This window comes from Lacerta agilis, chromosome 18 (genome assembly GCF_009819535.1).
Source record: "Lacerta agilis isolate rLacAgi1 chromosome 18, rLacAgi1.pri, whole genome shotgun sequence".
NCBI classification, from domain to species: Eukaryota; Metazoa; Chordata; class Lepidosauria; order Squamata; family Lacertidae; genus Lacerta; species Lacerta agilis.
The window spans coordinates 1,012,522-1,136,803 of NC_046329.1; the positions used below are offsets into that span (position 1 = coordinate 1,012,522).

A 124,282-nucleotide genomic window follows, 5' to 3' on the forward strand; every position below is an offset into this window, starting at 1 on the left:
GCGGCTATCGCTGCCTCCTGTGGGAGGGAGTTAGTTCCAGAGTTTAACTCTGAGCTGCCTGTGATGTGTGGGGCACGACTGTTCCGCTGGGGGCGGTGGGGGGCGTGGATCTGTACCGTTCGCCGCTTTGATCTGGAGCCTTCAGCCTTTTGCGGAGAGCACAACACGGGCACGTCGCCTTGCGGGAGCCGAGAAGAGGCACCAGGTTCAGTCCCGCGGGGCGCGCTGCTCTTGCGAGCCCCCTCCCGCTGCCCACGCCGCGCCTCTCCGCCCCCCCCCCCCGCCCCTTCTCGCTGTCAGCAGCCGTCTGTGTCTGATTCGAGAGGAGAACGGAGGCGAGGCGGCTGCAGCGAGCGCAGCGACCCCGGACCCGCCTGCAGAAGCAACACCCCTCCGCCGCCCGCCCCGGGGCTACAAGAAGCCCCCTTCGGCTTCGGCTGGCTGGCGCAGCGGCTGGGGACCGAGAGCGCGCCTGCTCCTCCCTGCGCGCCGCTGCCCCATTGGAGAGGCGGCGGAAGAGCCGGGGACGGCAGCGGCGGGGCGCGCGCCATGAGCCCCAGCCTTGGGGTTCAGGGGCCAGTGGTGGAGCCAGGGAGCGGCCTCCTCCCCAGGGCCTGGCCAGTCGCAGGCCAGCCGGCCTGGCCGCGAACCCCCCGCGGATGCGAGGCAGGAGCGCTTGCCTCGCCCGGCGACTAAGGTGAGCGGATGCGAGGCGGCGGACCCACAGGTGGTGCGGCGCTTTCCCCGGGTTGCTGGGCGCGGGGAGCCCTCGGGGCGCGCTGGTCTGCGTGGGCGCGGGAAGAGGGGGCGCTCCTGGCCGCAGGTGCGAGGCCCGGCTGCTGCTCGCCTCTCGCGGCCGGAGGGGAGTTGCGCTGCCACCGCCGGCGCCCGCAAGGAGCCAGCCACCCGCCACCCGCTGCCCGCGAGGCTCCTCTCTGGCCTGTCTGCCTTCCCAGGGGGAGCTGGGTTCATCCTCCTTCCCAGCGCAGGCGGGGGGCTCTGCTCTCGGGGGACCTTCCGACGGGGACCCGCAAAGGAGAGCAGCAAAGGGGCGCACGGGGGGACACGGAGCCCTTCTCAGCCTTCCCAGCGAAGGGGCACAAGCAAAGGGCATATCCCGGCGCCGTGGACGTGCCCTTTGCTCCGCTGCGAGCCACGCTGCCGCTCGCCTTCGCCTTTCTTTCCCCCTGCAAGCGCTCGCCTATGCCGAGAAACCTTCTCCTGTTCACAACAGCCCCGCGGGGTAGCCCAGGCTGCGAGGTCAACCCAGCGAGAACTTTCCGAGGCGTCTCTCGGGCCCCAGACCAGCCCTCCAGCCCCGCCACGGCCGGTCTCTCTGAGTCCTTTGCCAGGCCACGGAGGGCCACCAGCCAAGCGCAGAATATGGAGGGTTGGGGGGGGGTCACGGGGTTTGGCCCCCTCCCTCCGCTCCGGGATCAGGAGCAGCCTGGTCAAGGAGGCGGACTATTCCCCTCTTTTAGCTTTTAATCAATGGAGGCTCAGCGGAGGCTTTGCAAAGAATCCCCCCACCCGCAAAGCCCCTTCCCAAAGCAGCCGGCCTCCTAATTCAATTCCCTCGCCTTGTTTAGCCGTAATGTGAGCTGCGGAGTGTCCTGCCCAAAGAAAGGGGGACGCGGTCGCTTTTTCCATTAAATATGACCCAGGGAGGTATTTGTGGTGTGTCAAAAAGAAGGCTAAGGAGAAAGAGAGGGGGTGGAGGGAGCTAGAGACAGGACACCCCCCCCCCAAAGAGCTGGAGCTGTCAGTGGGGTGCTGCCTCATTGTGTGCATGAGAGGAGGAGGCAGCTGGAGGGAACAGGAGCCCGTCCCGTTTGGGGGGGGGGGCTTTCCAGGGAGCCCAAGGGCCTGGTTGGGGCTCTGCTCTGAGGGTTCCCAGTGGGGAAAGGAGCTGACTTGAGCGCTTGGACACAGGAAAGTTTGGTGCTCCAGGAAGCAGCCTGGCCCAGATCCATCTCCCTGCTTCTGGTTTTCTTTCTCACTGCTTTGCTCAGGGGAGGGACAGACAGCTGTATGACAAATGGAACAAATAAGCTAAATACTTTTTAATATGGGACCCAAGGGCACAATTAAGAAGAGTGTGTGTTACAGTGACAGAGGAGGAATTTGAGAAGCAAACTGCTAGCAATATAAAACCAAATAATTAAAAGAAACATTAAATACATAAGAAGCAACAGTAGTGTAAAATGGCAGCGGAGGAGGAGCTGCAGGGGAAGCAAAGCAAATTCTGTACATCCATCTTTGATTCAAGAGGGGGGGGGGTGTCTCCACAAATGCAGCACCCAGGTCCCAGATGGTGGCCACAGGAATAATGTCAGGAACCATCGCTGCTTGCCTAAGGGGTTTTTGCTGCTTGCAAGTTCCTCCAGAGCCCAAATCATAGAGAGGCAAGACCCTTCCCATCCCAGGACTCCAAGCTAGGAGCTGAAGGGGTGATCAAAGGGTGACTTTCTAGAACTTGAGGCCACTTTTGTTTCCTTCCAGCAAAGATCCAGGGGGCACACACACACCCCGCGTGCATCATTCACTTGCTGGATAAAGGTGCTATCAGGGCCCGGGGGGGGGGGTGCTCCTTCAGGCACCACAGCCCATTCCACCAGGAGTGCAGCCCCCTGACAGCATTTGGGACCTGAGCCCCTCTGGATGACAAATGCAGGATGCCTACCTGGTCCTCACTCTCCACCTTTCAGATGGACTCTTGCGCCTCAGCCTATGGGAGATGAGGGCTTCAAGAGGTAGGGGATCCCATGGAGGGAGGGCCCACAGAGGCTCCCTCCAGATCTGGTAACTGCTGAGCCACATCCTCTTCCTCCACTTAAAATAGCCTATCAAGCTAGCTGACATTCACCCTGCCTTGGAAAAGGTGGACCCACCTTGGGAGTCCTTCCAGGAAGCCAGCAAAATGTAAGCACAAGGCTGCACTTAAGAAGCAGGAAGGACATCTATACCTAGTTGGGGGGGGGAGTTCGCTTTGTTTTAGGGACAGAAAATTTTGCTTAGGTGCATTGCCTTGCTTTCTCCCTCCCTGCTCCTCCCCCCACCAGATATTCAGTCAGTGCAGATAAAAGGCATAAGAGCCTGTGGGGCTGAGAAGCCTCCACAACTGTTGTCATCCGTCCATCCCCCCCCCCCCCGCTCAAATTCCAGCCCCTCTTTCCGCTGGCCAGGAAGCCCCTAAGGGCCTTTTCTTGCCTGGACACCAAGAGAAATGTTAATATGAATTAAAAGGCAGAAAAGCACATTCTGTTGGAAGCAAAGTGTTGTTGACCCCGGAGGGCCAATTCTCTTGAACATATTACATGCTTGAAGAGCAGCTTCCAAACCAAGAGTAGAACAGATGAGCAGGCTGTGGGTGAGGAGGAGGAGGAGGAAGAAATGGGGCTGGTGGGAGGGGGGGACATTCCCTATTACCTGAGAAGCAAATAGACACCTCCTTTGTTCAAGAATAATGCTTTGCCTTTGGGGATCCTTGGATTTGAGTCCTTCTGAGGTGGCCCCGGGGATCATCTTTGCTGTCTGGCAAAGTGTGCAAGGCAGTCACTGAGGATGTGTCCACACAACAAATTGAATCTGCCTTTGAACCAGTTCTGACTGCCATGGCTCCTAACCAAAGAAGTGGCTGTTCTGCAGCTAAGCACTCTGATGGGAGGAGTGTGCTAATGACACCCCTTCCTGCTATTCTTCTTTAAAGCATCTCCAGAGCATTAGTTTCATGGGACAACAGCCAACCAACAGCCAATCCAAATGCAGATCCAGGGTCCTTTCATTGGCCATAATGACCTGGGCATGTATGTTTGTTGTCCCATACACACAGGCAAATGCAGCGTTTATGGCAACTACCCTGATCTGAGCTAAAAAAAAATAATCGTAAGATATTTTTTTTTAAAAAGACTACATATTCATGGCACTAGCAGCCAAATCATCTACAGAGTAATTCTCCAGCTGCCAGTCTGTATTTGCAACACTCCTCCGAAAGAGATTGAAGCCTTTTCACATAATTTAGGCAAAGGTAATCAATTCTAGCTTGTATTGTTGTCATGTCAGCTTCAGCACGAAGAAGAGCATCTGGGGAGTGAGAGCACTTTCCTGAGGAATTTGTTCTGCACTATTTCTAAGGCTTTGTTAGCATTTGGGTCCATGCCCCATATCGCTACTCCATGGAGCATCTGGGAAACCACTTTGCTGGCAAAGATTTTCAGCACAGCTTCTAGTAACTGGCCACCCACCGTAAAACAGAATTTCATTAATGCCCCACAAACTTTCTGCGCTTTGAGTTTCGTAGCCTCAATGTGCCCCTTCCATGATAGTGTCTCAGTAAAGAGAACCCCCAGATATCTGAAGGAGCGTGTTTGCTCCAGATTCGGCTGATCCATTTTCCATTTGAATCTGGGAGTACGCTTCCCAAAGACCATACTTTTGGTCTTGGGGTAATTCACGATGAGGTCTTCCCGCTTGCAATACATGCTAAACTCTGTAAGCAGATTGTTAAGACCTAATCAGGAGTGATAGGAGCACCACATCATCCGCATACAGCAGACAAGATATTTTCCTATTGCTAATTGATGAGGCGGGGGATTGTGCCAGTGCCAGGTGTAGCACCATAACATTTATGTAAAAGTTGAAGAGTGTGGGAGACAATATGCAGTGCTGGGAGATCAGTTCTTGTCCTTCAATTTTACATTAGAGGACCACTCAGGAAGAGAGAGACTTTTCTAGGGTAACTCAGTGAGATTCTGTGGGGGGGGGGTCCTCCCTTCTGCCACCAGGACTGCGCTTGAGTCAGAACCACCTGAGTCCCCTCTGCTTTCCACCCTCAAGACCTCAGCGTACACTAAGTTATTATATAATAAAGGGAGGAGGAAATTAAATGGCTGCAAAACAAATTCCTGCTTCTCTTCCCCTCCCTGAAAAGGGAAGAAAAATTGAGTCCAATTTATTTTTAGCTGCCTAAAGAGGGGGCTTTGCATTATTATTCCTCAAGGGTGAGCTGCTGTTGCTGCTATTAATCCATAATCTACAAAGAATGGATTCTGCAATCACCAGTTTTTCAAACGTGAAATCTGCCAAGGATATTTTGTGATCTGCAGGAAAAGGAAAATCCTCTTTGCTACATGCAAACGTGCAAGTGCTTTGGTTCTTTTCTTGAGAGGGGGAAAGATGGAGGGGGGGCCCTCTTCAACACGCATGTGGGCATGCCCCGCCCAGCTCCAAGCCATCCCAATTATGGTGTCTCTCTCTCTCACACACCTGCAAAGTCTTTGCTTCTTCCAGAAGAGCAAAGCCAGCTTTGTACAGCGGCCATGTGTGTAAGCTGGGTTGCTTGTACAGGGCACAAGCAAGGAAAGGAGGGCCTCTGCTCTGCCTGTGGGGAGAGTGGCTGTCATCCCAAGGCCATGGCACACCCATATGCAAAGGGACTTGCAGGAGAGCAGGGCAAGGGCAGATCCCCTCTCAAGAGCCGGGGGGGGGGGCTTCTTCCTCAAAGGAAGTGAAACTGGTGGGCTAAAGAAAGCTCTTCTCTTCTCGCCTGGGCCTCATGTGCACTTTAGTTTTAATGATTCATATTACTCAACTTGGTCTCGTCCCCACCAGCTCACCTGCCTTTACCTTGTCCCTCCATGGCCTGTTTGCTGCTATGTGTCTCAGTAGCCAGGGGCGGCGGCAGAGGGGCAACTGTCCCCCTAGAACAAGTAAAACAAAAGAAATATTTAACTGCCCAATCACATCAGTTCTGCCCCCACCAGAAAAGTCCTGCCCCACCTAAGTAAGTCCTGACCCCCTAACAAAAATCCTGGCTATGCCTATGGCCTCGGTGCAGCTGCCGGGGGGGAGGGGGGAGGCAGGGGCTCCCATGGCAGAGCAGCTGCACCCATGTCTGTAACTCCCTCCTCTCCCTCTCTCTTGCAGGTGCGTGGGAAGATGGTGAGAGGCCCGTAAGACCATGCACTGCACCATGACATGCTGCTGCTGTTTTCTGGTCTTGGTTTTTCACTGCGTCCTCCTGAGTACAGCCTCAGTGGCAGCTTGCCCAGCGCGCTGTGACTGCATCCCCCAGATCAAGTCCGTCAGCTGCCACCGCAAGCGCCTCACCGCAATCCCTGAGGGAATTCCCACGGAGACCAAGATCTTGGAGCTCAACAAGAACCGCATCCGCTGCCTGAACTCGGGGGACCTGTCCCCATTTCCTCTATTGGAGGAGCTGGACTTCAGTGAGAACATCATCACCAGTGTAGAGCCGGGTGCCTTCAGCAACCTCCTGAACCTGCAGGTCTTGCGCCTTCGTGGCAACCAGCTCAAGCTGCTGCCCCCAGGCGTCTTCACCAAGCTCTCCAACCTCACCGTCCTGGACATCAGCGAGAACAAGATTGTCATCCTCCTGGACTACACATTTCAAGACCTGAGGAGCCTCAGGATCCTAGACCTTGGGGACAATGACCTGGTTTATGTCTCTCGGAAGGCCTTCTCTGGCCTCCTGGGCTTGCAGCAGCTGACAATAGAGAAATGCAACCTGACGGACATTTCCGCAGAGTCGCTCTCTCGCCTCCAGAACCTACAGGCCCTCCGGCTCAGGCACCTGAGCATTGCCACAGTGGAAGACCAAAACTTCAAGAAGCTTTGCAACCTCTGGCAGCTGGAAATTGACAACTGGCCGTTCCTGGAGGTCATATCGCCAAATGGCTTCCAAGGACTCAACCTCACCTCACTGTCAATCACGTACACAAACATCACTGCCGTCCCAACAGCTGCCTTGAGGAACCTGGGGCACCTCATGTACCTGAACCTCTCCTACAACCCCATCAGCATAGTCCCCAAGGGTGCGTTCCGGGACCTCATCCGGCTCAGAGAGCTCCACATGGTGGGTGCCTTGTTGGCCTTGGTAGAGCCCCAGGCGCTGTATGGCTTGAGGCAAATCCGCCTTCTCAATCTCTCCAACAATTTCTTGTCCACTTTGGAGGAAAGCAGCTTCCACTCTGTCAACACGCTGGAGACACTCAGAGTGGACCGAAACCCCTTAGTCTGCGACTGCCGCCTCCTCTGGATCCTCCAGCGCCGGAAGACACTCAACTTCAACGGCCAACCGCCAATGTGTTCCTCACCACCCGAGATCCAGGGTGACGCCCTGCATGACTTCCCAGACTCTGTGCTCTTTGAGTACTTCACCTGCCAAAAGCCAAAAATCAGGGACCGGAAGCTCCAGCACATCACTGCTTACGAAGGGCAGGCTGTGTCCTTCCTGTGCCGGGCGGACGGAGAGCCCGCCCCCTCCATCGTCTGGGTTTCTCCTCAGCATCGGATGATCACCATCAGGAGCACTGGGCGAGTCGCCGTTTTGCCCAGTGGGACGCTGGAGATCCGCTACACACAGGTCCAAGACAGTGGGACCTACATCTGCATTGCCAGCAATGCTGGTGGCAACGACACATACTTTGCCACACTGACCGTCAAGGGGCACTCGGCCAACGGAGCCCTTTATGCAAACCGGACCCTGCACCTCAGTGACTTCAACGACACTTTGCACAACAACACACAGGTCTTCTTGAAGTTCACACTGGACCTCAAGACTATCCTGGTGTCCACTGCCATGGGGTGCATCACCTTCCTGGGCGTGGTGCTCTTCTGCTTCCTCCTCCTCTTTGTCTGGAGTCGAGGCCGTGGGCAGCACAAGAACCACTTTTCTGTGGAGTACTCCTTCCGCAAGGTGGACGGCCCAACCACAGCAGCTGGGCAAGGGGGCGCCAGGAAGTTCAACATGAAGATGATCTGAACTGCTGGCAGGCTGGGAGGGGGGCCCTGCTGGGAACACCCGCAAGGAGAACCAAGTGGGCTGTGGGTGCTGCTGCCCCTCCTCTGCCATCAGTTCAGTTCAACTTCAAGAGCTTAGACCAGGCAAGCAGTGACCGTGCTGAGGGGCCTCTGCCACGCCACTCTTGCCAAGGGTGCCATGAACCTAGTGGCAGCATTGCCCATCGTGGCTGGCCCAGCGCCAGCACCCAGCAAGGTGGGGCAGACCCTGGCACCCTGGCAGAGCCTGCTGCTGCCACCATAGCTTCCTGATGTGGCTCGGCCGGGTGGTAGCAGCACAGGACAGAGCTCCAGCTCGCCTGGCAAGCACCAAGCGGCCACCTAGCACCGCCCTGGTCCTGATGCTCGCACGTGGATGGGAGCGGCATCATTAGCAGGGTGGGTTTGGTTAGCACCATCCACATGCCGAGTGAGCTGGGAGCTCCTCCACTCAGTGCCACAGCCTGCGCTACTCACTGGCAGGCACTGCACGCAACTTCCCCCAGGCTGAAGGGCAGCCCTGGCCAGGGGCTTCTGCCCCTCTCTCTTTCTCCCTGTCTCTGGGCTTCCATCCCCCACCCGATGGACGGACGACGCGCTCCACGCACACAACACAGGGGGCTGTTCAGGTCTTTTTGCTGTAGCTGACTTTTGCCCTTTGTTTCATCAACTATGCATCTTTCAAGTAACGGGAACGTTACTCTTGGGCTTTAATGAACCTCGCCTCTCTCTCATTTTTCTAAGTGACATATTTGGAAATCTCTGTTGAGCCGAGTGCTTGTTTTTAAACCATTTATATGCACGCCTAACAGGCATCTTCCTGTGCGGCTGAGGACTCCCAGTGCAGGGAGGGAAGAGGGAGACCAACCCACCTTCGCCCGCCAGACCAGAGCCAGCAAGGTGGAGGCTATGCTGGGGGAGATGCAGTGCCTTGTGAGAGCCCTGTCGATAACATTTTTAATAATAATGAGGAGGGTGTTGGCAGACAACCGTCCTCCATGCTGAGACCCTCCTCAACAAAGCAATAACCTGCTTCTTCCACTTGGCTGGCTAGGATGGAGCCCAGTACACGGGACCCAAGAAGGCTGCGCTCCTGCACTGTGCACAGTCCCCCAAGGGAGGGCCAAGCTTTGAGTGTGTCGATGAGAGAGAGAGAGAGAGAGAGAGAGAGAGAGAGAGAGAGAGAGAGAGAGAGATGTACAGTGAAATGTAGGCTGCCCTCTTCTTTTCAGTGAATAAGGCTAGAAGCTACTTGGAGGAGTGTTAGCTGGTTTAGTGGGGGAAGGAACACTTTGGAGAGAAAGAATCCATTGCCACCTTTGAGCCCCACCAAGAGCCCCACTACAAGTCCTGGTGGCTTGAGGTGGACTCTGAGGAAGGCCAAGGGTGGCTGGACCAAGGCCAAGGCAGAGCAAGGGGTTGAGCTGCCCCAGCTAGGGATGTATACAAAGTGCTTTCTGCCATCCTTACAACCTTCCTGTGAAGTGGGCAAGGTTGCAAGAAGGTGGCTGGCTCAGGGCCCTGATGGGTGTGTTCTGGGGCTGATTCTCCCAAATAGGCACAGCCCTATGGCAGGTTCTAGCTGGGTCACCTTCCCCTTCCCCTCCTTGGCTGACAGATCCCAGTTGCAAAAGCCTGAGCAGTCAGGAGCCGCTGGCACCTTACAGCAAACCCCAAGGACAGGGTCCCTTTCGCACCATCCCTGCCTGCCGCACAGGAGAGGAGCATCTTCCGAGGCTCTGCCTGCCAAGGGAAGTGGTTGGTGTGTGTGTGTGTGTGTGTGGTTGCACATCCATCCACGCATGAACTAGAAGATTATGCTTGTTGATGATAATGTATTATTTGTGCTAAACGAGGTTTCGGCTGACATATTTACTGGCATCTGTTTTGGTTTCCAATAAAAACACCAACTGGCAGGCAAGACTGGGATCGTCCTGACAACAGGAAATTAGTATTTTAGAGAGCAAGGCAGGTCAGCAATGGAGAAGCGCGCATTTGCTTGCTGGGGTGGTGCTGATTGGACCTTCCAGGGCAAGAGATGTGGGGGCGTCTGGCAGCCAGAACTCCTCAAAGATGCTGCTGGATCAATGCTAATAAAATAGAGGCAAGGCTGCCACTCAGTTCCGCTCTGTCTGTTCCTCCTCCCATCACCCGGTCTGCTCTAAAGGGTAGCACAAGGCTTGTGAAAGTTGGGGTCAGGGGACAGTGGGTCACTGAAGGGCATACTGGAAAGACAGAAGCTTGGCTGGAGAAAGATTTTGCAGGGGAAATTCAGCCCGCTCCTAGTGACCTCTTGGCAACAGAGAACTCTCCAAGCTCCCAGACGTGCTTGCCTGGCCCTTGAACATTTGGTTCTCTTCCTCTCACCCATCTGTAAAATGGCAACAGCAGCTAATTCATGTAGCTATTTTGAGGGCCAACACATTTGTGACTAGCAGTGCTGAATACATGGCTAAATCCTGGCTTGTGGAGGCGGAGAGTCTAAAAGTGGCTTCCTTTGCAGTGCCGGGCCGAGGGGACTGAGCAGCCATGGATTGTATGTGTCTGGAGGCAACTTAAAGATCAAGATTTAGTGTGGCATGAGTTTCCATAGACCAATTAATTTATGACATTTATTTATTGCCTGGCCAGGGAGGTCCAAGCTGTGTACATGCTTCTCCCCACACCGATTTTATCCTCACCAACACTGCAAAGTAGGCTAGGCTCAGAGGTGGAGTTTGGCCAAGGTGTCTTCCGGCCTGGGGGCTGAAATTGTATCTGCCCAGTCTGTGGCTCTTTAAACACCACACAACATTGGCTCTTAGTGTCTAGAGACTACTTGCATCAGACCACAAAGATTTGAGCTGCAATAATGTGTTTGACAAAAGGGGGGCAGGGGAAGCAGTCAGCTTTGGGCAGAGTAGCCTGTGGCTCTCTGGATTTCTGACTTTGAGGCTGTGAAGAAATCTATTGTCAGTACCCACTCCACCCCCCCCCCCTGCATCTTCCGGACTCCTCTCCCCCTCACCTTGCTCACTTCAAATACGACTTCTCCAACAGTCACAATCCCTTGGTCCTTCCTTACATTTTGGTGGAATAACACAGGTCAGACACGTAAGATCTTGCACAGGGAAGGAGCAAGGGGGAAATCACAACCATGAAACTATCTCATCCTTCCCCCCCCCCCCCGGCCCAAGAAGTAGGAAAGCACCAGTTTTGAGAGTGGGTGAGATTTGCTGGAGTTTGGGGTGGTGGATGCTCAAAAAGCCAAGAATGGGAAAAATCACTCACTGTCCCCATGGAATACCTTGTTTATACAGAATGTGCACATTTTTTAAATACGTATGACTGCATGTACAATACAGCAATGTATCACATAATCACCTCCGTCTCCTGTTTGTTTTATGCTTTGGTGCCTCTTCTCAGTTATATGATGATGAGAACAGAATCCTTTGCACAATCTGAGTCCCTTTGTGGAAGTGGGGGGTCTCTCTCAGTCAGCCATGTGGGCTTGTCAAAGTTGTTTGCTGGCTGAGAGATCTAAATGCTATTTTTAAGGCAGATTCTCAGCACCTGAGCCAGGCCTTCCTCTGCTAGCACGTCCTACAAGGATACCAGCCACCGCCAAGCACACAGGCTGTCTGTTTTTGCATGTTTGCGTGAAAGGATCAGACCCGGACTATGGGGTGGGTGGGTGTGGAGAGGAGGGAGGGAGGGAGGTGGATTTCTGATGCAATTCCCTGCTACATTCCTGTGAATACCCCTTCGCACCCCCCTTTGGATGCCACTTTTCACACACACACACACACACACACACACCTTTGCTGAATGGCAGTGGATCAGGATCCTCCATGCCTTCTGTGTGAGGCAAGGGCGCCCTCCTGAGGACAACGAGGGAAGCCAGCAGAGTCTGGGCACCTTATAAATGTCTTACAGAGGAACATCAGAGGCCTGAGTCCAATGCCAACTTGCCCGATGTGTGTCTGAGGAAGTGGGCTCTGGTCCATGAAAGCTTCTGCCTTGATAAATTGCCTCTTCAAAAGGAGGCACATGAACTTTGTGCTCCTTTTGTTGTCGCTTGTCTGACAGGGGCCTCAGCTGCTCCCTCTGCCTCCCCAGTCACTAAGAGAGGCCTTTGTCCCAACTGTTGGCAAGGGCGAGGGAGAAAGGCTCAACTGAAAGCTGGTTTCAGAAAACACAGGCAGGTGGGATTGGAGCAGCTGGGTCTCTGGCCTCCCTGAGCTTTTTGCCCAGGGGCCTCCTGCAGCAGCGCAGCCAGGATTATTTCTTCACAGCTGCCCAGAGCACACAGCCCTGGTCACAGAATCCCAAACTTGAGGCAATTTTCACAGTGGGAAGGGGCGCAACGAGTCCCCATCTGTGGTTTAAGCCACGTGCAAATGCTGCACAGAAGCATAGAAGCCATCGGTCAAGGACCCAGGTACTGACTTTTGTGCCATGGAAACAGGAAGCCCTGTCTAGCTGCATGTCTGGTGATCACTTCCAGCTCAGCCTTCACACACCCAACCACACCCCACAGTCGCTCAGCCCCAAAGCTCAGAACCCCAGCTGCCTCTGTGTGCAGCGGCCACCACAAGTCCCATGAAGCCTCTGCTGCCCAGACAGGCTGCTACTTACAAAGAATGGCACGTGGTCAGGTTCTACGCTGGAGCAGGGGGTGACAGCAAGTGGAGAAAGCAGAGAGGGCAAAGGCTCTGTGTCACTCCCCAGAGAGGAGGGGGCCAGCACTGAGGACAGCCTGCCTCTTGCACTGGGTTGGAGCTACAAGCCCTCGCCTTCTGCTCCATACAGGACTCCACCCCAGCCATCTTTAGGTAGATGAAGCTTGGAGGTTCTAGCAGCCTTGAATGGTTACCTCACTGGTCTGACCTTTGGACAAATATGTGCTACAACTTAAAATAAGGCTACTCAAGAGGTTGCGATGGTTTGGCATCATTCAGCTTTGATAAGACACTGAGCCAAGGAGGTTTAGCCAGTGTTAGCCTTACTCTGAGTAGACCCATTGGAAATAATGGACCTGACTAACTTTGGTCCATTAATTTCAATGGTGGGTACAACCCACAGCACTGAACTGCAGAGGAGAAGCCTGGATGGGGCCTGAAGGCAGAAGGCAAGGGGTGGCAGAGGGACCAGGAGGGCAGGAAAGTGCCTCAGGGTGTGTGGCTGGAGAAAGGGGGCTTCCTTGCAGACCGCACCCAGTGAAACTGAATGTTGGGGGATTCAGGGCAGATATATGGCAGCACATGGGCATAGCCAGGATTTTTGCAGGAGGGGGGCGGGACTTGGTGGGAGGGAGGACTTTTGTTAGGGGCAATTGGTTAGTTAAGTATTTCTATTGTTTTACTTGCTGGGGGGGGGCAGTTGCCCCCCTACCCTTTGCACATGCTGCAGCACATTGTGAAATGCTAGAATTTGCTTCTCCAACAGCCAGAAATGGCCAGGAGCAATTTGGAGAACTGTTGGGGGCACTTTTGATGTCCAGCTGCAGATGCCCCCAAAGAAAGCCCCCTCGCCCCTGCTAGCCTAGGAAAAGCAGGTGTGGAGCCAACTGTCAAATGGGGGGGGGGGGAATGCTGGCATGGAAAGCAGAGGAAGCGGGTGTCTTTGCTTGGCACAGCGTAGCAGGAAGCCGCCTTATGGAGGAGCCTGGTGGGGTCCAGGAACCACCCACCCCCGTGCAGTCTGTGAAACTGTTGCGAAAAGTGCACTTACACACCAAGAGAAGCCAACCCGTGGCATAAGCCTGCCTTGCCCAGGAGAAACAGAAAGCGGCTCTTGCAGACCTTGGGCCTAGGTTGGCCCTGTGACAGATCTCAGCCCATCAGGCACCATGTGGAATTCTGCTGCACACTCGGTTCCCTTTTGCCGTCTTGAAGCAGCAGGTGGAGGTTTGGCAGGCAAAGCTGTGGGGAGGGACTCTGGGGGTGCTGGCTCAGAGAGACATGACTGCTCTGCCAGGTCTCTCTTCAAGGGCAGGTTGGCAAGCAAGCACAGCCGGCAGCTGCAAGTCACCTGCCCTTGTTCAGCATGCGCTGCCTGCTCTCCTTGGCAAATGCAACCCAAGTGCCCCTTTCCCCAGGACCTTCGGGGGGCTCTGCACAACCTCCTCAGGAGCCTCGTCCTCCTGCGCTCGACAAGAGTGCAGATCCTGCACCAAGGAGCTCCCTCTGCTCCTCAGTGTCGCATCCACCAAGCGCTAGGCGTCTCCTCCTGTCCTCCCCAAGCTAAAGTCGGTGAGCCTGGGCTGTTAAACCGAAAAGGGGCCATCGCAAGAACTGCTGACATTTGGGGAGGGTGGGGTGCACATTTCCATTTATTTATTATTATTACTTTGCATTAAAAAAAAATCATTAAAGCGGAGGCGCCTCCGCCCCCCCCCCCCCGACATCCCGCCCTCCTCTTCGCTGAGCCAGACGCGGCCTCGAGAGACCCTCCCTCCTCGCGAGCTCCACGGGGCAAGGGGAATCGGGGCCGCCCTTCCCGCCCCCGCCCCCCCGGGCTCGCCTGCGGAGCCTCCTTCGGGCGGAAGAGCCGCGGCTGATCCCCCAGGAAAGTCCGCCGGCTTCTCTCCTCGGCACCAGGCCAGCTCCCTCGCGAGGGATAGGAGGCCCCTCCAACGGAGCCTGTGCCGGGAGGGGTCTCCACTGCCTGGGGCTGAGCCTGAGGGACAACGTGGAGAAGGGCGCCCAAGGGGGGGGGGAGGCACGGGAGGAGGAGCCGGCCTCGCTCGCTCTTTCCGGGGAAGGCGGGAAACCTAATCTCCGCCAACAGACCACTTTCATTGCGCCATAACGTGTCTTTTAAACTTACGTACCAAAACAAAGAAACAAACGCGTTTCGAGGCGAGCGCGCGAGGAGAAAACGCACAAAACCGCCTCCAGGCGACAAAATGGCGGCCGCGAGTGCCATGAGGGAGAGGACTACGTTCCCCAGAGTGCTTTGCGGAAGGGGCGGGCAGGAGGCTCGCGAAGCTCCGCCGCCGCCTCCGATTGGCCCGGGCGGAGGACTCGGTTTCCCGTGGTGCACCGCGCAAGGCGGTGACTCCTCCGAGCTTGGCGCGCGGGACCGCCATTTTGTGCCTCCCTCGCTCTCGCCTTCCCGCCCAGTGCCGGGCGGATTGAATGAGGAGCCGCCGCCATGTCTTCCTCTACGCCTTCGGCCGCACCTCCGGCCCCCTCCCCGGGCACCCCCAGAGCGTCGCCGTCGGCCGGGACCCCTCTGTCGCCGACGCGCATCTCGCGGCTGCAGGAGAAGGAGGAGCTGCGGCACCTCAACGACCGCCTGGCCCACTACATCGAGCGGGTGCGCGCCCTCGAGCTCGAGAACGACCGGCTGCTGCTGCGCGTCTCCGAGAAGGAAGAGGTGGTCACGAGAGAGGTGCGCCAGGGAGGGAGCAGGGGCGGCCTACCTGGCCGGGCTGTCGCGCCTCGGGGGACCACGAGGGGGGCCCCGGCGGTGGGGGCGAGAAGAGCCGCCCCCCCCCCGGCAGCCGCGGCTCTCCAGACCCCCGAGGGCATCGAGTTCACCCCGGGAGTCCCAGGAGCAGAAGGGGCGGTTTCCTAAGGATCCCTGGCGGGGCGCGCGCGTGTGTGAGTGCGTGTGCACGTGCGCTGCCCTCGGGGATCGCAGGATCTCCCCTCGCGTCGGGTTTCTCCCCGCTGCCCGTCCCTCTGAGCCGCTCTTTCCTGGCTCCTTCCCGCTCCCCTCTTGCTCTCTTCTTCCCCCCTCCTGCCTCGGGGCTTTGGTGGAACAGCTGGTCGAAAGCCCAACTGCCTCCCAGAGCCTTTTCTTTGCTGGTTCCTTCAAAAAGTTCGAAAAGCCTGATGGGGCTAGAAAGGAAGAAGCCGCCGCCTCCTTTGCCGGGAGGCGTCTGTCATTGCCTGCTTGCCCCTAGCTCAGCTGCTCCTGGAGCATCACCCCTTGCTTCCTTCCAGCTTCCTGCTTGAGCAGAGATGGGGAACCCATGGCCCTGCAGGTGGGGCTGGGCAGACAAGAGGCTTCCGGCTCCTCTGGCTGTGGACAAAGCCTTGTGGCAAAGTGCCCTGTTTCCTGGGGCAGCCTTGAGCTGCGCCAAATCAGAGATTCAGTTCTGCGCAGGGATGTCCTTGGCCTCCCTTCCAGAGAGACTGGAGTAGGGACGGCACTCTCGCTTGGTCTGCTTTTCCCAAGGCGTCCAAAGCGCTAAATAAGGACTCAATCCTATTGCTCTTTTTAGTGGTTGGCTGAGCGCTTCATGTTGATTCTAATGTCATTGAATCATTCACTGGGCAGGACCCCCCAAAATAGCAGAGTTGCTGAGGGGTAGGCTGTTCAGAAAGCAGCAGGAGCAGGAAAAGGCATATTCTGGAGAAATAGGGGCAAGAGGAAGAAGAGAACAGATGTTGCAGCTCTGGGAGGAGAAAGTGGCTCCCACACTGCTCTTCTGCTGTTGCCTTGTCTTCTTTCGCCCCTTTCCTGCTGTGGCCTGGGGGGGGGTCTCCTCCATGCTTTGGAAGGGGGCAAATGGCACCCACCCTTCTGCTGCTCTGTATATTGCCCAGAGGCTGGTTGGGGTACCTGATCCTTCCCTCTGTGCAGGTGACCGGCATCAAGGCCCTCTATGAGTCAGAGTTGTCGGATGCCCGGAGAGTTCTTGATGAGACGGCCAGAGAGAGGGCCAAGCTGCAGATTGAAATTGGGAAACTGCGAGCGGAACTTGATGAGCTTGCCAAGAGGTAAGGGAAGTCATGCTGCCACAATGAACTTTTGGCCTTTCTTGCGGAGTCAGCAGGGCTAAAGGGGCTGGAGGGAGAAATCGTGCTGGCAAAGTTAGCCATCCTTCAGGCAACTCAGCCGCATTCCTTAGGAGTGAGCGTGTCAGGGCCGGACGGACCACGTGTTGCACACAAGCTAGTGTGATATGCTTGTCCCCGCCCACCAGCTGCAGAGTCCAAGGAAGCAGGGTGGAGAACCCTTTTCAGGCCATGAACCACCTTCTGAGGGGAGCCACCTGTGGTGGGAGGGGCTGGCCACCCACACACCAGAGATTGCTGCACACACATGTGCACACACTCCTTCCCCCACCCTCTGTGCACGGAAGGGAAGGCATTCTCACAGTGTGAGTACACTTTCCACCCAGGGAGAGATTCCCAAGGGACACTGAGAGAGATCTGGAGGGCTGAATTTGGCCCCAGGCTGCGGGCTTCCCAAGGCTAGTCTTGAGACCATCTGCTTTCCCTGCCTGCTGCTTTCCAGCAGGAAAGCATTCCCTCTCCTTAAATATTGCGGAAAGAATCTGGGGGGGGGGGGAGCAGGCTGGAGAAAAGGGTGCTAAGAGCCCCACCACCACACACATACACTGTTTTTTGCTCCAAATTACACCCCCACCCCAGGAGCTGCTTCCCTGCAGAAGGTGTGGCTCTCTGGAACTTTGCTGCACACCTTTTGCATGTGACATGAAGTTTGGACCAAAGTTCTCACAAGCTCTTGGTGAGTTCATTAGCCAGCCTTCATGCTGACATGGGGAATAGATTTGGGACTCAGTAGGTGCAGATCTTCCTGTTTCTTTCAGGAATTCACATTGAGAGAAACATTCTCTGCTTGGAGCTAAAGATGCAAGACAATGGAGCATGGACGCTAGCTAGGGTTTATCCAGGGTTAGTGTTGCTTAGAATAGACCCACTGAAAGTAAAAGACACGACTGACTTTGGCCGTGGGTCTTCTCTGAATAAAACTGAGTTGCTGACAAACCATTGACTTGTCCCTGGTGTGTAAGTTTGGCTGCTCTGCTTGTGGCAAGTGCCATTTTTACTGTCCTGGATATGAGCTTTTAAAAGCCTGTGCTTGCTAAGTGGTTTGCTGCTGCATCTGAAAATGAAATTCTGCTCTGGTCAGGTGCCAGATGCTTAGCATATCAAAGTCTTGTTTTCTGCAACCTGGAATGAGAGATTCCAAATACTTTGCCCGCTGGCGGAGGAAGAGGGGGGGCGGTGGGAGTGCATTGCCCCCGTGACGTGCGCCAGCCCCGCCCCTGCCTGCTCTCCGCCCCGCCTCCCCCCCCTGCCGGAGCATGAAGCTCCGCCATTGACTTTGCCCTCTGCCTTGCACTGCCTGGGACTCAGATCAGATATTGGTTGGAGGAAAAACAAGGTTTCCGGCCCTTAAAACAAACAAACAAGCACTTTAAAAATGATGCACGTGTTACTTGCCAGGTCCTTCCAAGTCGGTCCTCTGTTGGGATCCTGCCTTCCTTAAAAAAAAATGATTTTAATAATAATTTTTAAAAATGCATTAAGATAAAAGAACCTAATCTAAATAAAAACAAAACAGAAAGGGAAAAGAAATCACAGAGTCCTTTCTCAAAATCAACCCTTAACCCTTATCTCACACAGAAAGTAGGTAGCTCTCCCCTGGGAGCTTTCCTTCTCACAATCTTTCACCTTGGGAGGTCTTCCCTTCCCTGCTTCTCACTCAGGATCCTTCCACTAACCAGTAGGATCCTGCCTTCAGATGGGTTGGGTGGCGATCAGCCTTTCTGGAAGAGCGTAAAGTCAGCAACCTGAGGATCCCAGAACTCTTCCCTTCATTAACAGATGCAAGTGTTTCCACCTGGGCTATGGCACGCTCCCCAACCTAAGAGGGCCTGGTATTTGTGAGGCAGAGAGATGGCCACCAATCCCTTTAGAGGCAGCTGTAGCACAGGATGCACCAAGTCCTCTGCTCATGCTCCTCTGCTGTTGCCTTTCCCACCCCTGTGAGCTCTGGCATGGTGTGTTTTTGGAAGCACTCCTGGACGATTGTGCCCTTGCAGGCTTCCTGGTGGCAGTGTGTGCAGAAGGGGCTGCTGGGGTGACCACCTGCCACTCTGACCTGCTGCCAGCAGACTTGTTTTTATGTAACTTGTGTCAAGTTACATTAAGGAATGCATTAATTTCCAAGTGCAGCCTTTCACCGCAAATCTAGGAGGTAGTTCTCCTGTCACCCTTTGTGTGCATGTATATATGCATGCAAAAGACACAGACGTCACGTGTGCTATGCAGGAACACTTCCCTCACAGTCCGTCAGTTCAGCCCTGATTGCCGGAGGCAGAGCAACCTGGTGCTGCAAAGTGCCTCGCGATGCTTTGAGGAGGTGCTTTGTCTATAGTCCCGGGGTGGGGAGGGGCCAGATCTTGTAGGAGTTTATTACGACTCAGATGACAGCAGAAGCTGATTTTGAGTCTTCCCTTCCTCCCCTCCTTAGCTACAAAAAGAAAGATGGGGAGTGGTCCACATCTCAGGGCCGCATCAAGGAGCTGGAAGTCCTCTTCCATCGGAGCGAAGCAGAACTCACGGCAACTCTGACAGAGAAGCGCAACCTAGAGGCGGAGGTGGCCGACCTGCGTGCGCAGCTGGCCAAGGTAAAGGACAGGGATCACCACAGCAGAGGCAGAGAGCATCCTGAGAAGCAGCAGGGAAGGGGCCATCTGCAGTCACTCAATAGGAAGAGTTTGGATTTGATATCCCGCTTTTCACTACCCGAAGGAGTCTCAAAGCGGCTCACATTCTCCTTTCCCTTCCTCCCCCACAACAAACACTCTGTGAGGTGAGTGGGGCTGAGAGACTTCAAAGAAGTGCGACTAGCCCAAGGTCACCCAGCAGCTGCATGTGGAGGAGTGGAGACGCGAACCCGGTTCCCCAGATAACGAGTCTACCGCTCTTAACCACTACACCACACTGGTTCCAGATTTCCTGAGCCCAGAATAGCCTGGCTGCAGGTCAGCTGTGTGCAAGGGCCTTGTCTCTGGCCTGAGCTCCTGCTGCTTGGATTCTCCTGTTGATGCTAAGATGCCAAAATGAAGTTCCGGCACCAGGTTCCTTGGCTCCAGTAGTCTGGCACCTTGAGAAAGCCATAGGCTGTTTCCCTCATGGCCCACTTGGAACTATGGGAGTCCTTGGGATTACCCCAAACTTGAACAAGGCCTAAGAAATGCTGGGGTTTCAGCACCTGCCTGTAGCCTGGAAGGGACACATTGGCAGGTTTCATCCCCCCCACCAGTTCTCACTCCAGGAGCTGTGTGAAAGCTGTTTCTTTCTGGACCAAATTATTCTTTGTCAGGTCCTGAAACAGCTCCTCCTGTTTGCTCTGATGGTGCCCAGAAGGTGGTGCTAATGTGCCACATGAGGCTTATCTTGGTGGACGGGGACAGGGCTTCTCTAGGAGTTGCTGACTGCTGGTGTCTGTTTGGGGGGTGGAGGCACACTATCTGGGACCCCCTACGCCCACATGGTTGTAGTGTAACTCCTTCCACAAGGAGTGCTCATAGTCAGTATTTGCATGTCTAAATTAGGAGGCCAGTTTGCGGCAGCGCTGCCAATAGCATAAGGTGCTGTGCGAAGTGTCTTCTTGGAGCCCCCAGCCACCCTGCTTGGTTGCATCCAGCAAGGCTGCAGAGGCCTTGGCTGTGAATGGGCTTGTCCACGCCTTTGGAAAAGGCACAGTCAGAATTAGGCCCCAATGCAGCTGCTAGAACTGCGTGTGTGAATTGAGGCTGACCATGTCTCGTGTTGAGCCAAGAAGTTGGGCAAGCACTGGGAAGTGTGCAGGACCCATCTCCAGCACGGCTCCCCTGGGCGTTCAGGCACTTGCCTTCACGCTCTCTGCCTTCAATGCCTTTCCCAGTCAGAAGATGGTCATGCTGTGGCAAAGAAGCAGCTGGAGAAGGAGACTCTGATGCGGGTGGACCTGGAGAATCGCTGCCAGAGCCTGCAAGAGGAGCTTGACTTCAGGAAGAGCATTTTTGAAGAGGTAGAACCTGCTGCTGCTGCTGCTGCTGCTGCTGCTGCTGCTGCTGCTGCTGCTGCTGGGTTGCTTGGGCTGTGGCTGCCATTGGGTGGGTGGGTGGGGAGTGGGCAGGGAGGGAGGGGAGAGGAGTCAGGACCCCCTTCTCCATCACGGTCCTGCTGGGTTTGAGCTGTGGAGGAGAAGGGTCCCTTTGAGCATGCCAGGGAAAAGAGGCCACCTATCCTGCTGTTGGTGTTCCTCACATTTGCCCCCATCAGGAGGGTCTTTCCCCGATGCTTTTTTTGCTCTGGTCACCAGGGAGCAGCGTGGGCCCCCAAGGAGCTTCATTCCCTTCCCTTCCCCCGAGTCCCTCTCTTATGCTGTATTGTTGGCAGCGGGGGAGCAGGAATCCCTCCGGACCCCAGCTGGCAACTCAGAGGTGCAAAGGGAAGGCTTGGGACTGGATGTGAGGTGGGGATGGTGGCACCTGATGACTTGATTTCCTGGATGTCTGCAGTGGGTCATTTTGCTAACAATGGCCACTCTTGGGACCTGCTGCTTGGGGCTGGGAGGCAGGAGACCTCTCCCACCACCCAATTCCCTCTTGAGGTTTCCCTGCATTTTATGAACCTTCCCAAAGTAGGCATTTGCCAGCACCCTCCACCCCGAATGGGTGTGAGAAAGTGAGTGTGATGTTGTACCTCTCAGTCTTCCACTTGCCTGCCATTGCTGGGGGTGGTTGGGCTGCTGCTTCCTGGCGGGGGCCTTGAGGAGTGGTCCTTGAGGGCCTTGGTTCCTGCAAGGGGTATTGCCAGCCTGAGCCCTGGCCTGGGTTTGCTCCCCACTCCCAGGAGGTGCGGGAGACACGGAAGCGGCACGAGCGCCAGTTGGTGGAGGTGGATAGCGGCCGCCAGCCGGAGTGTGAGTCCAAAATCTCCCAGACGCTGGAAGACCTTCGCCAGCAGCATGACGAGCAGGTCCGGCTCTACAAGCTGGAGCTGGAGCAGACCTACCAGGCCAAGGTGAGGGAGGAGGCAGGCGCTGAGAGGGCTGGGAAAGGCTTGGCTTGGGAGGGGGCTGCTGTCCATTTGGCCTTGCACTCCTTCCAGGTCAGTGGCCAGGGTCGCATCTGGGCAGCTCTGTTGAAGGGACTTCAGGAGCTCCCTCCCGGAATCTGTTGCCCTCTGGCGTTGGGGGCCGGGGGGGGGGGTGCCCACTGCCTTGCACAGCAGATCTCCAGGCAGAAGAGCCCTGGGAGCAGCCTGACGCTTTCCTCTATCTCCCTTCAGCTGGAGAATGCCAAACTCTGCTCCGACCAGAACGACAAAGCTGCCAGTGCTGCTCGGGAGGAGCTGAAGGAGGCCCGCATGAGGATTGAATCTCTCAGCTACCAGCTCTCAGGGCTGCAGAAGCAGGTGAGGTAAAGGCAGCCTCTCACGCCCCCTTCTGCCTTCCGCTCCTGGTCTGGAAGGCACTGCTACTGCTGGCCTGCCAGGCTCCTCAGCTTCACCCACACTGAAGGGCAGCAGCTTTCGAGAAGATGCCAGCTGGAAATCTCAGGCCTTCCCCACTCAGATTCCATTCCTGGGGGGAAATGAGACTTGATTTCTAGACTTGTCTATATATCCCACCCCTCCTATTTTATTTGTGACTTTGGAGGCCCTAAATTGAGAGGTTCTGGTGTGCCCTTTATTCCTCCTGGAGAAGCTCCTGGGTTTATTTGTAATAACTCCTTTCAGCTCAGGACAGTGTTCATCATACGGGATTGTTCAATTATTCCTTTCCAGTCAATTGTTTCTGAGCCGAGACTTCCCTGTGAGGTTGGCCCTGCCCTTGGGGTGGGTGAGGGAGCTGAGGGGCTTGCACTGTGCTCTGGCCTTAGCCCCCCTTTCCTTTCACAGCGCCCTTCCCTCCGTGAGGCTTTCTCTCTCTGGGTCCCAGGCCAGCACTATTCTTTCTCCTGCAGGCAAACGCTGCGGAAGACCGGATCCGGGAGCTGGAGGAGCTGATGGCTGGTGAGCGAGAAAAGTTCCGGAAGATGCTGGACGTCAAGGAGAGGGAGATGACAGAGATGCGGGACCAGATGCAGCAGCAGCTGGTGGAGTACCAGGAACTCCTGGATGTCAAGCTGGCCCTGGACATGGAGATCAGCGCCTACCGGAAGCTCCTTGAAGGGGAAGAGGAGAGGTATGGAGGGAGGAAGCAGGGAGCACATGGGTGCTCCTCTGTGTTGAGCAGTGGCTCCAGCAGCTTGGTTCTGTGGCTGGATGGGCTACAGGCCCTTCCCTCTGTGCTCTTGCCCCGCTGACCCTCGCCTGCCTTTCCCCGCTAGGCTGAAGCTGTCCCCAAGCCCCTCAACCCGTATCACTGTCTCGCGGGCCACCTCCTCGTCCAGCAGCGGTATTTCTGCTGCCCGCTCCTCCCGGGGGAAGCGGAAGCGCTTGGAAATAGCAGAGGAGCTCTCTGGCAGTGGCTCCAGCGGGTTCGGCACCAGGAGCAGCAGTGCCAGCAGTAGCAGTGCCTTCCAGACTTCCCAGCAGGCTTCTGCAAAGGGCAGCATCAGCATCGAGGACGTGGACCCAGAGGGGAAGTATGTTCAGCTGAAGAACCGCTCTGACAAGGTAGGCTGCGGGGAGAGAGGTCTTGGCTCAGAAGCACTGCTGGGGCCTTTAGGGTTCCCTCCTTGGCTGGCCTGACCCTGGGGCTGGTTTTGCTGCTCCCTGAGTCCCGCTGTTTCTCCCTCAGGATCAGTCTCTTGGGAACTGGCGGCTGAAGAAAAAGATTGGCGAGGGAGAGGAGGTGGCTTACAAATTTACCCCAAAATATGTCCTCCGGGCTGGACAGATGGTCACAGTAAGTCATGGCTGTTTCCTCCGGAGAAAAGGCCTCCCCATTGGAAGGGAGGGTATTGGTTGCCCAGTATCCGGAGACCTGCTCACACTCTGCCCACCTTCCGTGCCCGACCCAGAGCCTCCTGCAGCCTGCGGAGAAAAGGCTCCCAGCAACTTGGGGGGGGGGGCCTGCAGGAAGCCCAGATGCCTCTGCCACTTGGAGGGCTGGCTGTTGGGGTCAGCTTGGAGAGCTGCTCCCTCTGGCGGGGTGAAGGAGCAAGGGTGCCCTGCCTGTGAATGAGGGAGTCTCTGTCTTGCTAGATCTGGGCAGCTGATGCTGGGGTGGCCCACAGCCCACCTTCTGTCCTTGTGTGGAAACACCAGACCAGTTGGGGCACCGGGACCAGTGTCCGCACCTACCTGGTGAACTCTGACGGAGAGGTAGGTCCTCTGAAGGGGTGCACTGGGGGTGGGGGGGGTGGAGGTGCTGGAGGAGCCAAACAGTGAAGGAAACGTTGCCTTGCTTTTGGTGCAAGGACATGACAAAGAAGCTGCCTGAGCTTGTGCTGAGCACCTACTACACTCATCACGAGCCGTGTTTCTCCTGCTTCTTCCCAGGAAGTTGCTGTGAGGAGTTTGACTCAGTCGTCTGCTGTGCTGCAAGACAACGGGGAGGAAGATGAGGAGGCAGAGTTTGGGGAGGAAGACCTCTTTCATCAGCAGGTAGCTGGAAGAAAAGGCACTTCCACCCACCTACCAAGGGTTGAATCGATTGGGGCCTGACTGCAGCCATGGCTTGGGGGTGGTTCCAAGGAGACAACAGGGCACCTTGGGTTGGCTCTCTCTCTCTCTCTCTCTCTCTCTCTCTCTCTCTCTCTCTCTCTCTCTCTCTCTCTCTCTCTCTCTCTCACACACACACACACACACACACTGCTAGGCCCAGCCTTTTAGTTGCCAAAGGTTAAGGAGTTGGGAGTTGACTCTGCTCGAGAAGGGAAAGTGAAGAAATTGGCCAAGTCAGGAGTCTCTTCCTTCCTGGGGTGGCAGAGGGAGCGTTCCTTGAAAAGGGGAGGACTTGCGAGGGTAGATTCATGGAGGGAGGCGGCAACGGCTTCTTCCCTGAGGCCTGCACAAGGGACTCCCAGGTGCTCATCTCTGTTGTGGGTGGTGCCCAGGGGCAGCTCTTCTTTCCTTCCTGCACCCAGCTGGCTGTGGCACACACACACACACACACACACACACACACACACCCTGCTTCTCTCTAGGGTGGTCGGTCCCCAAGTGGCAGAAGCTGCTAGGGAGGACAGCTAGGTTGAGCTCCTATCCAAGTTGCCTGCCTGATCTTTAGCCGGGGCAGGAGGAGAGAGGCCTCTGCCGGTGCCACCTGGGGAGCTTCCTGATGCCCCTCCTTCCTTTTCTATCTCCAGGGGGATCCCAGGACCACCTCCAGGGGCTGCACCGTCATGTGAGAAGAAGGAAAACCGTCTCTGCTCGTCTTTTCTCCTTTTTTTGCTCTGTTTTTTATTTGCCCAGAGTCACTGAAACTATTTTTATACATTGCATATGATCACTCCTTTTTTCTTTCTTTTTTCTTGGAGTTGGTTCCTTAGTAAACTTTTTAAAGAGAGAACTTGAATCAGCCAGAACTGCCACCATCTTTTGAAGACTTGCTTTCCCTTTGGAATGCCCATGGTCTACTTTGTTGTCTTACTTGCAAGCCAAAGAGTGATGCAGCTCCAGGAGTTTCCAGGGAAGAGAAAGCATGGCTGAAGTTGTCACTCTGGAGTGGACAGTCTGCTTCTGTGGCCCTACTGTTCTTGTGCTGGGGGGAGGTGGTTGGGTGGTGACCCTGGGTGTAAGTCTGGCTGTGCCCTCGGGAAACCCCAGTGGTTGTGCAGATAAAACCAGGTGGCAAATGTGAGGATTAATGATTGACCCAAGGAAGACCTGGAGCTCCTAGGACAGAACGGCTCTTGAAACTGTTTGGGCAGCTCTGTGGAGCATGGAGGTCTCAGAAGCTGAGATGAAGTGAGGAGCACTAATTTTAGGCAAGGGACGGGGGCTTGTTTGAAGGATGTTTGGCCCTTCAGTCATTTGCAGAACTTCCTCTGCCTAAGTTCTGCTGCCATGCTTTCGAGCAGGGAACAATCCTAACCATGTCTACTCAGAAGTAAGTCTTGTTGATTTCAGTGGGGCTTACTCCCGGATAAGTGAGGTTAAGATTGCTGGTTCCTTGCGGAATGACCCTAGAAACAGGGTTGTATCAAATCAAGTCAGGCCCACTGAATCCAATGGATGCAACTCACTTGAATGCCATTGAGGGAGATGAATCTTACTCTGATGCAACCCACCATCCTGGAACGTCAGCCCTTATGAAGTCTAGATTTTGTGGGAACTGTTTCTGTAGCTGAAGGCATTGCCCTCAAAATCCAGAGTTGAGCCCTCACACAAGAAGCGACTTGTCTGCTTGTCTTGCCACTGGAGACAAGTGGGGATGTGGGACGTCTTCTGCCAAGTCCCTCTTCCTTGCAGCTCGCTCCACACTGCCCCGAGGGGGCAGAGAAGCTCAGTGTTGCACTGTGATCAGGGGCTCCCCATGCCCCAATGGGTCCCTCCCTTGGGATGGCACAGGGCAGCCTTGCCAGTTCCAGGGTGCTTTGTTTGGAGGGGGAGTTTAGGGAAGATGCTGCTGCTGCTTATTCTGCCCCGATCTGCACCACCTCCCAGAGTGAGAGGACAAGGTATGGGCAGATAGGTGATAGGTGTCTGGAGCAGACAGGCAGTGACCTCCTCCTAGGGCAGCTCAGCTTCTCCCCACCCCACCCTTGGTCTTGCAGAGTACTTGGCACAGCTGTTCCCCACCAAAGGAGCTGCCTTGGCTGAGTAGCACCCGTCCAAAGGTGCCCTGGATCCCCTCGAGGGGCAAGCAGGGCTGTGTCTGGGGCAGAGTTGGTGGCGCCAGGAAACAGCATGTCCCACTTGCAACAGTGGAGGGTTGGAGCTCCTGCCACCCACTCCTGGGACCACAGGGCTGTGGTTCAGTCTATGATGCTTTTAGTGGCACGTGTACAGAGAAGAGATGCAGCCCTGCAGATATTCTGGTTCACAGGGTCTTGTGAGGAGGGTGGGAGGGTTGCCAGGCAAGGCTTTGATCATGGCTTTGCTGCAGAGCAAGTTGGGTGGGAACGGATGGGTTGGGGAACAAAATGTCCTACTTTATATTTAAAAATATAAAAAACCCCGCCAGAGGTGCTAATATTCCACAGGCATTTTAATGATGCCGCATGGTGTGTTAATTACCTGTGACATGTGATAGAGAAGCTTTTTAGATTTAGAAGTTGAACTCTGTGTTTCATGGAGCCACTTGTGGAAAGCGTTCCTTTTGGAAGTATGGCTTCTGCCTCCCCGTCTTCCGCATGACGCTCCTCTTGCTCAGCTTGACCACGGGGCTGAGGGCATTTGCCATAGACATTTCCCCTCTGAATTCTGTTTCTCAGGCCCAGCTTACGAGCTTCTTGGCTGCCTGCCGTGCTCACATCTGCTCTTCCAAGGCCAGTCTCTTTGCTCCTGTGAATACTAAAGATGTGAAAGTGCAATTGTGCTACTGGGCTAAGCAGGCTGCTCTTGTGCTGGCCTGAGCCACAGGGGAGGAGGAGGGTTCCTGACTGCTCTGCAAAGCTGAGCCAGGGACTTGAGCAGAGTCTCCAAGTGCTGCTGCTTGCCATGAACTTAAGGTGGCCACTGGCTGTGAAGGGCACCCTCCTCTTGGGGCTCCCTAGCCTGGGGCTGCACTGGACCCCCCCCCCCCACGGAAACTGTCATTCCAGAACAATTGCTGTGGAACAATTGCTGTAGGGTCCCACAAGGTTGTTGTCCCTCACTTTCAGGTGTGTTCAGCCCGGATGGATCTCATCCCACCAATCCAGTGGTCCCACTTTCTGTCTCTAGGTGGGAGCCCATCTGAGAGGCCGTTTCCCTCCCAGCCTCAACTCTCAGTCACTTGCTCAGCTTCCACTCTGTTTGCTCTGGGGAGTGGAGTTGTTTGGCTGCAACCTGAGAGACAAAATGTTTTTTTTTGGGGGGGGGGTTGCCCTTAAAATGCTTTAGACTTAGAAATTTGTATTCTCTCTGAGCTGTTAATCACATATAGTTATTACAAAATTTTAATGCTGCCTTGAAATGCTAAAGTCTAGAGAGTAAACCCTTAAAAAGATGTGGGAAACCTTTGGGTTGCTTGCTGGGGGGCGGGGGTGTGTCTTTGCTTCTCACCACAGCAGTGGGATGACTGAGCATGTTTCCTCCTCCTGATGTCTTAGGCATACTGCTCTGCAGGTGAAACACACCTGCCTGCCCCATGCCCTGTCAATTGACACTAAATCCACAAGCAATAAGCTATTCGAAACTCTAAAGAAAGTGTTGCAAACTTTGCCTCTCTTCATACAGACAGGATTTCCTTATTATAACTTTTATTTTTGTAGAGTGAATTTCTGACTTGCAGGTTTTGTTCTTGAAGCGTGAAGCAGCTGTTCTGCGTGGTCGCAGGAAAACTCTAGAGTGAATGCTGTGGAAGAGATGGCGTTGGCATTGCCCATCCTTTCGAGGAAACCGATCTAGACGTTAGCATTTCAAATTTGTTTTGCTTTATTATGGATATGCATGCCAAATTCTGTCTTTTTTCAAGGATTTGTAATATACCTTTTCTGACTGGAAACCTTTTGTACGAAACACTCCAATAAATGTTTTGCATTTTTACCTGGTGTCTTTGTGGTAAACTCTTCTGAGCCTCAGAAAGACAGGCCAACTCACAGCCACTAAATGCCTTTGTGGCTTCAAACTGCTCTACCAAAAGCCAATTTCTCCACAAAGGAGTGGTGAGCAAGAAAGGTTTCTGTCCAGCTTGGATGGATTTGGGGGCAAGGGGGCATTACCATGCACAAGTAGAAATATCCCTGGCCAACAGAGCAGCTTTGCGTGCAAACTGGTTCTGTGCGCACTGTTCTTCAGAGTGATCCAGCAACAAGGGGAGCACATGATCCAGCAGTCTGGAAATGGAAGTGATGAGGACTAGAAATGCTGTCAGGCTGTCAGTAGAAGGATTTAAACTTGGACAAACCCAACCCCCTTGTCCCTTAGAAATCAATGTTTGGGGATCCCCCAGTCCTCTAACAGATTGAGGATGTTGCTACAGCAACATCTTTGCCACTAGTAGAAGAAATTGTAACTTATTTCAAACTTTGAATAGATAGCAATGCTACCATTTTGGTTTTGGTTTGGGCTTGGATTTAGGGTTAGGCTTAGAGTTAGGGTGAGGGCTAGGGCTAGAGGTAGGGTAAGGCTTGGGGTTAACTTTAGGGTTAGGGCAAGAGCTAGGGTTGGAAGAAGAGTTTGGATTTGATATCCTGCTTTATTACTACCCTAAGGAGTCTCAAAGCGGCTAACAATCTCCCTCCCCCACAACAAACACTGAGGTGAGTGAGGCTGAGAGACTTCAGAGAAGTGTGACTGTCGCCCAGCAGCTGCATGTGGAGGAGCAGGGAATCGAACCCGGTTCACCAGATTACGAGTCTACCACTCTTTAACTATTACACCACACTGGCTCTACACTGGCTGGAGCTGGAGCTAGGGCTACTCGGTAGGGTTAGGTTAGGTTAGGGCTAGTGCTAGGGTTACGGTTAGGGATAGGGATACGATTGGAGCTAGGTTTAGAGTTAGGGTTAGCGTTACGGTTCAGGGCTATGGTTAAGGTTAGGGTTTGCTTTACAGTTAGGGCTAGAAGTAGGTTTAGAGCAGTTAGGTAACCTAAGGCCCATGGGCCACAAGCTGGCCATGGGGGTTGTTTAACCGGCCCATGAGCTGCCCCCGAACCGAGCCACCCGCTCAGTGAGTCCCCGTGTGCTGCGCTAAACCAGCACAGCGCGGGGACTCGCTTCTGCAGTGCTGGAAATTGCATCTGCGCAGAAGCCAGAAATCATGTCTGCGCAGATGTCTGCTGGAAATCGCAGGCCCGTGCGCTCACACACCTGCGCAATCCGGACCACAGAGGGGTCTCTGCTGGAGTGAACCAGCCCAGGCGAGGTAAACATTGCCAACCCCTGGTTTAGAGGAAGGGTTAGAGTGAAGGTTAGGGCTAGGGCTAGAAGTAGGGTTAGGGTGAAGGCTAGGGTTAGGGCAAAGTTTTGGGTTTGGGCTAGGGCTAGGGCTATGTTTAGAGGTAGGGACAGGGATAGGGAATGCCCGAGACCAGACAGGAGCTGGGAGGGATGCACTCCAAGCTGGGGGAAGAGCATTTAGAGCCGACTGCCCAGCCCTCAGGAATGCAGGTTGCAAATCATTTGGCAGAGAGCCTACAATAGGGGTGCCCAAACTTTTTTCAAAGAGGGCCAGATTTGATGAACATGCGTGAGGGCCAACCAAAGTTGTTGACCTCTTTTTTTTTTAGGGCTGAAGTTGTTCAGTTTTTTTTAAAAAATGATTTTACCCCAAAGTTGTAAGTGCAGCTTGTTAGGAATGCAGCTTGTCAAAACAAGAGGGGGTTGGACACCTCCCCCTCCCGCTCACGGCGAAGGGGAGGGCTTCTCGAATGGAAGCAAAATAAGAGAGAGAGAGGTCGAAGTTTCAGCTGCTTTAGGCACCAGTGGAAGCAAGAGTTCAGGAGAGTCCTCATGCAAGGCGCTTCGTTAGAGCGTCTGGAGATAGCTGTTTGTGTGGTAATAAATCCTTCTTTTTAATCACGTACGTTTACTGTGTGATCAAGCTGGGAAGTGGGACTCCTGACAGCCCCACAGGGCTGCCACAGAAAGAAAGTTCGCCAAGAGAGCCGTGGACTCAAAAAGGTTGAAAACTTCTGCTCTAAGGAATGCATCACCCCCTGCTGCTTCTGCTTCTGCCACAATAAAAGTGACAGCTGCAGTGCGCTCCTTGGAGGCTGAACATTCCTCCTCCACTGCAGCACCTTCTGTCCCCCATGCCCACTTCTACAGCAGCCTCTTGGCGAAAAAGTTGCTGCTGGTGTCCTCTTCCCCCTTTGGGAGGAAAAGGCAGGAGCTGCTCTGTAGGGTCTCCAGGGATCTGCACATGCCTGGCATGATTCAAAAGAGGAGGGTGATTTGATTCTCCCACTTCTTCCCGATGGAAATCTTCACTCCTGCCTTGTTCCCTGGTGGGGAGGCGCCATCTTGTGGCTCACCTCAGGTGCCAAAATGTCTTGGGTCATTTCATTCCTGGTGAGAGGGACATGAAGTGGCCGTTCCTCTCAAAACATTGTTTGCTTTCTTTTGGCTTATTTCACGTTTTGTGTTTTTTGGGTGAATATGCTTACACTCCCAAAAAATGCTAAACGAAGTGCAATAAGGCAAAACAAAGCTTATTAGGCATGTCTGCAAGCATATTGACCCAAAAACACATTTTGCTTTGTTTGGGCTTACTTCACTTCGTTTTGCGTTTTTGGGGTGAATATGCATGCACACCCAAAAAGCATGAAACAAAGTGAAATAAGCACAAAGAAAGCTAATTCGTCTTCTTTCTATGCATATTGACCCGTAAAACACGTGTTTTGCTTTGGGCATATTTCACTTCATTTTGCGTTTTTGGGGTGAATATGCATGCACACCCAAAAAACAAGAAACGAAGTGAAATAAGCCCAAACAAAGCTTATGTCAGTGTTTGAAATTAAAAAAAGCAAAAGTTTTGAGGCTTTTATTTATACTAGGGAACAGTCCAGAGTAAAAAGTGTGACAGTTTGTTGCAACATTGTATCCATTTTCTGATGGGATTGAGGTTACCCCATTGTTCTCGCTGAGGGGAGTCCACTCAGCTGTTTAATGAGGTGTAGCTGGGACGTTATTGGCTGGCTGTCAAAATTTACCGCTTCTGGTTGGCTCAGATGCAGCAGAATGCAAATATACATTACACTAGGGAATGGTTTTTTTTCCATTTTCTGTTGCATGAGATTTTTCAACTGTTCTTACTGCAACCATCTTCGGCAGCACCTATGTCTGTGAGCAGACCTTTTCAAGAATGACACAACTGAAATCTCCAACCAGATCCAGACTAACAGATGAACACTTGCATCACTTGCTACGACTAGCAGTGACTAATACGAAGCCGGATATTGATCATCTCGTCAGCCAAATGCAGGCCCAAACTTCCCATTGAAATAATTATAAATTTGTGTGGATTAAAATCATTCTTTATTTTAAATATTGCATTGCTTTCCTGTTTTTTGTGCACTACAAATATAGTATGTGCTGTGTGCATAGGAATTCATTAATCTCCCCCAACAGTCCGACCCACCACAAGGTCTAGGGACGGTGAACTGGCCCACGGCTCAAAAAGGTTGCCTACTCCTAACTAGATGACCCTTGGGTCCCTTCCAGGGCTACAGTTCTAGGAGCCTATGATTAGGATATAAATATAAACACAAACTCCCCCCCTTCCATGAACAGATTCAGATTACATTTATTCAAAACATAATATATTCTACAAGTAAGGATTAGAACCATCTGTTCAACATTAATACTCAATCTACTATAATATATAATTTTTCCTTCGCTGCATTCTTTCGTTTTCTATAAACTATAATCGAAACAGATGACTACATTTAGATTAACGTTTCATTTCCCCCCCTTCATTCGCCTAACCCAGTGGTGATGAACCTATGGCACACATGCCAGAGAAGGCACTCAGAGCCCTCTCTGTGGGCACGTGTGCCGTCGCCCCAGCAAGGCCGTAGTTTCAGTGCTGGGGGGGGAGGAGGGGGAGGGGGCTTGAGTGCTGGGGGGGAGGAGTGGAGGCGGGGATCTCTCAGAAATGGAGGGGTCCCCGCCTCCACTCCGGCTTGCAAGCAAGGAGCAGGATCGGGCAGCTCAACTGAAGAGTGCCTGGCTGCCTTCAGGTAGTGCTGGGGCTCTCAGATGAAGCTTCCAGGCTGCCTCCACCTTCCTCAACCCCAGCAACTATTCAGCCTGGCTGCCTTCACGGGGTTGCAGGGGATCTGATGCGGAAGTGGGGGCTCCTTTAAACTCAATGAACCCCTCAATGGAAAGTGTGACGGAACCTGCACCTCGCCCGCTGAGCAGCCCCGATCCAGCTCCTGTTCCCGTGCAAGTAACGCTGCCTAGTGGAGCAGCCTGATCCCACTCCTACTTGCCTGCAAGCAGGAGCAGGAGCAGGCTGGGGTAGCGGTGGCGGCCATTTGAACTGTATTTATTTTCCCTATGGTGGTGATTTTCTTGAGTCAAAATGAGAGTACCCCTAAACATTTTTTAAGAAAAAAAAGCACTGTGTTATACCATAAAATCATATATCAATGGAAAGATAATTTAATGTAGAACGTAATGCAGTAACTTTTATGAAGGATTATCACAACAGCAGTCATAAAGAAGAAGCGTGAAACACACAGAAAAAAAGATATACATGTTAAATTGCCGTGTTGGCACTTTGCAATAAATAGGTGGGTTTTGGGTTGCAGTTTGGGCACTCGGTCTTTGGCCTAACGCTCCTACAACTGATCCAATTTCCCCTACGTATAAAACAGTATTTACCAAACCATTTTATATGTAGCTGGAACTACACAGAACCACAGAATTGGAAGGGTCAACTAGCCCAACCCCCCTGCAATGCAGCAATCTCAACAAAAGCATCCATGAAATAGGGTGTCTCAGTGGAGCCTGTGAGCCTGGAGGGAATCTTCTTCCTTTCTTAAAATATTGTGTAGGGTTTTTTTTTCCCAAAGGAAAAAGCTATTTGTTTTTGCAGGCACTTTCTGCGACTTGAATCTGTATTCATAAAGTTATTTTGCAGCAAAAGGAGGATCTTACACTCTCTTTCCCTTTGGGGGGGGAGTTGCTTTTTCATCTCTGAATGTTGTCTAGGAGGCGGGAGCCCTGAATGTGTGCTGCAACAGCAAGAAGGCTGCTGGAGGTGCAAAGCAGGTAGGGCGCGGTGTGAGTTTGGATTCTGAGAGGTGCCCAGCAGCGCTTGGAAGGGCAGGAGGTAAACACAAATACAACTGGTGATACAACTGAATGAGTGGTTTATCCGGTCATTTAAAAAAAAAAAAGATTATTTCACTTAGGTTGCTTTTGGTTCAGTATTTATCTTGAAAGTTATCTGTTTGCATGCATTTCCAGGTGAACAGGAAGAGTGCCCCTCCTGAGGGCGGGGGACCCTACAGCAGCCCTCCCTCGCCTCTGCCAGCCTTGGAATCCAAAAAGAAGAAACATATTCAATGGTCAGATGAGGAGGACCAGCACTCTCTGCCCAGCCTAGAGAAGGAGGCGGGAGCTGTCAATGTTTGTTCTGACAGCATGAAGGCTGCTGGAGGTGCGAAGCAGGTGGGGTGCGGTGTGAGTTTGGATTCTGAGAGGTGCCCAGCAGGGCTTGGAAGGGCAGGAGGTAAACACAAATACAACTGGTGATACAACTGAATGAGTGGTTTATCCGGTCATTGAAAAAAAAATTCTCTTAGGTTGCTTTTGGTTCAGTATTTGTTTTGTAAGTTATCTGCCTGCGTGTGTTTCCAGGTGGACAAGAAGAATACCCCTCCCACAGAGGGGCAGGGATCCCATGGCAGCCCTCCGCCACCGCCACTAGTGGCCAACGTGAGCAAGAAGTGTACCCAGAAAAGGAAGCACCAAGGATGCTCAGAGGAGGAGGAGGAGCAGGCCATAGCAGTGGAGCTCCTCCTGGAAGGGGGACATGCTAGTGTCACGTTGGCTGTGGGTGGACACGACCACGGTGCTGGGCAACCCAGTCTGAGCTGCCTGGACAGTGGCCTCCTTCCTGCTTGTGCCACGCTGCTAGTGTTGGGTTGCACCGGTGGCGCTGGCAGCGACGGTGCTTTCTTGAAGACCTTCCGGACCCAGGAGACGAGGGAACTGAGACCGAGGCGTGAGGGGGTCGTGTGGGGCTCTGATGGTTGCCCAGGGGCATTTCCTTGCCGCCGCCACACAAGTAAGTCTCGTGGGGCTCTGATGGGGTACCAAGAGTCTTCTTGGCGGGGGTGCGGCTCCGAGCAAATGACCCCCACTGGGGATTCTTTACCCCACTTTCCTTCGCTGATCTGACATGTGAAAAAAGAAAACAATTCACCATCAGCGCTGGGAAGAGGGGAGAGACTTCCCAGAATCCCCTGCAACCTGGCCTGACCCTGCAAGGCTGTCATTCGTCTTCCCTGCCTGGGCTTCCCTCCTCCTCTGTCTGCCACGTACCTCCTTGAGGTATCCAGAGTCCCCCAAGGTGTCGCACTTGTAGGTTTCATGGTCTAAGCTCAGGGGCTGTCCAAGTCAGTGTCTCTCTGGGGGTCAAGGGGTTTCTTCCCATTTGGGCTCCTCCTGCACACATCCTTGGAGTTGCCGATATCCATTGAAACTTCAATAACGAAACAAAAAAGCCACCAAATTAAAATTATTCTAAAAACAGGTAACAAATCCTAAAAGCAATCAGCGGCTCTCCAAACAACTTCAGAATTGCCAGGGCAGGGCTTTCAACTCCCAAATGACTTATTTAAACAGGGATACCTTTAAATTTCTCATAGAAGCTAATAGCGAGGGAGACGGGTGCACCTCCTGAGTGAGGGCATCTCACAAATGGGAAGCCACTGCCATGTCTTGGGTCACCACCAACCGGGCACCCTGGCAGCCTTGTGTTCACCTTGTAGATGCAGGGTGGCGTAGGCGGAGGACTTCTGCCCGCAAATGGGGCACCTGAACATGTCCACTCCCTTCCAACCTTTCCAGTGAGCCAGTGTGGTGTAGTGGTTAAGAGCGGTAGACTCATAATCTGGGGAACCGGGTTCGCGTCTCCGCTCCTCCACATGCAGCTGCTGGGTGACCTTGGGCTAGTCACACTTCTCTGGAGTCTCTCAGCCCCACTCACCTCACAGAGTGTTTGTTGTGGGGGAGGAAGGGAAAGGAGAATGTGAGCCGCTTTGAGACTCCTTCGGGTAGTGAAAAGCGGGATATCAAATCTAAACTCTTCTTCTAAACTCTTCTTTCCTCATTAGACTGTTCCCCACCCACTCCAATTTGTGCCTATCCTCCTTTAAAGTGTGGGAACCTCAACTGGGCACATTCCCACTGACGTTCAAGGAAATCACACCTGGCCTAACAGGCCTCTCATTCCAGGCACTGTCTTCAAAGGAAGCAGCACTTTCTCTGTTTTTAAAAGGCGTTTGTTACAAGTATGGTAATTTCTATATTAAACAATGAAAACGAATGTGTGACTGATCGTACATCACAACCTCTTTCTGGAGATTCCTGGGTGGTGTTGATGCCGCTGCTTACATCTTCTTTTTTGATATAAAGAGAAAAGGGGAGGTTGGAATGTAAACAATCTGGTTCTGAAACAGGCCTCCCAGCTCCTCCTGGAAGCGGGACATACTGGAGGCACATTGGCTGTGGCTGGACACGATCATCCCAGCTGGATTATCCCGCTGGCGGCAGCGCTTTCCTAAAGACCTCCCGGACCCAGGGTGGCGGTCATGTGGGGCTCTGATGGGGTGCCAGGAGTCTCCATGATTGAGGTGTGGCCCCATCAAATGCATACTCTGCAAGTGTTATATCAATTCGGCTAACGTCTTCAGAGAGAGAGGTGGCTGCGTGACTGGACCTTTTGTTAGCTCTGTTAGGGTCACGCCCATCTACCTGGTCGCAGGCAGGGGGAGGATGCTCCAGACAGGTGTAACAGGAAGTTCAACTGGCTGGATCAACATCCTCCTGTCTTGTGTCCACTCTAGGCAAACAAGGAATGTTGTATTTGACTGCTACAAGGATTACATCCCACATATTTTACCCTCTGCAGTCTTTAAACCTCTTTTCTTAGGTTCTTAGAGAATAGCAGTTGTTCCTCACTGAACAAAACCTGTTGGCAATCTGTGCATCTCCATGAATTGACAAACTCTGACTCCCATCACCTTTGAGCATTCTATATGCCAGGGTTTCCCAGACTTGGGTCTCCAGCAGTTTTGGGACCAGAGGTGTCAAGTGTCCCGTTTTCCCCGGGATTATCACGTTTTTAATTGCTTTTCACACCTTTATCCCGTTTGTTTGATAATCCCGTTTAATCCCGTATTTAAAAGCAAGTTCTGAATGCTTTTTTTCTGCCTGGCTCACAAGTCACAGGCAATGAAGGGTTAAAGGCTGCAGCGAAGAAATCCCGCCTCCTGCCTTTAGGGATTGGATGCTGCAAGGCAGGGGAGCTGAGCCTTCATTGGCCGCTTCGGCTGCCACTCGCTGGTCCCTCCTAGAGCTCCTAGTTTTGAAGCCTGTGGAGCTTTGAATCTGCTCCAGAGCTTCTACGAAGAGGACATCCCTGGACTTCATCTTCAATGGACAGAGTAGGCCTGGGGCCTTTGGCCTTAACCCCCCCCCCCGCCAACATGGGGGAGGAACGCTTTGGGATCCTTTCCTTTTAAAAGAGGGACCCCTTTAAGTTCCCCACTGCAGCCTGGTGTTGTGAACCCAGGCAGGGCCAGTTTATTCCTGGGGAGATGGGGGGGGCGGGGAGGGCCTGCAGAACCTTTCCTTTTAAAAGAGGCCTGGGGCCTTTTATTTAAAATGCATCTCTGGGTTATTTGTGGAGCATAGAAATTTTGAAATGTCTTTATAAGAGCATGCCTGCTTTGTTCTGGGTCTCCCCCCCCCCTGAAAATCACAGCTGTTGCAACAGCTTCAATAAAGATCAATGCTTTGCTTCTCAATCTTCTCTGGTTGGCCTCTGTTTTTTACTCCTACCAATGGAGAACCTGCAGAGGACTTTGCAAGGGCTCTTGTGTACCCCATAAGGGAATAAGGGCAGATTTTTTTCTTATTACAGCCGCCTCGTGCAGCCTGGCTCCTTTCGCAGGGGGGGAGGCTTATTCAGCTGCTGGCAGAGAATAAGCAGCCTCCCCCCCCCCCAAAGAAAAAGCACCCACCACACACTTGGTAAAATAAAAATCTGGTCTGGATCACTGAGCAGCATTGGATGCCAAGGGTCATCTAGTCCAACCCTCTGCAATGCCGGAATCTCAAATTAGTTCATACATCCATGACACCCAACATCTGTGTAAAAATCTCCCAATGAAGGAGAATCCTTAACCATTTTTATTTTGCATGTGTGGCTGATGTGCTCTGCCCACTTTTGCTTCAGGCTCCGCCCACCACTGCCATGTGACTGTCATAGGTGAGGCTGCTGATCCCTTATTTTCAAATCCGAAAGTTGACAGCTATGTTTGGGACTACAGTTCCCATCATCCCTGACCACTGGTCCTGGTAGCTAGGGAAGTTGGGAGTTGTAGTCCAACAACAGTTGGAGACCCGTCTGGGAAACTGGTATATGTTGTTGAGAGCTGGAACCCAAGAACATCTGGAGGGGTACAGATGGTCCACATCCCTACACTAGAAGAATCTGGATGAAAAGCAACAAGTGTTGTTGCTTTTCATCCAGAGGCCAGTTGAAGCCAGAGCAGAGTCGTGCAGGGAGGCAACAGATATTCTTCTCTGTTTGCCGATATCTTGGGATCCCAGGAATTTGTTTTTTACTGGAATTATTGGTCCAAGTCATTAAGCCTGCAGAGTATTCTCCCTCATACCTGTCAGGAGCGAGCAGGCAATAAATCCCACCATGCAAGTCTGAGTGAACCCTTTATTACCATGAACACAATCTGCACAGACTTGGCGGAGTGTCAGGCCTAATGAGCACAGCAGCTTATTCCTGGCAGGTCTTGCTCCTTGGGTCAGTTGCCAAGACTGAAGGTCCTGCCTCCTCTCCAAGGGTCTGAGACCCATTGGCTCCCCACATCTGGTTTAGCCGGCCAGTTGAAGCCGATCCCAGGATTATGGCCACTGTTGCCTGCTGAATGCTTCCAGGAGCCGCAGGTGCAGGGTGGGGACCAAAGGTGGACAAACGACCCCAGAAGGAGCATGACATGTCTCTCCCCCCCCCCCCGAAGACTGCCCCTCCCCTAACACGCCACAGGTGACTGGCACCTACACACATGACTATAGCAGCACAAAGTATATTCTATCATCAGTTTAATTAAAATAAATTATGTATCACCCTTGAGCAATGCTATCAGGGCAATGCTAAAACACGGTTTCAAAAATCAATTTTACAAAGTAAAAATATTTAACATATTAAAGCAATACCTGCGGCAGCAAGAAAAAGCCTTGGGTTGGGAAGCTATTCGCCTGTCCGCATAAATAAGCAGGATTTTCGGGGGTTGCCAACTTACCAGCGTCTTCCTTGCACTTTTGCAAGCGTTCAATCGGGGCGCTCTCCACTTGGCGCATGCGCAAAAGGCCGGGTTTCGTCTCCAGGCTTCTCTGCGCACGCGCCAAACTTCCCTGCCCTTTCTTCACGGCAAAAGGTGTCGCGAAGGCGGGAGGGGGGGCTCTTTCAGCGCACGCGCAGTAACGTGCGTAGTAAATGGAAGGAGGCCTACCGACTGTGTCAAGGACGACGAGCAGCCTTTGCGGCGGATTAGAGGCTAATAAGTCCATTCCTGACGGAAGGTTTCGCGAACTCGACGCCATCCGTTGTCCGGGTTTCCTCACGGCCAGCGTGTGGGGGTGGCGCCTTGAGGTATGGGCAAGCGCATGCGCAGTACACTAGCGCGTCGTCGCGCACGCGCAGCGCCGTTTACCTAACGGCGCGCTCGACAAAGGGGAGGGGTGGGCCGGCTGCGCTCTGCGCACGCGCTTTGTCGTTCTCTGGCGGCGCTGCCGTTGGTGGATTCGCCCTTTCGCGTACGGCAGCTGCGTGCAGCCAAACTTACCCAGCCGCCGCCGCGGAAAAGACCCTCGCTGCCAATGCGGATTCTTTGATGGGACGGCAAGCGCGGAGGGACATACCAGGTGAAGTGATGCAATAATAGAATCTTGCGGCACATGCTCAGAGCCCCGGTGTCCCCCACCCCAGTTAGGGGCGGAAACCGTTGACGGTGGGTGTAAGGAGGTAGGGTGTGCTCGCCTGCACTCTGTGTATGCTCAGAGGCACAGCTTCCTCTCAGGCTGCGTCTTGGGGGCTTTCAGACCGTTCCAGTTGGAGGAGGAGGAGGTCGTTATGACTTGAGACCCGCCTCAGTTTGGAAATTTCGAGCTGTTTTAAACTGCTTTTAATACTGTGTTTTGATATTAATGTTGTGCTTTGGGGGTTGTAACCAAATAACGATAATAATGATAACAACAATAATAACATTTGACCCCTTGGAGGCATCTCAGCTCCAGGGGTTTTGGGAAGCAGCTGGTTATGTCACCATATTTTAGCCCAGCTTTCAGCCCAGTTTCTAAGACTTGGTGCCTGCTGCCAGTCACTGTAGACTGAAGTTTATAATAAACTAAAAATAATAATAAGCTAGAAAGAGGCATTCTGATGAATCCTTCTGTATGTTATTCCCCCCTCTACTCCCCTGCACCAGTGCTGAGCCCTGACCTTGACTTTAAAAAAATAATTTATTTAATTGTTTTCGTATTTTTTTATAGTGCTTTTCATTGCAAATCTTCCAGAGCGTGACAGATCTTTACAAATAAAATTAACGCAAAATAATCCAAATATCATAAAACAATGAACAAAAGTCAACATGGCCTAGCAGGCTACGTTTTAAAATGCCATTCAAAAGCTATGGGAACACATTTTGTTGTTGTTGTTCAGTCATTCAGTCGTGTCCGACCCTTCGTGACCCCATGGACCAGAGCACGCCAGGCACCCCTATCCTTCACTGCCTCACGCAGTTTGCCCAAACTCATGTTAGTAGCTTCGAGAACAATTGTAATTGTAATTGTAATTGTATGAATGTAACTGGATGTGTATGTGTGTATGTGTGAGTTATGTGTAAATGGAATTGTATAATGTATCACAATAATAAATAAATAAATAAATAAATAAATAAAAAGAGAACAACCATCTCACCCTCTGTCGTCCCCTTCTCCTTGTGCCCTCCATCTTTCCCAACATCAGGGTCTTTTCTAGGGAGTCTTCTCTTCTCATGAGGTGGCCAAAATACTGGAGCCGCAACTTCAGGATCTGTCCTTCTAGTGAGCACTCAGGGCTGATTTCTTTAAGAATGGATAGGTTTGATCTTCTTGCAGTCCATGGGACTCTCAAGAGTCTCCTCCAGCACCATAATTCAAACGCATCAATTCTTTGGCGATCAGCCTTCTTTATGGTCCAGCTCTCACTTCCATACATTACTACTGAGAAAACCATAGCTTTAACTATACGGACCTGTGTTGGCAAGGTGATGTCTTTGCTTTTTAAGATGCTGTCTAGGTTTGTCATTGTCATTGCTTTTCTCCCAAGAAGCAGGCGTCTTCTAATTTCGTGACTGCTGTCACCATCTGCAGTGATCATGGAACCCAAGAAAGTGAAATCTCTCACTGCCTCCATTTCTTCCCCTTCTATTTGCCAGGAGGTGATGGGGCCAGTGGCCATGATCTTAGGAGCACATACAGTACAATAAAACCTTCAATTAAAAGCAAGGGGAAAACAGACCAGCTTTTTAAAACATCTGAAAAACCTCAGGCTACAGATCTTCTGAAAAGGAAATTCATAGGGGATATTCAGTTAGGATGCAGTATTTGGAAAGGGAGCATTTTATTTCTTCAAATCTGTGGTGCTGATTATCCTTCCCGCCTTCTGCGGGAAAGAATGTCGTCTTGTTCATGCACAATCTGATACTGATTAATCAGCAGAAAAGACTCCCCTGCGTTCCATTATGACACTCTTCCAAGCAGTGTTAGAAACTCAGATATATAAGCTAACCACCAAACGGCACCTTAAACTGAGGTTACACCTGCCAAAACCAGAACCAGAAAGACCAGGTTTGAAATCTCCACTTGGCCATGAAGCTCACGGAATTACCTTGGGCCAGTCATTCTCTCAGCCTAACCTACCTGGTAGGGTTGTTGTGATGATGAAAATGGAAGTGGTGGGGAGACATTTGTATGCCACAATGAGCTCATTGGGTTAAAAATTGGGATATAAATCTATTTTAAAAAATAAACAGAATGTCTAGTTGCCACTTTGGGGCAACACGGCTCTAAAGTCTTACTTTACGCATTGACTGTGATTGATTCTCAGTTAAACATCTGGCTGGTTCAGAGGGCAACCTTGAGCTAGGTTAAGAGCTTTGAGAACTTAAAGAAGAAAAGTCCCTTGATCCAGGGACAGTCCACATATATATTGGCCTATTCCGACCTCTTTAGATTCTTCAGCGACTGCAGCCTTGGTTTAAGGACCCATTTGGCACCTAGCTTATATATCTTGAGTTTCTAGCACTGACAGGGGCATAAGTGACCGCCTTGTTCTGCAGTATACCATTGGTCAGTCTAGTTCAGTATTGTATGCGCTGACCAGTAGTGGCTCTCCAGAGTTTCCAGCCAGTATCTCTCATGGCCCTAGCCGGAGTGGTCATTGGGGATTGAACCTGAGCTTGTCTGCAGGCAAATTGGGTGCGATAAACCTTCAGTTACGCTCCTTCCCTTTCTTTGGGGATCCTATATCTCTTTTTCAAAGAACACACACCACCATATGTAAACCGTTCTCTTGTGGACTCTCCTTCCTTGGAGGTTCTGAAGCAGAGCTTGGGTGGCTGTCTGTCATGGATGCTTTAGGTGAGATTCCTGCATTGCAGGGGGTGGGACGAGATGTCCCCCGGGATACCTTCCAACTTGTAGAATTCTTGTCCCGCAGGCCAAGAAGACAGGCGCAGGTTGAAATGGCGGCCAAGCGGATCACCCAGGAGACGTTTGACGATGTTGTGCAGGAGAATATCAACGACCTCGACATGGATCCGGAAGAGGCCGTGATCGAAGCCGTCCAGCAGTTTGAGTCCCAAGGTGTGGTTTTGGGGGAAGAGATGCTTTAAACTTGCTGGGTAGACCTGAGATGGCACAGCTGTTCTAAGAATCCCTACTAAGGGCCCCTTCTCATTGCCCCCACCGCTCCATGTCTTTTCTCCAGGTGTTGACTTAAGCAATATAGTGAAGACAGCCCCCAATTCCGCCTCTGTGGATGGGCAAGAGCCACAGCATGCTGTTTTGCAGGTGAGGAGGGTGCCTGGGGCCACCCAAGAAAGTATGAAAGCCCCAGGGGTCGCTTTGGGAAGGGGCCATGGCCCAGCAGCAGAACATTGTGCTTTGCACTACAAGGACCTCAGGCTGAATCCCGGGCACCCTGAAGTTGGGCTGGGAATGTTCCCTCTATTCCTGTTTAAACCCAGGGCTTTAATCAAAACCATGAGCACTAGAATCTTGGTTTATTTCTAAGGAAAGGAGCACAGCTCAGTGGGTAGGCAGCACCTGTTCTATAATACTAAGCTCAATGGTCCGACTCAGTGTTAAGCAGATCCCTAGGGCCCTAACCACCAGAAGGTCAAATATATAAGCTAGGCATCAAACGGCTCCTTAAACTAGGGTTACAGTCGGCAGAATGGAATGCCTACTTGCCATTTGGGGTCAAGGTGGCTTGAAGGACATATTTTTTAATATGGCTCTTGGGTTCCTGAAATTCATTCTGATTGTGCAGATAAAATGGAATTCTAGAGGATGGGGTATGTGTGTGTGAAAACAGCCCAAACCCAAGGACCGCCAGGCAGGCATCTTCACCTAGCCAGGTGGAAAATGGTATTGTGATGTTAAAAACCAGCCCCGTCCTTATCCACTGGTGTGTCGCAATGTGTAGCTGGCGATTTCCTGCGATGTTGAAAACCAGATATTGGCCAGCCCTACTCACTCTTTTCCTTCCGCAGACGCTGGACTCCTTGCAGAAGGCAGTTGCTGATGCCGACTCAGGCGCGGTGGATGAGCTGCTGGTGAGCTTCGCGGAGCAGTGCAGGCAGGAGATGGCCGTCCGCTACTTGGCGGGGCAGAAAGGCGCTTATTCTGCCGTGTTGGCCGCCTGCCGCCTGGCTTCTGAGGAAGGCTGCTCCCTCCTCAAAGCCCTCCGTGCCCTCTCCACCCTACTGGATGGCCAGCCCGACTTCCTCGACGCCCCCGGGAAGGAGCTGCTTCTGCGGGTCTTGCAGGAGCAGCAGGATGATGGTGACCTGACCCTGGCCACGATCCGCTGCGTCCGGCAGGCGTCGCTCAAGCATGAGCAGAACCGGCAGGACCTGGTGAAAGGCGGTGTCCTCTCCCTGCTGGTCGGGGCCATTGTCCGCCATGGGGACCGGGCCGATGTAGTCCGGGAGGCCTGCGCGGGGCTGCGGTTCATGACCTTCGATGACGATATCCGGGTGCCCTTTGGCAATGCCCACGAGCACGCCAAGATGATCGTGACGGAGCACGGCGGACTGAGGGTCCTCATCGAAGCTGCCAAAGGTAGAAGCATTCCCCCTTCCTACCCACCCATGGGAATGCAAGGAGAGCCCTTCTGGATCAGGCCAAAGGGAGTGTGGGGATTCGATTCTAGTGTTAGCGGAGGCAAGACCTCCCTCTCTGTCTTTCCAATGCCAATCAAAGACAACCAAGAAATGGTTTTGAGTGTTGTTAAACTTACTTATTCTGAACCATCAGCTCGCCGCTTGCCAATTCCTGCACACATGATATTTTAACATTTGCAGTATTGAGGATTGAGGTTGAATCCTGACAAGACAGAAGTACTGTCTTGGGGGGACAGGGGGTGGGCAGGTGTGGGGGACTCCCTGGTCCTGAATGGAGCAACTGTGCCCCTGAAGGAGCAGAGGCGCATGTTGATTCTGTGTCCAGGGCAGCTGTCTACCAGCTCCATCTGGTACGCAGGCTGAGACCCTACCTTCCCGCGGACTGTCTCACCAGAGTGGTGCATGCTCTGGTTATCTCCCACTTGGACTACTGCAACGTGCTCTATGTGGGGCTACCTTTGAAGGTGACCCGGAAACTACAACTAATGCAGAATGCAGCAGCCAGATTGGTGACTGGGAGCAGCTGCCAAGTCCACATAACACCGGTCCTGAAAGACCTACATTGGCTCCCAGTACGTTTCTGAGCACAATTCAAAGTGTTGGTGCTGACCTTGAAAGCCCTAAACGGCCTCGGCCCAGTAGACCTGAAGGAGCATCTCCACTCCCATCGTTCAGCCCAGACACTGAGATCTAGCGCCGAGGGCCTTCTGGCATTTCCCTCACTGCGAGAAGCCAAGTTAGAGGGAACCAGGCAGAGGGCCTTTTCAGTAGTGGGGCCAGCTCTGTGGAACGCCCTCCCGTCGGATGTCAAAGAGAGAAGCAACTATCGGACGTTTAGATGTCATCTGAAGGCAGCCCTGTTTAGGGAAGGTTTTTATGATGTTTATTGTATTTTAAATCTTTGTTGGAAGCCACCCCGATGGGCAGGGTATAAATAATAAATTATCATCATCACCATCATCATCTACAAGTGAGGTTACTCCACAAATTATCAAATCCACAATCAATCAGTAATTGTCGTTTCTCAAAATCCTTTTCTTTCCTTCTGCATGTATCAAGCTTTTCACAATCCAGTTATGATTCACAAACTGTCCCTCTTTCTCTTCCTCCTCCTCCTCTCTGCTCAGCCTTCCCCGATGACTGCAGCGTCCTGAGGGAGATCTGTGCGACTCTGGGGCGCCTCTCTGTCCGGAATGAGTTCTGCCAGGAGATTGTGGATCTGGGCGGTTTAAACTTCATGGTGGCGCTGCTGGCCGACTGCATAGACCACCAGGTACTACAGATGTAGGTAGCTGCCATGTCAGATCACTGTGTCTGTCCAACCCAGTAGTGCCTACTCTGACTGGCAGCGGCACTCTAGGCATGGCTGGCCTGATCCGTGCATATGCCATGGATCGAAATAAATCAAGATTTCGGTCCTCATTATTCTGAAGGAAGGACTGATTGACTAAAAATCTAGGCAGCATCTTCATATTGCACTGCGCCAGCAATCCATCTAGCTCAGTATTACCGACACTGGCTGGCAGCTGTTCCCGGGGACATTCCAGAAATGCCAGGGATTAAACTCATTTTCACTTTCTCTCTTTCTTTTTTTTTAGTTTTGGTTGATCTGTGATTTGTTTGAAAGGAAGTCTGAGACCAAACTCCTCCTGGAGAAGTTGATTTCAGAATAATGAATCCAACGGGATCAGGGACTTTTGAGAGTTTTCTCACCAATGCTTCAAAACTCCCCCCCCCCCTTTTTGGGGGTAAAAACAGCTAAAAGCAAAGGGACTTTCAGATACATAAAAGCCAAAAAATGGGAAGCTGTCCTAACTGCAGCACAGACTTGACCATATTCATTTCTGTGGGCTTGTGTTGGGTAATATTAATAATGAAAAGAACAAATCTATGGCCTTTTAAACTTTGCATGGGGGAGTTTTTGTTCGTTATTATAGTATTTCTTGTGTTCTTATATTGCAAAGTGCCCTGTGATCTTCAGATGGAGGGCGGTATAGAAATCTTCATCATCATCTTGGAAAGGAGTCAGAATAATTTTTTTAAAAAATTGTCCAGTAGCACCTTAGAGATCAACTAAGTTTGTTCTTGGTATAAGCTTTCATGTGCATGCACACGTCTTCAGATACACCTGAGTTGGTCTCTAAGGTGCTACTGGACAATTTTTTAATTTTTAATTTTGACGGCATCAGACCACCTACCTGAATCTAGAATCTTGGAAAGCAGATGTTCTGCCTTGGAGCTACAGCCGTTCCCCCCCCCCCCCAAAAAAAAGAATAGTAAGGTTCTGGTATTCATTTTTCCAGTATTTTAGTATTTGTTTCTCCACCCCAGATCTAAACTTTAGCTGACTTGGTTGGGTGGTCGTTTGTCATGGATGCTTGAGCTGAGATTACTGCATTGCAGCGGGTGGGACTAGAGGACCCCCAGGGTCCCTTCCAACTCTACGGCTCTGTGGCTTTCTTTCAAAACCGGGCAGCCTGTTCTCACGCCTTGGGTCTTTGCCCTTCCGTTGCGGATTGTAGGACCTGGTGAAGCAGGTGATGAGCGCCATCCAAGCCATCGCGGGCAACGACGAAGTGAAGGACGCCATCGTCAATGCCGGAGGGACAGACCTCATTGTGCTGGCCATGACTCGGCACCTCGGCAGCCCTTTGGTGAGTGGGTGTCGCTAGAGGAAGCTTGCATTTATTGGTTGGTTTCTGGCATTTATCCCGCCTCTTCCTCCAAGCAGCTTAAAGCGGCGTTAAGTCGTTCACCTCTACACGTGTAACCCTTACAACAACGATGTGAGGGGGGTTAGACTGAGAGGCCCCAACCAGCCTGGAAGGTTTTCAGTGGCTCCTCATGAGTAACCAGGCTGACTCCGAGGCTTCTAAAACTAGGTTTCTTTATTGTGCAAATATGTACAGTGCAGCTATAAAAAAGACGTCCATCTCATCCTTCAGCAGAGGCCGGGAATGGCCCCTTCCAGTTCTTTGCCCAACATAAAAGCTGCGGGATGCGGAACCCCGCCTCCCCCCTCTGCGTCTTTCCCCTCTGCGCAAGTGGGGCGACGGAAGAGGTGCCTCCCCTCCAGCCTCTGCTTGGTGCGCGGGCTCTCCTTCCCTGTCAGAGCCCTGACTTCTACTTCCCAGTCCCATCTCTCCCTCCCCACTAGACGGATCACCGGAGGAAGATGAATTGCTCAGCAATTGAGGCGGGGGCTCGCGATACCGATAAAGCCCTGGCAACTCCTTGCCTTGAGGTGAGGGCAGCCCCCTGACACAGCTCATCACCTTGTCGTGGGGAGTGGGCTTGCACGTTCCTATGACCCTTGTGAGCGCAGCCGTCGGGAGTCTCGTACTCCCAGCAGGGTCACTCAAGGCAGTAAGGTCAAAGGGGAGGAGCTAGACAGAGAATGATCCAAGAAGTCCTCAGTGGCAGAACAGGCGGAAGATGACAAGCGGTGTGTTACAACGGTTGTGAAGGCGGACGATGAATCTACCGGTCGTCGTGATCCTCATGCCATTGGAATAGAGCCTTACTGTGAAGACTGGGCGTTGGTCAGCGTGCCCGGTTCTACATACGTAAAACAAATTCACACACAGGCGTCTTCCAAAAACCCAGGTCCAGCAGGACCATGAAATCTGGAAGCCCCTAGTCATGAACCGGCACATGGGCGGTGGATACAGATTCAGTCCCTCTGACTCAAGGAACGAGGCAGTTGAGCAGCTCGGCAGCTGTATCCATGACTGAGCAGCCCTATTTAGGATCCACTCTGCACACCCCGAAAAGGGGGAGGGGCTAGAAAAAGGTGCCCTAAATATAGCCTGCCTCCCTTTTCCCCTGAGGTCACCACCCAGCGGTCGTAAAAGACATGGAAGATACAGACTTTGTTGGATAGCCCAGACAATCAGCGTCCCAAACACAGAACTGACATCATTGCAAGAGAGCTGTGATGTATTGCAGTGCTTCAAGAAACTCGAAGAGCAGGTGAGGGACAACTGAAGGAAGAAAAAGGAGGCTACACTTTCTTCTGGAAAGGTCTACCTGAACAAGAACGTCGAATACACAGAGTAGGATTTGCTATCATAAATGATCTTGTGAAGCTCTTGTCAGAAGTCCCTAATGGCATTAATGAGCGACTTTCAACCCTTCAACTAAAACTCACCCACAACCAACAGGCTACTATTCTAAGCGCTTATGCACCAACACTGGATGCCAATGAAGACATTAAATATATTTTTTTACTCTCAGCTGTATATCCTCCTGGGTGATTTTAATGCAAGAGTTGGGCAAGATTTTTATCTGTGGCCTGGGACTATTGGGAAAGAAGGAATTGGCAACAGCAACCAGAACAGAATTTTACTTTTGAAGATATATGCAGTGCACAACCTTGTTATTACCAACACACTTGACAAAAAAATAAATTAAAAACATCTTGGAGGCACCCTCGGTCAAAGCACTGATACCTCTTAGACTATGTAACTGTCTGAGCTGAATATTGCTGTGATTCGCTCCTTACCAGAGCTATGGTGAGTGCTGACAACTGCTAGACAGATCACTGATTAATACGCTCCATGAGGCTATCAAGACTATACCTCAACGCAGGCTTCAAGGAAGGGAACCAAGGAGCAAAATGAACACTCGAGCCCTTCAAGATCCTATTAAGCGGGATTGCTCAGCATCAAAAAAACCAAAGTGCTGCACCAACAAGTACAAAACAACCCCTCTGCAGCACCACAAATCCAACTCAATGGTGTAACGTTGGAAAATGTTGACCACTTCTCCTACCTAGGCAGATATCTTTACACAAGGGCCAACACTGATGCCGAAATCCAGCATCGCCTGAGCTCTGCAAGTGCAGCTTTCTCCCAATTGAAGTGCAGAGTGTTTGAGGACATTCACAGGGAAACCAAAATGCTTGTTTACAAAGCTATTGTGCTACCAACCTTACTATACGCTTGTGAAACATGGATCACTTATCAACGCCATCTCCAACTCCTGGAAAGATTCCATCAACGGTGTCTCTGAAAAATTTTACACATCACTTGGGAAGACAGGCGAACTAATACCAGTGTATTGGAAGAAGCAAAGATCACCAGTGTTGAAGCAATGATTCTTCAACATCAGCTTCGTTGGACTGGTCGTGTTGTGCGGATGCCTGATTATTGTCTTCCAAAGCAATTACTCTATTCCGAACTTAAAAACGGAAACTGTAATGGTGGTGGTCAACAAAAGAGGTTTAAAAATGTAGTATAAACAATGACAACTGGGAAACACTTCCCTGCAAGCGCTCCAATTGGAGAACAGCCTTTCCCAAAGGTGTCATGGGCTTTGAAGACACTCGAACTCAGGATGCAAGGGAGAAACGTACTAAGAGGAAGGCACGCTTGGCAAACCCTCACCATGATCAACTCCTGCCTGGAAACCTATGTCCCCACTGTGGAAGGATTTGTAGATCTGGAATTGGCCTCCACAGTAACTTACGGACTCACATTTAAAATTGTGTTTATGGAAGACAATCTTACTCGACTACGAGTGATCACTAAAGAAGAAAAAGAAGAAGAAGTCACTCAGTGAGCTTCATGGCCTAATGGGGTGGGATTTGAATCCCGGTCTCTTGGGTCCTATACTGACCCTCTAACCTAGAGGTTTTCAACATTTTTGAGTCCACGGCTCCCTTGACCAACTACATTCTTTCTGCGGCACCCCTGTGGGGCTCAGGAGCCCAGTTAGGTCACGCCTTTCCTGGTGAACCAGCAGCCCCTCATCCCTTTCTGAACACTTTCCCTTGTTGTGTGTCCCCTCAGCCTCCTCTCCTCTCCCCTCTTCTTGGGAGTCCTCTAGGCAGCCACTGCTGACACCCCTGGTCTCTGACCCTGCCCCAAAGAGAGATGCCTCCCAGAGGCACCTTTCACCTGGGAAGCGTATAGCCGGGCTGCTGCAACAAACAGCTGTGCAAGCCTTTGGGAGGCAGAGGTGCAAGAGGACATCAGAGGAGGGGGGGAGGAAAGAGGGACAGAGGCCAGTGTTGCCCGCTGCACCCCTGGTCATCATTCAAGGCACCCCGGGGTGCCAAGGCACACTGGTTGAAAACCACTGCTTTAACCACTACACCACATTGGCTCTCCTTGGTTGCTCCCAGTTCCTTTGCTGTTCTTGAACCCCCTCCCTCATCTTTTGCCCCCCCCCTCCCCTGGATCAGCCCCCTCCAGAAGAAAGAGGGTGCATGCACGCTCTTCCCTGTTCCAAGAGATCATAGAATTGTAGAGTTGGAAGGGGCAGCGTGCAAATTTAATAAACAAATAAATGTTATACTATATTATAAGCAATTGAAAATAACTTAAAGTTGCAGCAATAATGTTACTGTACGATACAATGCAAGAGTGGCTTGCCGTATAATAAAAATGCAAGTGTGTCGTCAGTAGGTTGAACATGGCTGCCTGCGTTTCCGCCCTCAGGTGTGTGAGCAGAGTTGCGCGGCCTTGTGCATGCTGGCGCTGCGGAAGCCCGAGAACTGCCGGGTCATCATGGAAGGGGGCGGGGCATTGGCAGCGCTGCAGGCCATGAAGATGCACCCCAAGGAAGCTGGTGTGCAGGTAACAATTTTGCGCTGTAAGAAACAGGAGTCACTCTTTCACCCACCCTCTGCCCTGGCGTAACCACAATTACCTCTGAAGGTGTCAAGCCTGCTTTCCCACAGGGGTATAACATGGGCTGTATCTGGTGTTGGAACTACTATTTCTGGGGGACGGGGCAGGCAGGTGTGGGGGACTCCCTGGTCCTGAATGGGGTAACTGTGCCCCCGAAGGACCAGCTGCGCAGCCTGGGAGTCATTTTGGACTCACAGCTGTCCATGGAGGCGCAGTTCAATTCTGTGGCCAGGACAGTTGTCAACCAGCTCCATCTGGTACGCAGGCTGAGACCCTACCTGCCCACAGACTGTGTTACCAGCGTGGTGCATGCTCTGGTTATCTCCCGTGAATGCGCTCTATGTGGGGCTACCTTTAAAGGTGACCTGGAAACTACAACTAATCCAGAATGTGGCAGCTAGACTGGTGACTGAGAATGGCCACCAAGATCATACTCCTGAAAGACCTACATTAGTTCCAATTTCGTTTCCGAGCACAATTCAAAGTGTTGGTTCTGACCTTGAAAGCCCTAAGCGGCCTCAGCACAGGGAAGCGGGCAAAGGGCCTTCTCAGTGGTGGCACCCTCCCATCAGATGTCAAGGAGATAAACAACTATCTGACTTTTAGAAGACACCTGAAGGCAGCCCTGTATTGGGAAGCTTTTTATGTTTGACGTTCTATTCTGTTTTTATGTGTGTTGGAAGCCACCCAAAGTGACTGTGGAAACCCAGCCAGAGAGACGGGCATAAATAATGAAATTATTATTATTAGTAGTAGTAGTAGTAGTGGTAGTCCTACTCAGAGAAGACCCACTGAAATTAACAGAAACATCTTAACACCATACTGGAAAACCACACAATGAATCCCTAGAGTGCAATATTATATCCCTTTTTTACACACTGTTGATTTTATTGGTATTACAAACATTATAATTTCATAATTAATTTACACTTTATTTTAGTGTAAACCACTTAAGAGGTGTATCAATGTTGTTTAAGGTGCCATATATTTTGGAGAGCTGTCTCTCCTCGCCCCTTACATTTGGACACCTCTTAAGGTATCATAGGCAATTTTTGCATGATGGTTTCTGAGATCAAGGAGCAGTTTTCTGCCTGCGTAGGGGCACAGTTTTGACTCAAGATGGTGAGCAGAACCTTTCAAAATGGTGCTGATTTTATTCAAAAATTGTGTAGTGGTCCTTGAGATCAAGGCGCAGGTTTCGGCCTACATTTGGATACAACATTTTGAATCATTTTGAATCGAAACGGCACAGATATTTTTGTTGTTGCTTCTCAGAGCTCCCACGTGATGCTGGGCGCTTTCTTCTGCTAACGAAGTAAATGGTTTGCAATTTTTCTCTTTCTCCGTCCAGAAACAAGCCTGCATGCTGATCCGCAACCTCGTCTCCCACTCTCAGGATTTCTCCCAGCTCATTCTGGAAATGGGTGCTGAGGACTTGATTGTCGAGGCCCGGGCCGCCCACCTGACGTGCGAGGACGTGGCCAAGGCCGCCTTGAGGGACCTAGGCTGCCAGGTGGAGCTGAGGGAGCTCTGGACGGGCCAGAAGGGCAGCCTGGCACGTTGACACCCGTAGACGTCGAGAAACGGGGGGTTGCAAGTGGTGGGGATGAGCAGAGAGAAAGATGGACTTGCAGACGGGAATAAACGCAGCCCAAGGGGTTGGAAGCGAGGGGAGAAGGAGGGTGTTGGCCTTGGGTGCCATTAGCTGCACAGGCCCCGGAAATTCACCGGTGCGCCGACATTTACTTTCCTGCGGTTTTTCTTGTTATTTTAAATATCTGCTGTTTCGAGAACTTGACTGGCCCAGCTCTAGAAAATGGAGTGGCACCTTTGCGACACTTTGGGGCACCTGCGGAGAAAGCTTCCCTTTATATAGAAATGGCCAAGAGCAAAAAAACAGCAACAATGATGGGTGGGGGAGAAGGCAGGCAGGCTTCTCCAGCTTCAATTAGGCCTCTGTTACCGTGGCAACCACTGCTCCCTGTTGTCCTCCATTGTTCTTCCAAATGTGCCGTCCTCTTGCCCTTGGCCGTTCTTTTTCCTCTTGTGTCATCATGCTGCCGGTTTAAAACAATCACGTGCATGTCTCATTATTGTTTTCTAAGATTTTCCTCTTTGGTCTCATGATAGTTACAAGAAAGGAGATTCCAACTAAACATTAGGAATAACTTTCTGTTGTTGGCAAGATCCGTTCGACAGTGGGATGGTCTCCTTTGGGAGGTTGCAGGCTCTCCTTCCTTGGAGGTTTCGAAGCAGAGCTTGGATAGTCATCAGCTGAGATTCCTGCATTGCTGACGGTTGGACTAGAGGACCCTGGGATTCTCTTCCAGCTCAACAATTCTCGTTCTAATTGGATAAAAGTTGGCTTTCTCACATCCTCCGTTTTCTTTCTTTCTTTTTTTAAAGTCAAGTTTTCATCCCTTATGAGTGTTAAGAGATGCTTGGGAGAATCTCTCAGAAGCTGGAGCAGATGGCTGGCATTTGGGGCTTTGGTCTCCAAGAACGAATTTATGAAACAGACCCTCCATGTGTCCCTTTTTTCCAGGGACAGTCCCAGATTTACAGAAGCCGTCCCGATTTCTGATTGGTCCCAGAATGTCCTACTTTTCCTTAGGATGTCCCTATTTTCGTGAGAGAAATGTTGGAGGGTATGACGTAAGCAGGGAGCAGCGTGAACGAATGAGCATAAAAGATGCAAGTGGAAGGCTTCAGTTTTTCCTTCTGAAGAAGCTTGTATGGCTGAGACAGGGAGGAGATGTCACTGGACTGCAGCTTCTCTCAGCCCCAGCCAGCATCGGGAGCGGTGGGAGACGGGATCCAGCAACACCCAGACTCCGCAGGTTTCCCCTCCCTGGTCCTAAGAGGAGACATTCCCTACTGGCTGCACGAGGAAGGAAAATGCCTCTAAGCAGAAGAGGCATTCCCTTCCAAGAGCAGGGAATGCCTCTTAGAGCTGGGATGGGGAACCTCCCGGAGCCCCATCCAAAGTTTCCTCCAGCTCACATCTGCCCCACATCTGTCTGAGATGATGGTGGGGTGTGTGTGTGTGGGGGGGGGATCCGTCTGTCTCGAAAACAATGGAGTGCACCTCCAGGGGGGAAGTCAAATTGCTGTGTTGGCAGCACGGAAGTGACCTCCCCAGGGCACATGCCTGGGCAGCGTGTCTGGAGGTCCTGGGCTGCCCAGGTGACAAGACACCCCCCCCCCCCGGCCTCACTGGGGGGGGGGTCCAAAGGAAAGCGGAGAGCAAGACGTTTGGCACCAGCTTGGCTGCAGGAGTTGCCAGAAGGAGGTGGACAAGGCGCCACCCAAACCGCCTTAGGGTCTCCACTCTGGATTTGTCTTTGGTTTACTCCTGAGCCTTTCCTCTCTCAAAGATGTCCCACAAGGCAGTGCAGGTTTAGGACCAGAGTTTTCTTCTAGACAGGCTCCCTTCCCAGGTGAACGAGCCCCACCTGCCCCTCACTCCCCTCGAGTCCATAGCACATGCAGAAACCGCCTTCTTGACCATTGGACTCCCTCTTTCTTGGGTCTCGTCCGCTCCCTCCATCGGAGCCTGGCTTCGCATGCAGGGGAAGCCCCTGACTCACTGAGAGTTTGAGACCCATCAGCTCCCCTCACTTGATTTAGCCAGCCAATCGAAGCTGTTCCCAGGATTGTGGCCGCTGTCACCTGCTGACAGCTTCTAGGAGCCACAGGTGAGAGCTGGGTGCAGAAAGAGCACAACATGACCCCCCACAGAGGTACCACCCCTCCCCTACCACCCCATCATCACCTGAAGGGTTGCAGGCACCCCACCCATTGGGCTATGTAAAGCTGTCGTGTGAGTGTGCACACACACAAAAACTAAGATCCTTCTTTTGTCTAGCTCGGTGCTTGCTGTCAAAAGCTGCCTTGGGATTTGGCTACGGCTCTTTCCTCCGTGTCCCCTGGAGATTGAACCTGCGGCCTTCTGCGTACATAGCAAATGTTCCACTACTGAGCTAGGTCTCGCTTAAGATCCAAAAGTTGCTTCCCAGAAGCTTCCCGGTTCATCCCAACGGGCTGCGAGGTGACACTCCCCCCGAAAGGGTTGTTCATTGGCCCAGCATCCTGGCCTCGCAGTCGGAAGGAAGCCTTACAAATCGGCAAGGCTCCACCTGCGATCCCAGCAACTGGTATTTAGGAGCTTACTGCCTCCAACAGTGTGGCCACCTTCAGTCTCCGCAACTGCCTCCTTGGGGCAAGATCGGCTGAGAAGAATAGCTGTGCTCATTGGGCCAGGCACCCTTGAGGAAGCCTTGTTTCTTCTAATAAACAGTTCACTTACTCTGAGTGGTTTATCACACACACCCTCCTCCCATGCCGTAAAAATCCTAAATCGCTCCCCATCGTACCTCCCCAAAGGGGCGGAGGCCAAGTATGTACCGGTACACTGGAAGAGGCGTAGTGTAAAAAGGGTTGCAATCTCAGGTTCATCCCAGCCAGTGCTCCAATCACCAGTGGGGCCCATGTGGCGATGTGAAATGACTCGCATGTTTCAGTTCTGTGTTGTGAGCCAAGAAGAAAGCCGGAATTTTAATAGAAACGATTGGCTTCTGCAAAATACCCTGCACCACGCCCCAACCAGGCCCCCAAGGTCTGAATCCTCTCCAAAGCAGGGTGCGCCAGAGTCACATTGACTGGGGGTGTATCCGACTGCGGTACTGGGCAATCCACCGCCCCAGCCGCCTGGCCAGTGGCCTCCCCACTTGCGCCCCACTGCTGGTGCTGGGTTGTGGTGGAGGCTGTGGCGATGGCGCTTTCCTGAAGATTTTACGGACCCAGCAGACGAGGGAACGGAGGCTGAGTCGTGAGGGGGTTGTGCGGGGCTCTGGCGGGGTGTCGTGAGTCTCCTTGGCTGAGGTGCGACTCCCAGCAGAAGGCCCCTGCTGGGGACTCCTTTTCCCTCTTTCCGTCTCTAGGCTGACCTGCGAGAAAAGCAAACAAGGGATTCTGGGAAACTGGTTACTATTCAGATGGTCCTGAATGGGGTAACTGTGCCCCTAAAGGAGCAGCTGCACAGCCTGGGGGTCATTTTGGACACTGCTGTCCATGGAGGCGCAGGTCAATTCTGTGTCCAGGGCTGCTGTCTACCAGCTCCATCTGAGACACTCCCTGCCTGCTCCCTGTCTCACCAGAGTGGTGTATTCCCTGGTTATTTCCTGCTTGGACTACAGCCATGCGCTCTCCGTGGGGCGACCTTAGAAGGTGACTTGGAAACAACTAACCTTGAATGCGGCAACTAGACTAGTGACTGGGACCACATAACACTGGTCCTGAAAGACCTACACTGGCTCCCAGTATGTTTCCAAGCACAATTCAAAGGCCTGGTGCTGACCTTTGAAACCCTAAACGGCCTCGGCACAGTATACCCGAAGCAGCACCTCCCCATCGTTCAGCCCAGCCCCTGAGGTCCAGCTCTGAGGGTCTTCTGCGAGAAGTGAGGTTACAGGGAACCAGGCAGAGAGCCTTCTCGGTAGTGGCACCCAGCCCGTCAAGATGTCAAGGAAATAAACATCTATCTGATTTTAGAAGACATCTGGAGGCAGTCCTGTATAGGGAAGTGTTTAATGTTTGACGTTTTATAATGTTTTCATATGCGTTGGGAGCCACTCACTCAGATGGGCAACCTCTACATAATAAATTATTACTATTCCTGGGTTGAGGTCAGGAGGGCCTTGGCTGGGCTGCCCAGGCAGGGATGGATGCTGAAGAACTGCAGAGGCCTCCTTATTGTGGAAGGTTGCAGGGGCTTCCCACTCCCTGTGCCAGCTGCGACCTTGCCAACCAGTACACAGCAGTGGGCACATTTCCGATTTAGAGTGCGCCAAGAGGGCTGGAGGGAGGCACCAGCTGGGCAGCCCCTCTCCGAGGGAGACCCCAGAGGAAGAAGACCCAGAGCCAGGGGACTGGTGGTGGGACACTGAGAAGAAGAGTTTGGATTTGATATCCCGCTTTATCACTACCTGAAGGAGTCTCAAAGCGGCTCACATTCTCCTTTCTCTTCCTCCCCCACAACAAACACTGTGTGAGGTGAGTGGGGCTGAGAGACTTCAGAGAAGTGTGACTAGCCCAAGGTCACCCAGCAGCTGCATGTGGAGGAGTGGGGAAGCGAACCCGGTTCCCCAGATTACGAGTCTACCGCTCTTAACAACTACACCACACTGGCTCTCGCTGAGGAGAGGTCAGAGGAATGAGAGCAGGGGCCGGATGCTGACGGGGCAGCAGGGTTTAGTGAGCAGGGAGAGCCTGCAACAGGGAGCAATTCAGAAGAGTCTCCCTTTCCACCTGCCACAAGCTCCCCTCCCCTCGGTCTCCAAGGACGCACAGAGAAATGGAAAGAGATGGATTGTGCGCAGACACAGTTTGAGACTGCTGGGGAAACATCTGGGAGAGGAGAAGCCTTAGAGAGTTGGAAGGCAGGGGCCTTCAGTCCTGGCAATGGCTCCACAGGGGCAAGACCTGCTGTTAAGGCTTGCTGAGACCACTAGGCCGAGTTGTCTGTTCATTTCCCCGAATGAAGAGTCCACTTCACTGACAACAGACACCAGGGGCTCTGGAAGGAGCTGCTCTGCCGGGAGCAGGAGATCTGTGAGGGTCCACACGGCTCAGGTGCTGCTCCCACAAGGCACCTGCACACCTGGGGGTCGAACTTGGGACTTTGTACCCTGCAAAGCCACAGAACTCGACTGCTGCGCTACAAGCCCTGCTGCAGACTCTCCCAGTGTCCCTTTTTTCCAGGGACAGACCCAGATTTACAGAAGCCGCCCCGGTTTTCTATTTGATCCTGGAATGACCCGCTTTTCCTTAGGACGTCCTGTTTTCACCAGGGAAATGCTGTAGGGCATGGAGTTATGTGAGCCCCGAGCAAAGGAGATAAGTAACATTACAACCTTTCAAGGACATCTGAAGGCAGCCCTGTAGAGGGAAGTTTTTCAATGCTCTTTATATATGCTGGAAGCTGTCTAGAGTGGCTGGGCAACCCAGTTAGATGTACAGGGTATAAATAATAAACTACTTATTATTATTATTGAATAATATGTCCCTATTTTCATTGGATAAAAGTTGGAGGGTATGCTTGCTGGGCACCTCCCAGAATTTGAACTCACATCGCACCTTACCTGCTTCCCCTCCGCCTCTGGGTTGGGGGGCAGGGAGCGCTGTTCCTGTAGCCGCGGCTTCGGCCCCCCTTCTGCGGCCTGCTCCTTCTCTGGGGCCCCTCGGTTCTTCCTCTTTTGGGGGCACTTCCTGCTCACACTGGCCGCCGGCAGAGGCGATGGAGGGCTGTGGTGGGGTCCCTTTGTGGGGGGGATCCTCTTCCTGACTGGTCGGGGGGCCCCACTCTCTCTGTCCTCAGGGCGCCCGGGGGGTTGGTAGCGGGGGAACTCCTCGTAGGTCCGGTAGCAGGGGAAGTAGCCCGTGGAGGCGCAGGAGTCGCTCAGGAGCGTTTCCTCGTCATCGGCCAAGTAGTAAGCCTCGTGATCCGTTGCAGCACTTTCTGGTTGGTGCGACTTGGTAGTGTCAGAAGGGAGGACCTTTAATTTTTCAAAGAAAAAAGAAAACAAGGCTGCAATCTAAGGAAATGAAACTGAAACGCTCTGGAGTGTTAGACCTGTAGGATTGCAGGGTTGGTTTGGGTGAATTGAGACCCTCCAAGTCTCCCTATTTTCCCGGATTTACAGAAGCCGTCCCAGTTCCTGATTTGTTCCCAGAACGGAATGCCCCGCTTTTCCTGAGGTTTCATGGTTTTTGACCTGGCAATATATTGCAAATCATGAGGTGCGCGTTCGTGTGCTATGCAAAAATCCCAATGTGGGAAAAACCGTGAAGCCAGCCAAGGGCTCTACACAACTTTATTTCAGACATCGAAATATATTGGTACATCACGATGTTTAGCTGGTGATACAGCACAATGTTGAATAGCATATCTTGCCCATCCCTGCCTGGAACCCCTGGAGATTGGGTCATGCGCACCCGTGTCTCTGCATTAATGGGTGGATGGGTGGAAACCATCATTGCCAAGCAGGACATGAAATTGTTTGACCTTGTAAGTAATAACCCTATACTATCCTAGTTCTCAGCCCTCCCTACTGTGGAGTGATGGGTTGCGTTTCTATTTAAATTTCAGCCCTTATTCCAAAATCTATCCCTTTGGCCATCCAGATGTTGCAAAACTAGAACTCCCAGGGAGCATGCAGTGACTACGGGAGTTGTAGTTCACTTCAGCAACATCTGGAGGGTCACATCTTCCCCATGCCTGGCCTAGACGGAAGCCCAGTCCAGTTCCATAGAAATTTGTGCACTCTTCTTTGGAGTTGTGTTAAAGGGCCACCCACTCCAACTTAAGGTAAAGGGACCCCTGACCGCTAGTTCCAGTCGCGAATGACTCTGGGGTTGTGGTGCTTATCGTGCTTTACTGGCAGAGGGAGCCGGCATACAGCTTCCGGGTCATGTGGCCAGCATGACAAAGCCGCGTCTGGCGAACCAGAGCAGCGCACGGAAAAGCCGTTTACCTTCCCACCGGAGCGGTACCTATTTATCTACTTGCACTTTGACATACTTTCGAACTGCTAGGTTGGCAGGAGCAGGGGCCGAGCAACGGGAGCTCACCCCGTCACGGGGATTCGAACCGCCGACCTTCTGATCGACAAGCCCTAGGCTCTGTGGTTTTTAGACCACAGCGCCACCTGCGCCCCTTCACTCCAACTTAAGCGTCCCTTTTAGGGCCACCCAATCCTGCCATCTCACCAGTTCTGGTGGCAGGCAGTTCCTAGGACTCAATTACTATGTGCTTCTGACCTTTTCCACACTTGGCTCCAGGTGTTCTTTGTTGTCGCCAGGTGAATTAATGTCGGGTGGCCCTTGGCTGATATTATCCTCTGTGGTGATGCTGGGTTGCTCTTGGAGAGACCCCTCTTCTTCTTCCTTTTCCTGCAGCTGTGGGAGAAATTCAAAACAAAAATAGCAGTATGAAGAAGTTTGAAGAACAGTGTTATAAGAATTCTAAGGTCTCAAGTATAAAATACCTGTTCATCAATGTACAGGGCAAACACAAACGTAAGTGTCTGAAATAGTAGAGGAGAGCAATCCTGAAACCATTTTGACTCTCTCAAATATTCCTCTGCAGTGAGGAAGGAAATGGGAAAGCCTCCCCATTGTCTTTTTGCTCACAAATCCTGTCTTAAGGGCATATTTGTGCATGAATAGGGTGAGCCTGTGACCTGGAGCAAGGGAGGGGCGATGGGGGGCGGGGCGCCCTGGGTTCCAGGGGGTGGCACTCGACAGCCCCTCCCGCTACTCCCCAAGCCGAGCCCCGCCACCCGGCACCCGATCCGTGCTGCTTTACGGACGGACAGGGCAGCCCCACAACCCGCCGCTCACTCAGCGGCTTGCTCGGTTGCCGCGGGAGCAGCAGCAACGGCTCGGATGGACTGCGCATGCATGGCATTTCCACGCATGCGCAGTCCATCCGACGTGTGTTGTGATGTCAGGACACCCCACCCCCCAGGGGCGTGCCTCCGTGTGGCGTTTGCCGCCCCGGGCAGCCAAGAGGCTTCCTGCGCCCCTGTATTTACCATTACAAAAGAATGGCCAGGCTGCCCAGGCAATGCAATCAGTGACCATTAACAGGTATCCTGACAGACAGGATGTCTGCTACAAACCACCACCTGTGATGTATGTCTGCTGGAGACCACCTCCTTCTGTGATGCATGTATGATGTCCTTGGGGGTGGTCTTGGGCTACAGGGTGGGCAATTTCAAAAGTCTATATAAGGGCCTGCACACCTGGGTTCTCCTTCCTCCCTGCGTGGGGTGAGTGAGGACCTTGTTGCAACAGTTTTAATAAAGATCAGGCTTACTAGCCGCTTTGCTTCTCAATATACTCTGGTTGGCCTCTGTTATTTTCTCCTACCAATAGGGAACCCACTTAAGGACTCTATACGGAGCAAGTTTTTTTTATAACAAGAACATGCAAAGATGTCCTCAGAGGCTCTCTTATTTCCTAAATAACTTGTAGGAAAGATCTGCCTAGTCCAGCCTCATGTTTCTCACATTGTGTAACCAGATATTACATCTGGAGATTGTAGAAACTACAAGTTGAAGAGTTGGAGCCTGAGCTTGCTTGTTTCCCTCTTCCCTCCTCACCCCCCTTTCCTTTTGTGTTGCTTCTTTCAGGATGTGTTGTGTTGCGTTTGCCAGGCTGAGGGCAGGGGAAGTGTTTTCCATTTTACTGAGCTGCAAGCTGCTCTGGGAGCCTTTTTACCGAAGAGGGGGGGTAGAAGTGATTATTATGGTAGCATTAATTAATAAATTAATATAATCGGGGTGGGGGAGGTTGCCCTTGAAAGGCCTCCAGCTGCCTTCCATTCTGCAGTTGATATGCCCCCCCTCCACTTCTACCAATCGCCCCTTAGGCTGCTGCCACCTACCCATCGAAAATCAAGCAAATCTGTGCACTGTGGTCTCGGGGTCTCCTCCTTGCCTTTGCCTTCTCCCTCTGGGGGATTGTCCGGATCTTCCTTTGTTTTGTCCTCCTTGTTAGCCGCTTTGTCACGGGGTTCTTGGCCCTCATATGCGGACTGCTGGCAACGACAGGACACCAGAGGTGGTGGGTGAGGTGGGGGGAAGTGAAGAAAAAGACAGCGGCCCAAAATGAGACAGGGAGGAACCCAGAAGTCAAACTCTCCTGCCCGCATTGATTCACTTGCCAGGAAAGCCCTAAAGCCCTGGCGCCATGGGGGGGGGGGCTGGTCCATCAGGACAAGTGGGGCAGCAAGCACAGCCTGCCCTTAGCAGCCCCCAGCCTGCCTGCCTGCCCCCTTGCTTGCGAACGGTCCAGAAGATGGCCCGGCCGGCCGTCTTCCCTGCCTGGGCTTCCCTCCTCTCTCTGCCACGTACCTCTTTGATGTCTTCAGAGCCCCCCAAGGTTTCTAAGCGCAGGGGGCTCCTCCTGCACACATCCTCGGAATCACCAATATCTGTTTCGGGGAACTGTGGAGGAAGAGGGAGAAGGATGAGGGGAGAGAATGTTTGGCATCTGCCGCAAAAGTAGGTCTCTGCCCCAAGGAAGCTACAATAGGAGGCTGACAAGAGGGAGGGTGTCAGCATGAGGAAGAGGCAGGCGTGGCTCAGAGGCAAAAGCCTTTCCAGGAATGTAATCTTGGGGCTCTGGCTTGTATATGACAGCCATGCTCAGAGTAGACCCATCGAAATGAATGAGAAGGAATAACTCCGGCCCATGACTCTGCCAGCAAGTTTGGAAAACTCAGCAGTGGCCAGAGGATTGGAGAAGATCAGTCTACATCCCAATCCCAAAGAAGGGCAGTGCCAAAGAATGCTCCAACTACCGCACAATTGCACTCATTTCACACGCTAGCAAGGTCATGCTTAAAATTCTACAAGGCAGGCTTAAGCAGTATGTGGACCGAGAACTCCCAGAAGTGCAAGCTGGATTTCGAAGGGGCAGAGGAACCAGAGACCAAATTGCAAACATGCGCTGGATTATGGAGAAAGCCAGAGAATTCCAGAAAAACATCTACTTCTGCTTCATTGACTATGCAAAAGCATTTGACTGTGTCGACCACAGCAAACTATGGCAAGTTCTTAAAGAAATGGGAGTGCCGGATCACCTCATTTGTCTCCTGAGAAATCTCTATGTGGGACAAGAAGCTACAGTTAGAACTGGATATGGAACAACTGATTGGTTCAAAATTGGGAAAGGAGTACGACAAGGCTGTATATTGTCTCCCTGCTTATTTAACTTATATGCAGAATTCATCATGCGAAAGGCTGGACTGGATGAATCCCCAACCGGAATTAAGATTGCCGGAAAAAATATCAACAACCTCAGATATGCTGATGATACTACCTTGATGGCAGAAAGTGAGGAAGAATTAAAGAACCTTTTAATGAGGGTGAAAGAAGAGAGTGCAAAATATGGTCTGAAGCTCAACATCAAAAAAACTAAGCTCATGGCCACTGGCCCCATCACCTCCTGGCAAATAGAAGGGGAAGAAATGGAGGCAGTGAGAGATTTCACTTTCTTGGGTTCCATGATCACTGTAGATGGTGACAGCAGTCACGAAATTAGAAGACGCCTGCTTCTTGGGAGAAAAGCAATGACAAACCTAGACAGCATCTTAAAAAGCAAAGACATCACCTTGCCAACAAAGGTCCGTATAGTTAAAGCTATGGTTTTCCCAGTAGTAATGTATGGAAGTGAGAGCTGGACCATAAAGAAGGCTGATCGCCGTAGAATTGATGCTTTTGAATTATGGTGCTGGAGGAGACTCTTGAGAGTCCCATGGACTGCAAGAAGATCAAACCTATCCATTCTCAAAGAAATCAGCCCTGAGTACTCACTAGAAGGACAGATCCTGAAGTTGAGGCTCCAGTACTTTGGTCACCTCATGAGAAGAGAAGAATCCCTAGAAAAGACCCTGATGTTGGGAAAGATGGAGGGCACAAGGAGAAGGGGACGACAGAGGATGAGATGGTTGGACAGTGTTCTCGAAGCTACTAACATGAGTTTGGCCAAACTGCGAGAGGCAGTGAAGGATAGGTGTGCCTGGCGTGCTCTGGTCCATGGGGTCACGAAGAGTCGGACACGACTGAACGACTGAACAACAACAACAACATGACTCTGAATGGGTCTACGCTGGGTGGAGGCTAATGGGATCTAAGCCACGTGGAACAAGGGGGTTTCAAGAAAGAATGATTATTATACATTTAGTAATTCATGTGCCATAAGCAGCTCATTCCCAAATATGAAAACAAGTAACACAAACGAGCAAAAAAACCGAGCAATTAAAAAACACATTAAAACGTTAAAACTCAAGGCACCCATAATGGAAACAACAGAATAAAATAAGACTCAAATCACCCGTTAGCAATAGAGATTGGTTCCCTCACCAGTTTCCCAGCCATTAATCTTCCGGCCACTCCGGCTTTCTTGCTGTCTAGTGGGTTGTGATTTTTTAAGCCTCCAGATTTTTTTCTGATTCTGTCCCAGCCAAGCCACCCACAGGCTGCTGACCCAAGGCTGGGGGGGCCCTCAACTGCAAAGTGAGGTTGGGATTCTGAGCCAATGTCATAGACAAGTTCCGATCAGTCCATTTCCTCTAAGGGGGGGGGGGGCTGTTTCCCCTTAGGGTGACCGCTTAACACACCACCCCAGAGAAAAAGAAGAAAAGCGGGGAATAGTTCTGTAGCATGAAAGAACGAGTGCCAGGAGTTTCCTGCCCCTGCTCTTTTCTCCATTCCAACCCCTTTTCCTTTTGTGTCGTTCCTCTTAGGTTATAAGACTTATCACTGGTACTTACAGAGCCATAGAGTTGGAAGGCACCCCAAGGGTCATCTAGCCCAACCCTCTGCAATGAGGAATCTCAACTAGTTCATTCATAACAGATGGCCATCCAACCTCTGCTTAAAAACCTCCAAGGAAGGGGAGCCCACCACCTTCCAAGGTAGTCCATTCTCCACTCTCAAACAGCTCTTTCTGCCAGAAAGTTCTTCCTTATGTTTAGTTGGAATCTCCTTTCTGGTAACTTGAAGCCACGAGTTCGAGTCCCACACTCCAGAGCAGGAGAAAACAAGCTTGTTCCCTCTTCCATGTGGCAGCCCTCGAGATATTGGAAGATGGCTCTCCTGTCTGCTCTGAGTTTCCTGTTCCCCAGGCTAAACAAACCCAGCTCCCTCAACCATTCCTCATAAGGCTTGGTTTCCAGACCGCAGAACAGAGCTTGATGTTGGAAGCCACTGGTATTAGTAGCAATAAAAGTAACACTAAACACAATAGGAAAGACATTAGGGAAGTTTTTAATGTTTAATGCTATATTGTGTTTTTAATATTTGGTTGGAAGCTGCCCAGAGTGGCTGGGGAATTAATAAATTATTATTATTATTATTATTATTATTATTATTGGCATTGTTAACAATTGTTTTTAAGAACATTGTTCACACACATTTATACTGCTTAACTGTGTGTACATTGCAATCACTTATTCATTTTTGTGCGGTCATTTTAAGTGCATTGTTAATATAATCAGTGTGCTGTTGAAATGCAAATCTTCATAAAATATAAACACATAAATAAATGGAGTATCCTGTAGTACAGTAATTCAGTGCTTGGAATATAATATAATATAATATAATATAATATAATATAATATAATATAATATAATATAATACAATACAATACAATACAATACAATACAATACAATACAATACAATATACATTCCCTTCCCCCAAATTAATACTTCATTATTAATTACCGTAATATTCGTATTACTGTAATAATGAAAGAAGTTAAGCCACAGTCTACTCCCAGCTTTGCTGTGCCCCGCCCACTGGGCGTGACCACTCAAACTAAGCCCCGCCCCGCCCCGCCCCGCCCCGCCCCGCCCCGCCGCCTTTCGCGACCTATTGCCTTCCCCAGTTCCACTCTCCCCGCCTCCTTTCAACAATGCCTCTCCCGGATTGGCGCAGACGGACTGCTACTCCCGCGAGCGCCGGAGCTCCCCGCTCCCCTCTCTTCCCGCTTGCCTCGCCTTCCCCGCCCTTCGCCCTTGCTCCCCTCTGATTGGCCCAGACGGGGGCGTAAGGGGCGTGGCTCGGCGGGACTAGCCCGGAGGGAGGCCAGGGACGGCGGCAGAAGCAGCTGGAGGAAGGAGCGCGAGCGAGCGCACCTGAGGGGAGGGGGTGAGTTCTCAGCGTGGTCGGCAGCGGGACGCGCATGCGCGTGGGGCAGCTGCCCCACTCCTCACCTAAGGGGGGAAATGGGGGGAGGAGGAGTAACTGAGATGGACCCCCCCCTTTAAAAAGTGTATCTTTAATGTTATTATGAGTTAATTTTGGTAGGGGGAGTCGAAAGCTGATTGCTCCCCCCCTCCAGAGTTTGTCTCCAATAGGTTAGGGGGCTTAAAGTCTGTGGCTCTGACCCCTCCCCATTTTAAAGGCCAATTCCAACCCCCCCCCACTTGAGGGGAGGGGAAGGATTGCTTCCTGGCCTCCCTCCCCTCTGGGTTGAAATTGGTTGGGGGGCTTATGTTCTTGCTGATATATTGGGGGGGCTTATAAATGTGACACTCCCCCCAATCTGAAATCAGGGAGGGGATTAAGGGGTAGAGAGCTTAATCGCTCCCCTTGCTGTCTGAAAGAAGGGAGGCTCAAATGGTTAATATCTGTCACCACCACCCCCCTTGGGACTGAAGAAGGGCAAGTGGCGGTCTCTGAGATACGAATTTTGGGGGAGAAAAGATAACTCCCCCTACAATTTTGGGGGTTCAGAGGTTGAGTCCCTCGCCTCTTCACAAGAGCTGAGATCCTTTTTGTGTGGGGGGAGGGGGGTAGTTGTCAAAAAATCCACAACCCACCCATTAGGAAAGATCTGTCTCTAAAAGTGAATTGGCTCCCTCGTTTCTCTTCCTAGTGCCCCACCCTGCCCTGCAAGAAAAGGGGCAGGGGTCCTAATTTCTCCTTATCAAGCCTGGGTGCTTATGGGTGTTTTTTCGGTGGGTTGGGGGTGGAGATCAGATGTTAAGCTTCGGACTAACAACTCCCTGGTATCTCCCCCCCAAAATAAAAAGTTTCTCTGCCTTGTTCCCCCCCCCCCACAGGTAGAGAATTAACGTCCTCTGTGGGCATCTAGGGGTTAATTACCCCCCCCACACACACACTTATTTATACATTAACTCTGCTTGAAGGGGGGGCAGAAAAAAGGTTAAGTTTTGCTCCCTCCCCATTTGTCTGCCACCACCTGATTTGAAAAGGGGGGGGCTTCACCTTTCAAGGTCTGGGGGAAATTTCAGTTCTGGGGTGGGGGGCGTGGAAGGTGACTTTGCTTTCCTGGTTAGAGTTTGAGGCTGGGGAGCAGAGAGCAACTTTGAGGCTCCTTCGAAGGACAAAAAATGGGAGGAGGTTTGTTTCTTTAGGGGTGGGGAGAGTTTTTAAAAAAGTGTTTTGGCTTCCTTTCTCCGCATTCCTCCCACCCACTCCAAATTTATTTTTTAAGTATTTATAGGCCAGTATTGGAGGTAAAAAAGAGATACTGTACCTCTTCCAACCATCAGTGTATGCAAAGGCAGCCCTGTTTAGGGAAGTTTTTAAACTGTGATATTTTAAATGTATTTTAATATTTGATGGAAGCCGCCCAGAGTGGCTGGGGAGACCCGGCCAGATGGGCGGGGTACAAATAATAAATTATTATTATTATTATTATTATTATTATTAAAATGTATAATATATATATGGGTGTGTATATATTAACTTTCTCGAGACAGATGGGTGTCAAAAAAACAACTCTCTATATTGGATACAGTTGTACCTTGGTTTTGGAATTCAATCTGTTCCGGGAGTCCATTCAACTCCGGAATACTTCGAAAACCAAGGAGCGGCTTCTGATCAGCTTCCAAAAATTGTTCAAAAACCAGAACAATTACTTCTGGTTTCTGATTGTTCGGGAGCCGGAACATTCACGTTCAAAGGCGTTTGGCTTCTGAGGTTTCACAGTACATAAAGAGAGAGAGAGAGAGAGAGAGATTGAGAAATATCTCTGGCACAGCTGGAATGTACAAAGGTTAAGAGCCTCAGACACTGCTCTGCTGGTGTCCTTTGGATTGAAAAAGCTGCTCCCTGATGGGGAAAAAAAATCATAGAAACGTATTGTCAGAAGGGACCATGGGGGGCATCTAGTCCAACCCCCCTGCAATGCAGGAATCTGTCACCCAACGTGGGGCTTGAACCCTCAACCCAGAGATTGAGAGACTAATCTTAGCTATCAAGCCTCAAGAAAGATCTTAAAACTGGAGGAATGCACCGTACTGGGAGAGACTGGCCAATGGCCTGATTTGGAATAAGGCAGATTCACCTATTGGAATCCTTGGTCTCCTTGGGCAAAATATTGGCCCTCCGGGTGTTGCAATACTCCAACTCCCAGCAGGCAGGAATGGTCAGGGGCGATGTTGGGAGTTGAAATTCAGCAAAATCTGGAAAATAGATGTTTTCTCCTCCTGGTTATCCTCTCCAAAGTATATGGGAAGAGTTTATAGTAAAATACCAGGAGAGTCATAGCCCAGCAGGACATCTGCTCTGCATGCAGAAGATCCCAGGTTCATTCCCAAGCATCTCCAGGTAGGAATGGGAGAGCTGCTCAGGGGTGGCCAACTTCCAAGAAACTGCGATCTACTCACAAAGACTGGCAGCGATCTACCCTCTTTTTTGGGTTCAGATCAAAGTTGTTGAGCTTTTTTTAGGGAAGAGGAAAGCCCAATTTTGGGGGGGGGGGGCGCAGGGGGCAAAAGGTTTTGAGCTTTTTTAAAGGGGAGCCAAACCTTCTTTGGGGGGAGCCAGTGATCTACCACAGATGTCCAGTGATCTACTGGTAGATCACGATCTACCTGTTGGACGTGCCTGGTGTAGATGATGATACTGAGCAACGTGGACTAATGCAAGGTGTGGCTCTGCATAAGGCAGCATATCAAGTTTCTAGATTGCAAAATTTTAAAAAAGTGAACCTGAGGTCCCAGGTTCACTTCTCAGCATCTCTTGATAGGGCTGGGAATGTCATAGAATCATGGATTTGTAGAGTTGGAAGGGACTCCAAGAGTCATCTAGTCCAACCCCCTGCAATGCCGGAATCTCAGCTCAAACATCCATGACAGATGGCCATCCGTTCTGGAAGGGTCATCTGGAAAAGTCCCATACGACCAGAGACTTTGCGTCTGCTCACTAGGGGAAATAGGAAGCCCCGAACATTTATTTTTTAGATACCCCTTTTATGACGAGGTACGCAGAGACACCACTGCCCCCTCTATTGGAGAGGCTTACTGACCTTTGGGATAAAACTAAACTAAATGCCCTCATCTTAGGCAAAGATCAAAAGACGACCTGGATGGTTGCCAGATTCTGTGTGCAGATTTGCAGGCACAGTTTTCCCCAGAACAAATTAGTCTGCGGGGAAAATAGTCGAAATGAGCTTCCAAGGTGAAAGGGTCAATCTGTATGGTATCTCAAATTGTAAACTTTTAGGTTCTCAGGTGTCTGTTTAATTTAATTTTAAGTCTTAAGCTGTTTGCTGTATATTGTTTTAAATGCATATTTTACTTTTGTGAAAGCCATCCTAGATGTGCCTTTTGAGCTGGTTTATAACCATAATAAACAAATGAATGACAGATGGCCATCCAACCTCAGCTTTAAAACCTCCAGGGAACACCTCTTATTATCAGAAAAGTATTTCCTGAGACTGATTCAGAATCTCCTTTCTTGTAACTTGAAGCCACTGGTTCGGATCCTACCCTCCAGAGCAGGAGAAAACAAGCTTGCTCCCTCTTCCATGTGACATCCCTTGAGATGTTGGAAGTTGGCTCTCATGTCTCCTCTTTTCCAGGCTAAACGTCCCCAGCTCCTTCAAGCGCTCCTCATCAGGCTTGGTTTCCAGACCCTTGATCACCTTGGTCTCCCTCCTCTGCACACCTTCCAGCTTGTCAAGATCCTTCTTAAATCGTGGTGCCCAGAACTGGACAGAGTATTCCAGGTGTGGTCTGACCAAGGTAGAACAGAGTGGGGACTATGTCGTGCCATGATCTGGACACTAGACTTCTGTTGATGTCTCCTGGATGAAATGGTGGAGAGCCACTGCCAGCCAGTGTACACCATATTGACCTAGACAGATGAGCAGTCTGACTCTGTAAGCTTCCTGTGTCCCTAAGGACCAGCTGAGTTCCTTGTGCTGGGGCTGGTTAGCCCCCCCCCCCAGCCCTAATTAACATGAATCCATTGGGATTTGTGTTCATGGTGATATTGGGGGTGGTTACATTATTCTTGTGGTGGTGGTATCAGGGTGGCCACTTAATTAAGTTCGTATATTGCCCTACATCTCAGCGCAAGAAACCAAACCAAAAATCCCGCTTGGAATCCTTCCTTTGATACTGTCCCTGCATAGTTTTGGGGGCAGACATGATTTGCTCCTAATTGGCGCATGCCCTGTAACTTCTTGCTCAAATCCTGCAACTTTTTATACCGCAAATGTTCTGGTTTGGGATCTCTGTGTTGTGCAAAAGTGCCCTTCTGGAAGTCAATAACAGTGGGGCGGCATGCGTTGCTGAGCAACTAATATAAAGCAAAACTGTGTGTGGATGGTCTGGGATAAACCCAGCACTGATGCACAATGTCCTGATCCGTTGCAGCAGACTCCCCTGGGAGGAAAGGTTTCTTCAGCGCCTGGGACTTTTTAGTTATGAGAAAAGGCAGGTAAGAGGCGACACGATGGAAGTTTATGGCAGGTCCAGGACAGATAAAAACAAGTCCTTAAAACTATGGCACTCCCTCCCACTTGAGGCAGGGATGGCCACCAACTTGGATGGCTTTGAAAGCTGATTGGGCAAATTCAGGGAGGAGGAGAAAACTTCTTCCAGTGCCAACTCGCCACCATGGCTCTGCTCTGCTTCCATGTTCAGATGCTGCAATGCTTGTAAGGTTAAGGGGTGATATGATAGCAATGCTCAAATATATCAAAGGATGTCATCTAGAGGAGGGAGAAAGGTTGTTTTCTGCTGATCCAGAGAAGCGGACACGGGGCAATGGATTCAAACTACAAGAAAGAAGATTCCACCTAAACATTAGGAAGAACTTCCTAACAGTAAGAGCTGTTGGACAGTGGGGTTTGCTGCCAAGGAGTGTGGCGGAGTCTCCTTCTTTGGAGGTCTTTAAGCGGAGGCTTGACAGCCATCTGTCAAACATGCATTGCTTTCCCCCGTGTATATAAATTGAGGCAGAGCCTGACTGTGCCAGTGGCGCCAGATGGGAGTTGGAGCCCAAACATCTGGATGGCACCAGGTTGACAACGGATGGTCCGCACCAGAGTTTACCAAACTTGGGTTTCCAGCTGTTTTTGGACTACAACTCCCATCCCTAGCATGCCCAGTGGCCGGGGATGATGGGAATTGTAGTCCAAAAAACAGCTGGAGACCCAAGTTTGGGAAGTCCTGATCCACACCAATACAGGTGCAACTACATATGCAAAATAAATAAATAGCCTTTTTATTGTAAAAACCTCCATAATTTCACTTCAGGGTTTGTGGACCATTGTGAAGCTTTTGGCGATTGATTGACTGAAAGTTTAGGACAAGAATTGCATAATGGCTTCTTTTCTTTAAGTAGTCTAAGCTGGATTAAAAGCAGAAAAACAGATAACAACTCCTAAAAGGAATCGGCAGCTCTCAAATGCCTGGTTTGCTTTTAAATTTCTCCTGGAAGCTAATAGCGAGGGAGATGGATGCACCTCACGAGTGAGGGCGTCTCACAAATGGGAAGCCACCACCAAGGAGGCCCCGCCTTGGGTCACCACCAACCGGGGACCCTGGCAGCCTTCAGTTAACCTTGTAGATGGGGGGTGGCGAGGGTGGAGGATTTCTGCATCTTTTACCCCGACCAAGCAGGACTCGTCTTCCAGTCTCGCCAATGTGAAGGAAGGCGTCCAGTCCTTAGTGTATAACATGGCAGTGGCAGAAAGGAGTTACCCCCTGCCAGTCTGCTTGCTTTCCTGTGTGGAACGCCTGCTGGCAACGGATGAGCTCAGTTGATGGAGCATGAGGCTCTAATCTCAGGGTTGTGGGTTCAAGCCCCACAATGGGCAAAAGCAAGGCTTTTTTTCAGCTTGAACTTGGTTCTAGTGCCTCTCGGGATGTTGCCTTTGCCATTTTAAGAGCATGAGGGAGGCATTCAAAGTGAGTTCCAGCACCTATTTTTCAAGAAAACTTGCACTGGTAAAATAACAACCCTCTGCATTGCAGGGGGTGGGGCTAGATGACCCTTGGGCTCCCTTCCAATCTGCAATTATAAGATTCTATGACCAGGTGTTTGGGATTCAAGGCTTTCCATCACTTTTTACACCAGCCCTGTGAGGTAGGCAAGGAATTCTCTCTTCATGTGGCTGATAGAAGTGTGGGTGGAAAAACTGAGGCTGCAGGGGATAATTTCATAGCAGAGCGGGGATTTGAACTCGGGACCGAAACATTGCCGTTCTGCTCTCTTTTTAAAAAGTCCCACATCTTTTGGCCTGGAGGCTCCACCGGAATCCTTAAAAACAGCTAGGGAGCACTGATTTTTTTGACCTGCTACTTGCAGTGCTGCAAAGAGGACTTTGCAGAATCTTGAAGAGCAATAGTATGTTTGCCTAAGGAGCTGCCCAGCGGGTAGACTTTGAACACTCTGGTTTTGGACAGACCTCCAGGCAGGGACCTCTGCAGGAATTCTCCCCTGATAGGCAGACAAGGTCAGCAAACAGAGGATAAACTAGCAGAGAAAGCTGGTTGACTCCGCTGAAGTTAGCTGGGTCTAAGCCCCTGGGAGTGGGACCCTCACCCCTGGAGAAGGGGAATGATTATTGGAAGGGCTGGATCATGCCAAAGGAGAGCCAGCTAGTCTAGCATGCTGCTCTCACAGTGGCCGAATCGGTGCCTCAAAGGCATCTTCAGGGTTGAGCGCAAGTCAAGCCCCACAGACAGCACTCTGCAGTAGTCCAGTCTGGACACATTATTAGCAATAGGCAACATTTTACTGTTTTAACATGTTCCGTGAAATTGCTCTCCCTAACAGTAAATCTGAGGAAATGACAAATTAGCGCCTGGCTAATTTCGAGCGCTGATCTTACAAATACAGTAATAGCTCGGAGACTCACGCAGAGAGACATGGGTGGGCTCCTGTGAAGCCAGCTGGTCCTCATTATATGAATCAGATACTTGCACAGAGAGATGAAGGCAGACTCCTCTGAAAGCAGCTGGCTCTGCGTCTTTTTCCACCTTTCAGTTCAGGAGAGACAAGGTCTGGCATCTCCACGAAGTCTGAGGAAACCTGTTAAGCTCGTGAGTTTTTCCCCAAGGGAAAAAGAAATAGGTCAGGCCTTTTTGGGAAAACAGCCATTCGGGATTATCTTACAGCTTGCCAGCCAGCTCCCTTTGGCCAAGGTGGGGAGTGGGCAAGCGAAGAGAGGTTTTCCTTTCACCATCCTTTCGCTGCTTGGTGGTGGGCAGTGAGAATTTTGTGGTTTTGTGGAGAGACAATGGAAGAGCCTGGCTCCTGATCTCCCAGCTGGGAAAAAATTCCAAAAGTTGTTGGGGTGGTGGAGAGGCTGACCCCTTTAGAAGAAATAACGGTGAGGGCTTCTCTCTACGTGGTTGAACTTGTGCCTAGGCTGGTCCCAAGAGAACAGGAGGAAATCTTACTTACTGTGGCTGCAAAGAGAAATGCACCCAAATCGATGCTTTGAGCCAGAGGTTCCCAAAGTGGGCAGTTTCACCCACCCTGGGGAGCAGCAGGCTTTGGAAAACTGGTGTCGCTGGATTGAGACCATCAATTTTGCGGAGTTAAAGGAAATGGAATCACAGGGTTGTAGAGTTGGAAGAGACCCCCTGCAACTCTTTTGCCCAATCTGGGGCTCGAAATAGTTTGAGCCGGATTTTGAATAAATGTGCAATTTCCATGCGCTGCTCTGGTTCACCAGAAGCGGCCTAGTCATGCTGGCCACATGACCCAGAAGCTGGACGCCGGCTCCCTCAGCCAGTAACACGAGATGAGCACCGCAACCCCAGAGTTGGACACGACTGGACCTAATGGTCAGGGGTCCCTTTACCTTTAATCGTTACTGATTTGTATCTTATGGTGTCAGCACAGTGGTTCTCGAGCTTTCAGAATAAAAATTTGCTCATGCCACACTGGATTTTTTTATTGATAAGAAATATATTGGGAAACAAAAAGAAACAACTTCTGGCAGTGTTTGATTTGTAACGTAGAGCACAGTTACTTTATCATGGGACACCCAGAAAGTATTAAACAATACAGCTACATAAGGACACACATCATTCCCAAAATATAATTGTAAGCGAGCCTCTTGCATATGAACCTTAAAACAGTGCTTTTTTCTGGGGGACGCATACAAAAAAAGCACTTACCTTACATATAAACTCAGTGAGAGGTGTGAGCTTGTGGTTTTTTTTTTTGCCAGGTAATCTCATATTAGCTCAAATCTGAGACAAACAAACACTCATCAACACAAAGAAGCCTTTCTCTTTTCTGATCTTCCACATTTGTAGGAAAATCCCTGTTCACAACAATATGATGTGGGTAACTGTAGAAGAATAGCTAATGCTCTTGAAGAGAGGCATGGATACTGTTTCTAGGGTGTGTGTGTGTGTGTGTGTGTGTGTGTGTACACACCCGAGGTACCACTGTATAATTATTTTGATACGATACCATGCTGTACTACACTGCAAAGTTAAAATGTTTCTTTAATTGTCCTTGAATCTTTGCAGCACAATTGCCACCCTCTCCTGCCGCCCTTTCAGAAGCACCGGGTTAGCATATTCCTTGGTGGGCAATATAAACCACTATTTCTAACCACTAACTTGTCAAGTTTCTAGATCTCATGGTTGCAAAAAAACCCAAAAAATCTGTATACGTGGATGAGATCACGGGTTCAGGTCCCGGCACCTCCAGATAGGACTGGGAAGGTCTGTCACTGGGAATGGCAAAGAGCTGCTGCCAGTCAGTGTGGGCAATACAGAGCTAGATAGAGCAGTGGTTTGACTCCGTATAAAGCAATTTCCTTATAAAACACAATTATATAGAAAAGAGGGGGGAAAGAAAAAAAATATTTTTAAAAAACAATTTTATTGAAGGTTTTTAAGATACTGAACACTAAAATCCCAACACATTTTTAAGAAGATTATAAAAGGAAAGAAATAAAATTTTCCTCTTCTCTTCTTTTGCTTTTTCTCTTACCTATAAATTGTGCTTTGTAATAATATATTGCTGTTTGTTATCTTTTCAGAAGTGTGTTTGGATTTTAGTGCTTGATATGTTAAAAACCTTCAGTGAAATTGGTATAATGCATCTTCTGCAAATCCCAGTGTGGCAAGTTATAATTGAATAATAATAATAATAATAATAATAATAATAATAATAATAATAATAAACAGCTGAAAGCTTCTGTGCCCAGTTTCACCCTCTCTTGTTGGCTTGTGAAAAATGCCTCTTCGTTTTATAGAGAATCTGCTTGGTTACTGAATTCCAAGGAGTGTTGCTATGCTGCTGGTTTTGATGTATTTAAAGTCTTACCACTCCAGTTTCAAAAACGAAATGTGGTTTGGTTCCCTTTCTGTTTGAATCCTGAGGTTTATGGCTGGCTTTGGGTTTGAGGAAGTATTAGGTAGCGCGGAATGGGTTGCCTGTGACAATCAGCTCTGCCTTTCGGAGAGGTGGAGTGGGCGCCTGCAGGGTAAGGTGATCTCTTAGGGAAACTGGTCCTGATCTGTCTTGAGGTTGAATCCCAGCAAGACAGAAGTGCTGCTTTGGGGGACAGGGGGGTGGGTGGGTGTGGGGGACTCCCTGTCCTTCGTGTAGTAATGGTGCCCCAGAATGACCAGGTGCACAGCCTGGGGGTCATTTTGGACTCACTGCTGTCCATGGAATCTCCTTTCTGTAACTTGAAGCCATGGGTTCGAATCCTACCCTCTGGAGCAGCAGAAAACAAGCTTGCTCCATCTTCCATGTGAAATCCCTTGAGATATTTGAAGATGGCTCTCATATCTCCTCTTTTCCAGGCTAAACGTCCCCAGCTCCTTCAACTGTTCCTCATCAGGCTTGGTTTCCAGACCCTTGATCACTTTGGTCTCCCTCCTCTGCACACCTTCCAGCTTGTCAAGATCCTTCTTAAATCGTGGTGCCCAGAACTGGACAGAGTATTCCAGGTGTGGTCTGAGCAAGGTAGAACAGAGTGGGGACTATGACGTGCCTTGATCTGGACACTAGAATTCTGTTGATACAGCCTAGAGTAGCATTAGCTTTTGTTGTTACTGCATCACCCTGTTGAACCTGGGACCCTTCTGGATGCAAATGCTCTAATCACTGAGCATAGAATTGTAGAAGAGTTGGAAGGGACTGCAGGAATCACAGCTAAAGACTCCCTCAAACGAAGGATAGTATTATCTTTCCAGTGAATCAATATCCATCTTTTGGCCGACTTAAGGGCACAAAGAGTCCCATCTGCAGTGGTAATCAAAATTAGTCAACCCCCATTGCAAATTGTGCTTATTATCAAAATTTCCAGACTTTTAGCTGTTTGCAATGAGAAAAAAGAAAGCAATGAATAGCTCAAACACAACGGATGCTTCCAGTGGTTTCCCCAAATTCAGCTGAAATTGCAACTTGTACTGGCTCCTCCAGTCTGTAAAATTTGATAATAAACCTGATTTGTAATGGCGGTTGGATAATTTCGATAACAACTGTACGTTGACCAGCTGTCAGTCCCCCAGAAAGTTCTTCGTAACATTGGACCGGAATCTCCCTTTTTGCAATAGCAACGCATTAATTTATTGCTGTTAATATTATTTAAAGGCTGGCCACACTTGTCTAATCTCACCGGGACGCCGAGCCACGCCAGGAAGATCTCCTTGGAACGGACAAAGGCAGGTCTCTGTGCTGCGTTGAGCAACGAAGGTCAATTGCGTCCATTTCCTTGAGGTGCCAAGTGTGTGTGTGTGGGGGGGTGTCCTTTCTCCTGCCAACCTCCCTCTCGGATCTTCCCTGCCGCGAGCCCACCTCTGGACCCAGGCAAGATATTTCTCCTCTCTCCCCGTGCTGTGTGTGTTTCATGTTAAGTTTCTTCCGGCTGAAATTTGTGGGGGGAACCTGTGTCTTTTCCGTTCCTTTCTCTGTATTTGGGACTGGTTTCTTCCAGTTTAATTTTTGGGGAGCTGATGGTGCTGGGCACCTCAAGGTGCTGGTGGGGGAGAAGGATGGAGGAAACCTGCCGGGCTGCATGCAGTGTTCAAAATCCCCCGGGCAATGTATAAAACAAGTAATCATTGTTGGAAATGTAAAGAAAAGGAAGCTACTTTTTACCATATGTGGTGGGTCTGTAAGGAGGTGAAGGCTTTCTGGGAAATGATTTATAAAAAAACTTCCAAAAATGTTGAAATATACATTTGTAAAAAACAACAACCCCAGAAGCCTTCTGAATAGGCATTGTAGGTAATGAAATACATAAGCAAGATAAAAGACCATTTTTTATAAGCAACAACTGCAGCAAGAATATTACTAGCCCACTGATGGAAGCAACGAGAGATACCAATGAAAGAAGAGGGGCAGTCGAAACTAATGGACTATGCCGAGTTGGCGAAACTAACAGGGAAAATTCGGAACCAGCAAGACCAGACTTTCCTGAAAGACTGGAATAAATTTACAGAATACTTGAAAGACAATTGTAAACAACTAACTTCGTTAGTAGGGCTGCAAGAAGTTTTGTAAGGTTGACTTTATCAATTATTGCAAAGTATAATTTAAAAAATTGTTGATCTATGATTAGGACTTAATAGTAATAATTATAATCCCCAAATGCAGTACAGTGGTACCTTGGGTTAAGAACTTAATTTGTTCCAGAGGTCCGTTTTTAACCTGAAACTGTTCTTAACCTGAGGCACCACTTAAGCCAATGGGGCCTCCCACATTGCCGCCACTGTGCGATTTCTGTTCTCATCCTGAAACAAAGTTCTTAACCCGGGGTACTATTTCTGGGTTAGCGAAGTCTGTAACCTGAAGTGTCTGTAACCCGAGGTACCAATGTATTAGATAATAAGTGGGAAAACCATTAGTGAAGGAGGACGGAAGTCTCAGGTGCTGTGGCTAAATGCTTTTTATATTATATATAAGTTGAATGTTATGTTTAAAATATATGTAAAAATTAATAAAAATTATTATTAAAAAACCAGAAAACCCCCCTGGCAACAGGTGCGTTTGGCGGCTGGCTTGGGTCCAATTGTGACCCCGTGGAGATCTCAGGGAGCCAGTCTGGCACCCAGCATCTCCCTCTGGCTGGCCTATTAACTTCATTATCTCCCAACTTTTCTCAAAGGAGTACACAGTTCACCCCCCTTCCTCAGGGTGGGAGGTTAAGAGGCTGTGAACTGACTCACAAGGTCCCCAAGGGAGCTTCAGGGCAGAGGGGGGATTTGAACCCAGATCTCCCAGGTCCTAGTCTGGCACTCTAACCACTACACCCCACTGGCTTCCCAGAGTTAAGTAAGCAAATAAATATGGGGAAAGCAAAGTGTCCCTTAGAGAAGGATCTGAAATCTTTTCCTTGAAGCTTGAGTTTCATCATAGGAATCATAGTGCTGGAAGGGACCACGAGAGTCATCTAGAACAACAACAACAACAACAACAACAACAACAACAACTGTTGTTGTTGTTATACCCTGCCCATCTGACTGGGTTGCCCCAGCCACTCTGAGAGGCTTCCAACATATATAAAAGTATAATAAAACATCACACAGGAACAAAAGGAATCTTTTGCCCAACGTGGGGCTCAAACCCACAACCCCGATATTAAGAGTCGCATGCTCTACCAACTGAGCTGTTTTATTCTGGATTGTTCTTTTTGATGTTTTAATGCATTGTACACCACTTGGAGATTTTTTTTCTTCTCTTTAAAATATAAAGTGGTATAGAAATAAAACAAATAAATAAATAAATAGGTCACTGCAAAAAAGTAAAAATGTGCCTGGACATTCTCATGGTGAACGCAACTAGATTTAAGGTGCCGATTGGCGATTAGCTGATATATCTGAATTTCTAACCCTGTGCACGCGGCTCTGGCAAGCGTAATAATGTCCTGTGCTTGAGATTAAGATCTCTCCTGCTCAAGTTGCAGCGGGAGAATTAAGATAGCAGCCGGGCGGTTAGCTCAAACTACTCCCACCCACATAATCTCGCCGTCTCTCCTTGGCAGGCACTCAAGCCGAAGCTCTGAGCGATGATAATAATATGAAAAATATTGTGCCTGCCGTCCTCAGCCCTTCTCAGTAAGTGGGGCAGCTGGTGACACCCAAGTAAGCCTTGTTGTTTGCAGGAAGAAAAACCACTGGTTCCTGCTTTGCCAGAGTTCTGTGCTGCAGGGAATTAATTTCATTCCACCTTTTGCCCTACACAAGGAGCTCAAAGCGATGTATGTGGTTCTCCTCCTCCCCCTCCTCATTTAATCCCCACTGCAGCCCTGCGAGGTAGGCTAAGCCGAGAGGCACCAGGTTGCCACAGGCTGCCTGGCGGAATAGAAAGGTTTCCAGCCAGTGCATGAAAGCTGGCACAGATGCTTGTGAGCAGCCCTGGCCCTTGAGGGCGAGGGGCGGGTGAGTAATAAAAACAGCACAAGGAGAGCCTGCCAGATCAGGCCCAGGGGCCAGCATCCTCTTCTCACCGTGGCCAACCAGACGCCCATGGCGGGAGACCCGCAAGCAGGATTTGAACCCCAGAGCCCTCCTCCCTCCTGCATCTGGGATTCGGAAAGTTTTCTCCCTCTGTGCATAACCCTATTGGCTAGTAGCCATTCCTCTGTGAGTTAATCCAATCCTCTCCTGAAGGCATCCAGGTTGGTGATCATACTGCCTCCCGTGGCAAGGAGTTCCATAGTTTAACTATGTGTTGCATGAAGAAAGGCTTTCATCCATCTGTCCCGAATCTCCCAGAATTCAGCTTCGTTAGTTAGCCAAGGAGTTAAGCATCTGAAGGTTTTTAATGTTTAATGTTCTATTATGTTTTTTATACATTTTTGAAGCCTCCCAGAGTGGCCTGAGGCAACCCAGTAAGACGGGTTGGGGTATAAATAATGAAATATTATTCTTTTTTCAGTGTTTTTTCTGGGGGTACTCAGGTGTATGCAGTACTGGCATGGTTTTTCTCTCTAGAAAAAAAGCATTGATGATGATGGAATAGGACAACCAAGGATTTCTTCCTTGCAGGGGGTTGGACTAGATGACCCTTGGGGTTCCCTTCCAACTTTTATGATTTTTATGATGATGATGATGATGATTATATTTATTCCCCAGCCACTCTGGGCAGCTTCCAACAAAAGATTAAAAGTACATTAAAACATCAGTCATTAAAAACTTCCCTAAACAGGGCTGCCTTCAGATGTCTTCTAAATGTCAGATAGTTGTTTATCTCCTTGACATCTGATGGGAGGGCGTTCCACAGGGTGGGCGCCACCACCGAGAAGGCCCTCAGTAATGATTCTTATTTTCATCAGAGAAATGCTGGAGGGTCTGTAATATGTGCTGCATTAATCATGGAGATGTTTGTGTGCATGTTTTTTTAAAAACCCAAGTCGAAGTCCCTCTTGTCCAGGAGCAGGGGTGCGGTCCTTTTTGCTCTGCTGCTGCTCTGAAACCTGATTTGTGTTGCCCCTGTCCTGGTTTTTCATTCTCGACCTTGAGCTTAGTTCCGGTGACTCCACCGCTCCTCTCCTCCTCTCTCTGTGCAGTTGTGCATTGCTGAAAGTGGGATGTCAGAGAGCGTTTCTGGCCTGGGAGCTTCCCGTTGCAATCCTTCGCGGCCAAAAATAAGCTAGGATGGAAAAGGGATGAAGGAGGGGAGGGGAGGGGCAGAGGGGTGTGTTGTGACCACAGGCCTGTTTTTCCCAAAGTGAAATTAGTAGTTCAAGAGAAGAATGGTTCTTTCTCCAAGTCTGTCTGTCTGTCTAGCCATCCACTGATGTGTCAGTTCCTTACCCAGCTGTGTGTGAATAATAATAATAATAATAATAATAATAATAATAATAATAATATCCTGCCTTTTTGTCTAACAGGGACTCAAGGTAGATTACAGCTTAAATAGAAATAGCTGGAAGTATTGGGTAGGGGGAGAAGAAGAATAAAAAACACAAATAAACATTAATACACAAACACATATATATGAAAACATATAAGGAGTGTCTCCAGCCCCATCGTTCTGCCTGGATACTGAGGTCCAGCTCCGAGGACCTTCTGGCGTTCCTTCACTGCAAGAAGTGAGGTTACAGGGAAGCAGGCAGAGGACCTTTTTGGCAGTGGCGCCCGCCTTGTGGAATGCCCTCCCGTCAGGTGCCAAGGAAATAAACAACTACACAACTTCCTGAAGGCAGCCCTGTACAGGGGAGTTTTCGATGTTTGATGTTTTACTGCATTTTTAACATTTCATCAGAAGGTGCCAAGAGTGGCTGGGGCCAACCCAGTTAGAGGGGCGTGCAGGAACACTCCTCTTTCCTCCTCCCTCCAAGCTCATTTTCTTTTTGTGCTGTGCCTATTTAGATTGTAAGCTTTTTCTTGAGTAATTTGTTAGCTGCCCTGGGAGCCTTTTGTTGTTGTCATTGTTGTTCCAAAGTAGGGTACTTCCTTGACTTCCTAACACATTCATCCGATTTAGGTTTTGAGCTCCTGTCCTTAATTCCTCCCCGCTCCCCTTCTCTTCCTCAGGAGGTCTGGTTCTTTTCCTGGGCAGCCCCTGAGCCTGGTATGGGGAATGGTCGAGCAGCGGGAGGCCAAGTGGGTTTCAAGCAGAAAGATGTAGAGCCTCAAATCCACGTGCCGATTTTGCCAGAGGTGAGTGCTGGCCTTGCTGAGAACAGTGGCAGCGTGAGAATTCAACAGGATGACAAATACTTGAGATATGTAAGACAGGAGAACTGAATACAATGGTTAGAGTAAAATGCAGGAATGGTGGATAAACTAAATGAGCCATGGAAGGGGAAAGAGGGAAGTCATCAAATGTATACAGGCAGAGGCAAACTCAGCCCTCCAGATGTTTTGGGACTACAACTCCCATCATCCTTAGCTAACAGGACCAGTGGTCAGGGATGATGGGAGCTGTAGTCCCAAAACATCTGGAGGGCCGAGTTTGCCTATGCCTGATTGTAAGATGTTTATTTTGAGATGCAAAATTGAAAACTTAATAAAAACTATAATACAGTGGTACCTTGGAAGTCGAATGGATTCCGTTCCAGAAGTCCGTTCGACTTCCATAAAGTTCAGAAACCAAGGCGTGGCTTCCGATGGGCTGCAGGAAGCTCCTGCAGCCCGTCGGAAGCTGCGAAAGTTGCGTCGGACGTTTGGGTTCCAAAGAACATTCAAAAACCGGAATAACCCCTTCCGTTTTTGATCATCCGGGAGCCAAAACGTCCGACTCCCAAGGCGTTTGAAAACCAAGGTACGACTAATAAAAAAGAGTTGAGTGCTGGTCTTGAAGTGGGCTTGTAGGTGGAGAGAGCTTCAGGGATGAAGCGCCCAGAGCATCTGGAGGGGGCACCAGGTTGGCAAATGCTGCCCTAGAACAGCCTTGCAGTTAAACCAGGTAAATTTACTAATCCCACATAAATCCATATAGATTTGCAATCTCAAGGTGTGAAAGAAAGGGGCAGGCCTGATCGCCTATGGCGGACAGGAGCCAGCAAGGAAGACGTTCGCCTGCCGGTTCCTGCTCGCCCTAGGTGACCAGCCAAGTGGCGTGTGAGTCTCCAGGCTGCTTCCTTGCCAACCTGCCTTTGGTTTTCTATTCCAGGCTGCCCAGGAGAGAAGGAGCGTCCTCAACTCCCTGATATCCGGGGCGTTTGCCGGCGCTGGTGCCAAGACTGCGGTGGCGCCTCTGGACAGGACGAAAATCATATTCCAAGGTATTTTTGGGTGGGGCAGCTTTTTATAATTTTATAAGTTGTGTGTCTTTGCTTCTCAGGTTGAACGTTTAAAGGGTTTTCTATGTTTTGTGGTATTTTATGAATTGAGACTTGCCGTTATTGTTATTGATTATAGTTTAGTAATTCTATATTGTAACTGATGAGTGTAAACTGTGTAATTATTATATGCTGATATTTAATTTTACTGTTTCCTGTGAGATAATGGATTACTGAATGTTGCTTTATTTGATATAAGTTGTTTGTTTTAAAAGTTATTGTGGCTTTTCTGTATTGGGCCAGATTGTTGTTATTAATGTTTGATGCTTTATTGTATTTTTATATGTGCTGGAAACCACCCAGAGTGGCTGGGGAAACCCAGTCAGATCGGCAGAGTATAAATAAAAATACATTGTTATTATTATTATTATACCACTAGCTGACCCGCCACGCGTTGCTGTGTTGTTGGTTTTTTTGCTTTTTAAAATTCTCCTGACCCCGAGAGTATTCTGGAACTCCGTTTTCATTCTTCCCTGTCACTTTAGAGCAGGGGTCAGCAACCTTTCCAGCTGTGGGCCGGTCCACTTTCCCTCAGACCATGTGGTAGGCCGGACTATATTTTGCAGGGGGAAATGAACTAATTCCTATGCCCCACAAATAACCCAGAGATGCATTTTACATAAAAGAACACATTCTACTCATGTAAAAACAGTACGGCGGCCATTTTAAGTGAGGGCACTGGCGACCTTAAAGAGCATTCCTCCCCCCACCCCAGTCCCAAAATTACCCAGATCCCAAAATCACACACCCCAGCGACACAATCCCCTCAGAGCTGGTCTTACTCAGTGCGACCTCTCAGGCATGCCTCCTGCTCCATGTTTTTTTTTTCTTTTCTTGGAGCATGCGAAGCTGCAGCGGCCATTTTAGGTGAGGGCACAGGCATTGTTGCTCTGGCCAGGTCTGATAATGTCGATGGGCCATCTGCCTTTCTATTGGATGCTGTTGGAGTCTTCATTCCTTTTGCTGGTGAGGTATAATAGGCGTGCCACTTTTTTTGCCTTTATTCTATATTTAGGCATGACAGGTGTGGTTTTTTAAAAATTTTATTATGCCAGATCCTTCCTCGATGGTCATGTTATGCTTTGTACTAATTTGATGTGCTTTGGTCCAGCGGTTACGGAGAACATCAGTGTCCGCCGCGCACACAATGGCAACATTTTTATATATATAGATTGCATTGGACTGGGGAGAACTGGCAGCAGGAAATTAAATAAGAGCTATAGCCTACACAACATCATAGGTGGGGGGAGAATAATTGGTTTGTTCTTACTTTCATTTTGTGTTTTGTATATCGTGGTTTCTTTTTTTTCTTTTTTTCTTTTTATAAAGAATTTATTGGTTTTTCCATAACAAAGAACAATCCAACACCTTCACCAACATTAACCCAACACTTACCCACCACAACTAAAACTGAACAAATACAAACATACCAACGATTCTTCTTCTTGTTTAAATACAAAAAAAAAATTCTTGGTCGAATCATTACAGTTGACTTCCCCTGCCTTCTCTCCTTCGGCTCCAATTCCAGATTCTACTTTAATAACTTCACATTCTAAAAATTTAATTCATTCAAATATTCAGACTAAACATTCTTCTTAAAATCTTATTTTTAGTTTACAATAATATTCCACTTGTTAATACTAAAAATCAGATCATATTATAACTTCATAATAATTAGTAACAAAACTCCATGTCTTAACGTATTATTCTTAAATCAAATCATAACAGACATCTTCTTTCCCTTAAACTGCTGCTAATAAAAAGAAATCAAAATATCCCTTTTTCTAGTTCAAAAACTTAAAATCTTGACACATCGGCTTCAGGGTACCGTAATAAAACATTTTTACTTTGCCCTTAATACAATTCACCCTAGCCCCTTCTGAACCATTTTCCTTCTCCGACTTACTCCGGAACCACTCCTCAAATTGTCCTCTTGTCTTGTAAGTCCACAGATCCAGACAAAGTCCACAACATCCTTGCATAGAGCATCAGGGTACGCAGATCATCTTCTTCCAGCTTCTCCGATTCAATATCCATTCTTCTTTTCCCGTCCTGGGTCGCCACCCCCAAAGGACGTTTCTTTTTTCCGGAGTCGCCAAGCCATTTTGCTCTGTTCTTCAATCATCCCCTTCAGCTCTTTGCCAAGGCTCTCTTCCATTGCAGCCATGTCCTGAAAAGTCTCCTCTGTGGGCAATACCTTTTCTGCCATGTCCCCGGTTCAATATCACCAATTTCTGATTAAGCAGTTCCAGTCTCAAAAAAGTAATCCTTTGTTCATCAGTCAATCCGTGGTTTAGAACCAACTCAAAAACGAAACCCAGCATGGCAGAAGCGGGCATTGGTATCAAATTTCAGTTTCAATTTCAGTCTTTTTCCATCTTAGTACCAGTAGTTTTCCACTCAATCTCAAGCTTTCGCAGGCCATTTTCCCTGGAGCCAGGGCGCAAAGAATATAATTTTAAAAAAGAGATATTCTCCACAGTCTTGCTCCCCCACAGGGAGGTCTAAATAGTCTCACTTGTCAAAAAAACAATACTTTGTAACCATCACTGTAACAGCAGTCTCTCAAAACAGTTATTTCTTTCCACCAAAGGGAGGGAGGCAGGCTTCCTTTCCATAATACCTCCCGGATCGTTAAATGCGAAAAATAAGTCCGATCATGTACTCACAGCCACCGGGCTTCCTTGTTTCTTTCCTGCAGGGAGAACGATGTCGCTCATCGCGGGCGGCGGCCGCCGCTTTGCTGACCCGGTTGGGGCATGTCCCCTAATGGCCCGGCTCCGTTGTCCCTTCACCCCCACTCCCCTTTACAGGGGGAACGAGGGAAGGGTTCGGAGCCTTTGCGGGCCCGCCGGGGAGCCCGAGGCGTGGGACGCTCTTTTCCGTGCCTCAACCGGAGCCCCCGCTTAGCGGTAGCGGGCTCCAACCGCCGGGCCAGCCTGGTCGCCTCGCTGCCGAGGCAACCCACGACCGCCCGCGATGGCGTCGCCCGCCGGAAGTCGTATATCATGGTTTCATGTTGTGAACTGCCTTGAGGTCAGAGGGAAATTGATCAATCGATCCATCAATCAATCAATCAATCATCAGCTAAAATAAGAGAACATAATGATGGCTGTTTCTTGGAAGAATGGAAGGCCTTTTTTGACTATTTAAAGAAATATTATGATATGATGAATTCACAGCAGGATTTGAGCTATGAGCAACAAGAAATGATTAGTGACTATTGTATTATGGTTACAGGTAGGTAGCCGTGTAGGTCTGCCATAGTCAAGAATAATATATAATAATAATAAATCCTTCCGTTCACCTTAGAGACCAACTAAGTTTGTATTATGGTTATGATATAGGGAGTGAAGATTGGTCCAGCAATGAGATGGGGGGGGGGAAGCACAGCAGAAAATGGAATGGGAAGTTGATAAACTGAAGAAAAAATAGTATGTGTTGGAATTTTTGTTAAATTTGTGGAAATTTATATAGTATATATATATAGATTATTATATATATAGAGAGAGAGAGAGAGAGAGAGAGAGAGAGAGAGAGAGAATGGAGGCAGGGAAAACATACCGTAATTAGGTGGACAACCCTGTTTTTAATGCTGTGGACTGTCAACTCCATCGACAGGGCAGAGAATCCCCCAAACTTAAAGCCTGGTTTGGCAGCTCAGATTAAAAGCTCTCTCTTTATATTTCTGTTTTGAGAGTTAATCCTCCAATGAGTTTTTGCTGGAAAGAGATTTGCTTGATTCAGGGTTTGTTTGCTTGTCTTTAGAGTGGCTTATCTCCTGGCTGGGATAATTGGGAGCAGGCAGAGTCAAACTGAGGTTGGGGGGGGAGAATTGTTTTGGGGTGTTTGCAAATTGCATAAGAGATAACCAATACAGCTATATGGGGTGGGGGAACTGGGAGAGCAGGGGAGAATTCTGGTGGGGGGTTTTGTTTGTTTTTTAAGTGTAAATCACCAGAGAATGCGGCTGACCAGTAGTCTTCCAATCCTTCTAGACTCTAGTATTGATAAAGAGCTTTGAAAGAAATAGTTAGGGCTCTTATCTGATTTTTAGAGAAATCCTAGTTCATTGATCCATGAGTGTTAGCGGATGAGTTGATTTGTAACTGCAAATGAGTCAAAGTATGCTTGCTTTAATTTTTCTGCTTTTCTCTTTCAGTATCATCAAATCGGTTTTCTGCCAAGGTAAGACTCCTTTCTTTGCTCTGTTGCTTAGCTGAGCAGCTTTGTTTTTTTCACTTACAATAATAAAGTCCCCCCGCCCCAAATTGTTAACCTGTACACCCACTGCTGGGGTGTTAGGGAGGGCAGTCTCTCTGGTGGGGGACACGTCATGCTCTTTCAGGGGCAGCTGGTCCACCTCTGGCCCCACCCTGCACTCAGCTCTCACCTGCGGCTGCTAGGTACTGCCAGCAGGCAACAGCGGCCACAATCCCAGGAAACGGCTTTGACTGGCCGGCTAAACCAGGTGAGGGGGGAGCCGATGGGTCTCAAGCCCTCAGTGAGTTAGGGGCTTCCCTGCATGCGAAGACAGGCTCCAGCGGATGGAGTGGATGAGACCAAGAGGTCAAGAAGGCAGTTTCTGTAGAGGGAAGGCCCATCCACCTGGGAAAGGAGCCTTTCTAGGAGAAAGAAGACTCTGGTCCTTGTGGGACATCTTTGGGAGTAGAAAAGGCTACACAAATCTTGAGGGGAGTCCCTAAGGGTGGTTGGACAGCGCCTTGTCTGCCTCCTTCCGGCAACTCCTGCCCGCCAAGCTGGTACCAAACATCTTGCTCTGCTTTCCCCCAGCGAGGCCAAGAGGGGCGTCTTGTCGTCTGGTGACCCAGGACCTCCATGCACACTGCCCAGGCCTGCGTCCCGGGTGCTGCAAAACTCAGCAGTTTGGCTTCACCCCCAGAAGCACACTCCATTGTCTCTTGAGGGAGGCAGACAGACGCCACAGCACACCCCACTTCTGGAACAAAACCTCCTTTTGGGATTACAGTTGTAGTTTGTCAAACCCAGAGCCCCGGTTCCGATTATGCGCTCAGCTTCTTTCCAATGACTCTGCTTCCACTCTCCTTAGGAGGCTTACCGCCTGATCTACCGCACCTACCTCCACGAGGGCTTTCTTCAGGCCTCTGGCGGGGGAACTCTGCCCCATGGTCCGCGTGATCCCGTATGCCGCCATCCAGTTCTGCGCCCACGAGGAGTACAAGCAGATCCTGGGCAGTTACTACGGCTTCCAGGGGAAGTAAGAGGCTGGTGGGGTTGGGGTCTTCTGCAACCGGGTTGGGGAACCTCTCCCTCTCCTGCTGCGACAATCTCCCTTCCCCCCTTGTCTCCCAGGACCAGGAGAGGCATGAAAAGGCGGAGGAGAGGTTGCCTTCACACTGGCACAGTCCTCCGATTGCTTGGGGAAGGCTCTGGATAGGAAAGGACTTAGATGGCTTTGGGAAGATGGAGGTGTTCAGTTTCAGCAACAGATTTTCATGGGAATGAGTTGCTGTGCTCATTCGGCCCTAGCACTTACAGTTTGATTAGTTTCAGTGTTCATGATAGGCCGGTTGGTGAGAGCATAATGCCAAGGTTGTAGGTTCAGTCCCCCTGTGGGACAGCTGCATATTCCTGCATCACAGCAGGTTGGGCTAGATGCCTCTTAGGGTCTCATCCAATGCTTCAATTTTATGATCCACCAGGAAACTTTCCCCCATAACTGATCCTTCCCTGCCCACAATGGAACTGTGAACCAGTTTTGTTCAGCTGCCGGAGAAAAGAGCTGGGGATAATTCCACCTTTCAAAAGTCTCTCTTTCTCCTTCCTGCTTCCAGGGCACTTACCCCATTGCCCAGGTTCATAGCTGGCTCGCTCGCAGGGCACGACGGCCGCCATGTTGACGTACCCCCTGGACCTGGTCCGCGCCCGGATGGCCGTCCAGCCAAGGAAATGTGAGTTGGCGTTGAGGATGCGCCTGTGGGATTTTGGGTGGGGTGGGAGTACCTAAAAGCAGTGGCGGAGAGCAGGTGGGGGGTGGGGCTGGCGTGTGTCCTGGGCTCGGCAGCGTGGGGGGGGGCAGCCTGCGATGGCACCCCAGCGGGATCATGCTGCCAGGTGCGGTGCTCTCCCCCCCCCCACACTCCTCTTCCCCTACCACTGCCTAAAAACAACACTCAAAGCAGCTAGATTTGCACTGAATAAAGGTCGGGGGGCACAGGCCTTTGGGGTTCAGATGGGCAAGAGGCTCAAACGAAAACGGAATACCAAAATGACAGAGTTTTATTAAATTGTTATTTTCTCCATCGACCCCAACTGTAGCAAATGGTTAAATTGCTAGGGGATGAAAGGCTGGACAAAAAAGACAGGTCTTTTACAGAGGCCAATTCCTTGACAGCCATCTGTCAGGAATGCTTTGGTGGTGTTTCCTGCTGTCAGGGGCTTGGACTGGATGGCCCTTGTGGTCTCTTCCAACTCTAGGATTCTATGATTCTATAAGGTTGACGTGGGTTCATAAGTCTTATTTGGGAGGTGGGGATCTCAGCAAACAAGGCTCTCCTCCTCGTGGGATTGTTGCAAGACGTATTAATGTGCCTGCAGCACAATCAGGGAGGATTTGACCTGCAGATCTCAATAAATGAGCGGTTCTGTGCAGAGAAGGCGCTCCCTCTCTCCTCTGGTACCAAAGCAAAGGGCTATCTGTGGTCGCCGCCCACGAACTGACATACAGTATGTGCTACTCGAAAGAAAGCGCACACTCCTGATCTCCTCCCTGCTTTGAAAGTACCAGTCGGCCCACCTTCCTTGCCTGGAACGGACCAGCCCTGGCTTGAGAAGTAGAATCCTAGAACGGTGGTGTTGGGAGGGGTCCCCCGAGGGCCATCTGGTCCAGCCCCCTGTAATGAAGGGGCCTTTGCCCAACAACTGCTGGCTTTTCCCCCCTCAGTGTTTTGTTCGATGTTCCTCTTCCCCTCCTCCAGCATGGCTGTCGTCCAGCATCTAAAATAGCCTGGGTCCTTCTTGGCTGCACACCAGGTGTCATCGGGTGCCCAAAATAGTTAAGTTGTGATATGGGCCCTTGGTGTGTTTGTGTGTGTTGGTTGTCTCTCTTATGGCTTCGGGGGGCGGCGGGAGAGAGAATGTAGAGGAGTTGACAAGGGAGCCCACCCTGTTCTTCTTCCCCCCCCGGCAAATATTTTAAATTTCATTTTGTGGCGGACATAAAAGAGGGAGAACAGGTATAACGGCAGGAGAAACTTATAAGATGGAAAACAAAGCTGTAAAACAGGCATGCAGAATGAGTACTACTAAAGGTTAAAAAGGTAAAAGGTACTACTACTGCTGCTGCTACTACTACTACTACTAATAATAATAATAATAATACAGGATATGTCCCCCAGCCACTCTGGCCAGCTACCATCCAACTGAAACATCAAACACAGTAAAACATCAAACATTTAAAACTTCCCTAAATCAACTAAGTCCATTTATTTCAATGGGTCTACTTTGAGCACAACTACTTCCGTGCGCAATTCTTAATGTACATACTGGGAAATAAACCACACTGAAAACAGCTGAACTTACTTTTGAGTAAATAGGAACAAGAATGCGCTGTGATTCATGGGTTTCAGACTCTGGTTACTGAAGCATTTCACTTCTGCCACCACGCTTTTACAAAATAAAATAAAAAATCAAATGGAATTGAAAGAATTCAGGGGCTAAGGTCACAAAGTCCAAGTGAAGAATATTAGCTTTATTTGGTTATCCAGTCTGGTTGCAGTTTTGCCAGACTGGGCATGAGAATTGCTCTGACAATGCATATGACATAAAGGCATGCCAAATCATAAAAAGTATCTTGAAGTTTGAGTCCTTGTTGAAATCTCAGTCGGTAAATTATGAGACTCTTAATCTCAGGGTTGTGGGTTCGAGCCCCATGTTGGGCAAAAGATTCCTGCAATGCAGGGGGTTGGACTGGATGATCCCTGTGGCCCCTTCCAACTCTACAAATCTTAAGATTCTATAATTCCCTCCCTTATTCCAGAGTGAGTGGTACCAAGCACCCAGTATGAGATTTTGGGCTGTTTTCCATTGAGTTGCAATTACTATCTGATCTGCTATGGTCGTATATCAGACCAGTTCTTTTGACAACACATCGGCTTTTGTATCTGTAATTCTATGATTCCGAAAATATTATTTGAAACGAGCCTCTTACGTATATATCTTAAGTACCTATACAAACTCAATGAGAGTTATGAGCTTGTTTTTGCCAGGTAATCTCACTCATGTGTGGTCTAATTTGAGACAAACTCTTGTCTTCTCAGCAACACAAATAAGCCTTTCTGTCTTCTGATCTTTCATATTTGTCAGAGCTGGAAATCCCTCTTCCCAACAATATGTCAAGGAGAACTGTAGAAGAATAATAGAATAGTAGAGTTGGACAGGGACCCCCAGGGTCATCTAGTCCAACCCCCTGCAATGCAGGAATCTCAGCTACAGCTTCCATGGCAGATGGACACCCAACCTCTGCTTAGAAACCTCCAAGGAAGGAGAGTCTACAACCTCCCCAGGGAGACTGTTACACTGTCAAACACAGAAAGTTTTCCCGTATTTTTAGTCAGAATCTCCTTTCTTGTAACTTGAAGCCATGGGTTCGAGTCTGACCCTCCAGAGCAGGAGAAAACAAGCTTGCTCTATTTTCCATGCGGCAGCCCTTAAGATATTTGAAGATGGCTCCCCTATCTCCTCTGAGTCTCCTCTTTCCCAGGCTAAACATTCCCAGCTCCTTCAACTGTTCCTCATCAATCTTGGTTTCCAGAACCTTGAACATCTTGAATAGGCAATGCTCTTGTGGAAAGGCATGGATAATGTATCTGGTTGTGTATTCAGGTTTTTAAAAATCTTGATACGAGGTTAGGCTATGCTACACTGAAATGTTCTTGTCCTTGAATCTTCTGGCCACTCCTGCTGCCCTCTCCTGCCACACCCTTTGACAGCCAGCAAGGCTTGTTGCTTGAGAGACATGATAACAAGACACGGTATCTCCTGCTCCGCTCTCCCGGCAGGTACAGCAACATTGTCCATGTCTTCATTCGGATATCCCGGGAGGAAGGGATGAAGACCCTCTACCGGGGCTTTGCCCCCACCATCCTGGGGGTGATTCCATATGCTGGGCTGAGCTTCTTCACCTACGAGACCCTGAAGAAGTTTCACGCAGGTAAAAGCAGCGGGGCCAGGATGCCAGGCTTGATGGGCTCCTTTGGGCATCACCCAGAAGACGGACTCTTATGAATGGTTTTTAAGATTAGGCAAATCCGTGGAAGAGCAGTGGCTACTAGCCACGTCTCAGAGGGGAGCCGGCAGTAAATCACACCATACAACTGGGAGTTAACTCTTTATTAGCAAGGACACAATCTGAACAGGAGTGTCAGGCCTAAGGAGCACAGCAGCTCATGCCCGGTAGGTCTTGCCCCCCATGAAGCAGCTGCTGAGACTGAAGGTCCTTGCCTCCCCACAACCATCTAAGACCCCTTCTCTCCAGGATTTCCCCCAAGCAATCAAAGAACATGCCTGCATGCAGCCAACCTCTCCTCCACCCTCTTCATGCCTCTCCTGGTTCTGGGAGACCAGAAGGGAAGGCAACTTGATGCAGCAGGCGGGGGAGGCACCAGCTGGATTCATCTCTGCCTCTTGGTCTCCTTCCTCTCCTGCTTCAGCTTCTGTCTCAGATTCTGGACTTCTCTCTGCCACAGACTCTTCCTGCTCACCAAGCCTTGTTGCCTCTTCTGCTTCTGACACCTCCGCCTCCGCCCAGTCTTCTCCCCCTGGCCACTCATCATCGCCCCACCGCCACTCCCTGGGCTCTGAGCCTTCTTCCCTTGGGGGGGGGGTCCCCCAGCTGGTTCCTCCCACCTCGTAACAAATCCATGCCACCAGGATGGCTGTGCACTCCCTCCACTGTTTGGAGGCACTATACCTCCTGGCTCCTGGCAATTGCAATTGGGGAGAGTTGCTTTTTGCACTAAGGTCTTTGCACTCTGGGGGTCCTGGGGGGTCTGTTTGTTTGCGCTGTCCCTCCAGAGTTCCCCACCAGCATTTCCTCTTCCTCCAGAGCACAGCGGCAGGACACAGCCCTACCCCACGGAACGGCTCGTCTTTGGGGCCTGCGCCGGCCTGATCGGGCAGTCTGCCTCCTACCCGCTGGACGTTGTGCGGAGGCGGATGCAGACGGCCGGGGTGATGGGCCACACCTACGGCTCCATCCTGCGCACTATGCGGGACATCATCCGGGAGGAAGGACTCGTCCGCGGCCTCTACAAGGGACTCAGCATGAACTGGGTCAAGGGCCCCATCGCCGTGGGGATCAGCTTCACGACCTTCGACCTCACGCAGATCGTCCTCCGGAAGTGGGAGCAAGGGGTGGACGTGGAGAGGTAGTGGCCGGCCGGCAGCCGGCGGTTGGTGCAAGTGTTGGTGGAAAGGTGGGCAGGTGGGCAGGCATCCTCTTCCTCCCTCCCTCCCTGAGCCAGAGGGTTCTCGCGGCAGAGCTGAGTGACCCAGGGCAATCTCTGTTAGGTCCCTGCGACCGCAGCATCCTGCCCCCTGCTTCCCTGAGCTTGCGTTTGCGAAAGAGAAGCCACCAGTGTTGTTTTCTTGCTTTCCCTCTCCCTGTCCCACCGAAGTGGTTGAAATTCCTCTGAATTCTGCTTGGATTTGTGGGGAACGGGCAAGGGATCCTGCAGCTGTGCTATTTACTTGATTTTGCCTCGTCGTTCTAAACCGTGGCGACACAGTCCCGTTAACATCTCTTGCCTCTATCTCTCCTGCACCCTTTATTTTGTAGGAAGCCGAACTTACCTGTATGTTCGAAGCGTGGGGTGTGTCTGTCTTGTGGTTTCCGCCCCCTGCGGTCTTCCCCGCCCCCCCCCTCCTTCCAGCAAATGGTTTGTTTTCCAAGACCTGGAAAATGGGGCCCCTTCATCTCCCCCCTCTCCCTACTTCAAATGCTTTTAGAATTCTGCCCCAAAACCTCCTGGAAGATGGCCAGCCGGTCCCAGGGGAGAAAAAACCAAAGACTGGATTCTTTCCTTTCCTCGGGGTTTGTCCAAGGCAGAGAGGGCACAGTGCAATCTTGAATTCTCTTGCCGCCGCAATCCGGGCAGCTCCTGGTTCTGAGATGGGATCATAGGTTCGGGATGTTGGAGCCTTCTTTCCTTGCATTTTAGAGACTATTTTAATGATTATATTTAGATATGCGCACATATTTCAGAGTTCAAGCTTCGGAAGATGGCATGTGGTCGAGTTAACCTTTGATCCTCCAAATTGTCTCTGCTTTTTAGCAGGGCTCCCCCCTCCAGTATTAAGTGTCAGTGGCTGCAGGGGGAGGGACACCTGGGTCCCTCCCTGGTCCCACGGGGAGATCCAGCAGCTTCTTCAGGGCCCCACAGGTGTTCCCCACCTGTGCTCTGAGAAGCAGGATTCCCCACTGCAAGCAAAAGATGGAAGGAATCAGGACTCTCTAGAAGAGGAATTCCTAGCCCAGAGCAGACCATAGAATCATAGATGCCTCATCTCAGATTGGAGATGGGGAAAACCTTTATCCTGACGGTCAGGGATGACAACGAAAAATGCACTTTGATATGTTGCTGAACTTCCAGCAGCCAGGGATGGTGAGGATGAAAAGCCAGGTGCCTCGAACATCTGGAGAGGAATCGGATTGGAGAAGGCATTTTGCAGGTCTCCTCCTGGGAAGAGGAGTGGGTGTTTTGCCAGGCAGTCCTGGGTCTCTCGCCGTGTACATGCTCAGGCACTCCCCACCTTCGAAAATCTCCTAGAGCAGGGCAACAATCCTGTGTCCCTCCAGATGTTGACTGACTCCCACCAGCCCTTTCCTGGAAATCATGCTTAAATTAACCCCCGCTAATCTCTCTCTCTCTCTCTCATCTGCCCTCCACTTCACTGTACTGCTTCCTAACACTTAGCAAGCACAATGCCTGCCTTCGACAAAACCGCACCTTGGATTCACCCACCACCCCCAGATGCAAAGCTCAAGAGCTTTTACCTCCCCGGTATGAAAATAGATTGAACGGGGTGATGCATGTCCTAAACAGGAAGCCCACTTCATGTAGACCCCCCCCCCAGACTCTGCTTATGCAGGTTGGAGTGTTTTGCACATTCTGAAAAAAGATGCACTACCACTGGGAGACCCTACACAGGGTTTCCAAACTTGGGTCTCCATCATCCCTAACCACTGGTCCTGCTAGCTGGGGATGGTGGCAGTTGTAGTCCCGAAACAGCTGGAGTCCCAGGTTTGGGAAACCCTGGTCTACAACCCCCCCCCCCGCCCCGTTTCCCCAATTCTCATTTTTCTAATTCTCCATGCCATCAGCAGTTGTGATGGATTGCAATTGTGGCTCAGTGGGTTTCATTTTTGTCGGGGAGAGAGAATTTCAGAGGGATGGCAGGTGCCAGCTCACCACCGAAATAATGCTCATCTCAAACCCAGATCTTGGGAGCATATATATAGATATATGTATATATTCTAGGACTAGGGTCGGCAACGTGTGGCCCATGGGCCAGATGCGGCCCACAAAGACCGTTTTACCGCTCCACGAGCCACCCCTGAACTGAGCCACCAGCTTGGTGAGTCCCCCGCACACTGCGCTAAACCAGCACAGCGCAGCACGGTGCCAGAAATTGCGTCTGCGCACCCACAGATACTGGAAATCACACTTGCGCATGTCCAGATGCTGAAAATTGCTTCTGCGCAGGTGCGATTTTCGGCGTCTGGGCATGCGCAGAAGCAATTTTCGGCACCGCGGACATGCGCAGACGTTGCGTTGCGCTGTGCCAGTCTGGCCCATGGACGATCTCCGTGGGAGTGATCCGGCCAATGGCTGGTAAACCTTGCCGACCTGTTCTAGGAGATAGATTGCCAGTTCAAAGAAGGTCGCTTGCTGATGTGCTTGAGTTGGAGTCTGGGGTGCTTCCTTTTAAACATCTGCCGTAAGGTAAAATAGAACATCATCCCTGGGGAAGATGACTTTCCCTTTTCGGGTTTAAGAGGCTGCAAGCTAGTGTCTTTTGATGACCAGACTACAACTCCCATAATCCCCTGCCAGCTTGGACCGGCAATCAGGGCTGATGGGATTGGTAGTCTAGTGACATATCTTTCTGCAAGGTTTTGAGTATTTGGGGTGACCTTTTCTTCCCTCTCTCCGCCACCAACCAAGCGAAGACCTGAGCATCTCCCATTCCCTCTCCCTTCCTGACCCACAATCGCACTATCCCCATCCCTGTCGGCCATAGATTCCCCCCTTCCTGATAGCTTTCAGCTGTGGAGCTAAGTTTATTTTTGCAAAAATTAACTGGCAAGGAGCAGTTAATCGGCGAAAGCCATCCTGCTGGCCTTGGCGTGAGGTCTCCTTGGGGTAACAAGATGGACTTCAGGCAGCTAGAGAATCTTTCCTGGGGTGCTCTGGGCTGTGGGTCACCCCCCGCCAACCCCTTGCCCCAGCCTGCAGAGAACCAGATTTTCTGAAGCAGCGATCCCAGAGAGATGCTTTCCCCCTCCCTAGAATCTAGCCCAGGGTTTCCCCAACTTGGGTCTCTGGGTGTTTTGGGACTACAACTCCCATCATCCTGAGCTAGCAGGACCAGTGGTCAGGGATGATGGGAATTGCTGTCCAAAAACACCCAGAGACCCAAGTTGGGGAAACACTGACCTAGCCCCCTTCCTACCAGCGTTTCTCGTAACATAGAGGGGGCAGAGGTCATTTCCGGGGGTCCACATAAGTACCAGCGGAGGTTGGCTGCCCTACGGCTTCAAGATGGCGCTACGGTGACATGGGGGGGGGTTCTCTCTAGCTCCCATCAGTCGGGCGCCTGGAGGGACACAGATGCTCCCTGCCATCCTGCTCCCCAGCACCCAAGGGTGGTGTTGGGGTGGCGTTTCTACAGCAGGTAGAAGTCGTAATTGCAGCGGTTGAATCGATGCACAACGGAGTTGGGATCCGAGGGAGCCTTTTCCAGTTGTGCTGCAGTTGCCCGTCGTTCCCGGCTGCTGGAGACGCTGGGGGGCACCCCTGCTTTAAACACCACCCCTCCCTAAGAACTTCTGCCATGGGGGGACTCATTCCCCATTGCAGGGAATGGTTCCAAGAATCTGTTGCTTGGTTCCCAAGGGGCAGGGGCCAACACCCCCCCCCCCCAACTCATCATTCTTGATACAGGAGGGGTACAAATTGATAGCAAGGGTCAAAAAGTTATCCGGGGGCCACTGGTGATCCCTGGTGAGTACTTTTTCCGGGGAGGTCCCCAGAATAGCGAGTCTGTAAACAGTGTTGTTGCCCCCCCCCCCAAAAAAAACCCTGGCCAACCCGCCCTCTCCTCCTCCCTCTTGTCAGGACAATGTATTAACCAGGATGGCTTTTTGCAGGGAAGGTGGGTAACTCTCTGCAGGAGTGTTTGTGTGATCATCGTCCAATGCTGCCTTTGTGTCTCTCGAAGCGAGGGCACCCGATGCCTCCCGAGGGTCCTGTGCGTGTGTGGATTTTTGATCCTTTTGTTTTATATATATATATATACATATATACACACACACACAAACGTGTGTCTATAGTGACATAACTTGTACAAAGATCTGTGCCAAGAAATGATGTATATTTAATAAAGAGATGATTTATCGAGGCTTGTGTGTGGATGCTCTGTCTCGAACGACCACCCTTGCTCCCCCCACCCAATGGCCACCCCCTCTCAATTCTTGTTGCAGGTACTGGGGCGGACCTGTTTTTGTAGAGCTGCAGAATTGGAAGGTTCCTCTGAGGGTCATCTAGTCCAGCCCGCTGCAGTGCAGGAATTGCAGCTAAATAACCCCAGGCAGGGGGCAATCCTGCAATGAAGGAGCGCCCACCACCTTCCAGGGGATTCCTTCCCACTGTAAAACTCCTCTTACTGTCAGAAAGTTCTTCCTGATGTTTAGTCAGAATCTCTTTTCTCGTCATTTGACCTCATTGGTTCGGGTCCTACCCCCCCCCCCCCCCAAAAAAAGCTTACTCCATCTTCCTTCCTTCAGATATTAGAAGGTAGCTGTCTCTAGGGCTGGGCAATACCTAGTCTTCAACATTGTTATATATCACCAGCTCAACATTGCGATATACCAATACATCGCAATGTCTGGAATAAGTTATGGAGTTTTTGAGAGCCACTGGCTGGCTTCACGGTTTTTCCTGCATCGTGATTTTGGTACAGCACACATACACATACCTAACATGATTCGCGATATATTGCTGGGTCAAAAATCATGAAACCAGTTATCACAATACGGATTTTGAACTGGTTTTGGACGATACAGCAATCTGCCGCCCAGCCCTAGCTGTCTCAGTCTCCTCTTAGCTAGGCTAAACGTATCCCCAGCGTAAGTATACTTAGCTGTCTGAAACAACAGCTATGGGACAGGAGCCAACTTTTCCACCAGTCCTGCTCCTGGATCTAACTGAGGGGCTTCAGGCGAGGGGGAAGGCAGACAGAGTAATTTTCAAGAGCTGTAATTTCAAGAACTTGAGCGTCCTTCCACTCTCATATTTTCAGAGCGCAAGTCTTAGTACTGGCTTTTTGCAAGTTGCTCTGAGAGAGCGGCCGGGGTGTGGTGGGGTTATACATACCGTCAATAAATGCTGGTGGGAAGCTTAGGGGGAGCAGCGTCCTTCCGGCGAGAGATTTCACACCTCGAGGTGAAGAAGGCCTGAAATGCCACTCGCATCATCTAAAACTTGTAAGAGCTGTCCTGTGGACCTGCGCTTTTTTCTTCTCCCTCCTCCCTGCTCTTTCCTCCAATGCCATGTCTTTTTTAACAGCACGAGTCTTTAGGACTGATTTTTGCAAGCCCCTTTTTGGCTGCAGGATGGGGATATAAACACTGCATAGCTAAATGCTGGTGGGGAGGTTAAGGGGAGCAGTACCAGTCTTCCCCCTGCCTCTTCTTTTCCCCAAAACAAGCATAGAGGGTGAAGTGATACTGCTTGTGTTTGCATTTGAGGCACCGGCCTCCTGCTCAAAACTCACGAGGTCCCTTCTTAGGGGAGAGATGGGGCAGATGGTGCCTTTTATTTGGGGCCTGGAGAAGGGGGGGGGGGTCGCGTTTCAAAACCTAGAGGGACGGAAAGAAGCTCACTGTCTTGTTACACAAGTGGGACCAAACAGGTCTGGCTTGTGTGCTCAGACACTATTTTTTAAAGAGTGGATCTCTCTCCTAATTGGCCTCGTCCGAGACAACGCCAGCTGTTGAAGCGGTTACAGAGCTGCTCCCAGGGTGAGGTCTCTGGCCCGACTCGTAGGCACCCTGTAGGAGCAATGAGAATAATACAACCGTAGGGTTGAAAGGGACCCCCAAGGGTCATCCAGCCCAGCCCACTGCAATGAACAGGACACATTTTCTCTCTCGGAAGAGACAGGCAAAATGCTTTGAAGTTGGGTGGAAGAGGAAGGAGGAAAGGTAAGCCACGACTTAAGTTTTTTTAAAAAAAAAATCTTGTAAAAAGAGAGGTTAAAAAAAACCCAGTCCCTCTAGGGAATGGAATTATCTACAGCCCTCCCTCAACCAACCCCCATACCCCAAATTCTGCCTTGTAGAAAAATCTGCTTTCTTTTTTTTGCGGCCAGATTTGCACTGGAAACTGCAAATCCTGCAGCCTAGATGCCATCATATGCAAAAACCCCTCTTAGTTTTGCATCATTTGTTCTGCAGGACGCACCCCCACCCCAGCCTCTGCCCCCAACCCCAATTTTGCCAGTATTGGGGGGTAGGCAAGGAGATTTACAGGAATTCTGATATATGAATACTTTTTGAGGCCTGTTACTCCCCCCCTTCCCCCCCCCCTGCGTAGTTTAGAAACTTGATACAGGAATGCCAGAATCTCTCTCATACAGAGTCAGATCATTGAGTCCATCTAACCTAAACTCAAGGGCAGCTTTCCGCAATTTCAGGCAGGCGCCTCCTGCAACTAGGTTGGCTTCTTTTGGAACCATGAGATCTAGAAACTTGACACAGGGTTGCTTTAAAGGCCTTGTGTTTCGGCAACCACAAGATCTGGAAACTGGAATATAAGAATGCAAGAATTGAATATATGCACAAACTTGCTACACGTGAACAAGTTGTATACAAACGTAAACTTGCCATGGGCAAATTTAACAATATTTGGAATTCATTCTTATAAATAACATATGAGGTTTCAGTCTTGTTAACTACAATAACAATCCCCCCGCTCTTTTTTGTAATGTGCACAATATCTGTTTTCTGTTTTGTTCTCAACAAGGGTACTATTTCTTGTTTCGTCTTCTTTTGCACCTTATCTTACTCTGTGTACTTGTAATTTTGTACATTTATTTTTCAATAAAGAATACACTTTCTTTTTAAAAGGAGTATAAGAAGAGTCTGCAGGATCAGGCCAATGTCCCATCTAGTCCAGCATCGTGTTCTCAGCTGCAGCCAAGCAGACAGGCTTTTTATCCCTTCTGCAACCATGAGATCTAGAAACTTGCTATAGAAACTTGGGACCAAGAAACTTGATACCATTTTAAAAGTTTTTTTTAATGAAAGCTAAGATTCCCCAGCCAGCTGACTTCTCCGATCAGCAGCCTGCAACGCAGTTGGAAATCTCCCCAGCCCACACAAAGATCTGATAGTGCAGGATCCGGCCGTGGGGCAGCCAAAATCCTCCTGCAGAAGTTGCGCCAGTTCTGTGGATCATCAAAATTGGCAGCAGGCACTAGAAGATTCTTCTCAAAAGGTCTCTGCCTGCATAGCGCAAGAATACCGTTGGCGGCGCCCTGACCAGGAACTGACCAATTGCAACGGCCTGCTCTCCTGCCAGTCACACCCCAAAGGGGCTGGGCGGTCTTCTGGTTTGTCCCGTCCAGGGAGTGCTCCCCACAGAAAAACTTGCAGTTAGGACGCAGCCAGGTGCTGGTGGAAATACAGGCCGAAGAGGGTGGCAACGACCTGGCAGGCAGACACCCACCAGGTGAAGAAAGAGAGAAGCCCCCGGTAGAAAAGTGGGGTGAAGACCGTGCTGAAAGCCCCCAGGGCCCCCGTGATCTGCTCCACCGCTGCCTGGATGTCCTCCGTCCCCCCGTCGTCCGAGGGGCTTGCCTGGGGGGCATGAACCACATCCACTGCTGGCGAGGTCAGGGCGGGCTCTGGGTACAGCCCCCAGGAATAGTCGCCTTTTAAAGAGACAAACAGGTGAGAAACAGGGCAAGGGGCACTCCTAACCCAGCCTAGTATTCGAGAACCTTTGCCGGTCGCCACAGGCGAGCAGGAACTGCGTGCAGGCGAGCAAGTGGGACAGTGGGTCAGCACACAGCAAAGCGGGCTGTCACCCGGCGAGCCAGGCCTCCCCAGCACAGGGTGGCAAAAGTGGGCACTGGGATTGGGGCAGTCCACTGTCTCTGTCAACAGTCTGGCTGGAGGCAGAAGAATGGCGGGAGGAGGCAACTGGGGAACCCCCAAGGGAATCATAGAATAGAATCATAGAATCCTAGAGTTGGAAGAGACCCCAAGGGCCATCCAGTCCAACCCCCTGCCAAGCAGGAAACACCATCAAAGCATTCCTGACGGGTGGCTGTCAAGCCTCCGCTTAAAGACCTCCAAAGAAGGAGACTCCACCACACCCCTTGGCAGCAAATTCCACTATCGAACAGCTCTTACTGTCAGGAAGTTCTTCCTAATGTTTAGAACCAGAACCAGGAGAGGCATGAAAAGTGTGGAGAGGTTTGCTGCATGATGGCACTGTCTCCAATTGCTTGGGGTAAACCCTAGAGAGGAGGGGACGTAGGCAGCCGCGGGGAGACGGGGACTTTCATTCGCAGCAACTGCTTCATGGGGGGCAAGACCTACTGGGGATGAGCTGCTCTGCTCCTTAGGCCTGGTGCTTAGCCAAGTCTGTGCAGATCCTGTCTTACGAATAATGATTGCACTCCAACATGCATGGTGTGACTTGCTGCTGGCTTGCTTTTGACACTCTCGTGTAGAGACGGGGACCTCCTGGGTCCCTTGAGATGTTGCTGGGATCTGGATGCCCATCATCCCAGACCACTGGGCATACTGGCTGCCGGAAGCTGGAGCCTAGCAACGTCCGGAGTGCCACAAAGTTACCCTCCCCTGCTCAACCAGCAGCATGGTACACTGCAGGCCAGAGATTTGGGGAGGGGGGGGTGGCTCGATTTCAAAGAGGCATTTTCCCATCTTGAGAAAGCAGGGAAGGCCTCTTCCTAGATGCTGGAGGGGAAACCTGGGTCTCTCTGGATATTGCTGAACTTCCAGCAAACGCACCCCACGATCAGGGATAATGGGTGGAAAAGTTCAGCAAACACCAGCAGGACCATGGATGTACCGCCCCCCCCCCCAATTCCTGTGCTAGTATTTGATAATAAATGCATGTGTGTGGGTAGAAACTAAAGTGGGGGCATTTAGCTATGCGGCAGCCCCAGTCAGCTCCTTGAAGGCCTCCCTTCTGCCAACACTTACCTAGCGTTTTGAGGAGGAACGTGCAGTGCAAGGTGAGCAGGATTGGGGCCAGGTACTGCAAACTGACCACGGTGACGTAGCAATAGATTCTGGTGATCTGTAATTAAATAATAATAATGCAAAAAACAAACAAACAAACTCCAAAACAGAACAAAAACACCATCTTAGCAACGTTGCCATTTGGAGGAATGGAACTTACAAATAAACAGGACATTTAATTTTGCCCAGGATCAAGTCCCTCCAATGCTTTGTTTGGAACTTATGGTCGCTGCAGCAAAATGTCCCATCTGCCAGCCAGACGACACTCGCGTTTCCTCTTCCCTCTGCATACCTTTTTCCTTTCATGCTGTGTCTGTTCGGCTATCAGCGTACAGCAGGGAAGGGATCGCCTTCACTTGTAATACAGGGGTGGGGTGGGGGGAACCTTCAGCAAGTCCCAACTTGTCCCACTGAGTCGTTTCCTTCATGCCTACGCCTGACGTCCCGCCCTCCCCGCTCTGCCTCCTCACCTTCCGCTGGATCTCCAGGACGGCAATCCTCCCGGCCTCCCTCTTCATCTGCTCCACCCATCTCTCGGCGAGGTTCAGGTAGGCCTGCAGGTGGTAGCGCACGACAGCCAGGCGGAGGAGGCACAGAGCTACAATGGTCCAGAGGCGCACCGAATTATAGGAAGCGTTGGAAAGGCTGCGGGCAGAAGGAGAAACAGACACACACATACAGAGGACTGCAAATATACAGCTGCAAATAAGTGTGTTAAGTGTGTTGTAAAGTGCATTATGGAAATAGGACACTAGATGGCGATGGTGAGCTATGGCAAATTCAATATATTTTTCAAAACTTTTATTTTAAAGCATTTTCACAGCGTTTTTTAATTTGTGCCTAGATTCCACCAGAGAGAGACTTCCTGCATCATATACATAGCTCAACTGGCAGAGCAGTCTTAATGTCAGGGTCGTGGGTTGGGTGATATATTCCAGGGGGGTGGTGTGATCTCCCCACTGCTTTTTTCTTTATACACAAATGACTGCCCCTCAACTGACACATCGGTTAAGATCTTGAAATGTGCGGATGATACAACAGTCATTGAGCTTATCCCGGAGGATGATGAATCTGCATATAGGCAGGAAGTAGACCATCTTGTTTCGTGGTGCTAAATGCCCAAAAGACAGTGGAAATGATAATCGATTTTAGAGAGCACTCCCCCATCTCGCTGCCACTTTCCATTCTTGGTAACATGGTTGTAGTGGTAGAGTCCTTTAAGTTCCTGGGCTCTATAATTTCTCAAAGCTTAAATTGGTCAGGCAACATCAATACTATTATTAAAAAGGTCCACCAGAGATTGTATTTCTTGTGACAACTAAGAAAATTTAAGTTGCCCCAGGAATTGTTGATCCAATTTTACAGAGGTACCATTGAAACTGTTCTCTGTAATTCTATTACTGCCTGGTATGGCACAGCCTCTAAGCTGGGTAAGAAGAGGCTCCAACGAGCAGAAAGAATTGCAGAGAGGGTAATTGGTGCTAGTTTGCCTCCAACAGAGGCACTTTATGCTGCTCGAGCCAGGAAGAGAGCAGAGAGAATTGTCGCAGAGCCTTCGCATCCTGGTCATTATCTGTTTGATTTACTTCCATCCGAACATCGTTACAGGACTCTATACACAAAAACGTCTAGGCACAGGAATAGTTTTTTTCCTTGTGCCATCTAACTGTTGAATTTATAGTTGTGTATGGAAGGGAGGTCAGTTGGTGGTATGGGGTTCCTTTGTTGTGCTGTTGTATCGTGAGCGGAATAGTGTTTGTATGAGGTACGTTTTCTTTACACTGCAATGTAGTCGAAGCAAAATTCCAAGTATGATTGATACTTGGCCAATAAAATTATTCCTCCTTCCTTCCTTGAAGTGGGTTGGGCTGGATGACCCTCGGTGTCCCTTCCTACTCTAGAATTCTATGATGGTTTCCCTTCCCCCCCCCCTTTTCCTTTTTTGCCAAATCGTCTTTATTGAGTTTAACAAATCACACACATATTTAAAATCAGAATATAAAACCAGAGAATACATAATCAAAAACTTTTCATAATTGTATCTTTTTAAAATGCTGGTCTACGACCGTGATAAATGGAGACTTCGAAGCTTCAAGCTTCCCGTTTGAAACAGGACTTTATTGAGTTTCTTTGGCTCATTTATGGCCTTCAACTCTCCCACCGTTTCTTGCCAAGGAGCTCAAGGGGTTCCAGGCAAGGATGACTCACCCTTTCAGAGTCCACAAAGACATTTCTAGCTAGCCAGGAACATTCAAGGAGGAGGGTGTTCCAAAAGAGCATGTTAGATTATTTACGTAAGACAAGGACAGCAGCAAGAATACTGTCTGCCCAATGATGGAGAGATGGAGAGGTTTCCAGTAAAGGAAGGATGGCTTTTGGAGATGGTTTTTTGAAGATTAACAGCAAAGATTAGAGACAAAAAATGATGGAAATGCCTTGAGGACTGGAGACCTTTCACTATTTGAAGAACTATTACAGTAGATGAAAATGCAAGCAGGACTTGAAATATGAGCAGCAGGGCAAATGATTAGGATAAATAGGTTAAATTGAGTGTGTTGAATAGTATGAGGGCAAAACATGCAGCATTCAAGGGTAAATACAGAAACCACAGAAGGGGAAGATGCGAAGTCAAGTAACTTACGGTTTAGGTTAAAATTTGTAAAACTTTTTTTATCTTAGTGAAAAATTAATACGAGGGTTATTTATTTATTTTTAAAACGAACACTCAAGTATGATGCCAGGGAGAGAGGAGCGGGGGGGGGGGTGGCCTAGGGAGAGCTCCGGGGGCCAGAGGGAGAGCTCTGAAGGGCCACCTCTCCCTCCTGGCGATCGCAGAAGCACTTACATTTGGACGGTCTCTTTCCCCATGGGGGCGTTGAGCAGGAGGTCCCGGGAAATGGGCTTGACCCACATCAGCACGATGGCCACGGGTGCAAGGAAGCTGGCGTGGAGGAGCAGCCTGCCGTGTTGGGGGTCAAGGAGAAGAAGGGTCAGGCCCCCCACAGGCTGCCTCCCTCCGCATCCCTGCCACTTATCCCCCCCCCCCCGGTCTTTCGGGAAGGCCAGGGGCAAGCTGTTACGCAACTGGACCGCTGGCTGGTCTGCGGCCATCTTGAGGGCATCCAGGTGAGTCTGTGCCAGCCGCAGCCCTGGAAAGGTCAGGCAGGCGCCGAGGAATGAGCAGAGGGCCACCAGGCAGAGCTTGACGGTCAGCTTGGTCACGGGGACCCTGGAGGGAAAAGAGAGGGAGGCATTTTTCAGGAAGGGCTAAGGCTGCTGGAGACGCTGGGTCACAGAATCAGAGGGCGGTGGAGATGGAAGGGACCCCCAGGGCCATCCCTGCAAGGCAAGGCATCACAGCTAAAGAATCCCTGACACAAAAACGGGGCCTTCTCTGCAGTGGCTCCCCGTTTGTGGAATGCTCCCTCCACGGAGGTTCAGTGGGTGCCAGAGAATCATAGAATTGTAGAAGTTGGAAGGGACCCGAGGGTCATCTAGTCCAACCCCCTGCAATGCAGGAATCTCAACTAAAGCATCCAGGACAGATGGCCACCCAACCTCTGCTGAAAAACCTCCAAGGAAGGAGAGTCCACCACTTTCCGGCGGAACAGCTCTTAACAACAGAAAGCTCTTCCTGATGTTTTGTTGGAATCTCCTTCCTTGTAACTTGAAGCCATGGGTTCGAGTCCTGCCCTCCAGAGCAAGCGAAAACAAGCTTGTTCCCTCTTCCATGTGACAGCCCTTGAGATATTAGAAGATGGCTCTCATATCTCCTCTTTCCAGGCTAGATATACCCAGCTCCTTCAACCATTCCTCATCAGGCTTGCTTTCCAGACCCTTGATCACCTTGGTCTCCCTCCACTGCACACCTTCCTGCTTGTCAACATCCTTCTTAAATTCTGGTGCCCAGAATTGGACACAATATTCCAAGTGTGGTCTGACCAAGGCAGAACAGACTATGGGACTATGACTTTCCTTTATTTGTCCAGTTCAGCCAAATGAAAATTCAGCACAGGTTTTAGAAACACCCTTCCCTGCCTTTTTTGCAAACTAAAAAGTCCCAAACACTGCAACTTTTCCTTGCAGGGAAATCACCTGGCTTATTTTGGCCAACCTTTCCTAACTCTAGAATATCCTTTTTGACGTGAGCTGACCAAAACAATCCTGGAGTGGCCTCATTTCAGACATCACATCTCCACTTGAGGGTAGGAGGTGGACAAAGATAAATAAATCCGGGCAGGGTTTAAGATTTCAGAGGCACACTTACGTCCAGTCCCAACCTTGCCCCTTCAAGAAGACCTCCAAGTTGTCATGGACGCTATTCAGCCCTGTGGGGACAAGAGAGCCAGGGGAGAATGCAGGAGAATGCTGCAGCACGATTGCTGACAGGAGTGAGGCCTATCAAAATGCAGTGGCGGACCTACATTTCCCCCCCCCACACACACACAAAAAAATGAATTTTCACAGGGAGCCCAACGCAACCAGCAACAAGGTCTGGGTAACCACCAGAGCCGTCTCATCCATAGAGGCCGGTGGCGCGGCGCGCCAGGGCGCCGGGCACCCCAGGGGCGCCCCCGCGAGCCCGCCGGCATACCGGGCTCCCCCTCCCCAACCCGCTCCCGCCCCCACGGGCAGGCGGGCACTCGCGCGCCGGCGGGCGGGCGTTTTGGAAGCCGCCCGCCCTCACCTCCCGGAGCCCCAGCTGGAGCGCTGAAGCGGCGCGGGGCTTTGCGCGACCTTCCAGCACTCCAGCTGGGGCTCTGGGAGGCGAGGGCGACCGGCTTGCAGCCCGCCCGCCCGCCGGTGCGCGAGCGCCCGTCCGCCTGCCCCTCATCCTCATCCTCCACCCGCCGGAGCGCGGGCGCCCGCTTCAACGCCACGCCCCTCATCCCCCGCTCGCCCACCCCCCCTCCCGAGGGGCGGCCAGCGCGGGAGGGAGGCGGGCGGAGAGGCGGCGCCGAGGGATCGCTGCGCCAGGGCGGCCGATCCCTCTAAGACGGGCCTGGTAACCACTGCCATCTTCTTCAAGCCCCCCAACAGATCACATTTTTTTTAAAAAAAGAAATATCAGATTTTCATTAAAATTGCTGTACCGGATTATCTCACAAAGGCCAAGTCACCGGTGTGAATAAAAATCTCCTAGGTCTTAAATTTTTTGAGTTATGGGGGGATGAAAATTAGGGAAATGCATGAATGAATGATGAATGAATGAATGAATGAAATGCAGGCACGATGCCAGAGGTACCAATTTGAATAAAATATTTGGGGGGGGGCTGCAGGTAAGCCCTGCATAATCAGTCACATGACGCAGTGCACACACACTCTTTGAAAGGTAATGCCCATCAACTTTGGAGGGGCCCCTCAAATATTTTATTGTGGGGGGCGAAGGGTATGTGGAACGCTCTCCCATCAGATGTCAAGGCAATAAGCAACTATCTTACTTTTAAAAGACATCTGAAGGCAGTCCTGTTTAGGGAAGTTTTTAATGTTTAATGCTGTATTGTGTTTTCAATAATAGGTTGGTAACCGCCCAGAGTGGCTGGGAAAACCCAGCCACATGGGTGGGGTATATATTACTATTATTATAGTAATATATAGAATATATATTAGGTATATTCTATATATATATATATATATAGAATACCTGATTTGGTATTCTAACCCTTTCATATCTAAAAGTAATTTTAGAATTTTAGAAAATTTTAGCAAAACTATTTTTTTCATTCTTCCGACCATCGAGCAGTGCATACGTTTTAGAAAATAAGTAAATTTCTTTATATATAGCCACTGCTTTGTGAGCTCACTCACCTGCGTCGAGGCCAAATTCAAGGTACTCTTCGCGGACGACCAGGACCAGCATGGCGACGAGGAGGAAGAAGAAAGCAAAGGCCAGGCAGACCGATCGCTCGCCCCCCTCCTTGGATCGGAAGTAATGCGTCATCACCGTGAAAAAGATTTTGCTGAAGGGAAGGGTTGCGCTAAGGATCACAGGCTAGAAACCTTGCTTCTCCGGAGAAAGACAAAGGTTTCACTTTATTCATTCATTCATTTGTCTCTATACGTTTTTTTTTTCAATTTTAGATTTTTTTACAGACATACAAATCGAATAACTTCCCAATAAACACACATATACATATATATACAGAGAGAGAAAGAGGCCTTTCCTTTCACCTCCTTTGAGGTTTCTTATAATGTTAATTTTTAACACTGCATTTCCTACGTTATTCCATTTATTAGTTACTCCCTGATCTTTACCTTAATCCTGCTAATGAACTTAATTGTGTACAATTTTTTTTAATTCAGATACAGTATTCCACAAATTTTCGCCATTCCTTGATGAAATTTCTTTCTTCTTGGTTCCTTATTCTTCCATTCGTTTAGTCTGACACTTCTTGGTTGGGACACAATCCCGAAATAGCTTCACTTTTGGGATTATTTCATTCCCGCTGTTCCCTTCACGGAACTACAGTTCCCAGGGTGTTCTATCAATCCGCCCCTCTTTCCCCACAACTAACTCGTGTCACTAAATCCCATTGGGTCTACTCTGAGTATCACTTCGGCCACCTTGACTCTATACAATTAAAAGCTCTCTGGTGCTGCTTTAACAACCTCTGCAACAATTATGGGAGCTGTAGTTTGCTCGGGGCGGTGCTGAGAGTTGTTAGGAGACACGCAACCCACCATTCCTCTCCGAGAGCTACAATTCCAAGAGTTCCCTGGGAAGAGGAATTCATGGTTAATCCACTGCCTGTCAGCTTCCTGGCAAATCCTGCAGAAATATGGATTGTTTTGCAACCACAAGATCTATAAACTGGATATTCAAATGCTTTAAAACATATTTTTTTAAAAAATCCTGAGGTGTAGAATCATAGAAGCATAACACTGTAAGGTGGGAAGGAGTCCCGAGGGTCATCTAGTCCAACCCCCTGCAATGCAGGAATCTCAAATAAAGCATCAAGGACAGATGCTTAAAAACCTCTGCTTAAAAACTTCCAAGGAGGGAGAGTCCATCCCACAGTTGAACTGCTCTTAACTGTCAGAAAGTTCTTTCTTGGTGTTTAGTTGGAATCTCCTTTCTTGCAACTTGAAGCCATGGATTCGAGTCCTACCCTCCAGAGCAGGAGAAAACAAGCTTCCTCCATCTTCCATATGACAGCTCTGTCTTGAGATATTGGAAGATGGCTCTCCTGCCTGCTCTCAGCCTCCTCTTTCCCAGGCTAAACATACCCAGCTCCTTCAACCGTTCCTCATCAGGCTTGCTTTCCAGACCCTTGATCATCTTGGCCTCCCTCCTCTGCACACCTTCCACCTGGTCAACATCCTTCTTAAATTGTAGCGCCCAGAACTGGACACAGCACTCCAGGCCTCTGCCCAGGAAACTTGGCACATTTCTTAAACAAAAGCTCAATTTCTCAGACTTACAAATCATTTATAAAAGCATGTGAAATGGGAAGCGGTCCTAAGAACCTAAGAGGGGCTTTCTGGATCAGGCCAGGAGCCCCTCCTGTCCAGCATCCTGCTCTCAAAGGGCCAAGCAGATGCCTGAAAGGGAAACCCACAAAGAGCAACTCTCCTCCTCCTCCTCCTCCGATGATGATGATCATTATACTCCTCCCATCTGACTAGGCTTCCCCAATCACTGTGGGCACCATCTGCCCTCGAGAGCCCTCTCCTAGTTTAGAATCATAGAGTCGGAAGGGACCCAACGGTCATCTAGTCCAACCCCCTTGCCATGCAGGAATCCCAGTGTTCCTCAATTAGCCCAATCCTCTTTTAATGCCGGCCCAAGTTGGTGGCCGCAAACGACGTCCCCGGGGCCAAAGGATACACGGAGAAGATGACCGCCAGCAAGCACCAGAGAATCCCAATGTTGGCTTCCTTCCGGGGGTCAACCAGGCAGTAGTAGCCTTCGGTGAAGACGTAGATCCCGGTGGCGTACGCTGCAAAGTCCACGTACCACTGATATTCCAGGAAATAGCACAGCACTAAGCGGGGAGAAGAGAGACAGAAACGTGCTCCCAAAAGCCCCTTCCAAAAAGAAGCAAATTTCCAGTCCTTGTGGGATGGTCTCGAACGGGTGGGAAGGGACCCTGAGAGTCTTCTAGCTCAACCCCCTTGCAATGCAGGAATCTTTTTGCACAACGTGGGGCTCAAACCCCACTCCTCTGAGATTCAGAGTCTCACGGTTTGCCGACGGAGCTATATTCCAAATAAATGGTTGATTTGACGAGGAACCGTGGAGCCTGCCTTATCTAGAGCCATCCAGCTTAGTGCTGAGTTGGACCCGGAAACTAATTGGCAGTCAGTGCCGTCGGCCCAGGATCGGTGCAATATGCTCAAACTGTCTTAACCCCAGTGTAAAAGCTGGCTGCCGAATTCTGCACCACTGAAGATTTTTAATGTATAATAATAATAATAATAATAATAATAATATCCCATCTATTCTGGGCGGCTTCCAACAAATTAAAACACAATTAAGACATCAAACATTTCCCTATATAGGGCTGTCTTCAGATGTCGTCTAAAAGTCAGATAGTTGTTTATTTCCTTGACATCTGATGGGAGAACATTTACTCTGTTTTTTGTTGAGAGCTGTCCAGAGTGGCTGGGGTATGAATTACCGTATTTTTCGCTCCATAGGGCGCACGTCGTTTTTAGAGGAGGAAACCCAGAAAAAAAAAATTCCCTGGTTTTCCTCCTCTAAAAGCCCTGTTTTTTTGAGGATCAGCTAAAAGTTTAGCAACTTTTTTTGCAAAGGGAAAAACCCTGTTTTTTTGAGGATCAGCTAAAGGTTTTGCAGCTTTTCTTTGCAAAGGGGGAAAAGCAAAGCTCCTTTTGCAAAGGGGGAAAAGCAAAAAGCCCCATTTTTATGGGCTTCAACTCACATTTCTGCAGCTTCTAAAGGAAAGGGAGCCTTTTCTACAGTTTCCAGACAGATAATCTAATCAGCCAGTCCCATGTCGCTGGGGAAACAAACAACCTCCCTCTGCAGCACATTCAACAATGGAGGCCTGGGCTGAAAGGGAGCCGGGGACTCTTATCTCTCTCCCGATCTCTTGCTGATCAGCTGCTGAGCGGGGTCCTTTCAACACCCCCCTTTCTCTTTGAAAAATAAAAAGCATGGTCCTCTTTTGACCCCTGGGCAATTCAGCTCCAGGGACCTCCATTCGCTCCATAAGACGCACAGATATCCCCCCTTACTTTTTAGGAGGGAAAAAGTGTGTCTTATGGAGCGAAAAATACGGTATTATTTTTATTATAAACCTGTAAGCTTCCTGGTGAAGGGGGGAATTCGAACTCTGGTCTCTCCCAGGTCATAGTCCAACACTCTAGCCGCCACAGTCAGATAGGTAGCATATAAATATTATTATTATTATTATTATTATTATTATTATTATCATCATCATCATCATTAAACTGCTTAGAAACTCCTTTGGCATGTAAGCGATATATAAACAGTACCTAATACTAATAATACACAAATGCCATCTACGATCCCCATAACTCATTGGGCAGCCTATGGCCAAGTGGCAGGAAACTTGCTTGCTTCAGGGAAAATTGGGCACAACGCTCTCCGCCAGCCAAAGGGACTAGAAACTTGACTCTGACAAACAAAAGCTAAAACAATCTCAGGAGGAAAGGCTTGGGGTGCCCTGAGGGGACCAGACCACCTCAGTCCTCCCTGACCCCCAAAGCTATTTGGGGAGGCGAGGTGATGATAGACAGCCCCCCCCATTTCTGCCCAGGAGAGGGGATCCAACCTGGGCGCATTTACCCAGGGCGTCCACGGCCGTGATGGGGCTGCTGTCCAAGCGAAGGTCAATATCCCGGGGGACGGAGGAAGGCTTTTCCTCGGTGATGCCGTTGATCTTCCTGTCAGATAGACAGACAAACGTCAGTCGGTTGGCACCAGAGGGAGCTGTGTGGTCCAAAGAGGGCGCCGGGGGGGCGAAGATGGATCTAAGTTGCCGCCACGCCATTCCCAGGTGTCTCCGTGCCGCGGGTGGAGATTCGTAGTTCCTTCTCCCAGCTGCCGCCCCACCGCCAGCCAACAGCTCCCTCAGCCTGCCGGACAGACAAGATGGCCGCCCTCACGTCAACTCCACTCACCGCTCCCTCTTCCCCTTCGGCCTCGGCTTCCCCGCGAGGGCGAGCAGCTCCTCTTCCGAGGGGTGTTTGAACCGGCGCAGGCTGGCAGAAAGAAGAGGGGAAAAGGGGTCACCAAACAGACACTGGGCCGACCCCAACTCAAGAGGAGTCCCATTGGGACGGATGGGAGATGATATATAATGAAATGGAAAAAATGTTCAAAAACACGTTTGTTAAAAAACAACAACCACAACTGCCAGAATGCTGCTTGCCCAGAAGTGGAAAGAAGAGAACGTACCAACGAAAGAAGAATGGAGGGCTAAGGCGAGAGACTAATGCCGAAATGGCACAACTCACCGTGAAGATCAGGCACCAAGATGAAGAAGAATTTAATCATGAATGGGATTTTTTTGTAGATTACTTTAAAGAGCACTGTAAAAATGTGGGAACATTAGCAGGGTTGTTGTAGCATTTGTGAACTTGAGGTAGAATTATGATGTGGGGAGGGAAATTGAAATTAAGCGGAAAAATAATTATATGCAAGGAAAATAAATGGGGGGAAATGGAAACTGGGGCTGTGGAGTCAATCAATGCAAATTTGGATTTGATATGTAAGCATGTGAAAATTGTTGTTATCAGAAAAATTGAAAATAAAACATTTTTTTAAAAAGATGGGCATCATATTTATACCCCACCCATCTGGCTAGGTTTCCCCAGCCACTCTGGGCAGCTTCCAGCAAAATATAAAAAATAATATGTCAAACGTTAAAAACTTCCCAATACAGGGCTGCTAATAATAATAATAATAATAATAATAATAATAATAATAATAATAATTGTATTATTTATAATAATTTTATTGTTTATAATAAAAACTTAAATCACTTTTGACGCCACTTTAAACAGCCATGGCTTCCTGGGGAACTGTAGTTCAAAGGCACTGGGTGTTGTGAGGAGGTCCCCACTTTTCCCCTCTGAGAACTACAATTCCCGGACCGGTTTAGCAGCTCATCTCCCTTCCCAGGGAGCTCTGGGAACGCTAGTGCTGAGAGGGGAAAGACTCCAGGGAGCTGTAGTTTGTTTGGGGTGCTGGGATCTGTGAAGAGGACCCCTATTCCCCTTTGCAGAACTACAGTTCCCAGAGCTCCCTGGGAAGAGGGATTGATAGTTAGAACTGGACGGGAAAGTGGGGTCCCCTAACAACTCTCAGCACCCATCACAAACTACAGCTCCCAACCTGTCCTCTCTGTATGCCAATAAAGGTTGATCGATTGATTGGTTGGTTGAAACTACAGCTCCCAGGATTCATTGGGGGGACAGGGACGCCACAGTTGTCCAAAGTGATATCGCGGCGCTTTACTTCCGGCGAGGACGCCATTGCGGGCGGTCATGGGTCGCTTCGGCTGCGAAGCGACTCAGGCCGTCCCGGGGGTAGGAGCCCCGCTACCGCAAAGCGGGGCTCCGTTAAACTGCGGGTCGATCGTCCCGCGGCATGGGCTCTCCAGCGGGCCCGCTATGGCTCTGAACCCTTCCCCCGTTCCCCCTGTAAAGGGGGGGTGGGGGTGAAGGGACCACGGAGCCGGGCTGTGGAGGCATGCCCCAACCGGGTCGGCGAAGCGGCGGCCGCCGCTCGTGATGAGCGAGATCGTTCTACCTAACAGAAGGAAAGCAAAAGAAACCCGTTGGCCGTGAGTACATGAACAATTGGGTTTAATTTTGACATTTGGCGCTCCGGGAGTTATGATGAAAAGGAAGCCCGTTTATCTCCCTTTGTGTGTAGAGAAAGTAACTGCTTTGGATGGCGACTGCTGCTGCAGTTATGGATACAATGTTTTGATTTTGACAAGAGAGATGAACTAAACTAAACCCCCTTTGGGGAGTGAAGTTATTGGAAATATTTCTTCTTGAAGTGGATATTTTGTAGTCTTTTCACCCTGGCTCCAGGGAAAATGGCTGCGGAGATTTATGATAAAGATGGAAAAGTACTGTGACTAAGATGGAAAAACACTGAAACTTGATACCCTATGCCCACTTCTACCATGTTGGGTTTCGCTTTCAAGCTGGCTTTAGACTCTGGACTGACTCATGAACAAAGGATTACTTTGCTGTATTTAGAAGTGCTAAACCAGAAATTAACTTTGCTGATTCAGGATGAAAATTTATATCCCACAGGAAAGACTTTGGAGAATTCTGCTAAAATTGAAGAAAATCTTGGCAGGGAGCTTAAGGGAATTATCGAAGTACAAAGTACAATGTTTATGCAACTCCGGGAAGAAGGACAATCCTGTTGGGGTGAGAGGCCCAGGATTGGACAATTTATATCCAATTTCGGGGGTGAGAGCCCAGGAATGATGGGGAAAAGACTTTTATATTTACAATTAGAAGATGAACGGAATTTTGAAGCGGAGATGCTGCAAGGCGAAGATTTGTGTACCCTGATGCTCCCTGCAAGGACTGTCATAGATGGTGTCTGGAATTGTGGACATAGAAGAAAAGAGGACATTCTGGAAAATGGTTTTTGTGTAAGATGGAGAAATGTCTGGGGGGAGACCTCGAGATGGAGTAAGAAAATGGTCAGAAAAGGGATAGGGTGAACTATCTAAAATATAATAAGGAGGGTTTATTATAGTACCCTGAAGCCGATGTGTTAAGATTTTAAGCTTTAGAACTAGAGAAGAGATATTTGTTTTTTTGTTTTTTTATTAGCAGCAGTTTAAGTGAAATAAGATGTATAATGTTAGTTAAGAAGTGATGGATTAATTTGTGCAAGATTTAATTATTGAGAAAAATGTTCAGTTTAATTATGTTTAGTTTAATTATTGAGAAATGTGTTCAGTTTTTCCTTAGATGATTTGGATTTTAGATATAAGAAGTTATTACAGTAAATGGGAATTGGAACCAAAGGAGAGAAAACGGGGGAAGTCACCCAGTATTGATTTGAAACAAGAATTTTTTTTGTGTGTTGAACAAGAAAAAGAATTATTGGTGTTTTAGTTGGGTTATAATTTGTTTTACTATGTTGTTTGACTGTTTGTCTGTGTGGTGTATGTTGTTTTGTTGTTCTTTGTCTGGAAAAAGCCAATAAAGTTCTTATTTAAAAAAAAAAAAAAAAAGATATCGCAGCGCTTTAAAGGCAGGGTGCCTACAATTCCCAGAGTTCACTGGGAAGAAGGATGGACGCTAAATGATGTTGGGAACTGTAGCTTCACAAGGGGACTAGCACCCTAACAAACTACAACTCCCAGAATTATTTGGAGGGCAAGGAAGCCCTGACGGTTTTAAAGCGGGACCAGAACTTTTTTAAAGGTCTGGTGCAAACGTGGCCACAGCCTAACCGAGCCAACAAATCTGGTACGAACGCCAAATAAACAGGGAATAAATTCAATGGTGTTTTTCTGCAGGTGGAATCACAGACAGATGGATAAATTTTTTGGGGGGGGGGTCCCCCAAGGACGAATATGGGAGCCCCCAAGTCCCTCTTGCTCCCATCCATGGTCAAAAAATAATAATCAAATTTTGACCTCTTGCTACACTCCTGAGGAACCTCCCTGCCATCCCCAGCCCTGCCAAAAATGGAATTTTGGGCACCTTCCATTGCAGAGGATCCACCGGGCGAAGGACCAGTGAGGGGCCATCTTCTGCATGATGCTGGCCACTAGCAGGGAGACCACAAGCTGCACCCCCATCACCGCCTGTAGGGCAGAAGCAGAGGAAGAGGCCTTGGGTCAAGGCAAAGGTTTTATTCTCGCCAAAGTTCTGTTTATTATCATCTTCACCCTTGCCAACATTTCTCCAATGAAAATAGGGACGTCCTATTCAATGATGCTCCTGCCCACCTAGCAGTTCGAGAGTACGTCAAAAGTGCAAGTAGATAAATAGGTACCGCTCCAGCGGGAAGGTAAACGGCGTTTCTGTGCGCTGCTCTGTTTCGCCAGAAGAAGCTTAGTCATGTTGGCCACATGACCCGGAAGCTGTACGCCAGCTCCCTCGGCCAGTAACGTGAGATGAGCGCCACAACCCCAGAGTCATCCGCGACTGGACCTGATGGTTAGGGGTCCCTTTACCTTTACCTATTCAATGATGATGATGATGATGATAAGACGGATAGCTCAGCTGGTTAGAGCATGGCACTAAAGCCATCCAGAGAGGCTGGGGAAACCCAGCCAGATGGGTGGGGTATAAATAATAACATTATTATTATTATTATTATTATTATTATTATTATTATTATTATTATTATTATTACTACTACTACTACTACTACTACTGTACTACTACTACTACTACTACTATTCCCTTCAACATTTCTCCGACAAAAAAAGCAACGTTCTAAGGAAAAATGGGACGTCCCGGGATCACATCAGAAACCGGGACGGCTCCTGCAAATTCGAGACTGTCCCTGGAAAATAGGAGCATGTCAAGGTTGCAGCTTCGATCCCCACAAGGGACAGCTCGCCTATTCTTGCACTGCTGGGGGATGACCCTCAGGGTCCCTTTCACCTCTTTTGATTCTAGTCTATACCTTTGTGTGAAGGATAGCTCAGTTGGCAGAGCATGAGGCTCTTAATCTCAGAGTCATGGGTTCAAGCCCCATCCTGGGCAGAAAGATTCCTGGGCTGGACTGGATGACCCTCAGGGTCCCTTCCAACTCTACAGTTCTACCCCTTTGGGCTGATCCAGCAGGGATGCTGCGTTCAGTTTTAGAAGCAGGTAGTGAATTTCTCATCCCACTTTTTGGATCCACCTCAACGTTCGCCCTCCACCCTGCCCCCCGCCCCAAATAACTACACTTTGCACCTCTCTGCAGCTGTACCAAAAATGTAGACCCCGTGTAAGGTTAGTGCAGAGATATTGACTCCCTTTCTATTTTAAGAGCAGGAAGTGGAGCTGGCGGCTGGTTGTGTGGCCAGGACAGGGGTTTCAAATTTCAAGGAAGGAGATTCCCACTTAACATTGGGGAAAACTTTCTGACAGTGGAACGGTCTTCCTCGGGAGGTGGAGGACTCTCCTTCCTTGTGAATTTGTAAGCAGAGGTTGGATGGCCCTCCATCCTGGCTGCTTGAGATTCCTGCATTGCAGGGGGCTGGACTGGATGACCCTTGGGGGTCCCTTCCAGCTCTACAGCTCTATGACCCCGGAAGGTGGTGATCTCATCTCTCCTTCCTTGGAGGCTCTTAAACTGCAGTCGGATGACCACCTGCCAGGGGTTCTGCAGCTGTGCTTCGTGCCCTGCACAGGGTTGGGCTAGATGTCCTTTGGGGGTCCCCTTCCAACTCTACAGTTCTGTGGTCCTAGGACCCTGGCAAGCTTGCAAACCTTCTCTCTCATACAGAAAGCAAACCCACCTGCCCCGCAGCCCAACTCCAGTCCCCTAAGTCCATAAACGCCCACCAATGCATTCTTGCAAAAAATAATAATTTAAACGTACCATTTTCTTGGAGGGTCACGAGCAAAAAACCACCCCCAGATCAAGACATAGGCAAGGCAGGCAAGTTTTCCTGCACTTCTGATCTTGCAGACCAAAGAAGGAGTGCGACCCTCCCAGCCAATCACAAGCGGGCACTTCCCGTGATTGCCAGCCAGCCAGCCTATGACAAAGCAAAATAAAAATAAAAAAAGTTTGAAGGTAGGTGGGGATTTTTGCCATCCCCACCTGCTTCCGGTTTTCAGTCGCCTGCCAAGCGCGTTGCATTTTGGGGCTTGTAGTTTCCTTTCGCAGACGATGTTCTTTAAGATGGAACGGAGAGAGAATTTTTTTTTGCACGTTTTCCTTTGCAAAAATTCACAAGGTTTTTCCTTCCCTGTAAATCACACGCGCCCTTTTGCAACCGGTATGGATGTCTTTAGAAGAGGAGTGCACAAATCCGTGGGATTTTCACAATTCAGTGGCTACTAGGCAGGGTGGGTGTGTTTGGCTTCCCCTGGCTGTTGGCAGGCTGCCTCTGTCACCTCCGGGGGGGAGAAGCCAAATCTCTGGGGAATCGGAGCACCGACTGCGGCTGCAGAGGCCGGTACCCCCTGCCTGGACTAGATGACACTTGGGGTCCCTTCCAACTCCACAATGCTATGATTCTGTGAACTTGAAACTGCTGCCTCCTGCAGCACCCAAGTGAGGGGGGCGCAAGCCTGGGCAGTGTGTCTTGGGGGTCAGAGGACAAGACCCCAATCTCGGCCTTGCTGACGGGGTCCAAAGGAAAGCAGAGCAAGACGTTTGGCACCAGCTGGGCTGCAGGAGTTGCCAGAAGGAGGAGGCGTGTAAGGTGCCATCCAACCGCCTTAGGGACTCCACTCTGGATTTGTGTAGGGTTCACTCCTGAGCCTTTCTTCCCCCAAAGATACCCTGCAAGGCAGCAGAGATTAAGGACCAGAGTTTTCCTTATCCTAGATGGGCTCCCTTCCCACGTTGCCCCTCACTTCCCTCTACAGGAACTGCCTTCTTGATCACTGTTGGGCTATTGCTCTCATCCCTTCAATCCACCAGAGCCTGTCTTTGCATACAGGGGGAGTCCCTAACTCACCAAGGTTCAAGGCACACCTGCTTCCCTCACCTGGCTCAGCCGGCCAGTCAAAGCCATTCCCAGGATTGTGGCCGCTGTCGCCTGCTGACAGCTTCTAGGAGCCACAGGTGAGAGCTGGGTGGAGGGAGGTGGGTAGCAAAGGTGGACAAACGACCCCAGAAGGAGCATGACAAAAGCTACTTCCCTGAACTTGGGGAACGAGAGAACTGAATCCTAACCGCCAGACCACCAGAGGGTAGCAATGCTTATGAATCCCGGGTGCTGGAAACCACAGGAGGGGAGAGGGCTCTGGTTTTGGGGTTCTGATTGGCTGGCAGAGATGCAGGGTTGCCATGGATACGCCTCTGGGCGATGAGAGGTCCTTCTGGTCCTTGTCCGCTGGGTGGTGCTTCAGAATTTCTTTTGGTGTGAAGTTTACTTTTACAGATGGCAGTAGAGCAGCTGCTTTGCATGCAGAAGGGCTAGGCAGTGACCTGAGTTTCCCATGTTCCTAGGGAAACAGCTTCCCTCCCCATTTTTTAAACAAGTCCTTTGCTGGTGACTCACTGTCACACAAAATCACCGCTATGCAAAAGACTGATGAATTCAAAGTGATGCTCTGATATGTGTTGTTGTTGTTGTTGTTGTTGTTGTTGTTGTTGTTGTTGTTGTTGTTGTTGTTGTTGTTGTTGTTGTTGTAAGCATATCCACTTAACATCACAGGGATGAATAACAGCTTGTCCAAACTGGTTTACCCTGTGTGTGTGTCCCCCACCAATCCCCCCAAGAAACGCAGGTTTCGATTCCGTGCGGGGTGAGGATGGCGTGAAAGGACAATCCCTATGTCTTTATTCCTGTGACCAATGTAATGGAGGTAGAGTGAATGATAGAATCATAGGCTTGTAGAATTGGAAGGGACCCCCAAGGGTCATCCAGTCCAACCCCCTGAAATGCAGGAATCTCAGCTAAAGCATACAGGGCAGTTGGACACCCAAACTCTGTTTTAAAACCTCCAAGGAAGGAGAGACTTGAAGCAAAACGGTTCAACATCCGCCTTCTTCTTTCTTCATTTTCACTTTATTTATTTAACAACATTTATATATCATTTATTCATTTTTGTATTCTGCAGCTCTACTCAGGTCCTGCTAGCTGGCTTCTCATTGGGGCATCTTCTTGTCTGGCAGACTCTGTTCATGTTATGGTGTTAAACATTTTGTCTTGGGCCCGTTGGCGTTCAACGTCTTTAATTATAAGCTACTTGGACCAAGGAATTGAGGAGATTTGTGTCAAATTCAAATTTGCAGATGACACCAAACTGGGAGGGGAGGCCAGTGTGAGCCCCTCCTCCATCTTAGGCTTATGTTGTGTATATACTCAAATAAGACCCTATATCCTAACTGCAAGGGAACCAAACTCTGAGTAAGCACTGGGACCCCCTGGAATCTCTCACCCTTCAGAGATCGGGGCACGTGCAACACTGGTGTCAGTAGTGGGGTTGTGTCTCCTGGGGTAGGAAGTGGGAGCCCTTCCACCCTATGCTTAGATGTGTAAATAAACCCCTAAGGCCACCGCAGTCTCTGCTGACCTCTATTCGAACTCTATTCAAGCACCTGGCCCCCTCCGGAGTCTCTTGCTGCTCGGAGGTTGGGGTGACTTGTAGCTGCATTTCCCCCCCCCCCCCCCCGCAGCTGTTAGCCAAAGAGGGACCCCTTCTCCACTGTGGGTCTGAGTTAGGTCTTCGCTCTGGCGTCCCAAAGGAGACGGCTAGCGCCTTTGTCCGGGGGTCTCTCTCAGACATTCCTCCAGTCGGGGGTGTGGGTGTGTGAGTTGTGTGTGTGTGTGTGTGGCGACAGCAAGGAGAAGAGACCAGCCTGTCCCGGATCGCCGGCGAGGGTTTTGCGGTCTGAGGAGCAGCTGGCCACGAATCCCTCCTCCCCACCCAGAGCCGTGGCGCAGAGCATAGTGCGGCCCTGCCTGCGCACGTCTGCGGGCAGGAGGTCATTAGCATCACAATGCCAGAGGGCCTGTGAACTCCTTGCTCTCCAGACCTCTCCGCCCGAGAGCCCCGATGAATGGGGGCCTTTGGGGTTTAGCATAACAAACCGGCACATGTCGTTGTCGGGACCCCTCACACAAACACACCCACCCAGAGAAGAGGGTCCCTTCGTGCAGGAATCTGGGACAGCGCGCGATATGGGCACGGGGTTTCATTTATTGGGGGAGTGAGTGGGCATTTTCCATCTCTCTTTAATATCAAGATTAGAGATGCCATCTATCTAGTATTTGGAAAGCTTCCAAAGCAATAGAAAAGAGAGAGAGAGAGAGAAGAGTTCAAGAGGACTGTTTAGAAAAAAACTTCAGTGAAAGAACGGCAAATTAGAAAACTTAACCAGAAGCCTTTTAATTCTTTTTCTGTGCCCAGGGTTCCTGCCTTTTCTTTTCTCTGCCTCAGTTTCCCTCTTGGTTTCTTGCCCTTCCTTCCCAGACCCTCCCAGTGTCCCTATTTTCCAGGGACATCCCAGGTATACAGAAGCCGTCCCGGTTTCTGATTTGATCCTGGAATGTTCCACTTTTCCTTAGGACGTCCCTATTTTCATCAGAGAAATGTTGGAGGGTATGATTAGTTATGTGACCCCAGAGCCAAGGAGACCAGTAACTAGACAACCGTTAGAAGACACCTGAAGGCAGCCCTGCATAGGGAAGGTGTTTTTTTTTTTAATGTATAATGTTCGATTAGTTTTTATATATGTTGGAAGCCGCCCAGAGTGTTGTTGTTGTTGTTGTTGTTGTTGTTGTTGTTGTTGTTGTTGTTGTTGTTGTTGTTGTTGTTGTTCTTCTTCTTCTTCTTCTTCTTCTTCTTCTTCTTCTTCTTGTTATGGAATGGGATGTCCCTATTTTCATTGGAGAAATGTTGGAGGGTGTGCCTTCTTTCCTTCCTTCCTTCCTTCCCTCCCTCCCTCCCTCCCTCCCTCTCTCCTTCCTTTCCTTCCTTCACCCCCATTTTCCTCGGGGCTTCCTCCTGCCGTCTGCCTCAATTTCCTTTTGGAATCTCCTTTCTTCCTCCCCCCCCTTTCATTTTTCGTGCACTCCCACATTGCCACTCCCCTTCGGTTCCCCACCCCACAATGTCCCAACGCCCCCCCCCCACCTCAAAGGCAGGGCCTTACATGTTTGGAAAGGTTTGTCAGCAGCTCTTCGCCATTCGACCTAGATGGAGCCTCCCTAGCCCAAGACAGTCTACCATATTGTATCCTGGCTGCTAGGGGAAGAAATAAGAAATCGGGGGCTGTTTCCTTGTGGGCTTCCCAGAGGCAGGACCTGAACCAATGGAGTCAAGAGTCACAAGAAAGGAGCACCCCGTCTAAACTTTAGGAAGAGTTTCCTGACAGCAAGAGTTGTTTGGTCATGGAACGGATTCCCTTGGGAGGCAATGAACTCCCCCTCCTCAGAGGTTGGGTGGCCACCTGCCAGGGATGCCCTTGGGGTCCCCCGCAACTCTACGGTCCTACGATGCCTGTGTTTCTAGAGGGATGGTGGAAGAAGAGGGAGAGAGAAGGACGGTGCTGGGGGGAGAGGTTACAACTTTTTCTCTTTTGCCTGGTTGGGCAGACACAAAAGGGCCCCATCCCTGGGCTTAATCCGCCGTTAACTCTGCCCACAGACCACCCAGCAAATGAGCAGCCAGCCATAGGAGATCCCTCCGGTGGGGAATTTACAAGCGACTTAAGGATTTAGCCGCACTTCGCCACAGATCTGCCCGCCCTCGCTGGAGCTGTCAGGTCGAGAGATTAGCTCTTGTTTCCAGCTTGCTGGAGGAGACGTGGCAGAAGCCGCTGCTCTCCTCCGAGTTTTGCCACCTAAGCGCCTGGTATTCAGAGGTAGAGCATGGCTGAGTAGCCTTCGATAGCCTTATCCTGCTCCCTCGCCCTCAAATTTGTCTAAACTCATTTTAAAGCCACCCGAGTTGGTGGCCATCGCTACCTCTTGTGGCAGGGAGTTCCGCAGTTCTAACTCTGCACATATGTTGGTACACTGAAAAGTTTCTGGCAGAAGGAAAATATCCTTTTGAATTATATACCCAAGACAAGGAATCTAACAAAGGGACAGTATCAATGGACGCTCCATGCCCTTACGACAGCAAAAAGACTGATATTGATGAACTGGAAAAATTTAAATGCAGCTGCCCGGAATGACTGGTTTGAAGATTTGTACAAACTCGCTACACATGAACATGTTGTGTACAAGCATAGACTTGCCATGGTTAAATTTAACAGTATTTGGAATTAATTTTTATAAACACCGTATTATGTTAAGGTCTGGTTAATTACAATTATAGCAAACCCCACCCCATTTTATAATGTACACATTTTTGTTATTGCTATGTTTTGTTTCTTGTTTCATTTTTTATGTCTTTTTTGTGTCTTCCTTTTTGTGTCTGCACACTTGAACTTTTGGAGTTTTTATTTTTCAACAAAGAAATACACACACACACACACACTAAGCTGCACAAATAATTCCTTCCTTTCGCCTGTCCTGATTCTGCCAATGTAATTCCTGCTACAAAAACCAGGCTCACGATCCCAAAAAGACACGGCACGTGAGAAAAGAAGGCAGAGGAGGGAGGAGGATAAAGTCATATTTATTAGGGCAATTCCATCCCCATGTGGTAAGTCAGCCCATGGTGCGCTTGCTCAGTCCCTGCCCAAAGGCCCGTCCTGACGACGCCACGAAGAATGGTTTGGCTTGTACAACAAAACGCTAGTTTTTGCAGCCAGGTTGACAGTATCTGTGAAGACGCCAATGCAAAGCACCCCCCCTCCAATTCATGGGTTTCAGTTTCCAGAAAGCTGAATATTTCAGAAGATCGAATTGAATAGTTGGGAGATTTAAGGTGGACAAAGACCATCTGTCCAAGTGAACCAACTAAGACACAAGTCATTCAAATTGTCCCAAGGCACTTATTGGCTATAGTCAATCTCTGTCTTTGCCAATTGTTTCCAAAATGCTAGTGCATCTTTTGTGAGATAAAGTTCAGGATGTCTGCAAATCATGCACAAGCACCTATTGGCTAACATTAGGGAAGCCACCAACCTGATGTTTAGTTGGAATCTCCTTTCTTGTAACTTGAAGCCATACGCTTGAGTCCTACCCTCCAGAGCAGGAGAAAACAAGCTTGTTCTCTCTTCCATGGGACAGCCCCTTAGATATATGAAGACGGCTCTCCTATCTCCTCTCAGTCTCCTCTTTTCCAGGCTAAGCATACCGAGCCCCTTCAATCGTTCCTCCATGGGCTCGGTTTCCAGACCACTCCCCACCAAATTTCCAGTGCTCTCTGCTGCTATCGAAATGTCCTTGAATTTGGTGTGGAATGCGAAGGACGGTGGCTTGTGCTATTTAATGTGCATTCCGAATGCAAGAGGGTTGAAACGAGGCCAAGGCCTGTCAAGGCAAAGGGATGCACACGGCAAAGAGTAAGGCAGTCTCTTCCACAACTCCAGATACCTTGGCACAACAATCTCAGCAACCAGGTCCACACTCTATGGAGCAGTTGGAGCAACTGGGGACCACCATCCCCCTTCGCCAGTTTCCGTACCTTCCTCCGACAGCTGGAGACTGTGCCTGCATGGAAGCGGTTTCTGCTCTTCCCTTTTCAGCCCCTGCCTGGTTCCAGGAGACGATGTTACAGGAAAGGTTGGGAAAATATCAGGCCTTTCTCTTGTCCAACCCAACCAGCAGGTTGTTGCTAAATGTTATATGTCAATTTGGATTTTTGGATTTTGTATGTTCAGGAGCTTTTGTTGAAGATTCTATTGTTTATTAGTGTGTATTGTTAATTGTTTTTATTATGTTTTATTTTTATTTTTACTATGTTTCGATTCAGGATAGCTCAGCTGGTTAATGCATTGTGCGGCTAACACCTAGCTTGCAGGGTGCATATTCCTGCCTTGCAGGGGGTTGGACTAGATGACCATCAGGGTACCTTCCAACTCTCTATGATTCTATGATTATTTTTATTATGTGTTTTGCAGGGAATTTTTTCAGCCAGAACTCAGGTGAGATCCGCACCCATTGCTTCGTCCAATCTTTGCCCTGGTCCTGCCAATCGCTAACATGTGGTCCCCCCCCCAAAATTTCCTCCAAGGGGATGCTTCCCTTGGGCAGGAAAAGTCACCCCACGCCTGCCGCAATGCAAACTGGGATGTCCACTTCCAATGGGGACGGCGATGGCAAAGACC

General features: G+C 50.0%; 6 protein-coding genes across 7 annotated transcripts; 4 read left to right on the forward strand and 2 right to left on the reverse strand.

Moving 5' to 3' along the window:
- Nucleotides 1–621: 621 nt before the first annotated feature.
- Nucleotides 622–8,997, forward strand: LINGO3 (leucine rich repeat and Ig domain containing 3). The gene is made up of 2 exons (XM_033136537.1): nucleotides 622–697; nucleotides 5,926–8,997. Exon 2 carries the CDS (start codon nucleotides 5,960–5,962, stop codon nucleotides 7,781–7,783), a length of 1,824 nt encoding a protein of 607 aa, XP_032992428.1. The 5' UTR covers nucleotides 622–697; nucleotides 5,926–5,959; the 3' UTR covers nucleotides 7,784–8,997.
- Nucleotides 8,998–14,843: 5,846 nt separating this feature from the next.
- On the forward strand, nucleotides 14,844–28,124 carry LMNB2 (lamin B2). Of its 2 annotated transcripts, XM_033136543.1 has the most exons (12): nucleotides 14,845–15,177; nucleotides 16,378–16,514; nucleotides 19,021–19,177; nucleotides 20,440–20,565; nucleotides 21,393–21,563; nucleotides 21,831–21,956; nucleotides 22,508–22,728; nucleotides 22,874–23,162; nucleotides 23,287–23,394; nucleotides 23,694–23,813; nucleotides 23,991–24,095; nucleotides 24,800–28,124. In XM_033136543.1, exons 1-12 carry the CDS (start codon nucleotides 14,938–14,940, stop codon nucleotides 24,839–24,841), a joined length of 1,842 nt encoding a protein of 613 aa, XP_032992434.1. In that variant the 5' UTR covers nucleotides 14,845–14,937; the 3' UTR covers nucleotides 24,842–28,124. The 2 variants fall into 2 exon arrangements, with proteins under 2 accessions (XP_032992435.1, XP_032992434.1); XM_033136544.1 differs by lacking the exon at nucleotides 23,287–23,394 and having other exon boundaries at nucleotides 14,844–15,177.
- A 10,996-nt stretch (nucleotides 28,125–39,120) lies between these two features.
- On the forward strand, nucleotides 39,121–52,169 carry ARMC6 (armadillo repeat containing 6). Its single transcript, XM_033136676.1, has 8 exons — nucleotides 39,121–39,208; nucleotides 42,045–42,190; nucleotides 42,315–42,397; nucleotides 43,102–43,672; nucleotides 44,862–45,007; nucleotides 46,257–46,388; nucleotides 50,178–50,315; nucleotides 51,721–52,169. The coding sequence occupies exons 2-8, from the start codon at nucleotides 42,070–42,072 to the stop codon at nucleotides 51,931–51,933; spliced, it is 1,404 nt and encodes a 467-aa protein (XP_032992567.1). The 5' UTR covers nucleotides 39,121–39,208; nucleotides 42,045–42,069; the 3' UTR covers nucleotides 51,934–52,169.
- A 2,755-nt stretch (nucleotides 52,170–54,924) lies between these two features.
- LOC117039681 (serine/arginine repetitive matrix protein 1-like) lies at nucleotides 54,925–61,086 on the reverse strand. The gene is made up of 4 exons (XM_033136860.1): nucleotides 60,820–61,086; nucleotides 59,190–59,327; nucleotides 57,512–57,925; nucleotides 54,925–55,318 (listed from the first exon to the last, which is right to left on the reverse strand). The coding sequence occupies exons 1-4, from the start codon at nucleotides 61,084–61,086 to the stop codon at nucleotides 55,022–55,024; spliced, it is 1,116 nt and encodes a 371-aa protein (XP_032992751.1). The 3' UTR covers nucleotides 54,925–55,021.
- A 3,950-nt stretch (nucleotides 61,087–65,036) lies between these two features.
- SLC25A42 (solute carrier family 25 member 42) lies at nucleotides 65,037–94,034 on the forward strand. Its single transcript, XM_033136496.1, is given in 12 exon segments — nucleotides 65,037–65,092; nucleotides 75,782–75,883; nucleotides 80,671–80,796; nucleotides 81,752–81,863; nucleotides 86,083–86,108; nucleotides 86,992–87,039; nucleotides 87,042–87,063; nucleotides 87,066–87,159; nucleotides 87,737–87,779; nucleotides 87,781–87,857; nucleotides 90,962–91,113; nucleotides 92,008–94,034. Coding segments are annotated over 10 exon segments (987 nt in total). The 5' UTR covers nucleotides 65,037–65,092; nucleotides 75,782–75,883; nucleotides 80,671–80,709; the 3' UTR covers nucleotides 92,334–94,034.
- Nucleotides 94,035–99,312: 5,278 nt separating this feature from the next.
- TMEM161A (transmembrane protein 161A) lies at nucleotides 99,313–117,077 on the reverse strand. The gene is made up of 12 exons (XM_033136494.1): nucleotides 116,978–117,077; nucleotides 115,138–115,241; nucleotides 111,571–111,651; nucleotides 111,236–111,333; nucleotides 109,289–109,445; nucleotides 107,269–107,420; nucleotides 105,728–105,788; nucleotides 104,546–104,689; nucleotides 104,306–104,419; nucleotides 101,931–102,105; nucleotides 101,422–101,518; nucleotides 99,313–100,118 (listed from the first exon to the last, which is right to left on the reverse strand). Exons 1-12 carry the CDS (start codon nucleotides 116,978–116,980, stop codon nucleotides 99,841–99,843), a joined length of 1,464 nt encoding a protein of 487 aa, XP_032992385.1. The 5' UTR covers nucleotides 116,981–117,077; the 3' UTR covers nucleotides 99,313–99,840.
- Nucleotides 117,078–124,282: the final 7,205 nt, after the last annotated feature.

What these genes read in the sequence shown, in the direction of transcription:
- LINGO3 (XM_033136537.1), top strand. Translation starts at nt 5,960, where the DNA reads ATGCACTGCACCATGACATGCTGCTGCTGTTTTCTGGTCTTGGTTTTT.
- LMNB2 (XM_033136543.1), top strand. Translation starts at nt 14,938, where the DNA reads ATGTCTTCCTCTACGCCTTCGGCCGCACCTCCGGCCCCCTCCCCGGGC. An exon ending in CTTGATGAGCTTGCCAAGAG is followed by an intron (nt 16,515 to 19,020) that starts GTAAGGGAAGTC and finishes TCCCCTCCTTAG; the next exon opens with CTACAAAAAGAAAGATGGGG. An exon ending in TGCGTGCGCAGCTGGCCAAG is followed by an intron (nt 19,178 to 20,439) that starts GTAAAGGACAGG and finishes TGCCTTTCCCAG; the next exon opens with TCAGAAGATGGTCATGCTGT.
- ARMC6 (XM_033136676.1), top strand. Translation starts at nt 42,070, where the DNA reads ATGGCGGCCAAGCGGATCACCCAGGAGACGTTTGACGATGTTGTGCAG. An exon ending in CCAGCAGTTTGAGTCCCAAG is followed by an intron (nt 42,191 to 42,314) that starts GTGTGGTTTTGG and finishes TCTTTTCTCCAG; the next exon opens with GTGTTGACTTAAGCAATATA. An exon ending in CCAAGGAAGCTGGTGTGCAG is followed by an intron (nt 50,316 to 51,720) that starts GTAACAATTTTG and finishes TTCTCCGTCCAG; the next exon opens with AAACAAGCCTGCATGCTGAT.
- LOC117039681 (XM_033136860.1), bottom strand. Translation starts at nt 61,086, where the DNA reads ATGCGGGCAGGAGAGTTTGACTTCTGGGTTCCTCCCTGTCTCATTTTG. An exon ending in TGGAGCCAAGTGTGGAAAAG is followed by an intron (nt 57,926 to 59,189) that starts GTCAGAAGCACA and finishes GAAAAATTAAAG; the next exon opens with GTCCTCCCTTCTGACACTAC. An exon ending in CAGAGGCGGAGGGGAAGCAG is followed by an intron (nt 55,319 to 57,511) that starts GTAAGGTGCGAT and finishes CTTTTCTCGCAG; the next exon opens with GTCAGCCTAGAGACGGAAAG.
- TMEM161A (XM_033136494.1), bottom strand. An exon ending in TGAATTTGGCCTCGACGCAG is followed by an intron (nt 105,789 to 107,268) that starts GTGAGTGAGCTC and finishes TTGTCCCCACAG; the next exon opens with GGCTGAATAGCGTCCATGAC. An exon ending in GTTCCTCCTCAAAACGCTAG is followed by an intron (nt 100,119 to 101,421) that starts GTAAGTGTTGGC and finishes TCTCTTTAAAAG; the next exon opens with GCGACTATTCCTGGGGGCTG.